Below are 144,179 nucleotides of genomic sequence, written 5' to 3' on the forward strand. Positions count from 1 at the left end.
ATCTTCTGTTTTGTGATGTAGACATTGGTGCCTAAGGATCTTGGTTCCTGGAGCTGGTCAATGGCCATGCTAATCCCTTCTACCCACCTCCTTGTGAGTCAGGTTTTAATCCTGTGTAACTTCCTTTAGATTTTCTATTCTTCCTCCATCATAAACTGAGCTGTGCTTCACTGGCACAGACACCAGAGTTATATTATATCCCACTTAGCACAGGACCGAGAAAGGCTGATCCAAAAAACTTAAAAGATATAGCAAGGGATGTTAAGTATTATGGATGATGCTACTGTTACAATGATGGGCATTATACAGGGGACTACTTAAGATAGAAATTTTATTTTTCTGTAAGGGTAACAATCTGACATATCTGGATTGGCTAGGTAACTTTGTACTGACAGATAATCAAGAAGACCCTGGTTCCTTCCATCTTAGATCTCCACCATGTCTTCTCAACCTGTTCAGGAAGGAATTAAGTCCTAACAACCAATTAATTCATTGTATGTAATTCCATAAAATTAATTCTATCTTAATGGGTAAGATAATTAGCTTGTAAACACATAAAATAGTCATAGCTATGCACCATCCCTGGAAGACTTGAGAGAACAGTCATGCAAATCAATTTCTGTAGGGAATTAATTCCCTGGAAGCCATGTTGAGAAAGCCTGCCTTGGTGCATTATTCTCCTCCGCATGGTCAAGGCTGGGCCACCGCCACATCCTGGTTCAGATGGTAGAATGGGCAAGTAGGGAAGTGCAGGTGCAAATACTTTATGTTTAGGGAAAAAAAAAGTCAGCTGTGTATTTGTGCTTTGGGTTATAAACCAGTGCCGCATTACTTTGTTGCATGAGTTGTTCCAGTGTCCACTCAGGTACTGTCAGGTATTTTTGATCCTATGGCTAAACTTATGGCTCAAGAGAGTGAGAAATGGGGACTTACCTGGGTGACCAGGTGCTAAGAAACCGGGGGACTGGATTAGGATCCAACCAACAGCAGCGTTGGCGAGAGGAGATTGCCCTAGACATTGTGGGAGGGATCCTTTTACTTGTGATCTCAGACTAGTTCTACTCACAACTTCCTTGCCTTTTTCCCTCCAGTTTTCCCCTTTAAATTCAACCTGCTCTCCATGTCCTGAGAACAATATGTTTTTGTTTTGTTTTGTTTTGTTTAAATAAATTTTATTTTTATATTCCCCATACAATTGCAGTCCCCTTATTTTGACCCCAATCCCTCCCCTCCCCGCACCCCACCACCCATAGAGTGTCTCTGATTCATAGTTGTTTGTTGATTTTGATTTTTACTTTCTTATAGTTATTCATTTTCCTGGTCCCTTATTTAAGTTTTCTAGATTCCTGCTATGAGTGAGACCATCCGGTATTTTTCTTCTTCTTTCTGGCTTATTTCGCTGAGCATGATCCCTTCCAGCGCCATCCATGTTGCTGCAAATTGCATGTGTTTATCTTTTTTGAATGCTGAGTAATATTCCATGGTGTATATGTACCACATCTTCTTGATCCAGTCATCTATTTTTGGGCATTTGGGTTGTTTCCAAAGCTTAGCTATTGCAAACAGTGCTGCTATAAACATAGGGGTGCAGGTGTTCTTTGGAATTGATGTTTCTGTGTCCTTTGGGTAAATACCTAGGAGTGGAATTGCTGGATCCTGTGGAAGCTCTATCTTTAGCAGGTCCAGAAATCTCCACACAGCTCTCCATAGTGGTTGGACCAGTTTGCACTCCCACCAACAGTGCAGGAGAGTTCCTTTTTGTCCACATTCTCGCCAACATTTGTTGTTGCTAGTTTTTTAATATGTGCCATTCTCACTGGTGTAAGATGGTATCTCATGGTAGTTTTGATTTGCATTTCCCTGATTACAAGTGATGTTGAACATTTTTTCATATGCCTGTTGGCATTTGCATTTCCTCTTCAGAGAAGTTTCTTTTTAGCTCTTCTGCCCATTTTTTGACAGGATTATTTTCTTTGTTTGTGTTGAGTCTCATCAGCTCTTTGTAGATTTTTCTGATCAGTCCTTTATCATTAGTGTTGTGTGCAAAAATGTTCTCCCAGTCGGTGGGGTTTCTCTTTGTTTTTGTTATTGTCTCTTTTGCTGGGCAGAAGCTCTTTAATTTGATGTAGTCCCAGCTGTTTATCTTTGCCTTCACTATCACTGCTTTGGGTGATGTATCTGTAAAGATGTCTTTGATGTGCATATCATGTAGTGTTTCGCCTATATTTCCTTCTATGTATTTTATGGTTTCTGGTCTTATGTCTAGTTCTTTAATCCATTTTGAGTTGATTTTTGTGTATGGTGTGAGGTAGTGGTCAAGCTTCATTCTTTTGCATGTAGCGACCCAGTTTTCCCAGCACCATTTATTGAGCAAACTTTCTTTGCTCCAATGCATAGTCTTTACTCCTTTGTCAAAGATTAGTTGACCATAAATCTGTGGGTTTATTTTTGGATTTTCTATTCGATTCCATTGGTCTGTGTGTCTGTTCTTGTTCAAATACCATGCAGTTTTGATGATTATGGCTTTGTAGTATAGTTTAATGTCTGGGAGTGTGATACCTCCATTCCCTTCTTTTTTTTTCAGGAGAGCTTTGGCTATTCAGGGTTTTTGGTGATTCCATATGAATTTCATCAATAATTGTTCTATTTCTTTGAAGAATGACATTGAAATTTTGATTGGAATAGCATTGAATCTGTATATTGCTTTTGGTAGGATGGCCATTTTAATAATGTTTATTCTTCCAATCCATGAGCAGGGGATGTCTTTCCATTTCTTTGTGTCTTCTTCTATTTCTTTTAACAGTGTTTTATAATTTTCTTTGTATAGGTCCTTTACCTCTTTTGTTAATTTATTCCCAAGTATTTGATTTTTTTTGTTTTGATAATAAAAGGGATGGTTTTTTTGATTTCTTCTTCTTCAGATTTATTGTTTGTGTATAGGAAGGCTACTGATTTTTGTGTGTTGATTTTGTATCCTGCTACTTTACTGAATTGATTGATGAGTTGAATTAGTTTTTCTGTGGAGTTTTTGGGGTTCTCTATGTATATTATCATATTGTCTGCAAATAGTGATAGTTTGACTTCTTCTTTTCCTATTTGGATTCCTTGGATGTCTTTCTCTTGTCTTATTGCTCTGGCTAGGACTTCCAGTATTATATTGAAAAGCAGTGGTGAGAGTGGACATCCTTATCTTGTTCCAGATCTTAATGGAAATGCTTTCAGCTTTTCACCATTGAGAACGATACTGGCCGTTGGCTTGTCATATATGGCCTTTATGATGTTGAGGTATGTTCCTTGTATCCCAAGAATTTCAAGGGCTTTTATCATGAATGGGTGTTGCACTTTGTCGAAAGCTTTCTCAGCATCTATTGATATTATCATATGGTTTTTATATTTCTTTTTGTTGATGTGTTGGATAACATTGATTGATTTTTCAGATGTTGAACCATCCTTGTGTCCCTGGCATGAATCCTACTTGGTCGTGGTGAATTACCTTATGGATACATTGTTGGATTCTGATAGCTAACATTTTATTGAGGATTTTTGCATCAGTGTTCATTAGGGAGATTGGCCTGTAGTTTTTCTTTTTTGTGTTGTCCTTGTTCGGTTTTGGTATTAGTGTGATGTTGGCTTCATAGAACGTGTTTGGTATTATCCCTTCCTTCTCAATTTTTTGGACGAGTTTGTGAAGGATAGGCACTAATTCATCTCTGAATGTTTGGTAGAATTCATTTGTAAATCCATCAGGTCCTGGGCTTTTGGTTTTGGGGAGGTTTTTGATTACCATTTCAATTTTGCTGCTTGTAATTGGTCTGTTTAGGTGTTCTGTTTCTTCTTTATCTAGCTTTGGGTGATTGTAGAGTTGTAGGAATTTGTCCATCTCCTCTAGATTGTTGAACTTGTTTCCATAAAACTGTTCATGGTAGTTACTGATTATTCTTTTGATTTCTGCTGTGTCCGTTGTGATTTCTCCTCTTTCATTTATGATCCTGTTTATTTGTGCTTTCTCCCTTTTTTCCTTTGTGAGCCTGGCTAGGGGTTTGTCTATTTTATTGATTTTTTTCGAAGAACCAGCTCTTGGTTTCATTGATCTTTTGGATTGTTTTTTTAGTTTCAATTTCATTTATTTCTGCTTTGGTTTTTATTATTTCTCTTCTTCTACTGTTTTTGGGTTTTTTGTTGTTGTTCTTTTTGTAGATCTTTGAGCTTCGAGATTAGGTTGTTTCTTTGAGTTCTTTCTTGTTTCTTGATGTGAGCCTCTATTGCTATATATTTTTCTCTTATTACTGCTTTTGCTGCATCCCATTTAGGAAATTGGTGTCCTCCTTGTCATTCAATTCAAAGAATTTTTTTATTTCTTCTTTGATCTCCTCATTAGTCCAGTGGTCTTCCAGTAGTGTGGTTTTCAATCTCCATGAGGTAGGAGAGTTCCTTGCCTTCTTTTTATGGTTTATTTCTAGTTTGATGCCAACATGGTCAGAAAAGATGGTTGGTATGATTTCAATCTTGGCGTATCTGTTGATGTTTGTCTTGTGTCCCAGTATGTGATCGATCCTGGAGAATGATCCGTGTGTGCTTGAGAAAAATGTGTACTCCGTTTTTTTTTGGGTTTATTGTTCTATAGATGTCTGTTAAGCCCAAGCACTCTAGGTCCTTATTTAGAGCTTTAGTGTCTTTACTTATTTTTTGTCTCGTTGATCTATCCATTGTTGATAGTGGTGTGTTGAAGTCTCCCACTACGTATGTGTTTTCTCTGATGTCTGTTTTCAGAGATGACAACAGTTGTCTGATATATTTTGGTGCTCCTTCGTTTGGTGAATATATGTTAATGAGTGTTATTTCTTCTTGAAATATTGTCCCCTTGATCATAATGTAGTGACCGTTGGGGTCTCTTTTTATCTTTTTGAGTTTGAAATCTGTTTTATCTGCTATAAGTTCCTGCTGTTCCTGCTTTTTTTTTTGGTCCATTTGCTGGTAGGATTGTTTTCCATCCTTTAACTTTGAGTCTATTTTTATCTTTTGTAGCTAAATGTGTTTCCTGGAGACAGCAAAAGGTTGGGTTTTGTTTCTTAATCCAGCTTGCAACTCTGTGTCTTTTTATTGAAGAGTTTAGTCCATTTACATTTAGAGTTGATGTGTTAGTATCTGTATTTGCCATTGTGTCTGTCTTTCCTTTGATTTTATTTATTTATTCTTTTAATTACTTTTTTTTTGGCCTTCTTTCATTGTTATTCATCCCTCTGAGGTTCTGGCTTTAGGACTCCTTGTAGTATTTTTTGGAGTGGGGGTTTATTTGTAATGAAATTCCAGAGTTTCTGTTTGTCTGGGAAGGCCCTTATTCTTTCTTCATAGAGGAAGGAGAGCTTTGCGGGATAGAGTATTCTTGGTTGGCATCTGTTTTCTTGGAGTCTGTTGACTATGTCCCTCCACTCTCTCCTTGCCCGTAGTATTTCTTTGGAGAAGTCTGATGTCAGCCTGATTGGTTTTCCTTTGAATGTTATCTGTTTCTTCCCTCTTGTCAGCTTCATTATTTTTTCCTTGTCTTGGATTCTTGGGAGCATTACTATCATGTGTCTTGTTGTATTTTTCCTTTCTTCGTGGAAGTTTGGTGTTCTTGCTTCTTGTATATCAATTTTCAGCTCCTTCTTCACGTTTGCAAAGTTCTCTTCAATTATCTCCTTGAATATTTTCTCTGTTCCTACATCTCTCTCTTCTCCTTCTGGGATTCCTATAACTCTTATATTTCCTTACCTCATGGAGTCAGATAGTTCCCGAAGTCTTTCTTCGGTCTTTTTCCTTCTTCTCTTTCCTTTTCTGTTTTGGTTCTTTTTATTTCTGTGTCTTCAAGAGTACTTATTCGTCCTTCCATTTCATCTATTCTGCTTTCATTGGTTTTCCCAGAGTTCTTCAGTGCCTCCATTAATTCTTTGATCTCCTGCATTTCTTTTACTTCCCTCTTTAGGGACTCAATTTCATTTTTCTGATCATTGATTATTTTTCCTTTATCATTGTTTTCCTTTATGACTTCTGTCAGTTTTTTAATCATGGCAATTTTAAATTTTCTTTCTGGAAGGCTCAGAAGTTCTTACAAGTTACTGTCATTGCAATCTGGGGGGTGGTTTTCTTTTTGTGGCATGCTTTTTTTCTGGGAAGTTGCTAGGTTGCGTGTGGTTCTTCTATTCCCTACTGTCTGTTTTCTAATTTGCCGTATGCATTGGGACACTGTGTTGCTGGGACTGGCCGGCATCTTGGGTGAACTTCTCTGCTCCCCTCTGGCTCCTCCAGGAGCTATCTGTCGGTTTCAAGCAGTCTTTACTGAAGAAAGGTCCCTGTTCTAAAATGCCGATGCGGGGACACACTCCCCTGCGCACCTGATCTGCCCCGGCTCTGGGTTCCCGCTCCCCCTCTGGGCTCTGGCTGCAGGCCAGAAGGGGCCTGATGTGGATGAACTTCCCAGCTCACCTCTGGCTCCTGAGGGAGCCTTCTGCTCGTTTCAGGCAGTCTTTACTCTAGAAATGTTCCTGTCTAAAATGGCGATGTGGGACGCACTCCCTGCGCACCTGATCTGCCTCGGTGGTGGGTTCCCGCTCCCCCTCTGGGCTGGGGCTGCAGGCCAGAAGGGGTCTGGTGTGGGCGAACTTCCCAGCTCACCTCTGGCTCCTCAGGGAGCCTTCTGCTGGTTTCAGGCACTTTACTGGAGAAATGTCCCTGTTCTAAAATGGCGATGCGGGACGCACTCCCTGTGTGCCCAGTCTCAGGCACTCTTCTGAGTGCCTGGTCTGTCCCGGCCGTGGGTGCCTGCTCCCCCTCTGGTCTCGGACTGCTGGTCAGAAGGGGTCTGGCGTGGGCGAACTTCCCAGCTCACCTCTGGCTCCTCAGGGAGCCTTCTGCTGGTTTCAGGCAGTCTTTACTGAAGAAAGGTCCCTGTTCTATGGGGTGTTGGTGATTTTTTTTTTCTGGTCTCTAGGTGGCGCCAGAGCTCTCTCCTCATGTCCTTGGGGAGCTGTTTTTTCTACCCTGTGGGATGGGGAACGGAGTGGGTGTGGTGGGGAAACCCTCAACGGCTTTGGGGTGCTGTGTCTGCCTTGTGCCCCACCATCGTGGGGAACCCATGCCTCAAATTTCATGCCCCAGGTCTCAGTTCCAAAGCCTTCAGGTCCAGGACATGGGCTGTAGACCAGTTCAGTGTCCACAGAAATGGCGCCTTTTGCACCCCGTTCCCGTGTCCGGACACCTGGTTTCTGATTACTCAGGGAGGGATATTCACCTCAGTGAGGGCCCCGGTGCGTCTCCCTGCAAGCCTGGGTCACAGGCGTGGGGACCTGGGCAGCCGCGATCCGCGTTTGCTTTTTAAGCGTGCTGCTTTTCTGCACAAGCTTACTGGCTGGCCTTGGGCTGTTTGTAGGTCTCCAGGAGTCTTTGTTTTTCTCTAATGGCTCCTGGAGCAATTCACTCACCTCCGCGGCGAATCCTGCAGGGTTCTCCACAGCTCCAGTTCATGGGGTGTGGTGGCTGAAATAGTTCCTTTCCACTCACAGTCCTGCTTGATGTGTAGTTTGTTCTTGTTGGTTGTTTTAGTTTTTTTTTTTTTTGTTTGTTTGTTTTTCTCCTTCCTGTTGGTTGGAGAGTGCCGACTTTGTGGGTGAGGGAGGGTAGCAGGGTTCTGAGCTTTCCTCCCTTCTAGTCCTCTTTTATGGCAACTTTCTTCTTCGGGTAGTTTGCTGGAGTTGTCCGTTTATCTTCCGTGTCCCAGTTCTCACTGGGACCTGCTGCTTTTCCTCCCTATTAACTTTTTTTTAATGGGAGATCTTACTCACAGCGTTTCCTCGCTGCCATGTTGATCCGCCCCCTGAGAACAATGTTTATCCTATTAAGACCTCTGTGCTATTTTTTAATTCAGACAACTTTAAAGATTCTGCTAATACATTTGAAAAGAGACTGTAAGGCATGTTTCATGAATTCAGTTGCTGTTGTACAGAGTATTTACCACCTTCTCATATAAATTATCACCGTATAGTATGTTTTGGTGATTTGATTATTGTTTCTCTCTCCCAATTGGAATGCAAAGTCCACCAGGGCAGGGATTGTTGTTTCATTGTTATTTTTGCTTATGGCTGTATTCCAAATGCCCAAAACAAAGTTATGATAACAACTAGTGGTTATATGGCATTTGCTATGTGCCGTATAATAGGATGACTATGTAATTTATATTCTATACTAGGACTCCTTTTAAAATGAAAGGAGGGCCCTATTAGTATTTGTGCTGGGACAATGGGAATCATCAAGAGTGTCCTAGGCAAACTAGACTCAGTTGCTCTATGTCACTACTCTACACAGACTGTATTTATGTTCCACAATCAAAACCTCATTCATTACAGCATTTAAGATAGTTACTGTTGTTTTTTTTAAGAAATATATATTTAATGCTGGTATTTAATGAAGTTGGGCTTTTGCACAGAACTTTGTTATGCTTTGTTTTAATTGGAATTTTAGTTGATCTTGTGCCTTTCTGACACAAATCTGTTTTTTTCTCTTTGTTTTTTACTTATTTAATTTTATTATACATATATATTTTACATCATTATTAATTTTTGTACAATATATGCTTTTTCCTGAGGTGTAGTCCACATATAATTCCCATGAACAGTTCACCCGCGCACCATTACCATAGTCCTTTGTGTTCTTCCCTTCCCTCTTTTGACTCTGTTTTCAGAAACCTAATGGGGGGAGTACTTAAAACTACTATGTCCTTCTTTCCTCATTCATAAAATGGAAGTATCAATAGTACCCATCTGTGAGGAAGATGGGGACAACAGTAACTGTTGCATGCTGGGAAAACTGGACTGCTCCATGCAAAAGAATGAAGCTGATTACTACCTTATGCCATGCACAAAAACGAACTCAAAATGTCTAAAATAATTGGACATGAGACCTGAAACCATAAAACATAGAAAATATAGGCAAAACACTACATGACATACATCTCAGTAACATCTTTAAAGACACATTCTCCAGAGCAAAGAAAGTGAAGGAAAAGATGAACAGCTGGGACTCCATCAAATTAAAAAGCTTCTGTACAACAAAAGAGACATTAACCAAAACAAAGAGACACCCTACTCATTGGGAGAAAATTTTTGCAGACAATACTACTGATAAGGGACTGATGACAAAGATCTATAAAGAGCTGATACAACTCAACAAAAACAAAGTAAACAATCCAGTCAAAACGTGGGCAGAAGAGCTAAAAAGATACTTCTCCAAAAATGAAATGCAAATGGCCAATAGAGATAGGAAAAAATGTTTCCGTGTTTCCACTATGGAAAGCTGTGTGGAGGTTCCTCAAACTACTGAAAATGGAGCTATGATATTACCCAGCAATTCCACTTGTAGGAATCAGCCCAAAGGACACAAAAACATTAATTCAGAAGGATACCTGCACCCTGTGTTTATTGCAGCACTATTTATAATATCTAAGTTATGGAAACGACCTAAATATCCAAAAACAGATGACTAGCTCAAGTTCATGTGGTACATATACACAATGGACTATTACTCAGCAATCAAAAGAGATAAACTCATGCCATTCCTAGCAAAATGGATGGAGCTGGAAGGGATTATGTTCAATGAAATAAGTCAGAAAGAGAAAGAAAAATATTGGATGGTTTCGCTTATAGGAAGAATATAGGGGAACCAAAGAAGGGATCAGAAAAAAATTATAATTGAGTAAGAAAATTAACAGGCAACTATAAATCAGAGACTCTGCAGGGGAGAGTGATCAAAAGGGGGCAGAAGAGCACAAGGGACTATGGTGATGGTGCACGGATGAATTGGTGGTAGGAATTACATGGGGACTACACCTGAGAGGAGAAAGCATATACATTGTACAAAAATGAATAATGTTGTAAAATATATACAAAGGAAAAAAAACAAAAACCAAGAAGTTATTTCTCAAAATTTAATCACTTCTACATATGTTAATTCAGTTGCCTTAACTAAGATAGAAGTTGGTAATAATGAAATAGTGTCAAAGGGAAATAGGTGCAGTTCAAGTACAGAAATATATTTGCATCTTCTGTTTTCTTTACCTATTAATGCATAGCCAAAACTCAGTCATTTCCTTGGAAGCTCTGAGAACACATTTCTTCTCTTTTTTCTTATTTATGTTTTATTCATTTATCTCCATACTATATGAATTTTTTTGTATTAAATTTCTTGGAAACATCTGCATTGAGATTTACTTAAATAGGAACTTTAGAAGTTATGAAGAGCCTTGTAAGTAGTAGTCAATATTATACTAAACACTAAAGAAGCTACATTATCTTTAATTTCCCATTGTGTCCCTACTCTCAAATTCTCATTATGTAAATTCTCTTAACAAGAACCTTACTCCTTAAAATTTAGGTCCTTAAAATTTCATAGGATGGAGTATCAAAACTGTTAGCAGTAAGATGCCCTTAGATTCCAAACTTTGAAAAATATATTTTAAGATTTATTTATTTCTGCATACAAGAACTGGGGTACAGGGCAGATTTCCTGGGGGTGAGAGGAATCACCAGAGACAGAGTGGGGAACAGAACAGGTAGACTGACTGAAACACACTGCTGAGGGGAGCAGGAGAGGTCTGCTGTGCCGTGTGGGCAGTTCCCTGGCAGGGGATTGAACTTGTGCTGCACTGGCTGTGGATAGCTTCATAGGTTGCATCTTAACCCCTTGCACTATCGGGGGGCCCTAAAATATTATAGAACCTGTCCCATTTTTGCTATAGGGAAAAATGTGGTTATGAACATAAGAAGAAAGCCAACTTGTCACACTTCCATGTTTTATTTTTCTAAGATGAGAATATTCTGGGAACATGAGATAAGAATAAAATATGCATTGGTTCACTATAAGACCAGGACAGGCCTCTTTTGCATGCCTTCCATATCTTGTAATCAATGATGATCATGAGTTATTTCTGGAATGACGTACCATGACTAAGTACTTGTTAATGGTGTACAGGAAGAACATAATGCAGAAAGTCATGATAATCACTGAGAGTGTGGCCAGAAGTATGATGGACATCCTCATTTCCTGTGTCTTCTTCACTGTGCATTGGTGAAGTCCACCACATAGGAAAGCATTGCACCAAATGGGCTTCTGAACCAGTGATGGGTGTTCGTGAATAAGGATCACCAATAAGTCCACCCATATAGATCCCTGTACAAGAAAGTAGACAAGATATATTGCTCACAGGGACTCTTCGTTTGATAAGTCGAAGGTTTCATCTTCTGTCTTTCACTGTTCTGCTTTGCTGCCATTATCACTGTGCTTTTCTATAGAATGCTTCTTCAACAGCTTGATTTCCGTATGTAATATCTGGGAGACAGAAAACTCCATCACAAAGAAGATGGAGGAAAAGATAATGCCAACCACATTCCAAACTCCTGCAACAGGCCTATTGAAGTGATCCTCATAGCACTGTGCTAAACAGAGGGCAGAGATGTCCCCATGGCACTGGAAGCATTTGACCACATTAGTCCGGGTGGTCTGCACTACATACAAACTGAAAAATAAAAATAATAACTGAACCATAGTGTTTGCCTGATGTAGGGAGAAAATGTGGTTATGCATATAAGAAGAAAACTAACTTGTCACACTTCCATGTTTTATTTTTCTAAGATGAGAATATTTTGGGAACATGAGATAAGAATAAAATATGCATTGGTTCAATATAAGACCAGGACAGGCCTCTTTTGCATGCCTTTCATATCTTGTAATCAGTGATGATCATGAGTTATTTCTGGAATGACATACCATGACTAAGTACTTGTTAATGGTGTACAGGAAGAACATAATGCAGAAAGTCATGATAACCACTGAGAGTGTGGCCAGAAGTATGATGGACATCCTTATTTGCTGTGTCACCATCACTGTGCATTGGTGAAGTCCACCACATGGGAAAGCATTGCACCAAATGGGCTTTTGAACCAGTGGTGGGTGTTTGTGAATGAGGATCACCAAGAAGTCCACCTGTATAGACCTTTATACAAGAAAGTAGACAAGATACATTGCTCACAGGGACTCTTTGTTTGATGTCGAAGATTTCATCTTTCATTGTTCTGCTTTGTTGCCATTATCACTGTGCTTTTCTATAGAATGCTTCTTCAGCAGCTTGATTTCCATATGTAATTTCTGGGAGACAGAAAACTCCATCACAAAGAAGATGGAGGAAAAGATAATGCCAACCACATTCCAAACTCCTGCAACAGGCCTGTTGAAGTGATCCTCATAGCACTGTGCTAACCAGAGGGCAGAGATGTCCCCATGGCACTGGAAGCGTTTGACCACATTAGTCCGGGTGGTCTGCACTACATACAAACTGAAAAATAATACTGAACCGTAGTGCTCCCCCAATACAGAAGTTCATAGGGTCTTTGCTGATCTTTGGTATGGTAGGCACCACACCCCAAAATCTAGTGTTGTCAGCCTACTTGGGATCTAGGAAGACAAAAACAAAGTACATTAAAGGAAAAAAATGAGTGTTTTAGTCCCTTTATAGTTTCTGCTGTGCTCTTACTCGGTGCTCCCTGTGTGGGCACTCAGTTGCCTTGGGTAACAGGAGAACTCCAAAGATAGGTAAGGAAAGTGTCCTAACTCCAAAGATAGGTAAGAGAAATATATAATAAAGATTTCTGTTATTACCACCTGTTTCTAATTTTCACTTACTAATCTCTCTCCCACCTCTCTTCGTTTCCCATCTTTCCCCACAGTGTATTTAGGAAGCCCTCTGTACACCTATTAAGTTTGTTTGCTATCATCACAAACTCTCAATGGCATTTATTTCTTTTTATAATCTGTGTACCAACCTGTATCTGCCAACCCAGTCCAGGCAACACTAAGGTTCCAACTGTCACGGAATTCATATGGGGATCTGGACACAAGGGCTTAAAGGCAAGTCTTTGTCACCTCTCTCTGACATGGGTTTAACTGAACCAACTATAGCCAGCTTTTCCAAAGCCCACAACCAGTTTCAACAGCTGTTTCTGATTGACCAATCATGATGGATGGTGTAGGAGCAGGTTGGATACAGGCAGGTTCTGTATGATTCAAGCAGACCAGGGTAAAGGAGGAGTCTTGGAGCCCCTCGGTGGCTTTCTCAGGCTTTTATTGAGCTTTTACATGTAGTGCAGCAACCAGGTACATGGCAGGCAGTGGTGCCGTGTGGCTAGGAGGCCGGAAGGCCTCCAAGCCCCCAGCAAGTCTTCCCTCTGGGCTTCTCTGGCCTTCTTTCCTCTCCTCTCTCCTGTCTCTTCTGCTGCTTCTGCTTCTCTTGGCAGATAGCTCAATACTGCTTCCATGGCCCACAGAAGTAAATAATAGAACCATAACAATGTAATAAAATGCAGGTGCCCCATCAGGCAGGGCAGTCCTGATGGTGGGAGTGTAACAGGGTGGTCCCCAGGAAAGGGGGAGGTTCCGGGTTTCCTGCCCCACTCAAAAGGACGGTGCAGCTGAGCAGGGAGAGAAGCAGCTGCTGTGGAGACTGAGGAAGGAAGAAGCAGGATGGAGAGCCAGGAGACCTGAAGGAGGCACATGGAGCTGAGAGACAAGTAACAAAACTGCACTTGCCTTTTGGTCTTGGACTGGGTGACACAGATGTGGGTGAGAGATCCATGGGGAGGTGACAGTGGCAGTATTTGCCTTGATTGTGATTTTGCTCTTTTCCTCCAAGACTTGGTCTGGTTGTTTCTGTTCCTTTTCTGTGGGTCCCCACTGGAAGATGCTTTAGACTTGTGGCAGGCTTTGGGGCGTTGTTCTGGACCAGTCATGCTTGGGTGGACTTTTACCCACAAGGGGACGGGTAACTTTGGGTGCTTGATTTAGAAACTATATTCTTTGCCTCTCCTGTATTGTTTCCTAATTGTATTAAAGTTCCATTTTGTTAGAGTCTCATGTTTTGTGTTGATGTGGCGGATGGCAGAACCTATTTAGAGTAGGCAGGTTTGTGGGGCCTGGGGTGCCCCTCTCCCTGCCCTGTAACAGATTTGGCTGCCAACATGATTTAGGACAGAGCCATCTGTGGTTAGTCAGCCCCATGGGGAAATTGGGCTTCTCTATGGCACTGGCTACCGTAAGCGCAAATGTGATTTTTGGTTTCTCTAGTGTGTTTGTTTCATATGTAGATTTGCTGTTGAAAAACTGGCTTGGGCTTCGTGAAGATCTGTGTGTCTGTGTGTTGTGGAACAAGGCATAAGTATTCTTAGCCATTGATTTGTCATTTTGTGTAACTGCCGTTTTAGAATTTTAGGTTTTGCTGTCCCGGGAATGACGACTCTGTTCCAGAGACAGTTTCGACAGTTTCGACCCTCACTCCACCCTCGCCCTCCGGTCACCAATGAGAGCGAACTTGCCATAATTGGAGCTGCATCTCGGCCGGGCCAGTCAGCTTAGAATTATAGCCAGGCAAAGTTGAAGAACGCATCCTTGTAGCCAATGAGTAATTGCCATCATGATTCAACCCTATAAAAAACCCCCGCTTCCTTTGTTCGGGCCTCTCGATATCTGCCGCTGCATTGGTAGGTGCCGAGAGCCTGGACTTGAGTCTGCAATAAACTCCCTTTTGTGTTTGCATCGGCTGTCTTTGGGTTCTTGGAGGCTATGCTCACTGAGTCTGCTGATCTTGGGCACAACATGTTGTATTTTGTAATGACCTGCTAAGAGATTTGATTTTGTGGAAATTGTTCTGTGCAGCAGTTTTACTCAGAAGATTAGGTAGTGTGTTGGACCGTGTGGCCAGATCAAAGATGGTATCTGTGGCCACTTGGCTGGCTCTTGTAAAACTCAGAGGTTCTTGTTGCTAGGACTTTGGACCTTTTTTCTTTTTGTGATCTCTGCTGTCTCGTTAGCATTTCTAAAGGCAATAATGGTTCTTCAGTGATATGTTCCTTTGTCTTGGACTACTTCCTGACCTCTGCCTGAGGGGTTTTGCAAGCCAACTGTGGAGCAGTGGTGCTTAAATTAGCAAATGTATGCCTGGGTGTTAAGGAAAGAGTAGCCTTGAGCAGTAACTGGTAATTGCTGGTAACCTTGATGGATTCTTGGAGATAACTTGAATTTTTGAAAAGTCTGGATCAGAAATATTAAAAAGATTTTGTCTTGTGGGACCTACGTGTGTGGGGGGCAGCATTTTTTTTTAGAGTTAGGCATGCCACTGTTCAGCCATTTTGTGTATAGCTGCCATTTTAGGTACTGCTGTTCTGCTGTCCTGAGGATGACGACTGCATTCCAGAGATAGCTAACTCCTTGACTCACCCTCACCCCATCTCGAGTGACCAACCAGTAGTGACCAACTTGGACCATTCCAACCATCAATGGAGGCAAACTAACCATAATTGGAGCTGCATCTCAGCCAGACCAATCAGCTTAGAATTACAGCCGCGGGCATGCCAGAGTTAGTAAATGCACTCTTGTAGCCAATAAGTGATTGCCAACATGATTCAATTTTTTAATCTGCTTGTAACCTTATAAAAGATCCCTGTTTCCTTTGTTCGGGGCTCTCAGTATCCACCGCTGTGTCGGTGCGTGTCGTGAGCCCGGACTCGAGCCCGTAATAAACTCCCTTTTGTTCTTGCATTGGCCGTTATCGACTTCTTGGGGGACTCGCCGCTTGATCTTTGGGCACTACAGTCTGAATCTGAAATGATTTGCTGTGAATTTTGTCTACACAATTTGTTTTGGGCATGTTGGCCATTTGAATCCTGGATGTGTTCAATTGCTGGTGTAAGACGAGATTCTAAGTTTCTGCTACCTACTGAGGAAGGTCTGTTGTGGAAAGCACTCTTTATGGTGCATGATGTAACTACCAGGTTTTCATACCTGTGTTGTTGCTGTCTCCATCCCTAGTGTGGGGGAGGTGTAATCCGTGCTTTGATGTTGAATCTGCTCTTTCAGCTTCTGTTCCAGAGTGGCTAACAGAAGTAAGGAGATGACTCCCTTTAATTGAAAGTTAATTGCTGATATTTTGATTTTGCTTTTTCAGGTTCTGTTCAGGAAACCCAAGTATTGCCTGCTTGGTGGCTACCGAGAGATGACTCATTTTGCTTAAAAGTTAACTGTTGCTTTTGCTCTTTCAGCTGCTGTACAGGCTACCCCAGGATTGGCTTCCAGTAAAAGGGCTTGAACACTGAAAACCCTAAAGTGATAATAAACAAGGTCATGTAACTCTTGTGATTAATAAAACTTTTTCTTCCTATTTCCAAAGTCTTAGGTTTGTAGGATGACAACTGGAAACTGATTTCTGCCAGCAACACTCCACATTTTTTTGGAGGGTGACATTTTTTTCTGAGCCTATGGAGTAAAACTGCAGTTACATAAGATACTCCACAGGGCATAACTAAAAAAACTGTCTTTGTCTATATGTTGTATGTCTACCTGTCCTTGTGTCTGTCTTGGCCTCGAGAGCCTGAAAAATTGGTATACATGGTGCCTATAGACCTGGGGAAAAAAAGCTCTTCAGTTATGAGGGAAAAAACTGAAGGTTATGGTTTGTCAATATTGTACTATTGAACTAAGCTGGTGCCTTCATAGCCATTGAATATTGTTGTTGCTGTTGTTTTCTGATATTTATGGCAAAGCTTCCCAGAAATCTAAATTCAAGTAAAAATTTGGTAGCCTGTCATTTAGTTGATAGAAGGAAATTTTGTGGAACCTCAGTAGAGCTCCTGAGACACTCCACAAAGTCTCCCTCTCCTCCTGGGAAAGGCATTAGATGAATTTGTCCTGTTTGGCTTACCTAGTAAAGTAAAACCAGAAGGGAAGCATTGTCACTTAGGAAAGTGGTAAAACTTTGACATGTACAGAAATGTTCATATTGGTTTTCTAAAACAACCTCACAGTACCTGATATGTATGTAAATTGTCAGTGGTGATTGTCACCTCGTAATATTGTAAGTTTCAATTGTTTGATATCTACAGAAATTGTTTCTGGAGAAAATAGGGGGAAAAGGCCTCAACAGATTCCTGTTTATGGAACTTTTGATAGTAAATAAAACAAAACACAATTTCCTGCAAAGGACTGAAAAGACTCTTGGAGATACACCTGATTTTTATTAAGTTTTGATATAATACTGTTAATTTTGTTGCATTTCTGTTTCAACAAAGTTTTCTTATTTCGGCTGACCAGGACCTGCAGCAATGTTGAAGATTTTTTTTTTTTTTTTCAGCAGAGCTAACTTGTGTTTGTGTTTTCTCTCCTCTTGATACCAACACAGCATGAAGATAGAGGTAGTAATTTTTACTACTCATGTCAGTGTCTGTTTTTGCATAACTTCCATAGGGATTTTGTCTGCTTAAAACAAAAACAATTGGAAATGAGTTTAATTGTGTGGCTCTGAATGGAAACTTCCAGGAAGATGAAACGGAGCTGGACCAAGAAGAGGAGAACCTGCTGCTTTGTCCGTAGGCTCCAGAGACCCCCCTAAGGGAGGTGAGGAAGCTTGCCTCCATTGGCAGGACTGGATGACCAGAAAAAGAAGGTGGAGACTCCACCTGTTGGAGTCTGGTGAGCCCAACTTTGTTCTTGAAGCCTACGTGGACTGGATGTCAAGTGTTTGCTCTGATGCTATATGGAGTGCCCAACAAAGCAGCTAAAATTGCTGTTTAGTTATTCTGCCCTGTGATTTTATGCAAAAATGGGTAAATGGTTTAAAAGTAGATTTAGTTTGCAAACTTTTGCTATGCTGTTGAAACAATTTGGGATCAAGGTTGAGAGAACTTGTTTTTTACATAAGTTGAACCAATTTTAAGATTTTTTTTCCCAGTGATTTTGATATATTTGCTGTCTTGTTTTGGCTAATGCCTCCAGTTGTTTTTTTTTTTTTTCTTTTGGCTTAGATAATGGACTATTTTCCAGTAATGGAAAACTGTCATAGTGGACATTCATGGACAATGCTGCTGCTAATTGTTGCTTACATACATTATAACCCCAAAAAAAGACTGTCTCCTAAGACTACACCCTGAGATCTGTGCCAACATAGATATGGTGGAATAAAAATTGAAAGGGGGGACTATAACAGGGTGGTCTCCAGGAAAGGAGGAGGTTCCAGGTTTCTTGCCCCACCCAAAAGGAGGGTGGAGCTGAGTAGGGAGAGAAGAAGCTGCTGAGGAGACTGAGGAAGGAAGGATGCAGGATGGAGAGCCAGAAGGAGACCTGGAGGAGGCACATGGAGCTGAGAAACACGTGAAGAAACTGCTCTTGCCTTTTGGTCTTGGACTGGGTAACACAGATGTGGTTGAGAGACTCGTGGGGAGGGGACAGTGGTGGTGTTTGTCTTGATTTTGCTCTTTTCCTCCAAGACTTGGTCTGGTTGTTTCTGTTCCTTTTCTGTGGGTCCCCACTGGAAGATGCTTTAGACTTGTGGCAGGTTTTGGGGCCTTGTTCTGGGCCAATCCCATTTGGATGGAGTTTACCCACGAGGGGACGGGTAACCTTGGGTGCTTGATTTAGAAACTATATTCTTTGCCTTTTTCTGTATTGTTTCCTAATTGTATTAAAGTTCTGTTTCATTAGAGTCTCATGTTTTGTGTTGATGTGGCGGATGGCAGAACCTACTTAGTGCAGGCAGGTTTGTGGGGTCTGGGGTGCCCCTTCTCCCTGCCCTGTAACAGACTGGCAGAAAAGCCTGAAAACCATTTACCCTACAATCCACCCCCTCAGGGTTTTCTGCTATATAGTCTATGTATGTTATATATAGTTTCCTTTAACAAGCATAAACACTGCAGCCATGGCCCACAAAAGCAAAGAGTATACAACTGAATAATACAACAGAACATAAATAAGTCCAGGCAGGGAAACAACCTAGTGGCAAAAGACAATTATTGACACCAGCAGATGATCCCCCACTTCTGCTGCCGAAGGCATTGCTCATACAAGGGAGGGGAACCATTCCGGCATCTGCCGTCACACACCAGGAGCTGTCACGCTTCCTGGGCTTCTCTGGCTGTGGTGTAGGTCACAAGCCACACCCGCATCCACCCCCACGATGTAATCGCCCAATCCTCAGGGTTTTCTGTCTGTGGTCACTCCAACACTGGGCTTTCATAGCCACCAGTACGACACGCAGACCCCTGCACTCAGGCCAACCTCTTGCACATGCACATGGGTCAGGGATCTGTGGATACAAGCTCCACATGCAGCCTCTCTTGGGTCCCTTCTTCGGCTGTGGGCTCCACCATAGGCTACATTCCCCACCCGTCCCCCAAGGATGGTGTAGGGTAAGGAAAAATGTCAGGCTTTTCTGCCCTCCCACCATCAGGAGAGATGATGGATCCTTGCGGTCCTGAATGCATGCCTGATGGCGGGCAACTGGAGTAGGGTGTGGGCATAGGTAGATGTGATTCACCTGGGCTGAGACTGGGCTTTTAAGGGCGGCGTCACGGGAACACCAGCAGAAGCTGAAAGAGAAGCCGAGAGAGAAGCAGAGCCATGAGAAGAGCAGAGAGAATGTGAGAGAAGGCCAGGGAGCCCAGATAGAATGAAGACTTGCTGGGGGCTGGGAGGCCTGCCAGCCTCCCGGCCCCCCAGCACCCCTGCCTGCTGTGTACCAGGTAAATCCCAATAAAAAGACCTGCAAAAAGTCACTAAGGACTCTGACTCCTCCTTCACCCGGTCTGCATGGGATCCTAGAAAACCTGCACTGTGGCCTGTCCTGACCTTACAGATGGGGTCCTCAGCTCCTCACCTTCACTCAGCAATGAGCAGGGCATCACCCAGAGGTGATTTTAAGAGACTCACTGGTCTTCCTTAGCATACTTAGGCTGCTTAGCAGCCGCTCAGGGCTTCCCAGTCTCAGCACCAGTTTTTGCCTAAGTTGGATTTTCCTTTGCCTGGCTGCCAAGAACTTGGTGAGGGCTTCCTCCCTTAGCCTCTTGGGCTCTTCTCATGCCTGCCCCTTCCTCTCTGGCCATTGCCTCTCTGGGCTGTGGCCCTAGGGTTGCTGGGCAGTACACAGGCTGCTTTTAAACACCAAGGCCCACTGGCTACCCCCAAATTCCTATCTCTTGGGGTGTACAAACAATACCATCCTCCCAGGGTCCCCAAAACATAACATTACCCTGCCAGTGTTCCTCCACCTTCTGGTGGGATTGTAAGTCCAAGTCCATCAGTCTTTTCTTGCATCAGCACTGGGCGAGCTCCAAGTTGTCCTTTCTTACCAGCCCATTCTGCTGCCTCAGGGGTCCTCGGCTTGTCCTCACGGGCAGAATCCTCCTATAGGCAAGGTGTCTGTCCTGCAGCTCCCGGACCTTGTCCACCTCCCGTGCTCCTGCAGCATCTCTAGCGCTTCCTGCAATCCTGGACTCTGGTCACCTCCTGTGCTGCCATGGCACGTCCAGCGCTGTCACAGGCAAACAGAGTCTGCTACTCCTCAGTCCCTCCTGAGATCTAGAAGGTTCCATACCTGTCTGCTTCGAATCATCCTGACGACTTAGGCCAATTGTAGGGGCAGGATGGGCACAAGGTAGGTTCTTTATGATTCAAGCATTGCGGTGTAAGGAGGAGTCCTCTCCTTTCCTTTCTGCTGCCTCTGCTTCTCTTGGCAGATAGCTCAATACTGACCCCCCTCCCCCCACCCTCGTGGCCCACAGGAGTAAATAATAGAACTATAGCAATGTAACAAAATGCAGGTGGCCCATCAAGAAGAGCAATCCTGATGATGGGAGGGCAGAAAAGCCTGAAAACCATTCACCCTACAGATGATGTGGTACTTAATTGCCTTCTAGCAGTTTAAATTCTTACTTGCATTAAGGTCTGCAGCTAATTTGGAACTTTCACTGATGCACAGGTATTTGGAGCATATATAAAAATGAATGAGGCAGTCTGATCTTGAATGACAGAGTTAAGGGTACTTTTCTTCAGCAAGTTTATTGTGACCATTGTGGTTTCTGGAATTTACTTTCCTGCCTATGAACCAGAAAGACATTGTCACAACAATGTTTTCTGACAACACTTGCTCCAGCCTACTTTACCAAGATGACCCAAGGAGATTTTGGACCTGCACCATAGATGAATTTCCTTTATTACATCCCGTTCTCTCACACTCCCACCCTTCTGTTCCTTTCAAAGGTACTAAACCATGATCAATATTTTGAACTCAATTCTGTCTCAGCATCTTCTTCTGGAAAAGCCAACCAACAACACTGCCCTTCAGAGCTCTGGAAGTCTGAGAGACAAGCCGCAATCACAGAAAACAGGTCTCCCAGATCTCCCTGGTGATAGTTACTGGGAAGCTAAACATACTTTAGAATTCGCTATGCTTAATCTTAGCCCTGGCATTGTTTGAATATGAACTCATTTAACACAGAGAAGTGACTGCTTTTCATGAACTTTCTCTATGAAAATTCCTGTGGAGTCTGAAGTCTTGTTGGCTCTGTCAAGGACCTGGTGGGCTGCTGCTCAGTTCCAGAGAGGGGAAAGCAATGAAATAAAAATTGGAGGGGAGACAGGATGCATTCCCCCTGAAACGTTACCAACTTCTCCCTCCTAACGTGTTAGTTTCCATAAGATTATTTTTCTAGTTTCTTGAGAAGATTTTCCAGGATACTTTGAATAGTTTTGAAGCAGAAATGCAAAGTACACAACGCAAGTCAGGTTGTTCAGCTACTTAAATTTCAGACAATAATTACACTCAAATAACCATCATCCTGCTCAAGAAAAGAACATTACCAACATGCCAAAGCCCCATTTGTACTTTTATTCAGTTATCACACTCTCTCTTGTACCTGATATCAGGACATTTAACAACATGAATGTTTGCTTTGGAAATGTATATAAATGAATCATAAAGAATAAAATCTTTTGTGTGTGGTTTTGGGTTTATTTTATATATTGTTTGTGAAATCCATATATGAGACTATTGAGTGTATTTGTAGTTCATTCATTAAGTTAGCTGTCTAGTTTTCCATTGTGTGAATATGCCACTTATTTTAATGCTGGTGATTTTCATTTAGGGTCTGTCATGAATTGTCCTGTTGTAACTACTTTGTACATGTCTTTTGATGTATTAGTTACACTCCCACAAGCATGAGAAATTTGTTCCACCTCCTCACAACACTTGTTAGGTGGTGTCCATTTTAGCTATTATGGTAAACATTTAGGTGTATTGCAATATGGATTGAATTTGCATTTCCCTGATGATTAATGAAGTTGAGGAATTCTCAAATGCACATTAACCATTTGAAAATAGTCTTTTGTAAAGTATTTCATCAAGCCATTTGCTACTTCTTTATTTTATGCATTTGTCTTTGTTGAATTGTAGGGGTTCTTTACATATTCTGGATATGAGTCTTTAATAGATATGTAACAGGGTGGTCCCCAGGAAGGGGGGAGGTTCTAGGTTCCCTGCCCCACCCAAGGGAGGGTGGAGCTGAGCAGGAAGAGAGGAAGCTGCAGAGGAGACTGAGGAAGGAAGGAAGCAGGATGGAGCCAGAAGAGACCTGAAGGAGGCGCGTGGAGCCTAGAGACACATAAAGAAACTGCGCTTGTCTTTTGGTCATGGACTGGATGACACAGATGTGGGTGATACCCGTGGGGAGGTGACAGTGGCAGCTTTTATCTTGATTTTGATTTTGCTCTTTTCCTTCTGGGATTGTCTGGTTGTTTCTGACCCTTTTCTGTGGGTCCCCACTGGAAGATGCTTTAGACTTTTGGCAGGCTTTGGGGCCTTGCTCTGGGCCAATCCCATTTGGATGGAGTTTTACCCACGAGGGGACGGGTAACTTTGGGTGCTTGATTTAGAGACTATATTCTTGGCCTTTCCTGTATTGTTTCCTAATTGTATTAAAGTTCCTTCCCATTAAAGTCTCATATGTTTTGGGCCTGCCCGGTGGCGCAGCGGTTGAGCGCTGGGTTGAGAAGCTGCCTGCAGCCTCTGCAGCACCAGTTCGATCCCCGGCTGCTCCCCAGCCACCGAAGGAGGGTCCCACATGGCACGCAGACCTCTCCTGCCGCCCGCTGCTCTCCTCAGCAGTGTACTTCGGTCCTTCTACCTGCTCTTCTCCCCGCTCTGGCTCTGGTGAATTCTCTCACCCTCCCACGCTTCTGACTATACCCAGTGCTTGTATAAATAATAAATAAAATAAATCTTTAAAAAAAAGTCTCATATGTTTTGTGTTGATGTGGCGGATGGCAGAACCCATTTAGAGCAGGCAAGTTTTGGGGGGAACTGGGGTGCACCTCTCCCTGCCCTGTAACAGATATGTGAATTGTAAATATCTCTATATAGTATCTTTTAACAAACAGATTTCTTAATATTGCTGAAATTTGTGTTTATTTCAAGTTAGTGGATTTTATGTCCAATGAAAGAAAACAACTTACTTCAATATCATGAAGATGTTCTACTTTCTTCCAAAATTATGGGTCTGCTACTCCTAAGCAGTCTATTGGCCGCCATTTTGTCATCTATAGTTCTAAATCCTAAACAAGGTCAAAATGGCCCGGCCATTTAGGTACAGGAGCCCAACCCTTCAGCCCTTCAAATCAAACAAGAGCACAAAGCTGGATCATGCTGGGAAGGTTATGCATCACGAGGTATGTCTTGAACAACCAGGAAGCTGGGGACTGATGCATAACAATGCCCAGGGGCTGAGGACCGATGTATGACAAGGGACCCCAGAAACTGATCAGTGGAATGTCTTGTTGATAAGATTAGAACCATGGCTGAGGATTAGGGTGTGCCATCAAGTAGATAAGAAGTGCCTGGAGAGCAGACTCAGAATCCCTTATCTTCTACACCTTTCCCCTTTCTTTAATCTCCTTCCCCTTAATCTCCTTTTGCTCCTCCCCCTTACAACCAATACCGTGTGCTAATAAAAGGGCCAGGATCTTGCTCTTCAGCAGCATCCTGCATATTGTAGCCTGCTCCATGACTCCCATTTCTTTATCAGTGTGGTGTTGCCCAACACAACACAAAATTTTTATGGCTTTATTATTTTTGGTATTTTGCAGTAAGGCATGATACAATAAAATTCTCCTTTTGTCGTGTGGACTTATGCAAGTGTTGACAAAGACATATAGTCATAGAACAACTTTTAAAATCAATATATCAAACCATTTCATCATCACAAAAATTTCCCTCAAACCTTTGTTGTTGTTTTTTAAGGTTTATTTATTTATGCATACAAGAACTGGGGTATAGGCCAGAGGTGCAGGGGATGAGAGGATTCACCAGAGACAGAGTGGGATTCAGAACAGGAAGACTGACTGAAATACTCTGCAGAGAAGAGCAGCGGGCAAGACAGGAGAGGTCTGCTGCACCATGTTGGTAGTTCCCTGGTTGGCCGGGGATTGAACTCTTGCTGCAGAGGCTGTGGATAGCTTCATAGTGCTGTGTTTAACCCTTTGTGCCACCAGGGAGGCCGCCCCTTAAACCTTTGTAATAACATCTCTACTGTGTTCTTTGTTTTGTGTCTATAGTTTTGTCTTTTCCAGAATGTCATATATAGATTTATACCTTATATAACCTTTTTTAAAAAAAATTTTTTTAAGATTTATTTATTTATGCATACAAGAGCTGGGGTGCAGGCCAGAGATGTGGGGGGGTGAGAGGACTCACCAGAGACAGAGTGGGGAACAGAATAGTTTGACAGAAATACACTGCTGAGGGGAGCAGTAGACGAGACTGGTGAGGTCTGCTATGCCATGTGGGTAACTTCCTGGCCAGCTGGGGATCAAACTCATGCTGCAAGGGTGTGGATTGCTTTATAGTGCGGTGCTTAACCCCTTGCGCCACCAGGGAGGCCCACCTTATATAACCTTTTGAATCTTACTTCTTTCAGTGATAACACACTAATGTAGCATGAAGAGGTAGTTTATTCTTTTTCAATGCTGCATAGTATTTCGTTGTACAAATGTAACACGACTTGTTTATTAGCCAGTTGAGGGGTATGTGTGTTGCTCCCAGTTTAGAGTAGTTATATATCTATAAATAGCTACTATAAACCATCTTATAGAAGTTTTTTATGTGAGCAAAGATTTTCATTTCATGTGAGCAGAATTTTTAGATCACTGGTATGTTGATGTTTAACTGCCAATTTGTGTTTCAAATGGCAGTACTTATTTGCATTTAAACAAGGTGTGAGATATCTAGTTGCTCTTTCAGCAGGTGCCATTGTCAAGTCTTTTAATTTAAGCTGCCCAATGTTACTCTGAGTGCCAGTGTGCCACACCTGGTACCAAGAGGGTTTTTCCCAACAGGCAAAAAATGAAAACAGGAGGATCCCTACAGCCTTCACCTCTTGGAACCTCATTAGCCCTAGCCACCACTTTCTCATGAAGGAACTCTGCTGTTTTGTCCACAGAAGACCAGACAGTGTTGGCTGACGTTGACTTCTGCTGACAGAGCTCCATAGAGACTTCCATGAATCAAAGACACTGTACCTTACCCAGCCAGCATCCTTGCAGCTTCCTTTACAGAAAAGATTTTTGCCACCAAAACCAGTCGGAAGACACCAGAAGAGGTGACTGCTCCCTCAAGTGAGCAAATGTGCTTGTTAAACCATCACATTTCTTGCTCAGAAATGTGAAAGAGCAAAGAAATCTGACACTACCAAAGGAACATAATGAAAGCACACATGCACTCACGTGCACACACACACACACACACACACACTCACAAGTATCAGAGACTTCAATCCCAGTAAAGCCTTATCTAAAAGACAGACTATGTACCTAGGGTACTAGCAAACTATTTTGTTTAAATGCAATTGCTGGAAAAAATTTAATATTTTTCATAAAAGCAAATCATTGAAGGAGAAATTATTGCAAAACGATCTAGAATTTGTTTGGGCTCCCTGACTCCTATTTGAATGTTTAATGTTTTATTTTGAATTACTATGAGAAAGAGCACCATAATGTCTTCAGGGTTTAGAATATCCGGAAGTCTTCATCTAGCCTATGTCCCACGCAACTCTTCATTTTCTCTTCCCTCTGTCTGAGAAAGGATCAGCAATATTCAAGTCAGGTCAACCAAACAGTATTCTACAACAGTCTGAAGAGCAGAAACCAACATGGAAAATTAATCGTCCTTTAATCCAAAATTACAACTTTCAATCACACAAGTCTCCCAGGACACAGGAAAGCCCTCATCATTTCTGTATCTCACAGTTGTGTGTTTTTACTTTTTCCCCTGTTTAGGAATAGGTCACAGTCCTCATATTAACAACATGTCCTCATTCTTTCCAAATTTACTTCTTCTCACTTACTTTCTCCTTCCCTGGCAAGCCCTAGAGACAGTAGCCAGGGAAGGCGGACTAGGGAAGGAAGAAGAGCGTGGCCAGAGGTGAAAAATTCAACCACAAATTCTCCTGAATAATAAACTCAGCATTTCCTCTCATGCTCAGTTTTGCTGATTCTAGAAGCTCTTTGCTGGTCGGCCTGCTGACACGTACTATCTTCTCCCTCCCCTTGTCTTCCTCCCTGTTCTGCTTTCCCACATCTTCTTAGTCACTTATGTTTCTTCTTTCTGAAATGGTTTTTGCATTGTGTGTGAGTATACATTCTCTAAAACATTACAAAACTAAGACATTCTGTCTCACACATGAAAGGTGAGTTTTGAGGAGAACTATTGCGGTGACCAGTATTTTTTTCCAACAAGTCATTTCTCCATATTCTTTGTTACCTGTAGTAGGAAAGCAACCTGAGGTCAGTGTTATTTTGTTCCTTTAGATTATGCTACCTATTTTTAAAATGGTGTCCCCCTCAACATTTCCCCCTGATTTAAAATATCTTGACCAATTAAGACTATTTGAACATAAAATTTTGTAACAATCTGCATTGTTAGAAGAAATGATTGGCTTATTGAAACTCATTAGTCCAGATGAATGGAACCTATTCATAAGACTCTATTCATGAGTGAGATCTCTTATTGCTATCTCATGCCCACTAATTAGACTTTCAGGCATAGCCAACATAGTACAAAGGACAAATCTATTTGCAAAGAAATTAATGTGAATGGGTTAAATTCCCTAATAAATAACAAAGATGCATCGTTTGAGATCACAATATCAGTCTAAATACATTTTATATATAAAAAAAAAAAACACAAAACCATCAAGGGGCTTCTGAATGAAAATTGCATAATAAGTTTATACTTTTGCTAGGATTCTGAAACATGAAACTGTGAGATAATAAATGGATCTTGTTTTAAGGCATTAAAAAAAATATCTTGACCAATAATATCTGTGAGACTTCTCATGATTTATTTCTTAAATCACAATGATCCAATTTAATATACATGTTTATTTTTCTTAAAAAAACTTTTGTTATTCCAAATCATATTGATAATTTCTTTAACCCTGTCTTTTGTGATTTATACTTAGGAAAGACCATTGTTTTTCAGTAGTATTCCTCATCTCTAGTTCCTATAGAGATCGTTTTGTCTTTCCTCTCAAAAGTCTAGCTGAGTTTCTCAGATTTATTAATAAATTAATCTTTCTGTACTTTTTGATTACCTTCTTTACTTTCTGCAACACTGTTACTTTTTTAATGTTCTACAATCCTTACTGACTTCACCAAGCTCCCAACCAACTCATTCTAACTGTATTTCCCTTTGCTCTCTTGCCATGACCATTTATTCCTATTACATGAAGACCCAATATCTGAAAACATTGAGAATAATGACACATCTAAATATTTTTCCTGCCCTCTTCCTTTCCTTGGGAGTTGGTTTTCCTTCATCTTAATGCTCCCTGTCTTACCCAATCATTCTTTATAAATATAATGCTGATTTTGGGGGTTGTTCATTCAACATATAAGGCATATATATATGTATATTTATATCTTATTTATGTCTGCTTCCTTTTATCTACAAGTTTTTATGGGATGTTTTCTGGTGTAATACCAGTTTCTGGTGGTTATTCCTTTACTTGAGCACAAATGAATATGAGTGTCATCCTACATAAATACCTTCAAGTTATGAATCTTTGAAAATACAACTCATCATCACAGAGATGTGGCCACATCCCAGTTCACTTTCTGCTTCTGCTCAATGATACCTGGCATAATCCTAAAAAGGACTATTCATGATGGGAACTAATATCATACCAGCTGAAATTCAGGACTGAGCAGTGGATCTTGACAAATATTTATATAAGTATAACACTTTAGCCCAGTATTCACATTTTAAAAATCCCCTCCCATTTCCTAATTCATGACGAGGACAAATAACACAAACACTATTAGGAGAAAAGGGAACAGGGTAATTTTATCATCCTTACACAAAATAAGATGCTGAACATATGTTGAACATATTGATTTTAGATTTTATTCTAATGAGCTCATTGTAACTTATGGAACCAGAATTCTTTTTTGCAAACACTGTGTATGTCCAAGTAGTCCAAATATCTTGATGTCAAGGAAGTATGGTGTTCAGACATTATTTTTCCTCATTCTTTCTACAAAAATATAATATGGAGTTGAAACTATATTAAGTTCAGTTGGGTGAAAGAAAGCAAGTAGAGAATATACACTGTTTTCTCACCAAAGAAAAGCTCTTGCAGGGGACAAGCTGGAGGTGCAAGTCTATGCTGAAGAACATTGGGAAACTCAAATATCAAAAGCTGAGAATGTCAATTGCTAACATGAAATCCAAGTTCCCAGAGAGATCAGAGTCCTGATTTAGAGCAAAGACTTTATATACAGATCACATGGAGAAAGAGCAAGAAAAGATAAAAAAAAGTCAGTAGCTTTTGTGTACACAGATCACAACTGTGTTTGACTAGATCAAAGAGCAAATGAAAGACTAAGCAAATGATAGTTTTCAGGGGATCATTATCTGTTGGGGTATTTACAATGCTCCTGGGTAAAGAAGAAAACAATTGTATTCAATAAGGGAGTAATCTGGACCAGTTGTGAAAACCATAAAATTATGATATTAGACAGTTTAGCCATGGCAACTGTAAAAGAGTGAAGAGGAAACTATCCAGTCTATGGCTGGTGATCAACAGCAGAAAGACAGGATCCTGCTTCTGTCCCAAAAATTTCTGTTGAAGGCAGCACCCCTAGTCTTGAAGTAGTCATTGACTTACAGAGGAAATCAAGATGGTAAGTGACACGCAAGAAACAAAATACTGGAATGGGGAATTGGTAAATGATAAAGACTGTCACAAGGCAGAAGAAAGCAGAAGTCCAATTACTGGAATTATGGGGCTGGGGGATGGGTGTGGGTGGTGTCAAGAGTATGACGGAGTCAAATTCAACTCTTAGCAATAAGCAGCCTACAATAAACTATAGGCAGTGAGCATAGAACATATTATGACTATATGTTGATTTAATGTAAAAAATGATGTAAAATGTATAGCTTAAATTTATACTCAATATGCTAGAATGGTATGGGACAAATAATCAAAGAAAAAGAATAATACTGAGTTAAGGAAGGCAAAGAGCACAAAGTAATCAGATTGCACTCTGAGGTTTTGAGGAGAGGCAAATCACCTATGAGTAATGAATTTTCCAGAAAGGGTGAAAAATAATACTGTAAGGATGGTAAAAAAGGAATTTGTGCACCTCTCACAAAAGATAACTAGAGCTAGATGGCCATTCCCCATGAACTACAACAGAAGACTAGATATTGTCAGCTCAGTGTAGTTAACTACCTTCTATATTCCCTTTTAAATGAATTGCCATCCTTTGTTCTTGATCTAATGTAGTCAGAAGACTAAAAAAAAATACTAACAACCATATTAGGTATTTTATCATTTTTAATAATGCACAAAAATAAAAATATAATTATTAAACATAAAAAGTACACTTTTATGAGAAAAGCCTCAGTGAAATGCATTGGACTTTTAAATATCATAATATGTATTCTCAGACGAGCCACATCAAAAAGACCAGAAACAACAAATGTTGGTGATGTGGAAAAAAAGGATATGGATGAAAAGGATGTGGAGAAAAAGGATCCCTCACACACTGTCGGTAGGAAGGTAGACTAGTCCAGCTCCCATAGAAAATAGTATGGAGGTTTCTTAAAACATTACAATTGGTAGAATAGTCATTTTGACTATACTAATTCTCCTCATCCATGAGCATGTAATGTTTTTCCATCTCCTCTTGTGGTTTTCATTGTATATGTCCTTTAACATCTTGGTGAGGTTAATCCCTAAGAACTTGATTCTTTTTTATGAATTATGAAAATGCAACAGATTTTTTTACATGTTGATTTTATAAACTGCATATTGCTATTTTCATTTATTATTTCTAATCTAATAGCTTTTTGATGGGTTTTAGAGTATTACATCATCTGCAAATAATGAGTCTCACTTCTTTTCCTTTTATTTCCTATTGTCTGATTGCTCTACTTAAAACCTCTGATACTAAATCAAACAGAAGTGGTGACAATGGGCATCCTTGTCTTGTTTTTTGATCTTAAAGGAAAACTCATTTTTTCACCACTGAACATTATATTGACTATAGGTTTGTGACATATGGCCTTTATTAAGGGTAGTTCTTTTTATCCCCACCTTGTTTAGTTTCTAAAAATGTGCATTAAGTCTTATCAAATGCATTCTCTGCATCTAATATCATATAATTTTTGTCTTTTCTTTTGTTGATGTAGAGTATTATGTCATATATATGGATTGATTTAGGTATATAAACCATTCTTGCATCCCTGAGTTCTGTCCTACTTGATCATGTAATCCATGTAAGGTATTATTGAATTTGACCTGTTGGTATTTTGTTGAAGGTTTTTCACATCAATATTGGATATTGGGATATTGGGTTGTAGGTTTCTTGTGCTTTATTTGTCTGTTTCATTATGGAGGTCACATAATGCACTAGGGAGCATTCCCTGTTCTTGGAAACATTTTCACTTTATTTTTCAATATTCTTTCTGTAACACCAGACCTATGGAGATTCACTTCCCAGAATAATCTTAATTATATGGAGCTCAAAAGAAACACGGAAATTCATGTACCAGTCATTGTAACCATGTTGGAAATCTCTCAAAACTCCTTCCCTTCTGCTCCTAGATATTTATTTAAAGAATATCAAAACACTAATGTGAGAAGTTATATGCACCTTTATGTTCACAACAATATGGTTCCTCATAGTCAAGACATGGAAACAGCCCAAATTGCCATCAAAGGATGAGTGAATAAAGAAACTGTGGATATATACTAAATAGAATACCACTCTATTTAAAAAAGTTAAAGCTTGCCTTTTTCAACAACATAGATGGAATTTGAGGTGATTATATTAAGTCAGAAAGTGAAAGATAATTATGAGATGATTTCTCTCATATGTAGAATATCATTAACCAAAAGAAAGAAACTAACAAATCACATCAAAAGTAACTCCCAGACTTTAAGAAATATATGGTCATTGGTGGGGTGGGGATAGAGAGGAAGAGAGTTGGATAGAGGGTGGAAGAGGTCAATTAGATCATAGGAATGACACTAGAACTTTGGCAGTGGGTGAGATAAGGATTATATGCTTGTAGAGGTATGAAAGCAATACTCCTGAAATTTATATAGTATTATAAATCTGTGACAAATCAATACAATTTTAGTAAAATAAATAAAAAGAAAAAAACTCTTCCCTTCTAATATAATTGCTTGGCAGAAACCTTAGAAGGCATCTGTACAACCCCATTAGCTCTCACATCCACTAACCAAGCCTACTTCTTCTTTATTCCAATATCTGTTAAATAAATATAGTCTCCTCTCCATGTATACTTCCCCTCCTATGACTCACCCTTACTTTTTTTCTTGAACTACCTGTGTATCATACACAACACAAACAAATTGCTGACTTGAAGGTTTCATACAGTCATTTCAACACCCTAGTATATAGAGTCATCTTCTGGAACTTATTTGTTTGGAATAACCTATAACTTACCCTGTGATTATGAAAGCTCAAGACATTTAGCTAAAACTGGTAAATGCTAGGCAAATCAAGCAAATGAATTATCTGTTAAGATTCTCTGACTAAATGATGATGAATTTTAATTTTTCTTACTCTTAGAATTCCTGGGAGTTCTTAAAAAAGTAATATTACTATTAACAGCAATATTAAGAAGAAACATGGATAAGAGAACAAAGGTAATCCTAAAGAAGGTAGGAGAAAGAATTTGAGAAGTAAACAAAACACATAAATGGCCACTGGAGAGTTTCAAATATTTTAGGCACAGGGACTTCAGTTCTTATAAGAACACAGGGTGAGAACTCAAAGTATAGATACTTGAGCATTAAAAGGATTGTTAGATTTAGACTTCTGTAGATTTTGTGCACTTGGGGTACAAATCTTGCTTTTCATATTGTTTTTCATTCTTCTCAGTTATCTTTCTGTCTTTCAATTTAATAATGTTTTCCTGACAAAGGTATTGTGTTGAATTCCCCATTATCACATCTACAAGGTCAAGACTCCTTGCTTCTCTCTCTTTTCTTAACTTCCAAATATAAATCCTTCCATATCTTTAGTAACTTTTATTTGATTCATACAGCTTCCAGGTTCCCGATTGTATCATATTTTCACCTTTCCTGAAGCTGTGCACTAGTTCAATCTGTAACTGAAATATTCCTCCCATCTCTGCATGACTACTATTGATGAAGTTTTAATTTTAACCCAAGACAGAATTTTCTTGACCCCCTTTATGTTGAGTTAGGAGACTCTTATTTATGCTATCAAAGTAGTAATCTACTGCCATCAAAACACATGTCACACTGTTGATTTTCTTGTTTATGAAATCTTGTTCATCTATGAATTCATACCATCTATGTCAGAGGCTAAAATCTACTGGGTTTTCCATAATATTTGCCAAGTAAGTAATTGAACAAACAAACTACAGCAGTTGTGAGCCACACACTATTTTCAAAAGTTAATCCTTTACTTTTAAGATAAAAATAAAATATATAATGTAGATCAGTCATAAATAAAATACAATTCAGAACTTTTAGTAGATGTGTGTATACAAATATAAATAATTTTAGATATTTATAAAATATCATCACATTATAATATTCTGTATCCTGCTTTTCTCACTTATAAAATAGCATGAATTTTCAGTCTCACTACATTGAAAGTGGTGTTATTTTTACTAGCTGAATAATATTGATTGAATGAATGTTCTAAATTTTATTGATTCCTTTCTCCTCTTTTTGAAATATTTTTATGATAACATTGTTTTATAACACCATATGTGGTTCAGAAGCATAGGCTCATACTTTCTCAGCTGCATGTCACCACCCCACACTCACCACAAAGATACCCATAGCCCTCCACCATCTTACTAGATACCTGTTTATTTCAAAATATTCACTAAAGAACTCTGCATATCTATACTTGCATACTTGCCTACTTGTTATCTGAGGATCTGTGCCTATGAGTGAATTTGTGAATACCTTAGAATTAAGAATTTAATAGTAAACATATGGGGTAAGTCTCGCTTTGTACTTTTTGTACACAATTATTATTAAGGATATAAAAGGGTGAAACATTGAGCAAGTAACGGTGTGTCATGTTCCCAGTTTTTACAAACAGCTGCCTTAAAACGGGAAGAACATTAAACTCTTCCTTTAAAAATTCAGTTATGAAAACATTTGTTTCTATGCTGGAAAATTATAAAGCAGTTTTACAAAGATGACCAGAAAGCTCACATAGCACTTTTGGAATTCAATATTACATGAAATGATGAAAAACTGAAAAGACTTTCCCTTTAAGATCAGAACATGACAATGATAGCCACTGTTTCCATCACTGCTAGAGATTTGAACTAGAGCCAATCACACAACAAGAAATAAAAAGAATCCAGATTGGAAAAGAAGAAGTAAAACTATCATTATTTGTCAATGATATGATACTATATAGAGAAAACCCTAAAGACTCTACTAAAAATCTATTGATACCATAAATAAATGATTTTTTAAAAAAGATTCATTTATTTATGCATACAAGAACAGGGGTACAGGCCAGAGGCATGAAGGGTGAGAGGAATCACCAGAGACAGAGTGGGGAACAGAACAGGCAGATTGACTGAAATACACTGCTGAGGGGAGCAGCAGGTGAGTCAGGAGAGGTCTGCTGCGCCATGTGGGTTGCTCCCAGGCCAGGGATTGAACTTGTGCTGCAGTGGCTGTGGTAAGCTTCATAGGTTGCATCTTAACCCCTTGTGCCACTAGGGAGGCCCCAGAATATGTTGAATTTTTATGTAAAATTAATGAGTGGGAAGAATAAATTAAGAAAACAATTCTGTTTACTATTGTATCAAAAAGAATTAAGAACCTATTATTTTTTTAAATTTTGATTTGCCTTTCTTTTTTAAATTATTATTTATATACCTTTTACATTGTAGTTCACTCTCCTTGCATGTATAATCCCCTTAAAATGACCACCATCAAGACACCAGTGAACCATTACCATAGTATCTCGTGCTTGTTCCTCCCATGTTTTGATCCTTCTCCCGCCCCCTCCCCAGCTGTATGTTTCTGATTTATATTTTGCTTGCTATTTTTGTCTCTTTTTTTTTTTCCTGATCCCTTGTTTGTTTTCCCTATGTTCCTCCTGTAAGTGAAACCATCCTATATTTTTCTCTTTCCTTCGGACTTACTTCACTGAGCATAATCCCTTCCAGCTCCATCCATGTTGCTGCAAATGGCATGAGATTATCCTCTTTTAATTTCTAAATAGTATTCCACTGTGTATATGTACCACATCTTCTTGATCCAGTCATCTGTTTTGGGACATTTAGGTTGTTTCCATTACTTAGTTGTTGTAAATACTGCTGCAATAAACATAGAAGTGCAGTTTTCTTTTCAAATCAATGTTTCTGTGACATTTGGTTAGATTCGTAGCAGTAGAATTGCTCATTCATATGGTAGCTCCATTGTTAGTAGTTTGAGGAACCTGCACACAGCTTTCCATAGTAGTTGAACCAGTTCGCATTCCACCATCAGGGTAAGAGGGTTCCTTTTCCTACACATCCTCACCAGCATTTGTTGTTGCCAGTTTTTTTTCATATGTGTCATTCTCACTGGTGTATCTCATTATGGCTTTGATTTGCATTTCATTGATTGTAAGTGATGTTAAGTTTTCATATACCTGTTGGCCATTTGCATTTTCTCTTTGGAGAGGTATCTTTTTAGCTCTTCTGCCTGTTTTTTTTTTTTTTTTTTAAAGATTTATTTATTTATTTATACAAGCAGTGGGTACAGTCAGAAGCGCAGGAGGGTGAGAGAATTTACCAGAGCCAGAGCGGGGAACAGAGCAGGCAGACTGACAAAGTACACTGCTGAAGGGAGCAGCGGGCACAGCAGGAGAGGTCTGCGCGCCATGCGGGACCCTCACCCAGCGACAGGGGATCGAACCGACACTGCAGAGGCTGTGGGCAGCTTCGCCACCCAGCGCTAACTACTACGCCACCGGGGAGGCCCTGCCCATTTTTTGACTGGATTGTTTTCTTTGTTTTTGTTGAGTCATATGATTTCTCTATAGATCTTTGAAATTAGTCCCTTACCAGTTGTGTGGAGTATAAATATTTTCTTCCAATTGGTGCCTCTTTGTTGGATTATTGTCTCTTTTGCTGTATAGAAGCTTCTTAGTCTGATATAATCCCAACTGTTTATTTCTTTTCCTTCATTTTTCTTTGCTTCAGGGGATGAGTCTTTAAAGATGTTTCTGAGCTGTATGTCATGGAATGTTTTGCCTATGTTTCTTCTATATGTTTTATGGTTTTGGGTCTTATGTTCAAGTCTTTTATCCATTTTGAGTTGGTTTTTGTTTATGTTGTGAGGTAGTAATCTAGTTTCATTCTTTTGCATGTGGTGGTCCAGTTTTCCCAGCACCATTTATTGAACAGACTGTCCTTGTTCCATTGCATATTCTTTGTCCTTTAGCATAGGCACAGTTGTCCATATATGTGTGGCTTTATTCTGGGTTTTCAATTTGATTCCATTGGTCTTTGTTTTTGTTCTAGTACCATACTGTTTTAATTATCATGGCTTTGTAGTATAGCTTGAAGTCTGAGAGTGTGATACATCCATTCTCCGTTTTAGTCAGGAAATTTTGGTTAATCAAGGTTTTTTTGTGATTCCATATGAATTTTAGCATTATTTGTTCTATTTCTTTGAAGAATGCCATTGAGATTTTTATTGGAATTGCGTTGAGTCTGTAAATTATTTTCAGTAGGATGCCCATTTTGATAATGTTAATTCTGCCAATCCATGAGCAGGCAGTGGCTTTCCATTTCTTTGTGTTTTCTTTTATTTCTTTTAACAATGTTATAAGCCTAGTATTAACTAAGGAGGTGAAGGAGTTACACAAGAAAAACCATAAGACACTCTTAAAATATGTTGAGCAATACATCAAGAAACAGAAAGAGGGTCTCCCCTGGTGGCGCAGCGGTTGAGCGCTGGGCTGAGAGGCTGCCCACGGCCTCTGCAGTGCCAGTTTGATCCCCGGCTGCCAGGCAAGGTTCCCACATGGTGCGCAGACCTCTCCTGCTGCCCGTTGCTCCCCTCAACAGTGTGTTTTGTCAGTCTGTCTTTTCTGTTCCCCACTCTGGCTCTGGTGAATCCTCTCACCCTCCCGTGCTTCTGACTGTACCCAATGCTTGTATGGATGGATCTTTAAAAAAAAAAAAAGAGGGCCTCCCCGGTGGCACAGTGGTTGAGCGCTGGGTTGCGAAGCTGCCCGCGGCCTCTGCGGCACCGGTTTGATCACCAGCTGCTCCCCGGCCACCGGAGGAGGGTCCCACATGGCACGCAGACCTCTCCGGCTGCTCCCCTCAGCAGTGTACTTCGGTCCTTCTGCCTGCTCTACTCCCCACTCTGGCTCTGGTGAATTCTCTCACCCTCCTGTGCTTCTGACTGTACCCAGTGCATGTATAAACAAACAAACAAACAAACAAATAAATAAATAAAACATGCCTCTATATATATAAAAAAAGAAAGAAACGGAAAGATATTTCGTGTTCACTGAATTAATTAAAAAAGGGGGAAAAAGTTTGGGTCCTGGGTCACTCAAAAGAATGGAGGTGCTAGTGGTGATCAGTGGGGAGCTATATGGTCTAGTTTGGGGAGAATGGGGTATAAGTGGATTGGGGATGTCTTAGGCTGGTCCTGAGGATGGTTTCATAGCTGGAATTCAACCAGGCTTCTTTCCCACTGTCGTATGTGGGAAGCTGGAGGCCAGAGAGTGGATTTTCTCTGAGCATATAACAAAAGCCAGTTCTGTGCAGAAAGGCCTGGAGATCAAGGCCTGGAGCAGGCCCACTCCCGCCTGTTGTCTCCCCCTTCTGAAAGGCAGGGGATTTATTTTATTTATTTATTTATTTATTAAGATTTATTTATTTATACAAGAACCAGGATACAGGTCAGACACCCAGGAGTGTGAGAGGATTCACCAGAGAAAGAGTGGGGAACAGAACAGGAAAACTGACGAAATACACTGCTGAGGGGAGAGGGAGCAGCGGGCGAGACAGGAGAGGTCTGCTTCGCCATGTGAGATTCTCACCGGCCGGGATTGAACTGGCACTGCAGAGGCTGTGGACAGCTTCACAGTGCGGTGCTCAACTGCCTGAGCCACCAGGGAATCCCTAGGCAGGGGATTTAAAAAAGACTCCCAGGCCAAAGCCCAGGCTGTCCAGTCAGTCCAACCCTTGAATTCTGGCAGCTGGGAAACAACTCAGTGCTCCTCAAAACACTTCCCCTCTACTTCCTCCTTTGCCTCATCTGCCCTGGGGGGCGGGAGTGTCTCTGAGCAGGCCTGGCTCATACTCAAATTGTTGATTAAAAAAGAACTCTAGACCTCAGGTTTTCTGGGCCCCTGAGTCCAACAGATATGTGGGAAGTTGATGCCCTCTTCCCTAGGGCCATTTAGTCAACATTGCCCCTCAGCTCTCCCCCTGTGGGGTGCATATTGAGGGCAAGTCCACCCAGATGGCCAAGTCAGTTCTGTCAGTTATCAGTGTGATGAATTTGGGACAGGAGAAGCTTTGGTTAACCAGCCTGTTCCCTGGTCTAGAGGCTGCAGCCACCCCCAGGGCCCGGGTCCATCCTGTAGTAGCCAGGAAACCACAATGGTGTGATGTCCCTGCCCAGTCTATAGTGGTGTGTGTGTGTGTGTGTGTGTGTGTGTGTGTGTGTGTGTGTTGAGCATGTGCTGACACAGCAAGTACAGGCATCTGCTAGGTGACATAAGATATGGGTGGGTCCCCATTTTTACCTGTGAAGTGTTGTGCTCTCAGCTAAAAGAAAAATTAAAAATCACTGACATATGGAGTAGTTTTTAGTGGGATGGAAAAAATGGGAAGTTGCCCTTTCTCAGTTAGATTGCAGTTTAATTGCTTCTGGAGTTATTACAACAATCAATTGTTACACAAAGATGGGGGGGGGAAGTTCTGACTGAGTGACCCAGAGAGACAGAGGCTGTGTTTTGATCTGCTCCTGGTTCCATCTAGTTCATCTTCCTTGGATGTGATCACTGAGGAAAAAATGAGTCAGCTGAGAAGAGAGGATCCATTTAAAATAATGACCTGAATTTCAACCTGCATCCACAGTTCCCTCATAGCTCACCACTATCTGAGCTATGTCACTTACTCTTGTTTCACAGAAAAACAATTCACTGAAACTTCTCACCAAATTTATTATTGACCTCTGCACGACAAATCCAAAAGACTTTTCAGTCCCCTCCTTATTTGATCTGTCAGCATCATTGAACTCATAGACTATTCTCTTTTTGTGCTTCCATTTTTTTTTTCTTCTTCTTATTGGTTATGGGGACAGCTTTCTCACATCTATCCTAGCATTCCTTCTCTGTTTCTCCTGAAAACTTTGTCTTCTCTATCCAACTATTCCATGCAGGAGTTTCCTGACACTCACCATTACCCATGCTCTTCTGGTAAGTGGCCTTTTGTTTTGTTTTTGTTTTTTTAAAAAAGATTTATTTATTTATACAAGAACTGGGGTACATGTCAGAGGCGCGGGAGGGTGAGAGAATTCACTAGAGACAGAGCGAGTTGTGGAATAGGAGATGCACAAAAGACACTGCTGAGGGGAGCAGCAGGTGCAGGAGAGGTCTGGTGAGGCAGGAAAGGTCTGCCGCGCCATGTGGGTTTCTCCCTGGCTGGCCGGGAATCGAACCTGCACTGCAGAGGCTGTAGACAGCTTCATAGCTTGGTGCTCAACCCGCTGCACCACTGGGGAGCCCTAAGTGGCCTGTTGGATTTCTATCTTCAATCACCACCCACATTGATGGCTCCCTTACTTTTATCTCAGGTCCAGATTTCTACTCCAAGATTTTTAATGCATATATATTGTTTTCTTAGTGTCCCCTCTTGAATGTCTTCAAATGGCAAAAGCCCAATTTTCTTATTTTGTTAATAAAAACATTAATTCACGTTTTATTCAGAGCAACCTGAAATCTGCATGATGACTTGTTATCCAAGGACTTACAGTGTGTCTGTCTCAAGAGCATAGCTCTTGGTATTGGGGAACCACACAAACACATGCAGGCAGGAAGGGGGTTCACAAAGCAGGAGTGTGTTTCAGTCCTTTCTTAAAAAAAGACAATAGAGCATCCAAGTTACTGAAAACCTGTGCAAATGGGTCTTCTAAAACAGACACTATGCTGAGAGCTCTGGGGGAAGGGTCAGGCTGAGAAACTTGACGTGATAAATAAGGGGACAATTTTTTGTGGCAGGGGATGAATAGGGAGTTTTATTATCTTAAATACCCCGAGTCCCAGGACCCGATATTCAAAGGAGACGTGTCCAATCGTAAATTATTTTCATGCTCAAAAAGAGGTGCAGGTACCCCTGGGACCAGACAGATAACATGTTAGTTATTTACAGGTTCCACTGTGACCCACAGCATATTAGAAGGGAAGAAAAAAAATCAAAATGGGGGGAATGGTGTAAAATATATATAACATAAAATAAAATAAAATAAAATAAAATAAAATAAAAAAATAAAATAAAATAAAATAAGAAACCACGTCAGAAGGTTAGTGATTTGTGTTCTGTAGAAGCAAAAAGCTTACTTTACATTAGGCACTGATAGCCTAGAGTAGAACTCTGTGGGGACAAATAGGAGAAGGCCCAGAGCATCCTCAGCTTGAGGTATGGCAGGTATGCAAGGAATAAAATATTCCCAGACCTTAGTTTTCAGGAAGGATTTCTAAAAAAGAAATAGAATCAAACAATAGGTGCCAATCACAATAGATGTTATGGCCTTAATGATGACATGGTAACATAAAAAAAATTGCTGAAGCATGTCCAGCCAATCAACGGCTTTCAAAGGACAGGTCTGTGTGCCTGGGAGAGACAATAGCTTGTTCTGGCTAGGAATCCACAACGATTCCCATGGAAAGAAACAAAGAGCAGAATCCTGATTTTCTGGCCTAGCTCCAAAGCTGGGCAAAGGAGAGCCAAAAGCTCAGATGTGACTGCAGATTCTCTGCAACCAGCTTTGACTCAGAGCAAGGTTCTCACCCTAGAGATAGTGTGTAGAAGGGTAAATCTGATGCAGACCACGTGCGCTAGCCCTGATCATCCTAGGGCGAATGGTCAACTCCGACCAGGCAGGGGAAAGGAACTGGTAAGGAAGAAGGGGTCACTTTTTCTCCTTTCAGGTCTCAGGTTATATTCGAATCTCAAACTTATTATCAATGCCTCAGATACAATTTAATATTAAATATTTAAAGACTTTCTGAAACAAAAGTATACTTTTTAAAGCTCCATCACTTTCTAGTTTTTTTTTTAAAGATTTATTTATTTATGCATACAAGATCTGGGGTACAGGGCAGAGGTGTGGGGGGGGGGTGAGAGGATTCACCAGAGACAGAGTGGGGAGCAGAACAGGCAGACTGACTGAAATACACTGTGACGAGACAGGAGAGGTGGGCTGTGCCATGTGGGTTGCTCTCTGGCGGGCTGGGGATGAATTCCTGCTGCAGAGCTTGCGAATTGCTTCATTGTGCGGTGCTTAAACCCTTGCACCACCAGGAAGGCCCACATTCTAGTTTTTTTTTAAGCTCCATCATCTCCAGATTTACCCTGACTTAGAGTCCACAAGCCTCCTCAGGCCATTCATGCTCATGAACTTGGGCATATCTGGAGGGAAGTCCAGGCCTGTCCTCCAGAAGCCACACGGACAGGCTGAGAGGACATACCCAATTTTAACTCACTGTCTTTCATTCCAAATTTACCTTTCCTCTGATGTCCCTTACGTAATTAATGATAACCGCATCAGTTATTTAATCTATGATCTTGAGTTCTCTTATACATTCATTATCAATCACCAAAAGTTAGTTTTTTATACTGGCAGAGTATATTTTGACCATAACTGCTTGTTTTCTTCTTCCTCTATTCTTGAATCTCAAGCAGCCATACTGAATCAATGACAATCTGGGAGTGGTGGTATATTTTCATTATTGGCATATGTACACACCTTATTTATTTAGTATCATTTATTTCCAGTAAAAATTAAACACCAGTGGACCCATCTCAACATCCCATCATCCCTACCATATGTTATTTCTCATCGAACGCTTTAAGAGTCATCTCTCTGACATTATTACAAAACCTTTTACTCTCTTACAAACTCTCAAAAACAGAAATTTGACCATATCACAATGCTATTTGCTAGCATTCAGGATTCCCTTTATCCCCATAAAGAAAAACTCTTAACGTGACTTTAAGTGTTCTGTGGCTCTGTCTCTGTCTGGATTCTGAACTCCTCATCTTCAGTTTGTATGTTGCAACCATACTGAATTTGTAATTCTTGCAATGCACAGTCTATTTCTTACTTCATGGACTCCAAACACGCTTTCCCTTCTGCCTGGACAATCTTCTGTTCTCCTGCTATAACTCAGACACCTTCAGATCTCAACATAAAGAACACATCCTCCTGGATGTCTTACAAATCCTGTAGAATTTGTTACAAGAGATTAAGTCCACTTGCTATGTTCTTGCTTTCTATATGACATAGAACATTTATTAACTTATGTTTATGTCTATAATTCCTCCTAGACTGTATGCTCCTAGAGATGAGAAACCCTGGATAAATTAACCCCTAATGAATCCCAAGAAATTATCAGAGTACTTGACAACAGTAAACATTTAAATGTTTTGTTAAATGCAAAAAATATAAAATATGAAATAGAAATCGTACATACTAAGTTCAGTTGGGTGAAAGGAAAAGAAAATAGTGAATATACACTGTTTTCTCACAAAAAATTCTTGAAAGTGAAAAGCTGGAGATGTAATTCTATGCTGAAGAACATTGGGAAATTCAAATACCAAATGTGGAGGATGTCAAGTACTAATTTGAAATCCAGAAAGACGATCAGAGTCTTGATTTAGAGCAAAGACTTTATGTACAGGACACATGGAGAAAGAGCAGGAAAATATAAAAAATAAGAAAGAAGATCAGTGTGGAGTTAACTATAATGTGTATTCAGTAGCTTTTGTGTACATAGAATCCAACTGTTCTGACTAGCTCAAAGAGCAAGTGAAAGATTAAACAAACAATAGTTTTCAAGGGACCATAAATATGTTGGGGTATTTATAATGCTCCTTGGTAAAGAAAAAATGATTTATACTCAATATGGGAGTATTCTAGACCAGTTGTGATAATCATGAAATTATGATATTAGATAACAGCCATAGCAATTGTGGGAGCAAAGAGAAAACTATCCACTTCCTGTGATCAACAGCAGGAAGACAGAATCTTACCCCTGTCCCATAAATTTCTGTTGAAGGCAATACCCCCAGTCTTAAAGTAGACATTGATTTAGAGAGGAACTCAAGATGGTAAGTGCTGCAAAAGTAGATCATATGTAACAGAATACTGGAATTGATAGATGGCACTTTCATAAGGCAGAACAAAGCAGAAGTCCAGTTACTGGAACCAGGGAGGGGAGTTGGGGGGAGTGCATCAGAGCATGATGAAATCAAATTCAACTTTTAGTGAATATGCAGCCTGCAATAAATCTTTTATATGAGCAAGCATACTTTACAGGTTCAGTGTAAGTTATGAGTTTGCAAATGTGTATCTAGAATTTTTACTAGATATGCTAAATATTAAGAAGAAATAATCTAAGGAAAAATGATAATATTGAGTTAAAGTCAAGAGCATCAAGGAGTCAGAGGGCATTGTACCTGGAGTTTTGAGGGAGGAAATCAGATATGAGGAATGAAGAACTTTCCAAAGAGACTGAAAAATAATAGTTGAAAAATAATAGTTGAATATAATAATAGTTTTTACCAAGGGAGTCCTGGCACTCTATCACGAGGATAATTAGATCTAGATGGTGATTCTTCATCAACTACAGCAGAAGACTAGATAGTATAACTCCTTACTCTTTGATTGGTTGAGCCTTTAAAAGAAGGAAAAGTTCAACTTGAACTTGCTCAACATTATAGAGACTGTATCTTAGGCACATTAGGAAAACACTGATATTCTCTACAATTGGGCAATGGAAAGCTAAGTAAGGCAAAGGCATGACTTTCAGCACAGCAATACAGAAGATCATTTTATTATAAAACCCTAGGTGATTACAGTAAAATGAATGGGACTATGGGCACAATAACTTCACTGACAAGGCTAAAATATGTTCCAAAATCCAAGACAAGTCCCCAAATCTGGTACCATTTTCCTTCTCTTTTCCTCTTCCTTCTTTCACATGCCGTGCACAGACCTATATAAAAATGTCATAGATTTCCTATCAAAGTATTTTTTTAATTTTAATTTTTTTAAACAATATTTGCTTCTCCCCACCCCCTCAGGTTGAGTCCCCATAGAATTTCCTTCCCCAAGGCATCTGTGCACCAGCACCACCATCTCCTGTTCTCCTCCCTCCCTCTGATGCCTCTTCCTCCTCTCCCTCCTCTCCCTCCTCCTCCTCTTCCTCTGATTTGTAATTGCCTGTTTTTGCTTTGTTGTGTTTTGTACTGTTATTTTTTTTACACTGATGTTTTATTTGATTCCCCTATATTCCTGTTATAAGTGAAACCATTCGATATTTTTCTTTTTCCTTCTGGCTTATTTCACTGAGCATGATTCCTTCTAGCTCCATCCAAGTTGTTGTGAATGGCATGAGTTTATCTTTTTTGATTGCTGAATACTATTGTCCATTGTGAATATATACCACATCTTCTTGATACAGTCATCTATTTTGGGGCATTTGTGTTATTTCCAGGTTTTACCTATTGTAAATATTGCTGCAATAAACATAGGGGTACAGGTGTTCTTTTGAATCAGTGTTTTTGTGTCCTTTGGGTAGATACCTAGGAGTGGAATTGCTGGGTCATATGGTAGCTCCATTTTTAGTAGACTGGGGAACCTCTAGACAGCTTTCCATAGTGGTTGGACCAGTTTGCACTCCCACCAGCAATTAAGGAGAGTTCCTTTTTGACCACATCCTCGCCAACATTTGTTGTTGCTTGTTTTTTGATATATGCCATTCTTACTAGTGTAAGGTGGTATCTCAGTGTGGTTTTGATTTGCATTTCCCTGATTATAAGGGATGTTGAACATTTTTTTCATATGCCTGTTGGCCATTTGCATTTCCTCTTTGGAGAAATGTCTTTTAAGTTCTTCTGCCCATTTCTTGACTGGATTGTTTATTTTGCTTTTGTTGAGCCGTGTGAGTTCTTTGTATGTATATCTTTGTGATCAATCCCTTATCAGTTGAATGAAGTACAAAGATTTTTCCCCATCAGTGAGGTGTCTCTGTTTTGGTTAATGTCTCTTTGGCTGTACAGAAGCTCTTCAGTTTGTTGTAATCCCAAGTGTTTATCTTTGTCTTCACTATCTCTGCTTTGGGTGATGAGTCTTAAAAGATGTTATTGTGATGTGTGTCTTATAGTGTTTTCCCTTTATTTTTTTCTATATATGTTATGGTTTCAGGTCTTATGTCCAGTTCTTTTATCCATTTTGAGTTGATTTTTGTGCACAGTGAGAGGTAGTGGTCTAGTCTCATTTTCTTGCATATGGAGGTGCAGTTTTCCCAGCACCATTTATTGAACAAACTGTCCATGTTCCATTGCATATTCTTTGCTCCTTTGTCAAAGATTAGTTGTTCATATAAGTGTGGCTTTATTTCTGGGCTCTCTATTTGTTTCCATTGGTCTGTGTGTCTATTTTTGTTCCAATACCAAACTGTTTTAATTATTATGGCTTTGTAGTATAGCTTGAAGTTTGGAAGTGTGATACCTCCTTTCTCCTCTGTTTTCATCAGTAGGGCTTTGGCTATTCATGGTTTTTTTGTGGTTCCATATGAATTTCATCAGTATTTGTTCTATTTTTTTTTTTGAAGAATGTCATTGAGATTTTTATTGGAATAGCATTGAATCTGTATATTGCTTTTGGAAGGATGGCCATTTTAATAATGTTAATTCTTCCAATCCATGAGCTGGGGCTGTCTTTCCATTTCTTTGTGTCTTCTTCAATTTCTCTTAACAGTGTTTTATAATTTTCTTTGTATAGGACTTTCACCTCTTTTGTTAGGTTTATTCCCAAGTATTTGATTTTTTTTGTTTCAATTATAAAAGGGATGGTTTTCTTGATTTCTTCTTCTTCAGATTGATTGTTTGTGTATAGGAAGGCTACTGATTTTTGTGTGTTGATTTTGTATCCTGCTACTTTACTGAACTGGTTGATTATTTTGAGTAGTTTTTCTGTGGAGTTTTTAGGGTCTCTATGTATATTATCATATTGTCTGCAAACAGTGACAGTTTTACTTCTTCTTTCCCTATTTGGATTCCTTGTATGTCTTTCTCTTGTCTTATTGCTCTGGCTAGGACCTCCAATATTATATTGAAGAGCAGTGGTGAGAGAGGACATCCTTGTCTTGTTCCTGATCTTAAAGGAAAGGCCTTCAGCCCTTCGCCATTGAGAATAATATTGGCAGTGGGTTTGTCATATATGGCTTTTACCATGTTCAGTTATGCTCCTTCTATCCCAAGAATTTCAAGGACCTTCATCATAATTGGATGTTGGACTTTGTCGAATGCTTTCCCTGCATCTATTGATAAGATCGTATGTTTTTTGTTGTTGTTGTTGTTTATGTGTTGGATTACACTTATTGATTTTCAATTTTCGTATGTTGAACCATCCTTGTGCCCCTGGGATGAATCCCACTTGATCGTGGTGTTGAGGCATAATTGATAGAGACTAAGCAGCTCATACCTCAAGTGTTCAATTTTTTTTAGTTTTGATATATGTGTCTACTTGTGAAAACATCAACATAATTAAGACAATCAACATATCCATTATCCCCAAAGATTTCTTCATAATCACCACCTATTGTAATCCCTCCTTTCCAGACCTTTCAATCTATCCCTAAAGCAACTACTGCTTCTAGTCACAACCAATTACCTTGTATATTCTGAATTCCATATAAATAAAATCAATAAGTATAAATTTAGTTTCTGTTGTAGCATCCATCAATAGCTCATTCCTTTTTAATTATCAAGTAGTATTTATTCTATTGCTTGTTTACCCATTCATGTATAAGTCATGAATCAACATGTTACCATTTATCTTAATATTAAAAAAAAAGTTTATTTAATATTTTTTTTAAAAACTGCCAAACTTTTTTAAAGCAGGGTTTCATTATTTAAATTTCCATTAAAGATACATGAGAGATCCAGATCTTCAATACAGAAGGAATAGTAGGTATGAGAGGTTGACATACCCTAGAAATGGAAAGAAGCCTATTTATTCTTGTTGACTGAAGAAAGTAAATATCTCCTTAGAAGACTGGAGATGCTTCTTTAATTCCTTGTGTGTGTGTGTGTATGTGTGTGTTCTTCCTTATCCCTTAAATCCCTTTATCTTTTTTTCTTTCAGCAAAGTCTTTCTCATATTTTAGGACACGATTTAACCATCTCACAAAGAAGAGTTTTCTGACTATTCATACTTGTCTTCCAGTTAATATAATCACGTCTTTCTTTTCACCCCCTGCTTTGAACCCATCCTCATTATTGCTATCATATGTATTTCTCTTACTTAAATTTGAGTTATTCTAAATGAAAATTATGTCTTATTAATTTTATTTCACCACTTAAAGAATCTGTTATAGTCATGGCTAATGCTACTGCTACTTTCCTTCCTGTTAAAATAGAAATGCAAGTGTTGGGCCTTCCCTGGTGGCGCAGCGGTTGAGCGCTGGGCTGCGAAGCTGCCCGCAGCCTCTACAGTGCCAGTTTGATCCCCGGCCACTGGCGAGGGTCCCACATGGTGCAACAGACCTCTCCTGCCATGCCCGCTGCTCTCCTCAGCAGTGTATTTTGTCGGTCTGCCTGTTCTGTTGCCCACTCTGACTCTGGTGAATTCTCTCACCCTCCCGCTCTTCTGACTGTACCCAGTGCTTATATAAGTAAATAAATAAATCTTAAAAAAAAAAAAAGAAATGCAAGTGTTGTTTCTAGACACCCTCTGCAAAATTATTCATTGGACACATTTGATTACGGACACAATTTTTTTTTGTATTTTTTTTAAATTTTATTTTTATATTCCCCATGCAATTACAACCCCCTTATTTTGACCACAATCCCTCCTTTCCCCACCCTCTAGCCCCCATACAGTGTCTCTGGTTCATAGTTGTTTGTTGATTTTGATATTTTCTTTCTTATAGTTATTCTTTTCCTGGTCCCTTAATTAAGTTTTCTAGATTCCCGCTATGAGTGAGACCATCCGGTATTTTTCTTTTTCTTCCTGCCTTATTTCACTGAGCATGATCCCTTCCAGCTCCATCCATGTTGCTGCAAATTGCATGTGTTTATTTTTTTTGAATGCTGAGTAATATTCCATGGTGTATATGTACCACATCTTCTTGATCCAGTCATCTATTTTTGGGCATTTGGGTTGTTTGATTATGGACACAATATTTTTTAAAAGTTGTTATAATGATAAGACACTGTTAACATTTTGCCAACTTTGCTTTGGTGTTTTTGAACATAATTTAACTAGAAAACTATTGTTAATTTTTGTTTCTGATATATTAATCCCCCCAAAAAAGGTATAGATTTAAAATAGTCTATCCAACAACACTATATGGTTTAATATTCTCTTAATTTTTATCAATCTGTGGTTAATGTTTTTCAATTTCCTTTGATTGTTTCATATCCCCTATCGAAGAGGGAACCTCTCTCTCTCAAAGCCTTCCCTTTTTTGATTGACTCCACCTCCAATGCAGAGCCTTTCTCTTTTTGTGTGGAAGTAAGCTGATTCTCAGAATTCTTAGTGAGCCTCTTCTTCAGGAGAACATTTCTAGGAAATAATACAAGGTTAAGGAATCATAGTGGACAAACTCAGCATGTTGCTACATGACAACTCTGTGACTTCTGGTAAGAGTTTCTCATTTATTCTACACTTGCCTTTATTTTTTTTTAATGAAAAATTTTTAAAAAGATTTATTTATTCATGCATATAAGAACCATGGTACGGAACAGATGTGCAGAAGGGTGAGAGGATTCACCAGAGACAGAGCGGGAAACAGAACAGGCAGACTGACTGAAAAACACACTCCTGAGGGGAGCAGCAGGCGAGACAGGAGAGATCTGCTGCGCCATGTGGGTATCTCTCCGGCCGGCTGGGACTGAACCCGCACTGCAGAGGCTGCGGACAGCTTCAAGCGCTGTGCTCAACCACCTGCGCCACCAGGGAAGCCCTACAATTGCCTTTAAATTAGTATAGCATTATTATGATTGCCACTGAATTGGATTTAAGGGTGATTAACATCAGAAGAGTAAACAGTGGGGAAATGAGCATTAAGTTTATATGGCCATCACTACCTGCCATGGATTCAAAGTTGCAGATGTGAGATAAGGATTCCATTTGATACCAATTTTGTAAAACTGCTGAAATGAAGTTAAGGAACTGAAATGAACTGTATTGAGTGTGAAAACAGTAACTATTAGAAAATAGGGAACATGTAAGAATAGATTGGAAGTTGATCACCTAGAGCAAATTTGGAGTAACACTCCTGAGTGTTGAAATCTGCTCCATAACTTATGTAGGCTTGTTAAACTTATTTTGGCATTTTAACTTTTAATTTAGAATTGGGTTAAAGTAAGGGAAAAAGAAGGAAAAGAAATGAGAATAACAGTAGCTTTAAAGAATGTATTATGCTGTATCTGGAGATAAGATCTAATATGTGGGGTTTTTTTTAAGGATTTTATTTATTTATTTACATAAGCACTGGGTACAGTCAGAAGCGTGGGAGGGTGAGAGAATTCACCAGAGCCAGAGTGGGGAACAGAACAGGCAGACTGACAAAGTACACTGCTGAGGGGCGCAGCGGGCAGCAGGAGAGGTCTGCGTGCGATCTGGGACCCTTGCCCGGCGGCCAGGGATCAAACCGGCACTGCAGAGGCCGCAGGCAGCTTTGCAACCCAGCGATCAACCACCGCACCACTTGGGAGGCCCTAATATGTGGGTTTTTAAAATATAAACATTGTCACTTTGTCCCATTAATGTATTGCTCAGCTACTATTTAGCAGGCATGTAACTGGTGAAACCACAGTGAACATGATAGAAATAATCCTGCCCTCTTGGAATTTACCATCTGATAAGGTGACTCAGATAGATGTGGAGGTGGGGACAAGGTAGTTTGATACTGCCCTGTGCCCTTAGGGAGAGATGTCCACTGCTACATTTCATCAATGCCTTTTCAATTTTCCAGGTTTTAAGATCTGCCCTTGCAGTTCTTTTTCCATTCCCAGCTTTCTTCTAATTTCTCTCCCCTGTTTCCTGTAAGCATGGACATTTGCAAAGCTATTTCAATGAAACTACCTGATCCTGTCTGCTTGCTATTTAGAAGGAAGGGTTTTCTGCCTTGGATTGACTTTCTTTGTTGATCTCAAAGTCTGAAACCATTTATCATCTCCAAAGTTGATTTGCAAAGATGATACTTTTGCCCCCTTTTTTCACAGACTTGAGAAGATATTTTCTCCACTTGAACTCCTTCACCATTGCTGTAATCTCAGTTCTCATCACTAGTTCTCTAGGTGAGTATGGGGTCGAATTTATTTGCAGCTGGAGCTCACTGTGATAAGAATCATTAAAAGTAAATAATTCTTCTGATGGCTAAGTATCATCTAAAAACATGATCCATGGAGACAAAGGATAGGACATTAAAATAAGAACCTAATCATATGACATAAAGACTTTAACAAAGTACTAGTGCAGTTCTACAAAACAAATTTTTTCCACAGGAAAAAAATACGTTTTACTTGAAGTTTGGAAATAATGTCTAACTGAAAAATTGGGACTAATACTGAAGCTAAATCTCAGAATTATTGGGATGAAAGGGAATTTGGGGAGCACTTTAATAAATTCAAATGCCAAAATTTATCTAAAAATGTATTGGGGGGACCACTAGTTTCTGGGTCCGCAAAAATAAAGATAAGGTGCTAGCTGAGACATGGGGTATTGGGAGGGTCAGAACAGATGAGATTTTTTTTTTAGTAGAAGATAATAAGAAAATATCTCCACCTCAATTTCCTCTTAGTAGATAACTTTCAGTCAAGTTTATTCTAGTGTTTTTAAAAATTCATGGCATTTTGCATATATATGTGTAAGGGTGTTAATTTCTTTATAACTAGTCTTTTCATCCTCATCATCAACCTTCTTTCTATTAATCTTAGGATTTTGAAGAAATCATTGCAGCTTGTCCCTATATTTAAATAGTCAACTCTCCATAGAGATGATGTAAATTGACATAAAGAATGTCAGCCATAAAATAAAGATCTCACACTGTATTGTACTCCTTAGCTTTACTGGTTTTATATCATTGCTTAGTTTGAAGACTGTGATATCAGTGTATTTGAATTCCTATGAAATAGCTTTCTTCTGTTGTAATAGGTGGGGCCAGGAATGTTTCTCAAATATGGCTTTGAAAGATAAATGATTGTAAATAATAATAATTCTCTACTTGCTCTTTGGATCTTGACCAATTGCTGCCTTTACCCCCTATTGCAGGAGGAACAGAGAAGGAGCTGAGGCTAGTAGGTGGCGAAGACAAATGTTCTGGAAGAGTGGAAGTGAAAGTCCAGGAGAAATGGGGAACTGTGTGTAATAATGACTGGGACATGAATGAGGTCTCTGTGATTTGCAGGCAGCTGGGATGTCCAACTGTTATCCAGTCCACTGAGTGGACTAATTCCAGCGGAGGCTCTGGACAAATCTGGATGAGTCATGTTTCTTGTCAAGGGAATGAATCATTTCTCTGGGACTGCAAACATGAAGGATGGGGAAAGCATAACTGCACTCACCAACAGGATGCAGGAGTAACCTGCTCAGGTAAAACTTGCATAAGTCAGTCTCCACGTGAAATGCATTGTGAGAAAAAATATGTAGATGGGTTAGAAAAGAAAAGGATTCAATTCCCTAGAAGCAATCTTATCCACATATGAAATTACCCAGTCCATTGCTAAAAATCCAAAACAAAGACAAAACCCGTATTTTTTAAAAAAATAAAAAAGATTCTGAACATTACAGCCAGGAGGTGACTACCTTCAATATATTCAGTAACCTGGGGCCTCCCCGGTGGCTCAGCAGGGTGAGCGCTGTGCTGTGAAGCTGTCTGCAGCCTCTGCAGTGCAGGTTTGATTCCCAGCCAACCAGGGAGAAACCCACATGGTGCAACAGACCTCTCCTGCCTTGTCCGCTGCTTCCCTCAGCAGTCTCTTCCGTCTGTCTGCCTGTTAGGCTTCCCACTCTGTCTCTGGTGAATTCTCTCACCCTCCCACGCCTCTGACTGTACCCCAGTTCTTGTATAAATAAATAATTTTTAAATATATATATTCAGTAATCCAACCATACCCTCCTCTTGTACATGGAAATATTATAATATCTAAATTAATTCCATCTCCCATTCCCAGAGACATGCTGCTTTCATGCATAGACCCATAAATTATTCCCCGTTAACTGATCATCCTCTAATAATCAACTTATTGCATTAAGAATAAATATGGCTAACACTGTTTCCCTTTTTTGGGGCAAAGAAGTTTCACAAAGTATAATGGTTTTTCCAGTGTACAGTGCTATTCACCCCATTTATACAATTGCACTGATTTATAAAACATTTCATAAGTTTTATCCCAGTTAATCTTACAATAACTCACAAAGTCATGTGTCAGACCTGCTAACAAATCCCAAGATCATATTTCTGACCCATTCAGATTCCTGGACTTTCTATTCTCCTGGCTTTTTTCACTGACCTTTATGCAGACCTTGCAGCCTCTTTTAGAGACCATCTCCTCCATAGGACTGATTTTAGACTGATCTAGTCTCTACCCAGGCTTTGTGTCTTAATGGGAACTAAACTGGCTAGTACTAGAAAAATAAGCTGGACAATGCTCTTATTTTGAGCAAGTTGTTAAATCTCTCGAAACTCCAGTTTCTGAGGTTGCAGTGGCAGGCTGCTGGTAGTCTAGTACGTACGACGTGTTTAAAATGTTTGCTCCCTCATGTCTCGCTACTGCCTGTTCCTTTGACAACTCAGTTCTCGTTCTCCTTTGTCTACTTCCCTTCCCCTCTTCTTCCTCCTCCTTCTACCTTCTTCTTGTCCTTTATTGTTAATTATTATGTGGCGTCAGAGAGTAACAGTAGTAACATTTACATAAAACATCTACAGCAAAGCTCTTACCGTAATTACCACTGTCTAGAGAGCTGACTGCTTACACTAAGACATCAGTGTAGTACCTTTGACTCTTGTTTGTTTTTTTAAACTCAGAATGGACTCACTGAAACTTGCCTTTTTTAAAAATTATTTTATTTTATATAATTCTTACATCATTTTTCATTTTTGCACAGTGTATGCATTTTCATTTTGGTTATATTCCCCATACAATTCCCACCCTCCTTATTCTGACCCTAATCCCTCCTCTCCTCCACTGCCCTCCCCGCCCCCGTGGTATGTCTCTGGTCTATAGCTGCTTGTTGATTTTGATTTTTACTTTATTACAATTAGCAAAATAAGCCAGAAAGAAAAGGAAAAATACCGGATGGTCTCACTCATAGCAGGAATTTAGAAAACCTAAATAAGAGACCAGGAAAAAGAATAATTAAAACTTGCCTTTTGAAGTTTAGACACATAAAGCCCCAAATTGGTGCATAATAGAGGAAAGAATGTGTAGCCACTGAGTTCTGAGATTCTCACTCTGATGTTCAATCTGCCAACTTCTACCTCTTGGGAGATTTTATTGTTCTATTCACTGGGGCAGTATAACACAGGAGCAGAAAGACTGGTGCTAGACTGCTTTGTTTTGTTTGTTTCACATCTCAGCTCTACTACTTTCAAAGTGTTTGATCCTGTGCTAGTTTTTTAACCTCAGATTATTTATCTGTGCATAGTGGTTATGGTAATAACACACAGTGCTTAAAGTTGTTATGAAAACTAAAGATAACACATGTGATACACTTGGAATGTCATTTGCATATTTTGCTTGTGAACCGCTATGATTGTTAGTTCATAACAAAAGTCTTAAGTGGAGGGCTTTGCCTACAGTTGGAGCTTTTCCATTTGAACTACTTTTTTAATAAAAGAGCTTTTAAACATTTTTGTCTGGTCACAAACAGCTTTTGTTTTTCAAAATGTCATCCCAAATCTCCTTTTTCTCAGGTATTTCAGTCTTCATGGAAAATATAGGTGATAGTATATAGATACAATTTTCTTTATGAAAAGCTGTTCTTTGTTTAAAAATGGTACCTGATGCTTTTGAAATTTGAGAAGAAAAAATATTTTGTGTCAAATAAGAAATTGTTATGAAAACAATTGTTTTCATTGATTTTTCTTCAATTTTTAATAATTTGATACACATGTGGTGTTTTTTGCAAATATATATGCTAATGCATTTTTATTTCTTTTTCCTGTTTTCCAATTTCTAATTCAACTTCAGAGACTTATTTATGCTATTTATTATGTTGTAATAAAGAAAGATTGAAACAAAGTTTTAAATGTTCAACAAATGGTCAGTTTGTTGTTGGTTTTTGCTGCTTTATTGTATGAACTAATTTTATTATTTTTTCCCAGCTTTTAAAATAAAGACTTTGAGCCAAATTTATCTATTTCTACATAAAAGAGTGTTTACTCTGTCCAAGTAATGAAAGGAAACAAAACAAAACAGAAAATAAATTTTATATCTGTCTATCAAACATGTTCCTTGGAAAGTAGATGTAGATGGAAGTCTTTATTGCCAGCTTGTTTTTTAGTGATTAAAATTCTCCAATATGTTAAAATAGGCAACTTCCAAAATGAGCTGCCATTTTAAGGACATAACCCAAGAGGAATCTCATTTTCTAAAATCACTTCTGAATGAATGTCAACTCTGAAAATTCTGCTCTTTTTCTGCTCTAGATGGATCCAATTTGGAGATGAGGCTGGTGAATGGAGGAAACCGGTGTTCAGGACGAATAGAGATCAAATTCCAAAATCAGTGGGGAACAGTATGTGATGATAACTTCAACATAGATAGTGCTTTTGTGGTTTGTAGACAACTTGAATGTGGAAGTGCTGTCACTTTCTCTGGTTCAGCTAATTTTGGAGAAGGTTCTGGACCAATCTGGTTTGATGATCTTGCATGCAATGGAAATGAGTCAGCTCTCTGGAACTGTGAGCACCAAGGCTGGGGAAAACATAATTGCCAACATGCTGAGGACGCCGGAGTGATTTGCTTAGGTAAGGACTGATCTGGGATTGTTCTGTTCTCTCTGAAAGGACAAAAATAAGTGTGTGTGGGAGGTGCATCCCTGATGGTGCAGTGAGTTGAGCGCTGCGCTGTGAAGCTGTCCGCAGCCTCTGCAGTGAGGGTTCGATTCCCGCCGGCTGGCGAGAATCCCACATGGTGTGTGGCAGACCTCTCCTGTAGTGCCCGCTGCTCCCCTCAGCAGTGTATATCTGTCATCTGACTGTTCTGCAACATGCTCTGTCTCTGGTGAATCCTCTCACCCTCCTGCGCCTCTGGCCTGTACCCAAGCTCTTGTATAAAAATAAATAAATCTTAAAAAAAAAAAGAACAAAAAAACCCCAAAGTAAGGGGGGGAGGTAAGAACCCTAAAATCCTGGACTCTTAAAAGCTTCCTTTGTCACTTTTTTATTACCTAATTTCAGGTTCCAGTACTGATACCTGTGGCGTTTCTACCTTAATTGAAATTAGGATCTACAGGTTGGAGGGAAAGTATAAACAGTGAAACTGAGATTGTAATCTTAAGCACAACAGGAGATGTTTAGTGAATAGTCCAATTTCCCCCCACAAAGTAAAGAAAAAGATTCAACTAACAAATTTTGCTTTCTGAATTTTGAAAGCAAATCCCCCTACCTTACCATTCTCTACCTGTAAAAGTCTCATTAGCCCCATTAACATACCTTTTCCCCAACTACTCATTCAAGTTTACAGACTCAAATGACTTAAGAAAATATTTTGGTTTCCTGTTACAACCTTACTTGTGCTAGTTCTTGGGTATGAGCAGGAGCTATGTCTAGAGATTTTCGTGTTCCATGCCTGATCAGGGACAAGTGTAGTAGTAGATCTGTACATGCAGGGATGTCCCTCTCCTTTTTTCACTTGAGTTCGAAGTTTGAAGAAGACATAATATGTCCTGAATTCCAGGAAACATTTAGGAAAGTGCAATTCCAGTGAAAATGCCCCTAGTTTACCAGGTATCTTTTCTTTTTTGGGGTGGATGGGGGAAAAAGAAGGAAACTCAATTCAAGCTCATTTTAAAATAAAATACTATCTCAGAAAACTAGGGACCCCAGTAGGTATAGTTGGTTTCATGTGTGGTTATACTTAAATGTTTAAACAACGTTATCAGGGTTGTGACTCTTCTCTATTTTTTGAGTTGGGTTTTCTTTTAATGGAACAATGTGACCTTGTGGTCTGAACCCCCAAAGACTGGGAGTCTTTCAGAAAAGATGGATTTCATTAGCTGAAGCAAGTGAAAGGGATTTGGAATAGAAACCCCAGTATATACCTTCCATCTTCCTTTTCCCATCAAAATCTTTCTAGGTACCCAATAAGCACGTTTCTTCTCAATGGGTATGACATATGCTAAGAAATCACAGTAACATGTATTTTGGCAACAAAAAGTAAAACTGCCTAGGTTAAAATAAAAACCTGTTTATTAAAGGCTATATCTCAGAATCAAGATCATTTCTTGGAGGAATATTGGTTAGGGGAAGGTGCAAGTAGTGATGATGGGGTCTCTTTTCTCTTTGCTTTGACCTTAAATTAAGGAAATGGTCACAAAGAGGCCAGGCATGCACTACAATCAGATAGGCAATACAGTCAGAGGCAAAAGAAAGTGTTGAATATTGAGACAAAATGGAGTATGTGGGTACCACTTATACAAACACAAATACATGTTTAACAAGAGAAAACAAACAATTCCAACAAACACTCTTTGGTGGTCTAATGAGAAAACCTCAAGATAAAATTTATGCCCTGCAGTTATTATTAGGAACTCTTGCTGAAGTGTGTTTTCTCTGCTAATAAGTGTCTTATCTTCTTGTCTGATCCACTTCCTTTCATCTTTAATGATATTTTCTGTCTCTACTTATATATATATATATATATATCCCCTTTTTCCTTAACCCATCTAATGTGCAACCTTTTAGAGTCACCTTATTTGTATTGTTTCTTTATTGTTGACTGGTCTTTTGTCTCTCTTATAGATGGAGCCAACCTGGACCTGAGAGTAGTAGAAGGAGTCACTAAGTGTTCAGGAAGATTAGAAGTGAAATTCCAGGGAGAATGGGGGACAGTGTGTGATGATGGTTGGGATAGTGATGATGCTGCTGTCACATGTAGGCAACTGGGTTGTCCAACGGCCATCACTGCCATTGGCCGAGTTAATGCCAGCGAGGGAACTGGACACATTTGGCTTGATGGTGTTTCCTGCCAAGGACATGAATCTAACCTATGGCAGTGTAAACATCGAGAATGGGGAAAGCATTACTGCAATCACCATGAAGATGCTGGTGTGACATGTTCTGGTAAGTCCAAACAAAAAAAAGAACAACAGTGAAGGAAGGATGTGTGTTCTTTAGGAGCTGTGAGAAACACAACTCACCAACAATTTCCTTGGTGGGAATACACTCAAAGCTTTGAGGAATCTTTAACACATTCTTTATTTCACTAGTTTAGAAAGTTGTCTGACTCTGTTTTCTGGAATATTTATTCAGACCTTTTGAATTCCAATTACACTTGGAACACCAAAAGTCAAAATGTCCAGGGTTTTTCTTTCCTAAATATCTGACTTGCTCATATTTTTTGACATTGATAATTTTTATTACTCTTTGTAATTATCCTCTGTATCTAACCAAATTCATGGTCTACAGTGGCTGTTGAAAAAAAAAGCAAAAAACAAAACAGGAGATGGGTAAATCATAATTTCCAGTGTCTTAGTATCTAAGAAGGAGCAAGTTAAAAAGGTATCCTTTGGGAGCTAACCTCCATGTGTTTCTATGATCTAAGCTTATGTTTCTTTTGCAGATGGATCAGATCTGGAACTGAGACTTGTAGGTGGAGGCAGCCGCTGTGCGGGGACAGTGGAGGTGGAAATTCAGGGACTGCGAGGAAATGTGCGTGACAGATCTTGGGGACCCAAACCAGCTGAAGTGGTGTGCAGGCAGCTGAAATGTGGATCTGCACTCCAAAGGTCCTATCAAGCTTTTTCCAAAGTTCAAGCAGCAAACATTTGGCTGTTTTTAGGCACCTGTGATGGAAATGAAACTTCTCTTTGGGACTGCAAGAATTGGCAGTGGGGTGGACTTGACAGTTATCACTATGATGAAGCCAAAATTACCTGCTCAGGTAAGATTTTCCATCAAAGAGTTAAGTTGAATTATAGGAACACAAATTTCCAGTAATATCCTTGAAACTGATGAGAAACTTCAGTTCTTGTGACTAGATCTCTCCTAATGAACCAGAAAATATCTATTCCATTGTGAGAGTTGCAGAGAAACCTAATTCATTTTGTATCTAGGACCCAGGTGTTTGCTTCTATGTTCATTTTAGCTTTTGAGTAATTTTTAAATCCAGGGAAATGTGAAAGCATAAGGAGGATGATATTTTTAAAGTAGAACTATTCTTTCATGGAAATGTCCCCAAATGAGTTCAAAAGAAAAGACTATGCTGGATAAACTCACATGACAAAACCTTAATCTCCTTCTTTCTTGTTATGAAAGAATTTTCTTCTTTGTGAGCATTTTTGCATATTTCACTGAAATCTGTTTAAAAAGCTCAAAAGTAAGCTGAGTTGGCTAGGTTTATGGATAATCTACTATTTTAAGCTAACTACATTTATACAAATGTTAACTTTGTTCAAAAGTGATGTTTTCAATAACTGTAAGGTAATAGGTTGACATACCTGTTGTAATATGGGGAAAGGGAGATTTCAGAAAAAGCAATGTAAGAGAAAAGCCATTAACATGTAGAGACCTAGGGTAGAAGCTCATATGCGCTGCATGTCCTTTAACCAGTGACTTTGCCTCAGATACATCCTAACCAAGGTAGATTCCCCAGTGTTACAAATTGTATCTACCTCTGGCTAAGTAAAAATCATTCTCTGATTGAAAAAAAGACATTCTTTTAAGATATGAATTTGAATTGCTGCATTACTTTTAAAGAGATTTCTTTATTAGGCAATATATCCACAAGTTTTAAACTTCAATGGATGTTTTGGACTGAACCAAACACCCATTAACTGCTAATACTGGTTTAGGGACCCTCATATTGCTTTAAGGGTTGAGAAATCATTAGCTGATTTCAGCTGCCCTTAAAGACAGCATAACAATTTGCTGTGAGCTTAGTAGGCTTCTGGTCAATCTGCTTTATTTATTTATTTATTTTTATTATTCTCATTTTATTTTATTTTATTTTTTTATTTAAATTTTGTTTTTATATTCCCCATACAATTACAACCCCCTTATTTTGACCCCAAGCCCTCCTTTCCCCACCCCCTAGAGTGTCTCTGGTTCATAGTTGTTTGTTGATTTTGATATTTTCTTTCTTATAGTTATTCATTTTCCTGGTCCCTTATTTAAGTTTTCTAGATTCCTGCTATGAGTGAGACCATCCGGTATTTTTCTTTTTCTTTCTGGCTTATTTTGCTGAGCATGATCCCTTCCAGCGCCATCCATGTTGCTGCAAATTGCATGTGTTTATCTTTTTTGAATGCTGAGTAATATCAATCTGCTTTAATCCAGTGCCATGTGAAAGTAACCAGAGTCAGAGTATATTTACATACTTTGGTCCATAGTGTGGCCAGTTTCCTTCCTCTTAATTTATTGATCGCTGCCTTAAGTTCATTTGAAATCAGGATTTTGCAAGGAAAGGCAAGACTGGACTCTTGGCTTGCTGGTGGACTCATCGTCTTTGTATGTGGATCATCAGTTTTATCCTCTGCTAAAATTGCATGTTTGTCACCTCCAATTTTGGGGGACAAGATACTTAGGGATTTTTCTTAATCCTGCAAACTGCAAATTATAGAACTCTACTAACTGCATGTGATAGCTGCAGGAAGAGCGTGTCTTCCTTACAAAATTGGTATTTTTCCTTCCACTTCTGCTTACAGTCTGGCTCCTTCTTAGTCTGAGTTCACATCTGGTTTTGTGCTGAAGTGCTGAAGGCAGCAATGAGGATTCATGTTATGCCAACATTCTGACATTTTTTTCTTCAGATTTTTATACTTTTCCCAATAAGTTCTCCAATTTTCAACTTTAGTGAGTACATGGTTTTCTTCTCAAGGTGTCATTTGCCCAATATCTTACCATGAACAACAAGATTCATTAGCTTTACAATTGACAATAACTGAGTCATGAGTATCTTCTGTCCATTGATTCCGATCAACTGTATTCAAAATGGTAGTTTTTTATAGAGTAGTTTTTTATAGAGTACCTTGCTTATGGTTACACATTATGAATTATTTAGGATTCCATTCATCTACATATAATAAAAATCCCAAAGAGCATAAGTTTGACAGTTTAGGTGGGTCCCTTTCTTTACGAAATTATGCTTTTGTTTGCTATTTGCCATGTGTGCTCTTGACTTTACTTTGTAAACTCTTGTTATATTACTGTAGTTTTTGGAAGCTCTTCTCTTTTTGGGGGGCGGAGGCTAGGTTTTAGTTCATTCCTTCTTTTGCTCTAGAAATAGAGTTTGCAATTTTGTTTAGTTCCTTGATATTTTTTAAAAGATTTCCAGCAAAAAATTAGTGTGGGGGGGCATAGTCTCTGTGTCTGCCAAGTTCAAACTTCAAATTCCATAATCTCTTGAAATTCCAAGAATTTTATAATGTATAGGACTTTCTGTATGAAAGGACCCAAAAATACAAAGTAAAGCAGGAAGACTAGAAAGATAAACAGTTTATCTCTGATGAACAGTTTATATACACCAGCCAGAAAGAGGTCTAAGAAATTTTGGTCATAAAATGACTTTGAACTCCAGACATTTGGTGTGATAATGTGTACATGCTGTAGAGGACATCACAATTTAACAAACAGTTGTTTGAGCTGTGTTTTATCTTACTAAGACTTAAGAAATAATTTTGAGGTTAAAATGGTCTATACTTCAGAGTCTGGGAAGTAAAATGATGAAAATATATTAATGCTTTTTTAAACCCTGATATTCATTTTATCTATTATGAAACTAACTCATTCTTTCTTTCTTTCTTTTACTTGGTTTTCATTTCTAGAGAAAGAAATGGATACAGATACAGTTACAGGCAGCAGGAGAGGTTTAACTCATTTATCAAAGGAGAAACTTTGTTCATTTTGTATCTAACATATTTCTAATTTTGGATTCATCCTTATTTGAATATGTACATCTTTTACTAAACTGTGTGTTTTTGGGGGAAAGAGTGATTATTGAGAAATTGAAGAAACTTGAAAAGAAGTAACTTTTCTCCAGGTACATGAGGTTGGGAAATACATTATAAATAGAGAGAAAAGTTTCAACCGATGTCCAGAAGCATGAAAAAGCATGATAAACTCAGGCTGGGGCATAGAGTTGAACAAATAAAGTAATAGGTTTTAGGTTTTTAAGGCAATATCAATAGAATAGTTTTAAAGTAGGCTAAAAATCAGTGCTTATCATCCCTTCTTAGTTTTCATAGATGGATAATATTGGGGGATCGATCAAAGGTCTCTATGCTGCAATTACCTCAAAAGAAAAATTATGGTGACAAAAATACCTACCTCATAGAATTTTGGGGCAAATGATTCATACATGTTGGAGACTTTGGTTATGGTTGGCATCAATAGTATCAGTTTAATCTGTCTTCATTGATAGACTGAGCCCTGTAACAGACTTTCTAGCCCATACGAATGCCTGAAACATTGTAGGTACTTAATAATGTTTGTTTAAAGGATAAATAATTGCATAAGTAAGATAGAAACACCAAATTATGTTGAGACAAAGAAATCATGGAAAATATTTGGAATTTAATCATATATTTGTGGTCATGGCATGGACTTATTGGAAAGAAGATTTAGAAAAAAGGAAATCACATAGGAAGCTATCACAAAGGTCTACATGACTTGTGAAGACAAATTACATTAAAGCAGTAGAAAAACTACAGAGAAGAAATCCCCTGGAGGACTAACAGACATTAGTGGTTTTCTCCATGTACAGTGTACAGTGCAGGTCAAAATTCTAGTCTCTGGAATATGCGACTGCCTGGCTCCAAATTCCAGCATTTCAGTAATTCACTGTGTGATCTTAGTGAATTACTGTGCCCCTCTATGCTCTGGTTTCTTTGTCTGTAAAATGAAAATATTAAGAATTATTCCCTAACATAATTGTAAGGATAAACTTCTATTTGTTAAATATTTAGTAATTTATTACTAGGTGCTCACATAATGTTCACTACTATCATTATTATTACCATTAATTATGATGAGATAAAGAAGTGATTCAATTTCAGGCAATTCTAATTTGTTCTAGAGATCATTAATTAAGCAAAGACTATGAGGGGCTTGTCTATACAACAATTCTGAACACCTTAAGTTTCAGATGTCCCAGTAAGTAGCTTTGTTTATAAATATAGATTTAAGGAGAAAGGAATAGGTGAAAAGGTACTTTTTGGTAGTTAGAGAAGAATATCCATTGAGAAGATGAGAGAATTGAGGTTAAAACATGGGAAATACATGAAATTTCTGATAAGACACTGCCAGGCAGAAAGGAGGAGGAAATACAAGAAAGTGATGTCTCATGTCCTCTGCTATCAAAGGGAAGAAGAGATCTGGGGTCTATTTTGAAAACAGGAAGTTTATTGGAAAACTTTACATAGAACCATTTGAAAAGTTTGGTGCCAACCTCCAACTTCAGTGGGTGGAAGATGAATACAGGGCTAAAAGACGGAGTGTCTTTTATCTGTGGGCTCAGCTGTTGGGAAGAATGTAAGAAAAATAGCAAAAGGAGTTATGATGCCACCAAAGATGATTGGCCCAGGAGGCAAAGTTCCATAACTTTCTCAGATGGTTCAGTCCAAAGATTCATGGGGAGATACAGGAAGAAAATCCGGGCAGAATGAGTGTGGAAAATTGCTAACATCTTGGTCTTTCTTTCTCATACTTTCCTCCTTTCCTCACCCCCATCGGAAAGATAAAACATACTTGGGAGTCTGTATCTCTAACTGAGATATTATTGTGTTCAGCCCACAGGGAACCCAGACTAGTAGGAGGAGACATTCCCTGCTCTGGTCGTGTTGAAATTAAACATGGCGACACATGGGGCACCGTCTGTGATTCTGACTTCTCTTTGGAAGCTGCTGATGTGCTGTGCCGGGAATTACAGTGCGGTACCGTCAGCTCAATCATCGGGGGAGCTCACTTTGGAGAAGGACATGGACAGATCTGGGCTGAAGAATTCCAGTGTCTTGGGAATGAGTCCCATCTTGCTCTCTGCCCAGTAGCTCCTCGCCCTGATGGGATTTGCAGCCACAACAGAGACGTGGGGGTAGTCTGCTCAAGTGAGAGCCAGAGAACACACTCACTTTGTTCCCATATTGTGAAGAGGGGGTGGTTAGGCAGTCCCAGACACTGTTGTTAAAACTCTGTCTCTTTCTAGGATACTCAGAAATTCGCTTGGTGAATGGCAAGTCCTCATGTGAGGGAAGAGTGGAACTCAAGGTGCTTGGGACCTGGGGATCCCTTTGCAGCTCTCATTGGGACATGGAAAATGCCCATGTTTTGTGCCATCAGCTTCAATGTGGAGTTGCCCTTTCTACCCCAGGAGGATCACATTTTGGGAAAGGAAGTGGTCAGGTCTGGAGGCACATGTTTCACTGTACTGGAATTGAGCAGCACATGGGAGATTGTCCCATGACTGCTCTGGGTGCTCGGACATGTTCTGCAGGGCAACTGGCCTCTGTAATCTGTTCAGGTAAGAGGATAAAGGGCAGCCAATGAGGAGCCTCTTGCATGGTGGTGTGCCTTAAGAGCAGGTGTACCCATGGGGATGAAGAACAAAAAGGGAATGATCCATTTTCAGGGATAGTGAGAAGTATGCCAGAATGTTACCCTTATTTGTCTTATTAGAGGGAAAGCAAACTAAATTTCCATGGACTCCATAGTTATCTAGTGCTTCTCATGGGCCAGCTGATTCATTCCCAGCCTGGTTGACACATACACTGTCCCCTCTCTCTGTTTAACATTTTTGTCTGCAGCTCATCAACCTAACTCTCCATTTGACCCCTCTTTCCCACCCTAGTATTTGGTATCATGTATGACTGAGCAGTTTGGTGTTTTCAGGAAATCAGAGTCAGACATTGCAACCCTGTAATTCATCATCTTCAAACCCAACGAGCTCTGCTGTGTCAGAGAAAAACACTGTTCCCTGCAGAGGTAAGAATCAGTGAGCAATCTGTGAAAAGGGTCTCAATCCTTAGAAATGCATTCTATTGATTTTATTTTCTTTCCAGAGAGTGGTCAACTTCGTCTGGTAAATGGAGGCAGTCGCTGTGCTGGAAGAATAGAGGTCTATCATGATGGCTCCTGGGGCACCATCTGCGATGATAGCTGGGACCTGAAAGATGCCCACGTGGTGTGCAGACAGCTGGACTGTGGGTCGGCCATTAATGCTACCAGTTCCGCCCATTTTGGGGAAGGAACAGGGCCCATCTGGCTGGATGAGATAAACTGTAATGGAAAAGAAACTCATATTTGGCAATGCCGTTCACATGGCTGGGGCCGGCACAATTGCAGGCACAAAGAGGATGCAGGCATTATCTGCTCAGGTACGTTCTGAAAAAAACCTCTGGTCTTGATTAAATACAAAAGACTGAGGTAAGGCAAAGAGCTGTAAAGAATATTAATCTGAGGGAATTCCTTGAGAAGAACATTCAGAGGAAACTACAGTGACAGTCAGGATCCCAGAAGGATAGATGTGATGAATGAGTACTACCTCATACCAATCCCCTCTTCACTCATGTGCAAGTTAGCATAAGCTCAGAGAGAAAAAGACTCAGAAATGAACTTGCATGTCATGAAAAAAACAGCAAAACTAGTAATGAGAATTTCTTTTATAAATCTATATGGTGCTGGATATTGGGTAGGAATTTGGTGCACTACTTATGATCACTGTATTAATAAAGGAATAGATTAAAAGGGACAAGGAGAAATATTTCATGAGGAAAAGATAATTCTATATTCTACAGAGAAAAAGATAATTACTATGCCCAAGAATTTTTCATGGCAGGCAAATGAGACAGCGTAGGAACAAAAATTACCATAGAGGAATGCTTTAAGAAACTAGTATGAATTAGAAAAATGTACTTAACTGTACTATATTGAGGGAAATAACACTACTACTCACTTACTTTAGCAAGTGAAAAGTTTTACATGCTAAAATGGTTTCGATACATCTGCATTTAATAACGTAAGTCTGGTCAAGGACATATATGGCAAAACTGTTTAGTGTTGACATGATGTTTTATTTTATGCTAATATACTACACAAACTTTGGTTTCAGTCTAAACATCTCTCTAAATTTTAACTATCAAGGAGAGTTGCAAAATAGAATAAAAAAAAACAGAATAATATCCTGAAGATAAAATTACAGCAATTTAGAGAGAAAAAAACAAACTGTAAATGATAAAAAATCTGAGCCTTTGATTGAGATCTAGAAATCAACTTAGCATCATTGGTGGCATGCTAAAGAGGTCCCTGAGCACAAGGCCCAACAATAGGAGACCATGAGGTATTGATAGAACAAATACTATGTTATACAAAAATCTAAATCATTAAGAAACTACCCAAAAAATGTACTAGTAATTGGCACATTGCATCTATTTTAAAAACCTGACACCAGAGTAAAAGGAGGAAATCATCTAAATATTCAGAGAAGATGTGAAACCACTAACTCTGTATTTCACCCCAGAGTTCATGTCTTTGAGACTGACTAGTGAAACCAGCAAAGAGACCTGTGCTGGACGTCTGGAAGTTTTTTACAATGGAAGCTGGGGTACTGTTGGCAAGAGGGACATGTCTGAAACCACTGTGGATGTGGCATGCAGGCAGCTGGGCTGTGGGGACAAAGGAACCATCATCCCTGAATCTTCAGACAAGACAATATCCAGGTACATGTGGGTGGACAATGTCCAGTGCCCAAAAGGACCTGACACATTATGGCGGTGCCCTTCATCCCCATGGGAACAGAGACTGGCCAGCCCTTCAGAGGAGACCTGGATGACATGTGGCAGTGAGTTTCCTTTGATCTATTGAAATTTTCATTCTATACCTCCACCATCATCTTCCAATCTATTAAAGAGGAATGAGTAAACTTTGGTTAATACCTATAGTATTTGGATGGTGTAATGTGTTTTATTTGATTTGTCCTATAAGTATCCCAGATCAGTGACCATTTTTCCAAAGAATATTACTTTTCCCGTGATTTTCTTGAGAGTTTTATTCAATTCCTTTCTCTTTGAATAAATCAGGAGCAAATACCTTGATTCAATATTTGACCATTGAATGGTCTACCTTGCCTTTCCCGTTTTTCTTTCAAATGTTTTCTTGTTGTAATAATATATGGAGAAAAGTAGTCATAAAAATCAATCCTGAAATATTTCCCAATTCTGCAGCTTCTTCTATATACTTTCTTTCTTCCTGTCAATCTCTTAAACTCTTTTCTATTTGGGAGATCTTAGACCTAGTATTATACAATGTTAACTTTATTCACTTGACATTTCCTGAGTCACACTAATGCTCTATGTCCAGGATGAAATATACCCAGTTTGCTGAAAGTTCATCTGCTTTCATAAAAGATAAATTTTGTTAAAATACATATTTTAAAATGCACATTAAATATTTAAATAGATTAAAAAATCTTTTCCTATGATGTCTTTTGAGCTTTTATCTTCTCAGAAATAGCCTAGATGTCTCTGATTTTTTCAGACAAGATCAGACTGCAAGAAGGAAACACTACTTGCTCTGGACGTGTGGAGATCTGGCATAGAGGTTCCTGGGGGACAATATGTGATGACACCTGGGACCTTGAAGATGCTCAGGTGGTGTGTCGGCAGCTGGGCTGTGGCTCTGCTTTGGAGGCACTAAAAGAGGCGGCTTTTGGTCAGGGAATGGGGCCCATCTGGCTCAATGGAGTGAACTGCAAAGGGGATGAAGCTTCCTTGTGGGATTGCCCTCCCGGAATCTGGGGGCACAGTGACTGTGGGCACAAGGAAGATGCTGCTGTGAGGTGCTCAGGTGAGTGCCAAGGACCTGGGTGAAGGCCAGAATCTTTGACAGCAAAGAGAGGGTGGAGAATGAAGTGCATTATGCAAAGATTAGATGAATTTCATGGGGACCTGATGGGGAGAGAGAAACATTATGTTTCAACGTGAAGGAAAGATGAAGACATTTGTTGCTACACATTGGCTTTCACCAAGGAAAAGTGTATGTGTATCCCCATGCAGAGGGAAGAGAAACTAGGGGGCTCTAATTTTAGGTAGAAAGAAGTTTACTTGGTTGAGCAACAGACACTAAAGGCTCAGACAGGAAGTAGAAATATTTGTTTTATATATTATTCCCAAAATTAAGTCTCCCTTTCTTTTTTCTTACAGAAATTTCAGCATCCATAAGATCATCAGAAGCCAAAGGTATTCCATGGGGTTTATAAGCATTATGACCAATCATTTGCATTGTTTAGAAATCCCTCTTGGGTCAAAGTCTTCTGACTTTGGGTCAGAAGTTCTGAGGACTTGAAATTTACTTTGGCAATCTTGTGTGTGACCTAGAAGAGGGATAATAACTAGGACCTGGGTCTCTTGGTGAACACATTGTCAGCTCTCATGATGTTTTCTTGTGTTTAGGTCGCTCATCTGTTGTTGCATTTGGGGTCTTTGGGGTCTTCCTGGTGGCCTCTCTCATTGCAGTCCTCTGGTGGACACTGAAGCGAAGGCAGACACAGCGGCTGACAGGTGTGAGCCATATCTGGATACTGCTAACTTTCTGCGGGATAAGAAGTCCTTGGGAGACAAACAAAACAAAAATTCTTCAACTGAAATATCAAATGAGCAGAAAGACAGGCCCTAGGAGAGGGTTAAGCAGTTTCTCAGAAAAGAGAGAACAAGATTTCAGAGGAGAAAAGGGTCTTTGGTTATACTGAGGATTCCGTATTCTATCTACATGTTTAATTGAGACATCATAAAACTGATAGTTTAGGATGAAGGGTTTAGGATAAATCCTTTATTGCTAAACATCTGTTTTTTTCCTCTTGCTGTATACTTACAACTGATCTTGCTGTTTGGCCCATGTTTATATGGGCTGTGAACATATAAACATGATAATCGAGTGCTTTCGGTCTTCATGGAAATTGAAATCTAGTAGAAGATATATATGTAAACAGACTGCAGTGTGGCATATTATTAATATGAATAATGACAGAAGTAGCACAAAGAAGAGATTAATTAACTGAAAGGGGAAGGAGGTATCATAGGCCTTCTAGGAGGTTTTGAGACAGATTTTGAAACTAAAGTGCAAACTTTATCTGGGTAAGGAACATTATAGGGAAAATGAAAATAAATAAAATATAGGGAGGCTATATATGCTTGGGGGGAGGAATTAGAAATTGAATTCAAGGGAAGAAGCTACTGGTAAGGCTGGAGAAATTATGAAGTTATTTCTTTCTACCTATTTCTATATTCCATGATAAGATGCTTAATAGTTATATTAATTTTAAGAGTATTATATAGAGCTGTGAAGCAGTCAAGTGTCTTTTAGAAGGTTTTATTTGGCAATACAATGTATGAGGCATTGACATTATTGAATAAGGATTGTATCTTGAGAGAGTTGAGATGAAAAATGGGAAGGACTTTATAGTGAGAGTGGAGGAAAAGGGATAGATTTTTAGAGAGAAGATAAGAAAAGCAACAATGAATTAGAGAAGACCGCTGGCTGCCTCAGACTTATTGTTTGATGGCATAGAGGAAATATGGCCTCATCGTGTGTGTGTGTATGTGGTGTGTATATGTGTGTGTGTGGTGTGTATATGTGTGTGTGTGTGTGGTTATAAGGGAAGGCTAAGTAGTAGGATGGGATGAATACAAGACAATGGCATGGATAAAGAATTGGTACTTTTGCCTTGATGGGAAAAAACACACATAAGGGAGGGGAGTTTTCCTTATGATCTGCGGATCCCTAATCTCAGATCTCTATTGTCAGTTTCCTCAAGAGGTGAGAACTTTGTCCACAAAATTCAATACCGGGAGATGAACTCTTCTTTGAAGACAGATGACCTGGACCTCCTGACTCCCTCAGGTCTGTGGGTTCTTTGAGGGTCAATAGCCAGGTGGTTCCTACCAGTAGCTATAATTAAAGCAGAAGCATTCTACTTTGCATAGCAGTAGAAAGAAATCTGATACATGTAATCAGACACTTTTGATGTATGTAAGGAAGAAAAGTAGGAATGAAGAAAAAATTCCTAAAGAACACAAAATTTGCAATATGGGAAGACTATGAGACCTGTGATCACTAGACCCAGCTGGGAGACCCATGACTCTTTCTGACAGAAGTACAAAGAACCATGCTGCAGAATATTATGACTTTGACCACATTTGTTAAAACAGAAATTAACTTTTCAACTCTCAGTTTCTGCCATCTCCACTTCCTGCACATTTGCTTATTTAAGTTAATATTTATTAAATTTTTCCTAAAGTCAAAAAATTAAAATTTCTATATTTTGATTCCATTGGAAGTCATCATATACTTCACAAGATTGTCTTATTTCCAATTCTGCTTTCTTTGTCCTCTGACATCTACTTAACACCAATGAAATAATTCAGCCTCTGGGCAGCATAACTCTGCCAGGTTGGGAGAAATATCCTAATACCCACTTACTCTATGAAGATTTTTCACCTTCTCAATAGTCCTTACCTGCTGAGAGGAACCTGTTTCACTCCTTCAGGCCAAGGAAGTTGGCATTTGCTGCAACTACATGGGAAGACATAGTTAAGGTGCAGGAAAGACTTTGTGCCCCTTAAATCATATTTCTTTGCCTTCTTAATCATAGACAGTACCCTCAAATGTTCAAAGAGCTTCTAAGGCTATTGAGGGGAGGTCTGAAGTACTTCCCAGTAATTATTTTCTTCCTTTCTAAATCTCGTCAAGTCAGATGGTTTTAATGCTGCTGAACTAATTTTTGTGTCTTAATCTTTCTTATTTCTGGATAAAAAAGGGGACTAGTCTGAGGTCCACTGAAAAGGAAAATGGGAATTTATAACCCCGTGTGGTAAGTGAAATTTTATTCATCATTGCTCAAAATGGGTAAATTCCTTTTGCAAATTTAGAACTCTGGTATGGGAAAGGAAGATATAGACACACATGTATTTCCATATATATATATATATATATATATATATACACACACACATATACACATAAATATGCATATGTATATATGTCTATGAATAAGTATCCATACTCAGAATATATAAATACTATTGTAAACATGATTCTTGGCCATCTCTTAATTACATATATATTCTAAGCAATGGCAATGATACCTCATGGAGCTAAGGAAAAACTGGATAAATATGAATAAATCCATTAAAAGATATTATAGGAAAGAGATCAGACATAGCTACAACTGTATGATGTGTACAGTGGTAATGGTAATAAGAGAACTAAATACAGAAAGTTTGCCTAAGAAAGTTTGGGAAGATTGTGAAGAAGATGTGATTTTCATATTATATTTTTTAAACAATTTTGGGAAGACTATAAAGACTTAGAAATGATATACAGCAAAAGTGTGTTTTGGTAGAAATATTATATATTACATGAGAAATACAGACTGAGACAAAAGATAAAGCTGGAACTTTAAAAGCATTTAAAGTCTATTTACATGCATGTATACACACAGAACTTTTATAAATTGTACATAGATGAAAAAGATTAATATTGGTACACAAATTATATATATATTCTCAATTTTAAGATAAGATAGCATCTAATGGATAATTATGAAGACAATTCAGAAACATATATTGAACATATTTATGAAAACAAGAGGTATCAAAACTTGGAAAAAACATTTCACACAAAATAAATTTTAAGGGGCCTCCCCGGTGGCGCAGTGGTTGAGCGCTGGGTTGCGAAGCTGCCCGCAGCCTCTGCAGCGCCCGGTTCGATCCCCGGCTGCTCCCTGGCCACCGGAGGAGGGTCCCACATGGCGCGCAGACCTCTCCTGCCGCCCGCTGCTCCCCTCAGCAGTGTACTTTGGTCCCTCTGCCTGCTCTGCTCCCCGCTCTGGCTCTGGTGAATTCTCTCACCCTCCAGTGTTTCTGACTGTACCCAGTGCTTGTATGTATGTATGTATAAATCAATAAATCAACCAAACAAATAAATAAATAAATCTTTAATAAATAAATAAATAAATAAATTTTAAATGACAAATAGATGTTTTTTAAATGCTCAAATTCACCAGCATGTCTAAACAATTCAAATTATGGATAACAATGAAATATCATTCTATGTAAATCAGACCAACAAAAATTAAAAAAAGAGCCAACATGTACTATGGTGGGAATATACAGAAAAATGTAATTTGCAACATTGCTATTGGAAATGACTGTTTTGCTAGCCTTTGGAGAAGGCAATCTGCAATCTTCTATTATGTTTTTTTTTTAATGTTTCACAGATCCTTTCATCCAACAATTCTACCCCTAAGAATGGCACCCACACAGATAAAGCCACTAGTGAATAAGAGCATATATTCACTTTGTTTCCAGGGATATATGTATTCCTTTGTTAGTAGTGGCAAAAAACTGGAAACAAAGTGAGTCAAGGGAGGGTGAAGGGTGGCTGGAAAAATTATGCTGCAGCCAGTGAAAAAGAAAAATCATCCACAAAAATGCAATAATAGCATTTAAGTGCTCATGTATTGAATATAATTACATATGTGTACATCTATCATCTACACAACATATATGTAAAAAGAAACATTAAAATTCTACCAACATTGTAAACTAAGGACTGTGGAGGACTTTTCATTTTTAGTCTCAGATATAAGGATATTATTCTGATTTAATAAGCAATGACTAAACTGCTTTTTTCTTAAAGAGTAATTGCTGCTTAATTGTGTCTTCAGAATCACACAAGGGTGCTTGGAAAAAAATTGCATTTCTGTGTGTCACTGCAGTTCTATGGACTATAAATAATTTTCATGCACAGTGAAATCTGAAAATCAATGCTTTAAGTTTTCAGTTCAGAAAAAGTGTGCTTTTTAGTGTCTGTGAGAGTGTGGTGTTATAATATAGCATGTACCACATCATAACATATTTATCACATTATTACATTCTAACATTATCTTCTATGCATGTGTGTATGAAAAGAAAAGTAACATTGATTTTCTATTTATGGCTTGGGTCCAGCCCATAAGATACCTTGATGAAGAATTGGACTGTTGAATGGAGAAGAACCCACCTCCGTCACTCAAGATGACAGCCCCCTCCTTCGTCCCCTAATATTCCAAAGACTGCTGCTCAATTTATAAAAATTAAATGGTGAATGTGACTATTCAAATTTGTATATAAGACTTTCAAGGGGATGAAATAAAGTGGAATATTGCTGATTTTAAATTTTTCTTGACTTCTTGATCTTCATTTTATGCATTTCTAAATGGGCTTATTAACTCTTTTAAGGCTTCATAAATATACCTTTTAATTGATCATCTTTTTATTTGCATATAGTATACGTTTTTCTGGTTTGGTTTAAGTAGTAATTTTCTTCTTAGTACCAATTTGAAAAAATTTCTTTTTCCTTTAGCCTTTTTTTAAGAAAGAGAACATTTCTGATCACTGATCATCAATAATATGTGGTTCTTTACAAAGCATGACCCTCATTAGTTCTTTAAATGTTTTTTTGTCACTACAATTCTGGTCACAGAACACAGCAGGGTCTTCCTGGTGGCACAGGGGTTAAAATCTCAGTGCTATCAAGTTATCACCAGCCAGTGTAACACAAGCTAGCCCAGGGAAAAGTTACATCTAGCCAGGGAGCTGACCCACATGGTGCAGCATACCTCTCCTGTCTCACCCACTGACCCCCCTCAACAGTGTATTTCAGTAGATCTGCCTGTTTTGCTACTCACTCTGACTCTGATGAATCGTCTTATCCCCCCCCCACCTCTGGTCTGTACCCCAGTTCTTGTATGCATAAATAAAGACAAAAATAAATCTTTAAAAAAAAAAAAGAACACAATGCCCAACAAAGCTATGAAAACCTTCATAACCAAAGCTGAAATGAATGCATGATGTTTTTATTTAAATATAACCATTATAATAAAAGCTCATATTTTACAATCATTAATCCATGTTACATTAACTATAAAGAACAGGTAACATTTAAAGAAAGACATAGTAATTCAACACTGAGCTTTAATTAGAGTCTATTAACTTGCTGGACATTCCAGTGTTAGATGCAGATTGAGGTTTAACCTTTCTCAGTATTCAAGAGCACGATGGACTATGGTTTGTGGTGGGTGCTGTGTGGTAACAACACCTGAATGCAGAGATCATATGTTTCTAAAACACAATGTTATAAACCACTGTTACTCCAATTTTTAAAAAGCCACAGTGTTCTGTTGGTACTGTGTCTGTGGACCACACATCAGTGCATCTTTATCATAAGTAAACTTAGATTTTGTGACTATTTAGCTTATGATTGAAGACCAGAAAATTTCTGGGAAAATCTTCAGAATATCTGATTTTTTTCAGACTCCTTTTCACATATCTTCCTAAGTTCAACTTAATGAACGGTAGTTCTTTATACAGTATGGGTGCTACTTAAATAATTGTTTCAGGGAAACTTTAACATGCTCTGTGCCATGTATCTAACTAGAAAATTGAATAAGGGAAGTGAAGTCTTGAATTGAGGTTATACCTCTTTTTGTGGAAACTCACTTTGGGAAAAGGAATGGTCTGATTTGGCCTTAAAAGTTGAAGGGAGTGATGAAACTCACCTTGAATTGAACTCACCACAGCACTCCAGAAGAGACTGGCAGCCACAATAATGAAGTTAGAATTGCCAGTACTCATGAGAGATCACATGATCTTAATTGGCTGGAGTTGGAGAGTGTGGGACTGGCTCTGACAAGTCATGGACTCCTCTGAAAGGCCTTATCCCACTTAGAATATGTGGTGCCTGACTTGTCAGTGGCAAATCCCAGTGCAAGGGGCAAATGGAGACCAAGGTGCTAATATATTGGGGCTCCCTCTGTGACAGCCATTGGGGCCTGGAAGATACTGATATCCTATGCATTCAGCTCAGTGATGAGGTGGCTTTCCCAACCACAGGAGGATAATCTACTAAAGAAGGAGGTGGTTGTGTTCAGAGACACAGATTTCACTGCTTAGGGAATGACTCCTTTCTGGATAATTGTCAAATGAGTCCTTGGAATACCTCACTGTGTCCATGAACACACTGCCTCTGTGACCTACACATTGTGAGAACAGTGATTATGGTCACCCACTGGCAGTATAGCCCAGTGTAGTGTGGTAGAGGTGAGATTAAAGGAAAAATGGGTAATAAAATAGAGGGGGTTGTTAGGATTGGCATGACAGCCAAAAAAATGATGTGCAATGAATAATGAATTCTGGACACTCCTAAGGGGAAGGTCACTCACTCACCTCTCCATTTGGAGTTGTAAGCAGACACCCATAAAGATATTTTAATTGATCAAATTAATTAATTGATTAATCGATTAATTAATTAATTTAATTGATCAAATTTCAAACAACAGTTTGAAAAACTCTTCAACCTTTTCCATGCATTTGAGCATACTTTGCTCTTGCACTTGCCAACAGGAAACCAGCCCATCATTGTCTCCATATTCTGCAAATTTATCTCATTCATCTGTGTCTGCAGTCCCAGTTAGTGATTTCATCAGCTCAGGTGAATAAATCACAGTCCTGGGAAGTGCTTTCCAACTGGGGAAAAAAAATGAGACCTATTAACTGGATTTTCTCCCCTTAGAAGACAAACAGCTTTGTCTAGTAGACAGGGCAGATGGCTGCACTGGCAGAGTGGAGACCCTTCACCAGGGCTCCTGGGCACTATGTATGGTGGCCACTGAACCATGTATGAAGCCCACGTGATGTGCAGACAGCTTGGCATGGAGGTAGACAATTAAACTTATGCTGCATTTACATATAGTCACTAATACCAAGAGTCTTTCACTGGACAAGAGAACATAGCATGCACACTTACCATGTAGGGGAGTGAACAGACTGTTAATTCAAAAAAACAAAAGCCCTATAGATCTGACTCAAGTCAAAGAAATCTTTGAGTCAGCTATGAAAATATGAGGGGTGGTAGAGGAGGCTGGGGTCAGATGACAGCACCATGAATTTGGAAACTGAAATCAATATACTTTGTCTTCATACATCCAATGGCAGAAAATGCACACTTAGCTTTGGCCACGTTGAAGATGCTTCACACCTTGATCACCAGGACAAACCTCAAGCATGTATGCGGACTTATCTCTTTACAGGTTATCCTATGATTCATGTAAACATTGGAACTCTGCCATTGTCAGGCTCCCCATGGGTCCCCGTCAACAGTCTCTTTCCATGTCCCCCATGTCCCTGATACAAGTCCAAGGCTAAGAAGCAAGAGTGGCTTCTTCACATGTCTCTCTGCGCCATGGGCCTCCTCCTGGTCTTTGTTCTCTCTCCTTTCTGTGGTGATCACACTGTTACACTGTGAAGGACTAGATTTAGGTGCTCTTTTTTTTTTTTAAAGATTTATTTATTTATGCATACAAGACCTGGGGTACAGGCCAGAGGTATGGGAGGTGAGAGGATTCACCAGAGACAGAGAAGGGAACAGAACAGGCAGATTAACTGAAATACACTGCTGAAGGGAGCAGCGGGTGAGTCAGGAGAGGTCTGCTGCGCCTTGTGGGTTGCTCCCTGGATGGGGATTGTACTTGTGCTGCAGGGGTTGCGGATAGCTTCATAGATTGTGTCTTAACCCCTTGTGCCACCAGGGAGGCCCTAGGTGCTCTTTACTGACAAGCAGAACACAGTGTGCAAACATAAACTGGACAGTCAACGGAAGCCAGCATCATGAATTTTTCATTTCTCCTTGTTTAAGAAAAATGATTTTAACAGTGAAACTGGAGATGTTATTTGGAGCCAAGTGGAGCTTTGGGTTCATAAAAACCGCCAGCAGTTTTAAACAACAGTCATTATTGAGAATCATCTAGGTGGAGAGCAGTAATCTCAGTTAAGGAAGAATTTACATGTTGGGCAAATCACTATCTTTAATATGGTATTTGATAAGAATGGCATAGAATGTGAGTACAGACTGAATAAAAAAAGATAACACATTTGACAAGATGTCCAGGATGGAGTTATTATTCGAGAATTGTATATGTAGTTGTTATATGTAATGCTCATAGTAAATGAACCCAGCTGCCAGAACAAGTGAAACCTGGAATTCCAGATGCTTCATCCTCTAAAATCCACCCCTCTCTCATTTCCATGTCTGTCTAGCTGGGTGGCATTCCATGTGATCATTTAGCAGCTAAGGTTCTTCATGTGGGGATTTTGTCCTCCTCTGTCCATGGGGTCACCTGCATGCAGCCAAAGTTTGGGGAAGGAGAAAACAGGATGAGGAGTGAGAGGTTTTATTAGTAGACTTCTCTTCTGTCCCCGTTCATGTGGCTAGAACTCCAGCAGGCACCAGCTGCCATGGAGACCAGTGATCTTGTTTTGTTTTTTGCAGTCTGTGGGTTTGGAGTGTGGGGTCCTTGGGTTCACTCTGGGAAAGATGTCACCAGAGCTCCCATTTCAGCGGCACACAGGGAGTTTTCCTGGGGAGTTTCTCCACGAGACAGAGACTTTATTTATATTTAAAGGGCAGGTTTATTAGGGAAAGGATAAAACAGTGAAAGACACTTGCATACACACAAGCAGGCAGGAAGAGCTGCCTCAGAAGGGACAGGTTTGCTGAGAGAGGCCTGCATGGTTGCAGGTGGGCAGCCTTGACAGGTCACAGACAGGCAGGAAGCTGCTGCCCTGCAGTGGGAGAGGGTTGGTGAAAAAAGGCATCTACATAGTCACAGGTGGGCAGAGGGATTGCTGCCCTGAGCCTGTGCAGAGATTGCATTGATATAGTCCTCTTCTGTTTGGGAGGGGTCACTCCTTTTGAGCCTCAGTTGGTTGCTAATTTTGGATAACTATTCAGAATCTGAAAGGGACTGATTTTCCACAATGGGCTCAATCTCCATATCTTTACCTTTGGGGTCTGTTGGGCTCAATCTCCTTATCTTTACCTTTGGATGCACCCTCAGATACCTGCTTGGATGTTATGCTTTGTAATCTTGGCATCAGTGCCTAAGGATACTAGTTTCTGCAATTCTGTTGTCTGCACCTAAGGATCTTGGTTTCCATAGCTGTGTCGATGGCTATGCTAATCTCTTCTACCCCCACCTCCTTGTGTGAACCAGGTTTCTGGTCTTGAGGCCCACCTCCTTTTCAGTTTTTTTTTTTTTTTTTCCTATTCTTGTCCTCCATCAATCTCACCCTGTGATCAGAAAAGTTGTATTTGGGAGCATTTTGTTATTTTGCTCCAGTTTTATTCCTTTACTCTCCTATTTTACCTCGTAAAATTCTGGGGTGTCTTAATTTTTTTCATTTATTCATACTACTGAGTGAATGCTGCTTATTTTTGAGGGTCTAAAGTAGTTAAATATTTCTTACACATAATAAAACATTTTGTGGACTTGGTTCTAGTGCACTGTTTGTATTAAAACCCTTGATAGATAGAGTGAAATGTTGGCAAAGATGAGGTGAAAAAGATATTCTTATTCATTCCTGAGGGAAGAATAACTTTGTCCCATCCTTCTGCAGAGAACTGTGAATTTAGAATATTTATACTGCTTGTTATGGTCATTCTTTTTGGGAGGAATGACCTAAGAAAATACTTTGCAATACAGATAAAATTTTTGTGTAAAAATATTCACCACCTCTTTCTTTATAGTAACGAATAATTGGAAGCAATCTGAATGAAACCCCCAGGGAATGGTTGAATAAATTACAGTATATACAAACATGAGACTTGGCATATAGAGGGTGAGTAGTAAATGAAGGGCAGAGGCATGGAAAGAGCCCTGAGGGTAGTGGGACAAAGAAAAGGCAGAGCCCGCCACCTACTGGCGAGGGTGGGTAATGCAGGCACAGCGGAGATGACTGGGAGGTAAGAACCTGGAGTCTAGACAAGGACCTCAGTGAAAAGCGAATCCTCACACCTGTTCTACCATCACCAGGGGCGAGAGGCCGTGGTAGTCGACTCATCTGTGGTCACTGCTAAATAATTCCGAGCGATATTTTTAATCCAAGTAGACTGTGTTGCCGTTTTTGGTGGCTTCCTGGAATTTTCATTGAAACTAATTTTGGAGAAGACATGAGATATTTGCCTCCACTTGACCTTGAATTTCCAAACTGTCAGGCAATAGCAGGACTGCGGGGTGGGCGTGGCGCTTTGGGAGTGTCCCGGCCACGCCCACCCACACCTGTGGGCTACACCAGCGCAGCACTTGTTACTGCGCATGCGCACAGCCCAGCCATCGCCCTCCGCTGCGCAGGTTCTTCCTTGGGGCAGGTAAGGGCTTGGTGCCTGTGGGAAATTGGTCTCTTCTCTGCCCAGCAAGAAAAAGGCGTCATTTGTACTTTGATCTTGGGACCGCCTTGGGCCCAGAGAGAGGAGGAGGTGAGCCAAAGGCAAGGGGAAGGAGAGAACATCTCCCTGTGGGTGGCTGACTGCGGAGGGGTCCCCTGGGAGGACCCGGTGCGGAAGGGCTGCATGTGCAAAACTAGAGGGCTTTGGGGGGCTCATTATTGAGCTTGGAGGAACTTAGGGGTCCGGGTTCATTCCTGAGCGTGACCCCTCCGCGTCCTGCCTCTGCTAAGAGGCTCCTGCGCTCTCTGCCCCTGGCGCCTTCGTGCTAAATTGATGGCACCTGGTGTGGGTTTTCTGGGCTCTGTTCTGCTCCACTGACCTGTGTGTTTTTATCACATTGGATGTACCTTAGAGTTTGGGGACTATATGGTAGCATATTCTGGGGATGACGGCCCCCTCCTCGCCCCAGGTCTGGCAGGCAGGAAGGCAAAACTCTCTCCCAGTGGCCCAGTCTGAGCAGCTCCCCCTATTGTGTCCTCCTGCATCTGCCCCCCAAGGGGAAGCCGGTTTCTCACCCACGCTGTGCACCCTGGAGGCAGATGGTGAAGATTTAACACCGGGGGCTCAGCCTCTGCCTCTCCACAGGGCGTACTTTAGGAAGGAGGATATAAACCCTCCAGCATATGGTTAGGTCTGGGCAGGCTGGAGTAGAAGTCCCTCCCCTGCAGAACCACGGCGTTCTCACTGTCAGTGACTCACTCTTCCAACCATAAAACTAAATTCAAACTTCTTTTTTGGAAGAAAGCTTGGAATCACGGCTCATGGTGATGCCCTTGCTGCATGTTATTTAACCCCTTCCTAAGCCTCAGATTTTACAACACAGAAATGATGGGGAAAATCCTGCCAACTGTTAAGGATTGCCAAAGGGGATCATAAAGAATCAGTGTCTTCTCTGTTTTTCTGGAGAGACATTGAAAAAGTAATTTACTTTACAGTTAGTTCAAATGCACAGGAAACTAAGAGCAGTGCAAATACTCTTTATCTTATACTCAGATTCCTCCTTTGCCATATATTTAACATACCATGAAACATTCCCTTGTGTTTTCATCACAGTATTCCATTTTTTATTAAACCAAAATATAACAGGGATCCACCACATCATCCCAGGAGTAAATCATCTTGGTTCCCATGTTATAATCCAATCTACTGGCCCATTTCACCTTTCAACACCTGCTCCAGCTGCATTAAATCATCTTATTCCATTCTGACTTTTCTCTTTTGAAGCTGTTCCGGAGACTGTTCCTCATTTTCACAACCGTGATGGGTTTAGTGTGTGCACAGGCCCACACTGTGGGTGGTCTTTTCTGTTTGACTCTTCCACTTAGGTTTTCATGTCCATGCAATTTTTATTTATTTATTTTTTGCTTCCTCCATTGCGCATTTCCCTGCATGGCTGGCTGCTGAATAGTTTGTTTCCTCAGACTTAAATCTGACTTTTTACGTGGTGTGAAACCAGGGGGAAATGAAATTATTGTTATTATGGTGAATTATCATATAACCACGACCAAAAAAGGCCATATTTCAGCTTTAATTTCCCTCCTCCTCTTCCTCCCCCCTCCCTTCCCACACATATTGGCCCCATTAACTTTACTCAAAATAATACACATTTTCAGTGTCAGGGTGCGGGAGTCCAGCTCCAGGGAACAGGGTTGAGAGAGGAATCTGATTGAACTGAGGAAATTATAAAGAAATGACAGACACAAAATAGAGTTTAAGAGAAGCAGCACGCAGGGGACACTGGGCCTCTCATTCATGCTCAAGCACCCCGAGTGCCTGGTGCAACTCGTTTTTATTGATACCAGCAGCCTCCCCACCCAGGTGAGTTCCTAGACAATGAAGTATTCTCGTAGCATTTGGCCTTGTCCGGGCACACATTCACCGCCAAGGGTCTGTGCCATCAGGTGATTCTGTTTCTTTTTCTCATCTAGTTTGTTCCCAGACATAGCTTCACAGACACAAGATCAAGCACCCCGAATCTGTACAGCCACAACCTTGTCTCCTCGTCGCAGCACTGCACGCCTCAGGGGGCTCCAACATCAGGGCTTTTGCACTTGAGTTTTACTCTGCTTGAAGCACCCACTGTGTCCCTTCATTCACGTCATTGTCAGTCCCTCCTCAGAGAGACCCCCCGAGATCACCGTGTCTATAACAGCACCTTTGTAACCTCAACCTGTTTTCCAGACATTGAGTCCATAATACCTACAAGTACCTGACGTTTTTCCCTTGGCCCTTCTCGCTCCCCTCCCCTCTTAACCTCAGAAACCTCGCTTGCTTCGTAGAGTCCTGTAGGTTTTACAAGAATTTTACTTTGTTTTCTCACTTGCTAAGTGAACAGTGGATATTTGTCTTTATCATTCTCATTTGCTTTACTACAAAGTGTCACAGGGCAGAACCGCCAAACTTACCCGCTCTAAATGGGTTCTGCCATCCCCCGCATCAAGACAAAACATACCCTCGTGCTTAAGAACTTTAATGGAAAGGAACTTTAATACAATTAGTGTGCAGCCAAGAAAAGGGGAAGATTAGGGCCTCCCTGGTGGCACAGGGGGGCTGAGTCTCAGCACTGTGAAGCTGTTGCTAGCCACTGCGGCGTGAGTTCTATCCCCGGCCAGCGAGCTGACCTGCATGGCGAGGCAGACCTCTCCTGTCTCACCTACTGCTCCCCTCAGCAGTGTGTTTCAGTTGATCTGCCTCTTCTGCTCCTCACTGTCTGGTGAATCCTCTCACCCTTCCCCGCTGCACCTCTGGCCTACACCCCAGCTCTTGTATGCATAAATAAAATAAATCTTTGAAAAAAAAAAAAAGAAAAGAAAAGGGGAAGGATAAATTTTCCAAGTCAAGCACCTGAAGTTACCCATCCCCTTGTGGGTGTCTGCCCAGCCAAACATGGTTGGCCCAAAGCAAGGCCACTGAGGCCCGAGAGCTCGCCAGAAGTCTAAAGTACCTTCTGGGGGGGATCCATAGAAAAGGGTCAGAAAAAGCCAGACAAGTCTGGAAGGAAAAGAGTAGCATCAAAATCAGGATAAAAGCTGCCATTGTTAACCTCCCCTCTGGTCTCTCACCACATCTGTTTCAACCAGTCCAAGACCAAGAAGCAGAACAGCTTCTTCACGTGTCTCTCTGCTCCATGTGCCTCCTCCAGGTCTCCTGTCTCTCCATCCTGCTTCCTTCCTCCTCCAGTCTCCTCTCCAGCTTCCCCTCCTCCATGCTCAGCTCCACCCCTCCTTGTATGGGGCAGGGGACCTGGAGCCTCCCCTTTTCCTGGGGATCACCCTGTCACAAAAGGACTCCCTCAAATTCCTTCCATTTTGTTGTCAATGGTAATGTTTTGTCATTCCACATGGCTAAGTAGTGTTCTGTTGTGAGGATAGCCCGCACCTTCTTTACCCAGGCCTCTCAGTGGGCACACAGGCTGCTCTCTGGTTTTGGTGTAATTTGGTTATAAGTGTGTGGAGGAGGGGAGCTGGGCATCTCCACTTTCCAGATCCTTTCATTTCCCCCCTGAAATTACCCATTACACACTGACTGTCTTCTTTCTCCTTATCCCCTGGAAGCCACATTGTGTGTTCTGTTTCTAAATGTGACTGCTCTGGATATGCACATAAGATAAATTCTCTACTTTTCCTTTTGTGTCTGGGTAATTTATTGCCCTTAGCATACTGACTCTAAGGTCCCTACAAGATGTAGTGATACAGGGCAGCAAAGGGCATTAAAACCTGCCAAAGACACTGCTCAAATAGTTTATGTGTCACACAATTGCAGGACTACTCAGGCTCAGACAACAACAATGGGATTTATTTAATAAACCAAGGAAAAACAAAGAGTTACTGAGGCCAAAATGACTGTTTATCTCCCCCCAAGCAGTATCCAGTGTTTTCAAGTCCTAAGCAAAAAGCATCTAAGATGGCATCTTCCTGCCACTGAGAGTGCAGAGCTCCTCTCCCGAAGAATAGGCCACGCACCTAAGATGACATCTTCCTGCCACTGCACCTAGAGTATGCAGCAGCCAGATTACAGGCCTGGTTCCAACTCATGAACACAAGAGAAGACACAACAGGAGATGCTCCTGGAGCTGCCAAGATGGCCCAGCACAGCACCAGACAGGAGCTGCAGCAGCTGAACGACCTGACAAACGGCCACACTCACGCAGCTCAGTGAGGTACCTGTCCAGGTCTTCCCCTTCCCTGCCAGGCTGTAAGAGCAGCAAAACCACGCAGTTTCAGTTGATTGGCTATTTGCAAAGCCTCCACGAACTTTTTGTCTCTGAGGTTGGCTGCTGGAGGCCTCTCCACATTTGTTGTATGAAATGTCATAATTCTGTCTTTTCTTCCCATAGGTATATAAGACTTACAGGACTTTTGTATTTGGAAAGCTCGCAGGAACCCAGACTTTGAAGTTATTTCTTGTTTTCACTGTGTGTTTTTTTTTAACTAAAGCTATCCAGAGCTGAGGATTAAACAGAATACATTTGGAAATTTAAAAATGAGCAAAAAAGGCAAACTATGTTTATTTGGATTTGAAAACTAGCAGAAGCCTGGGCTCAGGGTAGAAACCCAAACCACTTCACTAAAATAAAATGAGGTGACCTTGATATTAGCACTCCAAGTGCTCCTGCTCTGGGCACACCTGCTTGACTAGCAGGAAGCCCATATTTTCACCCTTAAATGCCTTCCTTAACCACAGTGGAATTCTGAAGACTAAAAAAAAATTATCAGTTACTTTTCACCTGCCACGGAACAGGGAGGTAAGTTCAGCAATGATTTGTTCATTACCTTCAGTTGACTGGTTCTGATAATAGAAGGGAGTTGTGCACATTATAGAAATTTTGAAGAGTAATAGTAATAAATTTAATGAACAAGTCAACTATATTTTTCCATCGAAAGATAAATACTTTGTGACTTTTTCCTATTATTTTCCAATATTTTTAATTGGGAAGGGTTACATTGTGTGTAAGTTCAGATAGTAACAATGCAGGGTTTGAGAACTACAAAATGAACTCCCATTAACCAGGATAAGAAATAGAACATCACAGCATATCATAATCTTCCTCCATAAGTGAGCACCAATATCACATCAAAATTACTTTCCTTGCTTGCTTCATTGCAGTGCATCACCTAAGAACCTATCACCGAAAGTATAATTAAAACATGATTTCAATTTTGTCTGGTATTCAAAATTTAAATAAGTCATATGAAGTTTATTCTATAGGTTGACTCAACACTATGCAGGCAGTATTCATCCACATTACTGGATGCAGCTAGAGCCGAAGGATTTTCACTGCTGTATAAATACTCTACGTGCTGCAAAGTAATATTTTTTTCATTTGTTACTATAACAAAAGGACTGGTGAACAATTTTACACATGAATGAATATTTTTATGTGTATTTCAAAGCATTTCCTTAGGTCATTCCCCAAAAATAGAATCGCTATTTCTATTTAAAGTAAAATAAAAGTAGGGGTCTCCCTGGTGGTGCAGGGGTTAAAGTCTCAGCACTATGAAGCTGTCCACAGCCTCTGCAGCATGAGTTAGATCCAGGGAGCAACCCACATGGTGCAGCAGACCTCTTCTGACTGGCCTGCTGCTCCCCTCAGCAGTGTATGTCAGCAGATCTGCCTGTTCGGTTCCCCACTCTGTCTCTGGTGTGTCCTCTCACCCCCTGCACCTCTGGCCTGCACCCCAGCTCTGTGTGCATAAATAAATCAATCTTTTTTTTTTTTAAGTAAAATAAAACCATTTTAAATTCTGAAGGATGGTATGAATTTATTTTCTCAGGAATGGACGAGGGTACGTATTTCATCTCACCCTTGCTAACATTCTATCTACTCCCTTCTTCAAGGCTTTTGACACAAACGCCCTCTTCACTCGTTCCTCTCCGCTTGACCTGAGGCTTCCTTTCAGCGGGGAACTGTCTTCTTCATCCTCCCCTCCGGTGCTGCGCTCCCTCCCTGCCCCCCACACTCCTACACCGAACCCCACCCTGGGACCTTTCATTTCCCAGCGCTGTTGCTGCTGCTCCTACTCGCCACGAGGCGGCGCTCTCCGTCGTTTTTCTGCACTTGGGCCTCATGGCGCTTCCTGTTGCCCCAGCCGCGCTCTCCATTTCCTCACCAGCGGTTCCGCCGCTCCTGGCCAGCGCTTAGCTCCTTCCATCCCGCCACCGCCCCTTCCGCGCCTTACTGACCTTGGCGCGCCCTTCACCGCCCGGCACAGCGTCCTTACTCTGCGTTCTGCCCGCATCACCCCTCCGGCCCACAAGAGGGCGCGCTCCGTCTCCCCGGCCTGCTTCTGCCGCAGGAGCCTCTCCTTCCTCCCGCCACTGCCGTCAGCTCGCGCGCACCCCCACCCAGTGAATTTTTTTTCCACCTTATCACCCCGGTCCACAGAGCTCTTGTTTCGTCCGCCCGCCCTTTGCCCCACACGGCTCTTTTTCATCCATTAATAACAGCGCTCAGTGATAATATAAAACACTACTATCAATCGAAATGGCCACAGAAACCGTGGCTGCAGGGGTAAAAGGAGAGACGTATAAACGGAGAGTGCCGCCTTGTGGAGTGGGGTGGTAACGTGGGAAAATAGCAACCATAGACACTAGGTGACACGGAAGTAGTAGGAGGAAGGAGAGGCTCCCGGGGCAAAAGAAGGGACTTGGAAACGGAGCGCGCCGCCTTGTGGACTGGGGTGGTAACGTGGGAAAATAGCAGCTGTAGACGCTAGTGGACACGGAAGTGGTTGGAGGAAGGAGAGGCTCCCGGGGCAAAAGTAGGGCCTTGCAAACGGAGAGCGCCGCCTTGTGGAGAGGGGTGGTAACGTGGGAAAATGACAGAGCGAGGCGTGTGAGTGGACACGGAAGTGGCCGAGGATGGAGAGGCTATGGGGGTAAAGGAGACAGGGAGAAACGGAGGACGCTGCCTGATGGACGCTGGAACGTGGATGAACGCTGCGGGAAGGTGCTATCGCCAGAGAGCCAAGGTGAAAGGCGTGGGAACTGTGGGGAAAGTGCAGAGTAAGGCGCGAAAGGGGCGAGGAGCAAGGGAAATAAGCGCACAATAATGAAGGACATGGTCACTAGTGAATGAAAAGCAGAAAAATGAGGGCGAGGGGGAACGGAACAGGCCGTGAGGGTGGCACCGCAGAGAAACGATAGGAGGCACAGCCGGGTGGCGAGGAGTAAAGTGGTGCCAAAATCGGAGAATAAATATGACAGTTCCGAGGCCCCAGGAAAGGGGTAGGGCCAAGCAGACAAGGAGTGAAAGCAGGGGTAGGGGAGTTTGTGCCAAAACCTTTAAGTAGACAGCTCGGTAGCTAAGGGATGGGATGCATCATGTGCTCATTCATTCTTGAGAAAGTAAGTTCACACCACTCTTCTGCAGAGAACTCTGAATTTAAAATATTTTTATTTTATTTTAAATAGAAATAGGCATTCTAGTACTGCAAAATGACCTAGGAAACGTGTTGGAAAACAGATAAAAATATTTGCAAAAATGTTCATCAGCACTTTCTTTATATTAATAAATGATTGGAAACAATCTACATGAAAATCCCAGGGAATGATTAAATTACAGCATAAATGAAATGTAGCTGTTAGATACAATAATTCTGGAGTTTTTAATGACATAAAAAATACTTACAATGTTAAATGATGAAAGAATATAAAACCCCAGACATAGTATAATTCTACCATAGTATAATTCTACCACAGAAGAAAAATAATGAAATATACTTTCTACCCCTTATGTGTATGAAGACTAGAATGAAAAAAGTTAACTCTGCATCAGGTGGAATATTATAAGCAGTGAAATTAGGCCCTAGCTGCATTCCAATAATGTGGATTAATCTTGTCTACATATTCTTGAAAGTGCCAAGATAGAAAATACATGTGTTTTATTTAAATGTTAAATACCAGACAAAATTAAAATCATGTTTTAATTATGCATTCATGATACATCCTTAGGTGATATAATGAAGAACAAGGGAAATATGATGAAAATCACACTGGTGTTCATTTACAGAGGAAGATTATGATGTGTTGTGATTTTATGTTTCTTGACCTGGTTAGTGGGAGGGAGTTCATTTCATAATTCTCAAACTCTACATCATTACTACCTGCCCTTACAGTTAAGAACATTGGAAAGTACAAAGGAAGTAAACTAAAACATAGGAATAAAGGAAACTAACTCCTAAAAGTATGTATGTTTCGATGGAAAAGTCAGTTGACTATATTGTTCATTATACTTACTACTTTTCAAAATTTCTATGATGTGCACAGTCCCATTTAGTATCAGAACCAGTCAACTGAAGCTAATGAAGAAATCATTGCTGGAGGGCCTCCCTGGTGGTGCAAGGGGTTAAGACACAGCACTATGAAGCTACCCACAGCCACTGCAGCATAAGTTTGATCCCAGCCAGGGAGGTGACCCACATGGTGCAGCAGACCTCTCTTGTCTCACCTGTTGCTCCCCTCAGCAGTGTGTTTCAGTCAGTCTGCCTGTTCTGTTCCCCATTCTGTCTGTGGTGAATCCTTTCACCACCACCCGCCCCCCCCCCACCAAATCTCTGGCCTGTACCCAAGTTTTTTTAAAGATTTATTTGTTTATTTATACAAGCACTGCGTACAGTCAGAAGCACGGGAGGGTGAGAGAATTCACCAGAGCCAGAGCGGGGAGCAGAGCAGGCAGAAGGACCGAAGTACACTGCTGAGGGGAGCAGCGGGCGGCAGAAGAGGTCTGTGCACCATATGGGACCCTCCTCCAGTGGCCGGGGAGCAGCCAGGGATCAAACCGGCACTGCAGAGGCTGCGGGCAGCTTCGCAACCCAGCACTCAACCGCTGCACCACCGGGGAGGCCCTGTACCCAAGTTCTTGTATGCATAAATAAATAAATCTTTAAAAAAAAAAAAGAAATCATTGCTGAATGAATGATTCAGAATTCCACTCTTTAGAATTCTACTGTAGTTATAGAAAACCATTTAAGGGTGAAAATATGGGTTTCCTGCTAGTCAAACAGGTGTGGGCAGAGTGGTAGCATTTGGAGTGTTAATGTCAAGGTCACCTCATTTTATTTTAGTGAGGGGGTTTGGGTTTCTGGCCTGAGTCCATGCTCCTGCTAGTTTTCAAATCCAAATAACATTTTGCATTTTTTGTTCATTTTTAAATTTAGAAAATTATTCTGTTTAATCCACAGCTCCACAGCTTTGGATAACATTCATTTAAAAACAACAACAGTGAAACAAGACCTTAATTCAACGTCTGGGCCCCTTCAAGCATTCCAAATACAAGATCTCCGAAGCTGTATACACCTATGGGGAGAAGATAAAATTATGAATGCAGCCATGACATTTCATCAAACATAGTTTTATATAACTGGAAGAGACTTCCTGGGGGTAGTGAATTTCCTTCACAAAAAGAAAAAGAATAGAACAGAATGAAATTTCTGTGTTCCAAATCAACTTGTCACACATCCACATCAGTGTAAATCCAGTACTTGCTGTTATTGTCATCTCATCCGAGAGCTCAAATCCTGATTCATTTCAGCAGTGACACCACAGGCAAGACTGTGGCATTAAAACACCACTTTACGGGCCTCCCGTGGTGGCGCAGCGGTTGAGCACTGGGCTGCGAAGCTGCCCGCAGCCTCTGCAGCACCAGTTCGATCCCCGGCCACCGGAGGAGGGTCCCACATGCCACACAGACCTCTCCTGCCGCCCGCTGCTCCCCTCAGCAGTGTATTTTGTCAGTCTGCCTGTTCTGTTCCCCGCTCTGGCTCTGGTGAATTCTCTCACCCTCCCGCGCTTCTGACTGTACCCAGTGCTTGTTTAGATAGATAGATAGATAGATAGATAGATAGATAGATAGATAGATAGATAGATAGATAGATAGATAGATAAATAAATAAAACAAAAAAACCCACCACTTTACACACTTCTGTGGCATTTCCACATTAGTCTTACTTCTGGGCAGGCTTTCATCATACAAGATCAGAAGCACCACAACCCTAATGTTTGCTAAAAATCAAGTAAGAAAAAAGAAGGGGTGGGGGGCAATGAAAAATCTCTGGGAAAAGCCAAAGGGAATTTTAAAAAAATTTTTTTAAAGATTTATTTATTTATGCATACAAGAACTGGGGTGTAGGCCAGAGGTGCGGGGGGTGAGAGGATTCACCAAAGATAGGGTGGGGAGCAGAACAGGCAGATCTACTGAAATACACTGCTATGAGGAGCAACTGGAGAGACAGGAAAAGTCTACTGCGCCATGTGGGTCACCACCATGGCTGGCGGGGCTGCAGTGACTGGTGACAGCTTGTCACTGCACCACCAGGGAAGCCTCAGCCAAGGGCATTTAAAGGAGCCACAGAATGCCAAAAATATTTAAACCACTTTCTTTTTTTTTAAAAGGGGGATTTTTTTTTTTAAAGTATTTCACTCTAAAGGAATTTGCCAGCTGTCAATCAAAGGATGTCACTACCATACTGGGGATACGTTGGCAATGTAAATCCATATTCTGCTTCTTTTTAATATAGTGAATTCAACCTAGTAATTATCATAACAAATGTTATAGTGTAAAGCTCAACACATTTGAGCAATTTTTAAACTGAATTAGATACAAACCAAATAAAATTTACATCACAAACATTACCGCCTTAGGCTGTGGGGACACTTGGGCTGTCTGTATTGCTCTCACAATTTTTAGGTTAATTTTATTTCTGGAGAAGACGGGGTATTTGCAACCACTAGTTCGCTCACTGTGAGAGACCATCCTTGCCTGTGCTCCCTGGGGTCGGGGACATGGATGGGAGTTTGTGCTGGTGCGAACCTGGTCTCTTCAGGATCCAGCGGGGAGACACCATCTGTGGTTGATCTGGGGACCTCGTTGGGCCATGGAAGGATGAGGAGAACCCCAAAGTAAAGGGAAGGTGAGGACCACCTCCCTGTGGGTGGCTGATGCAGAGGGGGAGCAGCTGGAGGACCCAGCACAGGAAGAGCTAGATGTGAAAACTGGGAGGTGGTGTTAGGGTTCCTTTATGTGCATGGAGGAACACAGGGGTTCAGGTTCATTCCTGAGCAGCCCACTGGGCTGTGAGGGGACCCCAGAGACCCATGGGCACAAGAAAGTCTAATGGCTGCTGTACACTGAGTCCTCAGAGAAACAGCAAGAATGAGCTAGAAACGTACCACTGTCTACCCTGGGAGGCTCGCCATGCAGGACTATGCTCAGAACACCCCCGCCCCGCTAGGAAAGTGGCTGCTGCCTGCTGACTGAGGCCTCCCACATCTCCTCTGAGGCCACCCACATCTCTTCTGGCCTGAACTCTGCCTGCAGGCGTGTGACAAACCCAGTGTCCTACAGAGCCCACATATGAAGTCTCATTTACCCGAGCATCTTGTTCAACCTGAGCTTCATCCACTTTAGAATCAGGGTCTCTATTAGCCTCACATAGAAAATGTTTCAGAGTACTGAATTTCATGAGCATTTTCATGCAAAAGGAGAAATGGCTCCATCTGAAGGTCCTAAGAGGTTTTCTCTTAGGGAGAATATATTTTTATAAAGATTATAGCAAGACTACAAGATTTCACTTTATCACACAGTATTGTGCAAATCCAATCTGACCTTGTTGATGTGAAATTCAAATACAGTGATATAAAAAATAAGCACCTAAGAATTAGCCATTAAGAGTTTAGGTCGAAGGCCTCCCTGGTGGCACAGTGGTTAAATTCTCAGTGTTGTCAAGCTATTGCCAGCCATTGTGGCATGAGCACAATCCCTGGCCAGGGAGCTAACCCACATGGTGCAGCAGACCTCTCCTGTCTCACCCACTGTTCCCCTCAGCAGTGTATTTCAGTAGATCTGCTGTTCTGCTTCCCACTCTGTCTCTGGTGAATCCTCTCACCCCCGATACCTCTAGCCTACACCCATGTTCTTGTATGCATAAATAAATAAAAATCAATCTTTTTAAAAAAAGAGTTTACGTAGGATGTTCTAAAACACAACCAAACTCACACATCACACAGCCAGGATCTATCAAGTAACAGAAATAATCAAAAGAATTTTAAGTGAATCTACTCAACCATATTCAGACCAGTCAGGCTTCAGATTTTTTAATCCAACTGTAAATAGTATCCACCCAATACCTGAAGGAGAAGCAGCAACGTCCTCGGGTTGTGCCCTGAAGTGTCCCTACCACATCATCTTCCAGGCTTGAGTCATAATCTGCAATAGAATAATTTCCAACTTATTTACAGCTTCTCTTCAACTAGAAAAAAATAGATCCTTTCCCATTAATCCTTTCCCATAAAGGAAGAAATACTTGATTTACATAAATGTTCTCTACTCCCCTCCGAGTGCCCCAGAGACTAGGGGCAAATGCTTTCCGTGAATGGCTACAGGAGAACAAATCAGCATTTCTCAGTGGCTGAGGCCTGATGGAGATGGGAACCCAATGCTTCTGGAAACTCTAGTTTGGTCACGGCATGTCTTTTATTGGAAAATAAGAACAAGTGAAAGAAAACCCAGAATAAGGTAAACAATGTTAGCGTCTTACCCACAGACATACAGATAGGGGACCAGACACATTAAAAGTGATAGAATACATAATTTTCTTATCAAGGAAATCATGTTATTTTAATTCGTGAAACTGATAATTCTGTGAATGGCATTGCTTGTATTTCTTAAACTCACCATGGGATTGCTGCTGATTTTTTGTTTCCTTGACAGTTCTTGTTTCTTTTCACATTCATGCTGAGATGGACTGTATATTTTTTCTTTTCTGAAGGAATAAAGGGTGTTTAAAAAAATGCCTGTGTAGTGCAATGGAAACTTACAAGACCAAGGTCTGATCATGTCCACTTGCAAAAACCAACATCTCCAAAGGCGAGAGCCTTCATTTTCCAAATCAAAGAAGAAACAACCTAAAAAGAGATTTTCCAGATTCAACATGATGGCTTATGCACCCTGCTTGGCAAATCTCTCCATCACCCTTATTATGATAACTAGAAAATCATGAATGTGGTAGTGGAGAAGCCCTGAACCAAGTAACTGGAGCTAACATCAATGTAATGGGACAATGGGTACCAGGTGCCTTATAAACACAGAAGGACAGTTACTCCTGTGACACTGTTGGCAAAAATAAGTCAATCTGAATCCAAATCAAAGCACAAAAGAGGGCCTCCCTGGTGGCGCAGCGGTTGAACACTGGATTGCGAAGCTGCCCGCAGCCTCTGCAGCACCAGTTCAATCCCCAGCCACTGGGAGAGGGTCCCACATGGCATGCAGACCTCTCCTGCCGCCCGCTGCTCCCCTCAGCAGTGTACTTCATCAGTCTGCCTGCTCTGCTCTCCTCTCCCCTCTGGCTCTGGTGAATTCTCTCACCCTCCCATGCTTCTGACTGTACCCAGTGATTGAATAAATAAATAAATAAATAAATAAATAAATAAATAAATAAATCTTAAAAAAAAAAAACCTCAGTTTTTTTTTTTTTTAAAAAAGCACAAAAGAGATCAGTAGTTAGTATCTATGTATATAATCCAAACAAATACTATCCCTTATCTGTGGCTGAAGTGGGTTACACACTTGCAAGTTTTCTTTATGTACCCAAATCCAAGTAAACAATTTTTGAAAGCTTTCAGACGGATGACATTTTGCTTACTTGAAATATGTGTGCATATTTTAGCATAAAACATACCTGACAGTTATGAACATGATTGGGTTGCTACACCTGCAAGAACTTAATTTTTCACTCAATTTGTAGAAACATCCAGGGTTTCTTCTAGTGCTGCCACTGAGACCAATATAAGACATTACATCCATGTGGTCTGACAAGGGATTACCCCAAAGATATTTTCAGTTAAGAATAATAAGCCCAGAAGTCTCACTGTGCAACGATAAATAAAATACTGTTTAAAACACAGATGCTGAATTAAAGTACTAGGGAAGAGGGCCTCCCCAGTGGCGCAGCGGTTGAGCGCTGGGTTGTGAGGCTGCCCGCAGCCTCTGCAGCGCCGGTTCAATCCCCGGCCATGGGGCGAGCGTCCCACATGGTGCGCAGACCTCTTCTGCCGCCCGCTGCTCCCCTCAGCAGTGTACTTCATCAGTCTGCCTGCTCTGCTCTCCGCTCTGACTCTGGTGAATTCTCTTGCCCTCCCACACTTCTGACTGTACCCAGTGTTTGTATAAATAAATAAATCTTAAAAAAAAAAAAAAGTACTAGGGAAGAAAACACTGCAAACTGTAGCATAGACCTGGCATTTCACAGGGACAAAAGGGCAGAGTGAAAGGAAATTATTTGCACACTATTGAAACGGGGATGGTCTGGAATGTCTTTTCCTGCCTCTGCTTATCTTGTAAGAACAGCTGGACAACAAAGCAGCAATTGACAACAAAGAAAAAAAAAAAAAACACCATTTATAAGTTGTATTTCGAGTGCAGGTCCAGAAGATGGCAGCTGTCCTTGAAGTGACATCTCATTGGCTGGACCAAAAGTAGCTGTGGGGACAGAACCTGATGCCCGACTCATGGTTCTGCTGAGACTTAACCCCTTGTGCCACCAGGGACAACACTCAGAAGCAAGGGGATCAGTGAACTGCGGTTCTGGATCCAAACTCAAGACACACCAGGATTCAGCAGAAAGCAGCCACTCAGACGCTGTCAACCTGCATGTTATGTACTTGTTCCTTCAACCCCACAAACACTACTCAAGATGCCATCCTTGGGGAGACTGATTTGAGAGCCCTGTCTCCAGTCGGCCAGGTAACCGTGCATTAACTAGTTCTTTTTTTTTTTTAAAGTTTTATTTATGTATGCATACAAGACCTGGGGTACAGGCCAGAAGTGTGGGAGATGAGAGGATTCATCAGAGACAGAGTGGGGAACAGAACAGGCAGACTGACTGAAATACACTGCTGATGGGAGCAGCGGGTGAGACAGGAGAGGTCAGCTGTGCCATGTGGGTAGCTCCCTGGCCAGGGATTGAACTCGTGCTGCAGAAGCTGAAGATAGCTTTACAGTGCTGTGCTTAACCCCTTGCACCACTAGAGAGGCCTGCATTAACTAGTTCTTTCCTCAACAGCTGTTGGCAGGTTTTTGGCTTTTGTGCCTTTAGGTAGCGGGTCCACATTTGGCAACATTATAGATATGATAAGAGTCTGTTGAACAGAATACACACAGAACTTTTACAATTAGTAAATGAAAAAAAAAATACCACCAAAAAAAAAAACCCAACCCATCTTAAAAATGGATAAAGGACGGGAATAGATTCTTCTCCAAAGTACACATACAAATGGTCAACAAGCACCTGAAAAGACTTCCCAGATCACTAGTCATTATGGAAATACAAACTAAAACCATAATCACAACCCCCTCACACACACTAAAAAGGTTAGAGAAAATTTTACGTAACAAATGTTGTAAGTATTGGGGTGAGGAGTAGAAAAAGGGTCCTGTGGGTCAAATGCAGAGAGGTGACACTGTAGTGGAGATGTACAATGAGCCAGTCTATGCGTAAAATGCTGGCGGGGAGGACCTCCCTGGTGGCGCAAAGGGTTAAGTCTCAGCACTATGAAGCTATCAGCAACCACTGCAGCATAAGTTCGAGCCATGGCCAGGGAGCTACCCACATGGTACAGCAGACTTCTCCTGTCTTCCCTACTGCTCCTCTTAGCAGTGTTTTTCAGTCAATCTGCCTGTTCTGCTCCCCACTCAGTCTCTGGTGAATCCTCTCACCCCCCTCACCTCTGGCCTATACCCCAGCTCTTGTATGCATAAATAATAAATCTTTGAAAAAAAATGTTGGGGGGAGAGAATGTCCTTAACAAACTCCACAAATAAGTTTTATGGCGCCCACCCACCCTAGACCAAAGAGATCCAAGACACCAAGGACTACAGATCCCATAATGTTGTCACCAGCAAAGGGAGGGTTGCTGGGAAGTGAGGGTGCAGTTAAGCAGCCGGGTTTGGTATGTAACCAGACATGGGGGTCTTGTAGGAACTTGTTTGTTCACCAGCTTTCAGCGTGCGATTGGGTTCCAGCTCAGCGGAACTCGTAGGACACATTCACCAATTAATCTCTGAGTTATTCAATTCTTCATTTCCTCTTTTTGTAAATAAACCCTCCATTAACTTTTTTACATGTGCCTGCAGGTGAGTCTCATAAGTCCCTTTTAAGTGTGTGGGTGAGGATCCACAATCAGGCCAACCCATTTCACTTTGAGGTTACCCTGTAACAAAAATAATTTGGTATTTCCCCAAAATTTTACAAATAGTAATACTGTAAGCTTCAACACTTCCACACCTCGATATAAACCCCAAAGGATTGAAAACAGGTATTCAAGCTAAATTGTGTACACAAATATTTATAGCAGCATTGTTCACCATAGCCAAAGGTAAAAACAGTGCAAATATCCACCAGTGGGTGAGTGGGTAAGCAGAGTGTGGTAGATCCCTAAACTCCAATACCGTTCTGCCATGTAAGGAAGAGAGTGAATCGGTGCAGCTGCTGTGGAGAGCACTATGGCGATTCCCTTAAAACCTAAACATAAAATTAACACGGGATACAGCAATTTCACTTCAGGAATGTACCCAAAAGAATTGAAAGCTGCAACTCAAACAGATTATCTGCACACCCATGTTCACAGCAGCATTATTCTCCATCCACCAGCATCTAGAAACACGAGTGTCCACGAGATGAACAAATGTAAAATTAAAATGTAGCACAGAAACAATGTCATACTCATTCTTAAGGAACTTCTGATACTACAACTTGTAGGAAACTTAGAACCATTATAAAAAGTGCAATAAATTGTAGACACAAAAGGACAAGTGCATCCAGAGTAGTCAAATTCAGAAACAGAAGTTAAAATGTGGTTGCCAGAAGATGTGGGGAAAAAAGGGATAGAGTTAGTGCTTAATGGGTAGTTTCAGGGGAGAAATGAAAAGGCTCTGGAGAGTGGAGAGGCCCAGCTCACCTCCTCCACACACTACAACCAAATTACCCCTAAACAAAGGCAGCAGCTTGTGTGCCCACCGAGAGGCCTGGGTCGGGATAATGTGGTCTAGCCACACTATGTGACACTATTCAGCCATGCGGAGAGACAAAATGTTACCACTGACAACAAAATGGAAGGAATTTGAGGGATCCTGTGTAGTAAAGCAAGTGAGAATGATAAAGACAAATGTTAGCTGTTTACATAGCAGGTGAGAAAACAAAGTAAAATACTTACAAAAACTACTGTGTGTTGAGGGGGGGTGGAAAGGATTAAAGCTGAAATACTGGCCTGTTTTTGTCAGGGTTATATGCTAACCTGCCATAAAAATGATCATTTCATTTTTCCTTGGGTTAACACCACTGAAGAAGTCAGCTCTATGTCTTCGGAAACAAACTGTTCAGCAGCCAGTCATGCAGGGAAATGGGCGATGGAGGTAGAGAAAAAAAAAATTGCATGGACATGAAAACCTAAGTGGAAGAGTCAAACAGAAAAGACCACCCACAGGGTAAGCCCAGGCACACATTAAACCCATCGTGATTGTGAAAATGAGGAACAGTCTCAGGAACAGTTTCAAAAAAGAGGGGGCTTCCCTGGTGGTGCAGGGGTTAAAGTCCCAGCACTATCAAGGCATGAGTTCACCAGCACAGGCATGATTTCTATAATCCCTCCCTTTGACCCACATGGTGCAGCAGACCTCTCCTGTCTCGCCTGCTGCTCCCCTCAGCAGTGCAAGCAGTGTATTTTAGTATATCAGCCTGTTCTGTTCCCCACTCTGTCTCTGGTGAATCCTCTCACTCCCCCTACCCCCGTACCTCTGGCCTACACCCCAGTTCTTGTATGCATAAATAAATAAACTCTTAGGGGAAAAAAAAAAAAGAGAAAAGTCAATCAAAATGGAATAAGATGATTTAACACAGTTGGCAGTTGGAGCAGTTGGTTAAAGTTGAAATGGGCCTGTGGATTGGATTTTAACATGAGAACCAAGATGATTTACTCTTGGGGCTATGTGCTGGATCCCTGGAATATTTTGGTTAAATATATAATGAAATATTGTGATGAAAACACAATAGAATGCTTCATGTTAAGTTAAATATACAGTAAAGGAGGAATAAAATAAAGAGTATTTGTACTGCTATTAAAGTTTCCTGTGACTGAACTAACTGTAAAGTAAGTTACTTTCCAAATCCCTCTCCAGAAAAACAGACAAGACACTGAAATTGGCTATGGAGTAGAAGCCCAGACCAGATCCAATCCATCCAATGTTGTAGAGATAAGTGTCTTTGTAGGAGTCCCCACATTATTGAGGCATTGTGGGAAGATTCTATTAGTAGACATTATGTGTTGGGTGATACAGATGACCCAGGATGTGGTAGAAGTAGTAGGAGTTTTTGTGGGTTTTTTTTAGATTATTTTATTTATTTATGCATACAAGAACTGGTGTGTAGACCAGAGGTGTGAGCAGGGGTGAGAGGATTCACCAGAGACAGAGTAGGGAGCAGAACAGGTGGATCTACTGAAATACACTGCTGAGGGGAGCAGCGGGGGTGACAGGAGATCTGCTGCACCATGTGGGTTAGCTCCCTGACCAGGGATCAAACTCAGGCCTCAGTGGCAGGCTAGAGCTTGATAGCACTGAGACTTTAACTCCTGCGCCACCAGGGAGACCCACAGGAGTTTTTAAATTCCAAATTTCTACATTACTCCGCAAAAACAAACAAACCAAAAAAACCTAGTAAGATGAATTTTGAAAAATTACAGAACACAAAGCTATCTGCAGCCACTGCAGCACAAGTTCCATCCCAGGCTAGGAAGCTATACCCACATGGTGCAGCAGACCTCTCCGGTCTCGCGGGCTGCTCCCCTCAGCAGTGTATTTCAGTAGACCCTCCAGTTCTGTTCCCCACTCTGTCACTGGTGAATCCTCTCTCCCCCACCCCCACCCCTGCACCTCTGGTCTGTTGTTGTATGCATAAATAAATCAATCTTTAGGGAAAAAAATATACCTGGGAAAACATTTAATGAAGGAGAACAAAAACCTGCACAGTGAAAAACTGTAATAATTCATTGAAAGAAATTGAAAACACAAATAAATGGAAAGATACTTTATGCTCTTGATTGGAATAATTAATATTACTGAAAGCATAATACAGATTCAGTACAATCCTGACCATAATATCGGTTGCAATTTTCACAGAATCAGAACTAACCATCCTGAAATGTGTGTGGAAGCAGAGGACTGGAAAGAGGCAAAAACAAACAAAAAGCCACTCTGGAGAGTGAAGCTGGAGGCATCTTGCTCCCTGACTTCAAACTGTTAACTGAACACAAAGTCTCAACTCAGGTTAGACAGGGCCTATTAGATAATGAAAATGAGGATTCGAACCCAGGAAGTAGCCTGATAGATTTTCTTCCAAAAAACAAGAGCCTGAATTTAGTTTCTATGGATAGGAAAAGTGAGTCACTGACTTTAGGAACGTAATTATTATACTGCAGGGGAGAGAATTCTGACTTGTCCCAACTTAAACTGGAGGATTTAATCTCTTCCTGAAGAACACCCTGTGGAGAGGCAGAGGCTGAGCGCCCGGGGTTAAATCTTCACCATCTGCCTCCAGGGTCCACAGAGCAGGCGAGGAAGGAACCGGCTTCCCCTTGGGGGGCAGATGCCCTGGACACAACAGGGGGAGCTGCTCAGACTGGGCCACTGGGAGAGAGCTTTGCCTTCCTGCCTGCCAGACCTAGGGCGAGGAGGGGGCCGTCATCCCCAGAATATGCTACCATATAGTCCCCAAACTCCAGTGTGATAAAAAAACATCCAGTGTGATAAAAACACACAGGTCAGTGGAGCAGAACAGAGCCCAGAAAACCCACACCAGGTGCCATCAATTTAGCACGAAGGCGCCAGGGGCAGAGAGCGCAGGAGCCTCTTAGCGGAGGGGTCACGCTCAGGAATGAACCCGGACCCCTAAGTTCCTCCAAGCTCAATAATGAGCCCCCCAAAGCCCTCTAGTTTTGCACATGCAGCCCTTCCCGCACCGGGTCCTCCGAGAGGACCCCTCCGCAGCCACCCACAGGGAGATGTTCTCACCTTCCCCTTGCCTTTGGCTCGCCTCCTCCACTAGTGGTCCAAGTAGGTCCCCAGATTAAAGAGCGGGTGATGCTCCTCCCCGCTGGGTCCAGAAGCGCCCAGTGTCGCCGCCGCAGCCAAGCCCACCTCAGCCGCGCGGAGGCCGGCGGGGCTGCGGGGCTGCGAGCCGCGGTCGGAGGGCGGCGCACGCGCCCGGGCAGGGTTGGGTGGACGCGGCCCGACCACTCCCCACCGCCCGCGGTGGCCACGCCCACGCGGCAATCCCGCTGCAGCCTGACAGTTTGGATATTCAGACTCAAATGGAGGCAAATATCCCACTTCTTCTCTAAAAATAGTGCCAATGACACTTCCAGGAATTCCACTAAACCGGCAAACCGGGCTACTTGGATTGAAAAGCTTGCTCGGGATCCTTTAACAGCATCACAAATGACGCAACATACCGGCTCTCCCCTGGGTTAAGGATAGAATGGGTGTGCGGATTCCCTCCTGCACAGAGCTTTGCCAAGCGCCCGGGGTACTTACCTGTAATAGTCATGCTGTCACCTGTAGTCTACGTGTGCCCGCAATACCCGTCCTGGCCACTAGGTGGCGCCCTCTATCATTGCTCTGCGCTTTGGCTCTCTCATCCGGTCATAGCTCTGCGGGTCATTCACCATCTGCCCTCTAATTGCTACGTCTCATTTATGTATATACTGTGATTTATTCAACCATACCCTGGGGTTTTCGTTCAGAATGTTTCCAATTACCTGCTACTATAAAGAAAGTGCTGGTGAACATTTTCCATATAAAGATTTTATCTGTATTGCAAAGCATTTCCTTAGATCATACCTCCCAAATAGAATGGCTATATCAGGCAGTATCAATATTCTAAATTCACTGTGCTCCGCACAAGGATGGTACTTCAGGAATGTATGAGAGCACATATTTCACCTCACCTTTGACAACATTTTACTCTATCTTTCATGGTTTGTATATAAACTATGTGCTAGAACCACGTACACAAAAAAGTTTTATTATATGGAAGAAATATTTAACTATTTTAGACTCTCAAAAATAAGCAGCACTGGGCCTCCCCTGGTGGCGCAGCGGTTGAGCGCTGGGCTGCGAAGCTGCCCGCAGCCTCTGCAGCTCCTGTTCGATCCCTGGCCTCCGGTGATGGTCCCACATGGCGCGCAGATCTCTCCTGCCGCCTGCTGCTCCCCACAGCAGTGTATTTCGTCGGTCTGTCTTTTCTGTTCCCTGCTGTGGCTCTGGTGAATTCTCTCACCCTCCCGCGCTTCATTTAGAAACTAGACTCTTTGCCTTACCTGTATTATTTCCTAGTTTTATTAAAGTTCCTTCCCATTAAAGTCTCCTATGTTTTGTGTTGATGCGGCGTATGGCAGAACCCATTTAGAATAAGCAGGTTTGCCGGGTTTGGGCTGCCCCTCTCCCTGTCCTATTAACAGTAGTAGTAGTAGTAGTGTAACAGTGTGGTCCCCAGGAAAGGGGGAGGTTCCTTGCCCCACCCAAGGGAGGGTGGAGCTGAGCAGGAAGAGACTGAGGAAGGAAGCAGGATGGAGCCAGGAGACACGTGAAGAAATGCGCTTGTCTTTTGGTCGTGGACTGGGTGACACAGATGTGGGTGAGACCCATGGGGAGGTGACAATGGCAGCTTTTATCTTGATGTTGGTTTTGCTCTTTTCCTTCTGGGCTTGTCAGGTTGTTTCTGACCCTTTTCTGTGGGTCCCCACTGGAAGATGCTTTAGACTTATGGCAGGCTTTGGGGCCTTGCTCTGGGCCAATCCCATTTGGATGGACTTTTACCCACGAGGGGACGGGTAACTTTGGGTGCTTCATTTAGAAACTAGATTCTTTGCCTTTCCTGTATTGTTTCCTAGTTTTATTAAAGTTCCTTCCCATTAAAGTCTCATATGTTTTGTGTTGATGCGGCGGATGGCAGAACCCATTTAGAATAGGCAGGTTTGCGGGGTTTTTGGGCTGCCCCTCTCCCTGTCCTGTAACAGTAGTAGTAGTAGTAGTAATAGTAGTAGTAGTAGTGTTATAGAGAAATGATGGAAAAGAAGGAAATTAGGGCACTAGTCACCCACTCCACATCTCTTAGGTCTCCATCTCTGGCTCTGCAGGAAAGGATTCTTAATGGATTGGGATAATAATGATGGTGAGGGATGATAGTTATTATAATACTGCCTCCTCTCTGGTTATTACTGGTTTATGTTACTCATTCTAAAAGTAAGCCCCAGGGGAGATGCCTGTGAGGTGAGGCAGAACAGAGTAGACTGGATGTCTCAGAACCTCTTAGGTTGATGCTACTGGAGTGATATCCCTGCTATTTTTTTCATTCAATAAAAAGAAAACACAATTCTGAAGAAGAACAGAGAAGTCAGGACCTGCTTTGTGTTAGTATATATGTTAGTATATATGAGCAGACAAGAATCTAAATTTATGCCATGAATATCTGTAAACTCTTTCTGGTGTTTTCTTGGTTTTTTTATTAAAAAAATTTAAAATATTTATTTATTTATGCATACAAGAACTGGGGTACAGGTCAGAGGTGTGGGGGGTGAGAAGATTCACCAGAGACACAGTGGGAAACAGAACAGGCAGACTGACTGAAATACACTGCTGAGGGGAGCAGTGGGCAAGTCAGGTGAGGTCTGCTATGCCATGTGGGAAGCTCCTTGGCCAGCCAGGGATCAAACTCCTGCTGCAGAGGCTGGGGATAGCTTCACAGTGCTGTGCTGTGCTGTGCTGTGCTGTGCTGTGCTGTGCTGTGCTGTGCTGTTCTGTGCTGTGCTGTGCTTAACCCCTTGCGCCACCAGGGAGGCCCCTTTCTGGTGTTTTGGTTCAGATGAACTAAATATAACACTGAGGCCTGTGGGTGGAGGCAGCAGAGTCAAGGTGTCAGTCTAGGCTGCTCTTGTAACCTCACGTGCTAACCAGTGGGGAATGAATGGGGCTGCTGCTGTTGGTGGCAACTTGAATGTGGGCCTATACTTAGTGTCTCCAGAGAGTCTTGTTCCATAGGGAGACTAGCATACAGCTCACTCTGTAGATCTAGTTACTCTGGAAATGAAACTTCTCTGGGATTGTGTCAATTGGGGAATGGAGACAGACTACAAAAGATAGTTTGAGTTGCTCACATAACTTCTCAACAAAGAGAAATACACTTACTCACTTATTTATTATTTGAGATATTCAGTAAATGTTTATGGAGTGGCTAATTAACAATACTAGGTCAAGAGTAAATGAACTAGAAAAGAAGATAGTGTGTGATTAAAATATATAAAATAATCATTTGATGTTGTATGAAGTAGAAGTACAAGATGAAATGAGAAGGCAGGATAGAGACTTTCTGTGAAGTGATATTTAGGGAAGGATCTGAAGCACAGGTATGATTTATTCATATAAAAAGTTGGGAAGGTCATTTACAAATACAGGTAGTGTTTTATTCAAGACCCAAAGGTTGGTGGAAATGAGCTTGTCTGACACAGGAACTAACAGATGGTTGGGGTGGGAGGGTGAGAAGGCTCAAACTAAGTGAACAAGGGAGAGAAAGTGCTAGTCAATTTTTGAGATGGGTTTCTCCACATGGAGTGTTCTAGCGATAAACAGAGATAGAGTGCCCAGGAGTTAGATAAGGAGATTGGAGGACAGGGCTAAATATTGGAGTCTATTAAAACTAAACTGGAAAAATTATTTATAATGCACAAGTCCAGGCTGGTTGGAACCGATTTCTCCTGTTAGACATATTGACATGGAACACGGAGACAGATGAGGTTCTGCCTGTGGTTCTGGCTTCTTTCTCCAGGCTTCAAATTGTGGTGCAGACAACTACACTATGGAGAGGTCAGACCTCTTTTTGTGGAAACTCACTTTAGGAAAAGGAATGGTCTGATCTGGTCTAAAAGTTGAAGGGAATGGGGCCTCCCCTGATGGTGCAGTGGTTGAGCGCTGGGCTGCGAAGTGGCCCGCAGCCTCTGCAGCGCCGGTCCAATTCCTGGCCGCCAGCAAGTGCTGCGAGCCCGCCCCAGCAGCCTGGGTGTCAGGGTTCCTTGAAGGATGGGATGGAAGTCCCGGGGGAAGGGGGAAGGTGTGAGGAGAGGCAGACACTGGATCAGGGTGCAGGCATCGTCCTGCTGCAAGTCTCAGCAGCTCTTTATTTATACATGTCAAGCAAACTGGGAGAATGCATAAGCATATGCATTTTGGGAAGATAACAATCACATCTTTTCCAGAACAACAAGGGTTTATTTACCCTTTCGCAGAGGCTGTGACATTTATTATTCTTTGATTTAAAGGAGGGACATTTGCTAAACAAAAGTGTCTCCGAGGCTGTGACATTTATTATTTGATTTAAAGGAGGCACATTTGCTAGAAAGAAGTTTCTCAGAGTAGTCATTTTACCTTAAACAACTAGCAAATGGCTTAAGCGGCTGCACCAACATCTCTGTGTTTACTATAGTGAAGGGATTAACTAGAGGCTAGGAGAAACAAAAGGACAGGAAGTTACCTGGGGGAAGGGAGTCAAAGGGATTTTTCCTAACTATCTTATAAAGTTTAGACTAATGTGGAACCAAGCTTAGCCGAGGTTTCGCCATTTTGTATATCCTCCACCTTGCTATGTTAGTCCTTATCCAGCCGCATTCCGGAGATAGTTTCAGCAGTCACAACCCTCACTCCACTTGGTGACGAAAAAGCAGACCACCCCAGCCGCCAATGAGGGCAGTCCTGTCCATAAATGGGACAGCATCTCTAACCGTCCAATCAGTTTGAAACTAACCGCTCACGCCAAAATGCCTTTGTAGTAGCCAATGAGTAATTGCCAGCTTCTTGCAAAGTTCGCGCCACTCGCGACCCTATAAGATACCCCTGCTTCCTCTGTTCGGGGCTCTCGACCTCTGCCGTTGCATCAGTGCGTGTGGAGGGCCCGGTCTCGAGCCCGTAATAAACTCCCTTTTGCATTTGCATCAGCTGTCTTTGGATTCTTGGAGGCTATGCTCGCCGAGTCTGCTGATCTTGGGCACAACATTTGGGGGCTCGTCCGGGATCGGCTAGCACAGACCCCAACCACCAAACGGCTGAAGGGAGCCATTAAAGTGCGCAGGTGAGTGGTGAGGTTTTAGTCTGCAGACCTGTAGTATTGAGTACCTGTATTTGTATTTTTTGTGCTCAGTACCTGTGAAATTGTTTGCAAACCTGTAATTCTGGTAGCCAGACGCTTAAGTGGACGCGCTGGTAGGCGTCTTGGCGTGGACCAGGGGAGAAGTCCCCGGACCACCTGAATGGCTATCCCCTGTGGGGCAGCACTGGGGTAGCATTTGTATGGGGCCCGTTTGAAAAATTTGTTTTTGGTTCGTTTAGTGTGTTTGTTATTCTTAAAACTTTGGTGTTTGTCTCTACCCAGGGACCTCTAATTGGTTATCCGTACCCCTTGTTGGGCAGCCCTGGGGCAGGTCCCCCTTTTGGGGAAAGTTCAAAAAAAAAAACTAATTTTGTTTTATTCCTGGTGTTTGTTGTCTTTGTTGCGTTTGTGTGTTCGTAACCATGGGTCAGGCAATGCCTACTCCACTGTCTTTGGACACAGTCAAGGCAAAAAGTAAAATACTGGGGACTAAAAAGTCACCACAGCTGGCTGGTAAGAAACGCTGCCTCTGATCTCAACAAGCAGCTGCCTGGACATTTTCTCCAGTGTTGAGATCACTGGTATATCTCTGCTGCCTTCCAGCTGTGGGAAAATTAGTCTGTCCCTTTGTCCACCTTAAAAAAAAAAAAAAAAAAAAAACCGAAGTTTACTAAATTGTAGTTTCTCAGTGTTTTTGCAAATATTGGTAAAAATAACTGTTTCTTAAAATTAGTGCACGTGGCAAAAAAAAAAAAAAAAATTTCAAATGAAAATTAAGAGATCTCTTTGTTCTTGCTTTTTGCCTCCGGAGAATTAATTGTAAATGGCGCCTATAAAAAAAAATCCTAAATTTTGAAATTGCGATCTAAAATTGTAGTAAACAAAAGCTAATTCAAAATTTAATGGTTTAGAGCATACATGCCTTAAGGTTTAAGTGTTAAAAAAAAATTGGTGCTTTGCTTTGTTTAAATATGTTTACTTGTGCTGTACGAAAAAAAATAATAATTAACCTGGCCTATGCTAACAAACTTACTTCTAGGCTTTTATCTAAACTTCTCTTGATAAGATCTTGTTCCAGGAAGACTGATCTACTTGTCTTTTCCCCTTGGAAAAAAAAACAATATATTCTCCCAGTAAAGGACTAGACTTCTTTGCAAAATTCAAGGGTGGTCCCCAGGAAAGGGGGAAATTCCAGGTTCCCTGCCCCACCCAAGAAAGGAAGAAAAAAAACCAGGATTTAAAAAAAAAAAAAAAAATTCCAGAAGGAGACCTGGAGGAGGCCCATGGAGCCTAGAGACACATGAAGAAACTGCGCTTGCCTTTTGGTTGTGGACTAGGTAACACAGATGTGGGTGAGACCCGTGGGGAGGAGACAATGGCAACTTTTATCTTGATTTTAATTTTGCTCTTTTCCTTCCGAGCTTGTCTGGTTGTTTCTAACCCTTTCCTGTGGGTCCTCACTGGAAGAGGCCTTTAACTTGTGGCAGGCTTTGGGGCCTGGCTTGGGCCAATCCCATTTGGACGGAGTTTTACCCACGAGGGGACAGAGTTTTACCCACTTTGGGTGCTTAATTTAAAAACTAGATTCTTTGCCTTTCCTGTATTGTCTCCTAATTGTATTAAAGTTCCTTCCCATTAAAGTCTTGTATGTTTTGTGTTGATGCAGCTGATGGCAAAACCTATTTAGAACAGGCAGGTTTGGGGGTCTGGGCTGCCCCTCTCCCTGCCCTGTAACATATCTAGTGCTTGCCTAAAAAAAAAGACTTGGTATATAAAATTGTTACAGTGGCATCTCTGAAGTTGACTTAAAATTCCAGTTCTAAGGAAAAACTAAAACTAAACTAAGGTTTTGCTAAGTTTAATAATAAAAATTTGCTAAACATTTACTGAACTTTCAGGTTTACATTTTGTTCCTTATTGTAAGGAGACTAAAGTTTAATGTCATCTCAACTAAAAAAATTTTTAATTAAAAATGTGTCTAAGTTGTGCATTCTAAAGAGATAATAAACAGCTATTATGGTGTCTTACATGCAGAGATTAGAAACTAGGATGTAATAATTCTAAATACAAGTAAAGTGAAGGTAGTACCTTATACTGTTGTGCGTGTTTTAACTTCTTTTCCCAGGAGTCCTATATCTCTGTATTTTGGCCTTGACTCTATAAACTGTATAATGTTATAATTGTTTTTAATAGTCTGGACTCTGGTTAAAAATTAGTATAAAAATTTTAGCTTCTTAAGTAAATCTAAAAATTACAGTTTTGTATTTTATGAAATCCCTTGCCTTTTTGGTAATGCATTGCTGAATTTTGACAATTGCCTATTCATTGCTTGGTTGAAAAAAACCAACTATTTTATCCCATGTGCCCCTGGCAAAGAGGTGTTATATGCAAAAGTGTGTATGTGGAAAATAGTAGCATTTTAGACACAGGACAGGTAAACAAGGTAAAGTAAAATAATTTATATCAAACACCTGTTTTATAGTTAATGACAGAAATGGTAAAAAACTAGTTAGCTTCTTCACAAGAGAGGCAGCATGATGACTTTTGTGTTTCCTGTATTTTTCTCTCCAGTATTATATATAGACACTATATAAAAAAAAATTATAATGTTTAATTATTCAAAATTAAGAGAATATTATTCACTGTTTTGGTGTCACTTAATATCCAAGTGGTCTCTAGTCTCTATTTATAGAGATTGTATAAAACGTATAAAAATGTGTAATTAAAATATGTATCTTTTAGCCATCCTTGTTCTGACATCAGGTGCAGGCTCCAGAGACTAAATCAAGGGCCTAAAATCCTTTTAACACTTTTATTAGACATAGCCTTCAAGGCCTACAGTAATATGAAGGGGACTTACTAAAAAAAAAAAAAAAAAAAAGGAAAAGAGGCAAGAAAAGGGCCCAGTAGATGGCAGTTGCCATCACAGTATTCTGCCACCTCAGACTCACCCAAGGCCCCATGCGCCCTAGGGCATTCGGGACCTCAACCTCTCAATGGGCTGCCAGCTTGCATCCACTGCCAGCAACCAGGATACCTCAGCTGCAAAAAGCTGTCCCCAGGGCCATGCCTTCAGTGCCATCATACAAGGCTCTGAAAAGGGGGACTGTCCCACTCTCCAGAGAGGGGGGGGCCAGCCCAAACCACAGGCCAGGATGGGAGGACAGGCTTGACGGTCAGCTGCCTCTGATGAAGAATCCAGTGCAGGAGAAGACCTTCTCTGAAGAAGCCCAGAGGTGAGACAAGCTCCCCTGTTTACTGTTTATATGGATAAGCCTCGGGTGACCCTAGAAGTGACAGACAAAAAGATCATCTTTTTGGTAAATAAGGGGCCACTTGCTCTGCCTTACTCCAATTCTTTGGATTGACCTACTGGTCGATTGTCTCCCTCACTAGTAAAGATGGCCAGACTGAGCCAAGACACTTTACAGCACTGCTACCTTGCTCGCTACGAGGCTACTTGTTTGTACATTCTCAGTGGTTAAATAAAATAAAAAATAGCTTTGTGTTTCTTTGTCATTGACAAAGTTGCACCAGAAATGTTTATGAAAGTATTTCTTTAAGACCGTTTTATAAAACATAAAAATATAATTGTGAAGAATTTTTGTTTGCATGATCATGGTTAGCCAGGTCTCGTTGTGCATTGATGTTGAACATCGGTTCAAAGGAACTGTTCATTGCAGATTTTAATTGGTACCGGTGAGTCTGTGATTTTGCAACTTGTCTGTTCACATTTAAAAAAATTATCATGTAAAATTTCCATTTTTCTGTAAAAATAGGTGCAATAATAATCAAAGTTTTGATGTCCTGAGTCTTCATCTTGGAGAATTACCTTATTCTGTTTAAACTTAACATTTTATGTACTAACATTTAGAGGGCCTCATTTTGATAACTGCAGTAACATTAAGTATGTATAAAACCCTAAAGCCCTAGACCTGTTAATGGCTAAAGTTAAAAAAAAAAAAAAAAATTTGTGACCTCCTTACTCTTGAACTGAAATCTTTTGTTTTTGTTTTTCTCTTGCTTGGGCCTTACATCCTCAATGCCTTCATCGAGGTCATTTCTCGCCTGGAGACCATCGAACTATGAAGCCTCCACTGTCCTTTCGAGGTCCCTTAGATCATCGCCCTGCAGTGGAGCCCTGACTGTTTCCCCTCATCGCCCACTTTCAGCAGGAAGCAGTTACTGATCAGAACGACGCCCCTTTTCCTAACTGCAGTTGGGGCTCCATTCGCAGAAGGGGAGGAATAAGACATAGGGCAAGTTAGGGTAATTAGGCAGTTTTAGGGACAGTGCAGGAGGGGACCTCTGAAGAGTTTAGGAAGGCTTCAGAGATAACAACTAAAGGAATGTGTTAACGTTGGCCTTGGTTTCCTTCAAGTAATAACAGAGAGTGTTTTAATTGGAGCAGCAGACTCATTTATGCAAGGAGGAAATAAAAAGGGGTTAGTATTAAGACTGGTGGGCAGCAACCTGTTTAATTCAATAGCTGATGTTTAGTGACCAAATGAATAACTCTGTGACTGGCTAACTGGAGAGAGATCCCTTGTTTGAGCAGAGTAATTCTCATTTGTTACTGAAGATAATACCTCTTGCTGACTAGATAGATGGTTTAGAGTCTGATTTTCAGAGGTCATGGTCTGAGATGACCCAGAAAAAGTCAGTGTTTTGTATAAGAATGGCAATTTTAAATTTTCCTGTACATATAAACCTGTGAACACATTATGTGGCTGAACTTAACCATAATTCTGAGACTGACTAATGAATAAAAGGCTTGGTAGCTGTTGTTTTCTTAGCTGACTAGCCGTTTTTCAGAAAAAAAAAAAAAAAAAAAATGGGGGAATGTGGAACCAAGCTTAGCCGAGGTTTCGCCATTTTGTATATCCTCCACCTTGCTATGTTAGTCCTTGTCCAGCCGCATTCCGGAGATAGTTTCAGCAGTCACAACCCTCACTCCACTTGGTGACGAAAAAGCAGACCACCCCAGCCGCCAATGAGGGCAGTCCTGTCCATAAATGGGACAGCATCTCTAACCGTCCAATCAGTTTGAAACTAACCGCTCACGCCAAAATGCCTTTGTAGTAGCCAATGAGTAATTGCCAGCTTCTTGCAAAGTTCACGCCACTCGCGACCCTATAAGATACCCCTGCTTCCTCTGTTCGGGGCTCTCGACCTCTGCCGTTGCATCGGTGCGTGTCGAGGGCCCGGTCTCGAGCCCGTAATAAACTCCCTTTTGCATTTGCATCAGCTGTCTTTGGATTCTTGGAGGCTATGCTCGCCGAGTCTGCTGATCTTGGGCACAACAACTAACATATAACTAATTGGTTAAAGTTTAAAACAGAAGGCTATTATATAGAGGTTATTATCTATAGTATATTGTTTTAATATTGATTGAATATTAAAGAACTAAGGGCCTGGAGGGCATTGAAGCCAAGCAAGCCGCATTGACTCTTCCCTAGCCCTCAGCTCTCAAGGGAGAAATTCTCCTAATCTAAATAAAGAGTTTTCTAGCTATAATTCTTCTACTTATCTAGTCAGCCTGTTACAGGGCAGGGAGAGGGGCAGCCCAAACCCCACAAACCTGCCTATTCTACATGGGTTCTGCCATCCGCCGCATCAACACAAAACATAGGAGACTTTAATGGGAAGGAACTTTAATAAAACTAGGAAACAATACAGGTAAGGCAAAGAGTCTAGTTTCTAAATGAAGCATCCAGGCCTCCCCGGTGGCACAGCGGTTGAGCGCTGGGTTGCAAAGCTACCCGCAGCCTCTGCAGCACCGGTTCAATCCCCGGCTGCTCCCCGGCCACCAGAGGAGGGTCCCACATGGCGCGCAGACCTCTCCTGCCGCCCGCTGCTCCCCTCAGCAGTGTACTTCGGTCCTTCTGCCTGCTCTGCTCCCCGCTCTGGCTCTGGTGAAGTCTCTCACCCTCCCGCGCTTCTGACTGTACCCAGTGCATGTATAAACAAGAAAACAAACAAACAAATAAATAAAAAACATGCCTCTATAAAAAAAAAAAGTGCCTTAAAAAAAAAAATAAAAAATAAATGAAGCATCCAGAGTTACCCGTCCCCTCGTGGGTAAAAGTCCATTCAAATGGGATTGGCCCAGAACAAGGCCCCAAAGCCTGCTACAAGTCTAAAGCATCTTCCAGTGGGGACCCACAGAAAAGGGTCACAAAGAACCGGACAAACCCGGAAGGAAAAGAGCAAAATCAACATCAAGATAAAAGCTGCCATGGTCACCTCCCCACGGGTCTCACCCACATCTGTGTCACCCAGTCCACGACCAAAAGACAAGCGCAGTTTCTTCACGTGTCTCTAGGCTCCATGCGCCTCCTCCAGGTCTCCTGGCTCCATCCTGCTTCTTTCCTCAGTCTCTTCTGCAGCTTCTCTTCTTCCTGCTCAGCTCCACCCTCCCTTGGGTGGGGCAGGGAACCTCCCCCTTTCCTGGGGACCACCCTGTTACAAGCCTAGTTTTCATATCTAACTTTATGATCAAGGGAAAATTCCTTTCTCTGTAAAATTGCTGATTGTTGTTTGTAGTTATAAGGAATTACAAATATTTCATTAGAGGCATGGCCAAAGATGGCTATAGCTGGCTCAATCAGTCACAAAACTGCTATTGATTTATTCTTAAATGTTTACTCTAACAGCTACCATACTAATTGCTACATCCTTGGGAACTGGTCCTAGATAAACAGGAATAATTTAACAGGGGTTGACTATGGCGCCTCCTGGCTTATCAGTTTTCTCACACTAGAAGCCTGGTTCACCTCTGACACTTAACTGTTATTACTAACCTTAAGGTAAAAGAATTTCCTTCTCCAAGGAGCCTTTGCCTTAAAGGCCACATCTCCATACTAAAAGACTAGGCAGAGGGATGTTTACAGCCTTTTGTTCCTAGAAGTTTTTTCACTTGTTAATGTAAGGCCAAATGTTGAATTACTGCCTTTTAGCATAGGACTACTAATTTTATAAAAAACGTAATATTTGTATCATGCAGTGCCATTTGTCATCAAATTGGTTATGTAGTAATTGATCGGTGTTTGAAGTATTACTTTTAGATACATATATTTGCAATGGTAGAAACTAGCCATAAACAAATGAGGAGAACCTAGCAGGAGTCAGCTAACGAGATACCTGACTTTTCAGGAATCTGCCCCATGCCTGGACCTTTGTTGGACGACATGAGTAGCATGGCTCCCCATAAGTGGGGAGGTGGCTTTCCCAAGGCATTCCACTGATCAGCTTCTGGGGTCCCTGGTCATTCCTCAGTCAGCGGCCCCCATAGGCATTCCCAGTTATACCTCGCGATGCATACCAGACCCAGGGTGATCAAGCTTTCTGCTCTTGATTGATTTGAAAGCTACCTTGTAGGGTGGGTACTTAAAACTGATTAACAGGCCAGTTCTGACCTTGTATAGGAATTCAGAACCGTAGGTAACAAAAATGGTGGCTGAACAGGCCGCTTAGGATCATCAGACCCACAATGCCTTTCAATCAAAAACTTTGCCCTTGCCCTTGCCAACAGGAAACCAGCCTGCCATTGTCTCCATATTCTGCAAATTTATCTGACTCATCTGTGTTTGCAGTCCCAGATGGTGATTTCATCTGCTCAGTCCTGGGAAGTGCTTTCCAATTGGAAAAAAAAATGCCACCTATTAACTGGATTTCCTCCCCTTAGAAGGCAAATGGCTTTGTTTAGGTAGACTAGGCAGGTGGCTGCGCTGGCAGAGTGGAAACCCTTCACCAGGGGTCCTGGGGCAGTGTGTGTGTGTGGTGACCGCTGTGCCCTGCATGAAGCCCATGCAGTGCAAAGACAGCTGGGCATGGAGGTGGACAGTTAAACTTATCCTGCATTTACATATAATCACTAGTACCAAGAGTCTTTCATTGGACAAGAGAACACAGCACGCACTTTGCATGCAGGGGAGTGAACAGACTGTTAATTCAAAAGAACAAAAGCCCTATAGATCTGACCCAAGTCAAAGAAATCTTTGAGGCAATTATGAAAAAGTGAGGGGCTGTAGAGGAGGCTTGGGTCAGATGACAGCACAATGAATTTAGAAACTGAAATCAATATATTTTGTCTTCATCCATCCAATGGCAGAAAATGCACACTTAGTTTTGGCCACATTGAAGATGCTTCTCCCCTTGATCACGACCAGGACAAACATCAGGCATGTGTGAAGACTTATCTCTACAGATTACCCTGTAATCTGGAACTCACCTCCCCACTGCATCCAGGGCATGCATACTATTTGCAGGTCGTTTCACCCACAACCACTTCAGGATTAATAGCAGCCATTTTCATGCTTTCTAGATAAGGTCAGAGTCAGAGATAGTGTTTTCTTGGACATAGAGAGGTGTTCCATGGACTGTCATTTGAGCACTTGGGAGAGCAAGTGCTCTGAGAGAGTGGACATTTGACAAGGGCTCCAGGGATCTAGTGTGTGATTATTCCTGGACCTGGATAAGTGGAAGTGGGGTGTCTGCAACTTGGCTATGGCTCTGCTCTGGCTACAGAGTGGGGGTGGGGTGGGAGAGGAAGTGCTAGGCTAGGGAACTGGACCTATATGGGTTGATGAATACAGAGCAAGGGAAATGAGCCTCTGCTTTTAAAAAAATTATAATAATAAAGGTTGTTTATTGAGGTGATGTTGGTTTACAGCACTGCATGTGTTTTAGAGGTTTAGGTTCACACCTCTATGAACATATGTTACCATACCATGCCCACCACCAAAACACCCATAATCCTCCACCAGACCATTGGGTGTCTCCCCTTTGCTCCCCACCCTCTCTTTTGGTATGGGGCTGTCATTCAAGCCCTGGGGAACAAAGTGACTCAAGGGAGAGGCTATTGTGAAGGGTTTGAGTAAGTGGAAAGGCTTGACCCCTCTAGAAACATCTTTTAAACAACTACCTGCAGATGCAAATACCTTCACAAATGCTAGGAGTACAGGTGAGGGATTACAACCCTAGGGCAAAGGACGCAAAGAAGGACACATTGAAGAGGATAGGAAAAAGAGTCTCACATTTCCCCATCACACCTTCCCCAACTAGGACAGCCAGTATGGCTGATGCTTTCCTTCCTCTTGGGAGAAAGAGAGTTTGAAGGGAGTGCCAACTTCACCACTGGTTCCAGAGCCCTCACATCCCAGCATCAGAAGGAATCCCCCAACCCTGGGTGACTCCCTGCAGGCTCTGGCCACCCAGGCCCATCCTATGGCTCAGCAGCCCCAAGTGGTGTCCTTGGCACCAAGTCCCCAGAGGACACCTCTGAACTCAGACAATGGCTTACCCTTGGTACCTCAGACTCCAGCAGCCCCAGTGTGGGGGGACCTGGTGGCCACTCTTCCTTGCCTGCTTCCACAAACCCATCCCTCAAGGGTCTGCCTACACGAGACCCAGACTGCTTGCATAGGGCCCCAGGCAACCTGCACAACCCACCCAGGGCTTGTCTCACCCCAGGACCTACGTCTTCCTGCAGCGCCAGGTGGCTCCTGGGGCATCAGGACTCCAGCAGGTTCCTGTGAACCCAGGTCCCATTTGATTCTGGCACCAGCCTGCTCCAGCAGCCCAAGGTGGCTGGCACAGTGTAAGGTTGAGGCCAGGGCAGAGATGGGGTAGAGGGGGGTGGATCTTGAAATTGCTGCCACCTGCATCCCGGGAGGTGGCTCTGCCCAATTTGCACGCACCCTGATAAGCAGTGTTGAAAGAACAACCAGTTCTGAGAGAAGAAACTTCTTTGAAAAGCAACTTCGACTCCGCATTCTCCATTTCCCTCCAAGGCCAGACCCTGCCCTATAAAAGCTTGCCCTTATCCCCCAACGGGTGTGACTTCTCTGACCCCCATGGGGGTCAGTGAACCTCACCCAGGAGCGCAATAAATTTCTGCCTGTGAGAAACTTAGTCTGGCTTTTTTCCTTTTCTTTACCACACCAATCCTTTTACACAGCACCAGCTTCAGTGGGTTCCCACAAACTGAAGCCCCATCTCACCCAGCATCTGCCTTTTCTGTTCAAACCATGAGCATCTCTTTTCATTAGCGTGCAATCAGGTATTCCCTTGGGAGAGGAAATAACACAGCTCACTCACCCAAGACTTCACCTGGACAACAGAAGTGTGTTTGGGATATTGACTCACCAAACAAGTTGGATGAAAGAGGATTGCTGTTCAGCAGATAATAACGATGAACTTTAGCAGTTACAAATGACTGGCCTCTCAGATAAGCATTAACAAGTTTGTCGTCCCCCCTCTCTTGCACTTTCTCCCCTTGTTTAACAGCTTTGTCTTCTTGCATTCCAAGGAAAAGGTAGTTAAACAGCAGTTGTTAGCAAAACAAGCTGGAGCCTACCCAAAATCTCAGAAATTTTGCCTGCATCAAAAGGACTTGAGGGCCCATTCCCTCTCCCCTTTGCAGATCCTTGCCCATCTCCCCCTTTTTTCCCTTTTTATAAATAATCCTGCACTCTGCCAAACAGCAGGGAGGCTGTCTTTCAGATACAGATCTGCTGCCCTCCTCATTTGTCAACAAATTAAACCACTTTCCTTCTCCTAACACTCTGTTTCCTTTTATTGGCTGAGGGAAACTGAAGCCGGCATTGGGAATCAACATGGCACTCTTTGGAGAACATCAAAGTATTTACTATCAATTTAATTTCAGTATAAACAGATAAGGAGGGTCTTGGAAGCCCTCTCCTGTCTGAGACATGACAGCACAGGGGATTCGCAGGGGATTCCTAATATTCGGTCATTCTCAAACTGAAGTTATTGGGCAGACTTCCTGGGTTCCCTTCCCCATCACCTTCACAAGAGGTGAGTGATCTTCACTCAGCCCAATTTCCTCTCCTCTCAGAGCTTCTCTCCCAGGAGACTGAAGAAGGTGACCTGAAAAGAAAGAACACTTCTTAGTTATGGTTTTATAGCAAAATGACAGAACCCAATTGAGGCAAAAATAGTTTTAAGATACTTGGATTTCAACTATCTCAGGCAATCAAATAACTCAGAAATTTTTGTCAGGATAGGACCTGTGGGTCATGGGCTATAATCTGGCAAACACTTATCACAGGAGATTATTGTCAGATAACAAATGTATACAGAACTATTTCTCTGTCTATATAATTAACAAGGGTGAAGACTGGAACATATCATTGTGCAAAATATGAAATTCACAGGGAATGGAATGTAGGAAGACCCAGCTCCAGACCCCTATTCTTAGATGATAGATGAAGGCTTTGTTCTGTGGCTGTGTCATGATTTACCAAAACCCTTATATGAATAACCCCAGCCTCATTAGTTTATCCTCAAATAGGGGGAATTACTTGTTTTCCAAGAGTAAAAATGACCCGAAACCATGCAACTCTCAACTTACCCACGCAGTTAAAGAGATTCTTAAGGGAAAAGTTTCAGACACAGTCACCCATTGGAGCCCTTTGAAATCACTCCCTGAGGCATTGTTGCTCTGATTTTGGGTTTTAGGGGTCTAAGGAAGAGTAACAGAGCGATCAAGAAGTGGATCAGAAGGGGATAAAGAATTGGAAAAGTGGAGACAAATTTACAAATGATGAGAGTTACACTGGGACAGTTAATTTTTCCAGATACAATAAGTTATATATTCTCATCATAAATAATATACTCTCACTTATATAATGGCAGTGTTGGGGTAGGCTTGGCGGGCGTTGTAAAACCACCGTATACTTGGTTATGGTGGGGATGTGACAAATGCAAATGCACAGTACTATTCTTCCCCTGAGTCAATAAACAGAAAGCTTTCCTAAATCTAAATATTTACACAGCCAGAAATTTATTTTCCACGTATTTTACCTACCTCTTAGCAACACAATAACCTTTTACAGACCAGGTATTTCAATTTTGTGTGAGAGAAGCCTGGCCAAGAGTACCTATAGGACACAACATTCTTCATTGAGAAAGCAAAATGGTGGGCACAGAACTGAAGACTCTGGTGTTGTCTTCTGTGAGGTCATAGAGGAGTCATAGAGCAGCATAAAAGAGGGAAGAGCTGACCTTCCCTGAAGATGCATATATAGTCTCACACAGTCAGTCTCTGGACTTATGATCAGCAGGTGGACAGAATGTTCCCCCAGGAAACTGGACTTTCGATTATTCCCTGAGGGGCTCATCTCCACAGCTGATAGAATCCCTACCTCCTTATTCCTATTTCAAAATCTGCCTGGAAAAGTTCAAAGTCACCCTCCCTTTCATTTTCTAACATGAAATATGGAAATGTCATCCCTGAGTCAGCTGAAAGAGAACTGTAATAGGAAGAGAACCATAGAAACAGACACAAAGGAGAACACTTCCCACCCACAGGAGTTAATGTGAGCTCAGAATTAAACGTTCTTCTCAGGGACCAGGGACAGAGGTCTCAGCTGAAAGAAAGCAGAGATCTTGGGCAGAACAGGAGGGCTCTGTGTCTCTCACATAAGATCTGTGCCAGATGCCTCAGACTAGTGTCTGGACTGTCGAATTGACTAACGCTGCCAGCTTATGGCCAGGAAAACAAAAGGTGTAAGGCAGAGATTACTTACCTGGTCCTGCTAGAAGGTCCATCTTTATAATAGTTTCATCTTTATCCTTATGCACACCATTAATCAGAAAAGATCTGCACCTGAGCAGGACTAAGAGTTTCCTGGGTTAGTGACAAATAACTGGAAAATTGACAATGATCAGATTCTATAGGGGTTCCCCATATCCTTATACCTGGGCATTCATCTTAGCTCAGTCAGAGTCCCAAATACTTCTTCATGTTCTATAGGTATATCAGGAATGATTTCTAAGAATTTTAAGGCCGGTGTCGTCAAAAGGCCTTAAATCCCAGAGAAAAGGAATGATGTCATAAGGAACATGTTTTTCAAGTACCTGACATTGTCATAGACCTCTTCTCCTCTTTCCATGCATACATATTCCACATTGACACTTACATTGCTTATTAACCTCCCTGAAGAAGGGAAAACATGAGAAAAAAATGATGAAAAGGATGGCGATTGCAAGGAGGACGTACAGCCAAAAGGCCAGATTGAGATGTAAGCTGGTGCCTGATTGAAACCCACAGGTGAAGATGCCAATGTGGATAAAGGAATTCTCTGTCCAAGCTCTGTGACCTAAGTGATCAGAGTGATGATGTCACCTTTTCAGAAACAATGGGAGTAGTGAAGATCTCAGTGGGGATTGGCCAAGCGTCCTTGTATATAGACCATTAAGAGTGAGACACAGGGCAAGCTAGAAATTAGGCAGTTTTAGGGACAGTGCAGGAGGGGACCTCTGAAGAATTAAGGGAGGCTTCAGAGATAAGGACAACCAAGGGAATGTAACCAATTCCACTTGGAAAAACAAACATCTCAGGACCAAGGACAACATTGTTAATGCTGGTCCTGGTTTCCTTCAGGTGGTAAAGTGTGGCAGAGATTGGAGAAATGGAGAGTGGTTTAATTATGGACAACTTAGAAGGGCAGCTGCTTAACTTCAATGTAGAGATGCTCACCCGGAGGACTAGGCCATAAAGATAAAGTGTAGAGTTGCTCACCCAGAGGACTAGGCCATAAAGATAAAGTGACAAGCATGGCAAATGGGGAAAGGGAAAGCTGTTAGATAAGGAATGTGAAATTCCCCCCACTTAGTAAGTGTGAGACCCTCTGGGTGTTAACCAATCAGGGAGAGAGAGAGTAAAATTTAAACATAATGAGGGAGAGAAAGTATACATTGCCAACGTAATATCCCGTACCGGCTCATCTTGGCCCCTCCCAGGTACCTTATACCTGGGAGTCTTTCTTCTTTGTCTCTTTTCTTCCTAAATAAACTCTTCTTTCAAAGACAAGATTTGTCTTTCTCTGCTTACTTACTTCAAAAGGTCTGTGAAATCCTTTCTACGGTTTCGCGAGACAAGAACTCGTGGTAAAGCAGCAGCAGTTGTTACACACGCCGGCATCAAGAGAGCATTGAGTCAAATTAAGTAATTTCATTTCTACAAAAACTTCAATTTTCCCCCCTCCCCCCTCAAGTCACTAGCTTCAATAGGAAGAGAGAAGATTCACACACAGATATTCAGAATGAATGTGTTCCTGCACTGGAATCATAATTTCATTCGAAGGAAGGAAAGAGCCTGTCTCCTCAGACTCCCCAGTGTTAAAGCCAGCTTTGTTTAAAGAAAAAGATATTTAAATGAGAAGATGAGGAAAGATCAAGTGTTCCTGAAAAGAAAGTCCATAGGCCTCCCTAAAAGCTCTGAATTCTCTGTCTAGTCATACTTATTAGTGTTAGGAATCTGAATCATAGTCATGTGTATGAGGGGGAAGGGACAGTTTATTTTCTTTATATAAACAATGTCTACTTGAAAGGTCCATGCAGGCGAGAATGAGGAAGCCCACCTAGGGGCAAAAATGAGGAAGCCCACCTAGGGGTGAGAATGAGGGCCTCGTGATACCATCAGAAAACAACTCTGCTCCTCGTCAAACTGTTACAGGGCAGCCCCGATATAAAACGGGTTGCCTTGATTCCGGAATTGTCAGGCCTAGTCTCCCAGCCAGGAACAGATTCCAGGCTGCAGGGCAGCGCTGAGCCCCAGCCGCTAGACCCACCACGGGTTGGTGTCTCAGGAAGCCGCAGCAGGAACTTCGCAGACGCTCAGGCAAGCAAGCGAGAAGAGGCAGTTTGTTTAGAAGAAAAAGTTTATTGAGGAGAAAAAGAGCAGAAATAAAGTGGGACTCCCAGGCCAGGGAACCAGGCCTGAGAGGGCAAGGAAGCCAAAGTGGAGTCGTGTCTCAGGGAATATAGACCTTCTTTCCCTGATTATTCTAAAGCTCCACCAGTCTCTTTGTGACTGGTCAGTTCTCGGCTGTCTCACTTAATTTGCTACTGAGTGGGGGATCTTCACATTCCTTATCTAACAGGTCTGTCTTTCCCCATTTGTTATATCTTTATCTTTATGGTCTAACCCTCCTGGTGAGCATCTTTACACTTTATCTTATCATCTGAAGAAAACCAGGACCATCCTTAACAAGATTATCTGTAGTGCTAAGATGTTTGTTTTTCCCAGTGGAATTGGTTTCATTTCCTTGCTAGTCCTTATCTCTGAAGCCTTCCTGAATTTTTTAGAGGTCCCCTCCTGCACTGTCCCTAAAACTGCCTAATAACCCTAGCTTGCCCTGTCTCAGCCTGACTGTGGGTCCTCACTCATGCGCTTAAAAGGGACTTAATACTCCGCTGCAGGCACACACAAAAGGTTAATAAAAGGTTTATTCACAAGGGCAGGGGAAATGAGGAAATGTACAACTCAGCGAGAAAAGTGGGAGATAAAGTCTTCAATGCGTCCTACCCATTCCGCTGATCTGGAATCCCAAATGGCATCCTGAGAGCTGGCCATGAGCTACTAGCCATGAAGCCAGGAGGCCAGAGTAACCCCAAGGCTCACGTGTCTGGTTTTATACCAAACCTGGCTGCTTAACTCCACCCTCAGGTCCCAGCCACCTTCCCTTTGGTGGTGATGGGATTTGTCTTTCCCAATGTCATGATGGCTTTGTCTGGAGTGGGGGTGCAGTCCACAAAGCCTGTGTAGAATTAGCTCAGAACATCCTTTCCCCCTAACCAAACCAGTTCCCCCACCTACAAGCCTGGTTTCCCTCTCCCCACCCTATAAAAACCTGCTTTCCCCTGACAATGGGTGCTACTTCACTGATCCCCTTTTCTTTACCACTCTGAACCTTTCACTACTGAATTAAGCAGAATATCAGGGAGGGGGTTGCTCTGAGGGTCTCTAGAAAGTGCTCCCTTAGTCCTTAGCAGCAACTCTGGGCAAAGGGTCAAGCATCAGACCATAGCTCCACCAGTACAAGAATACAGCCTCGCTCACAAATGGAATTTAAATAATAAAGATTGGGGGAGGGTGTGGTGAATGGAAAGCTATAGTGATTGTAACATGCTTTTAGAAAGATGATAGAGAGAGACCACAATTTCTATACTTGGAATTAATTTCTAATAGGATAGCATCATAGTACGTGAAAGATGGAGGATAAGAATAGAGAAACTGGACAGGAGGCGCCACAAGACCGGAAACCTGGCTCGCACAATGCCAAGAGCTGGAGGTGGGGATAGAGGGATTAACATAGTCTTGAATCCAACTATAGGAACTAAGATCTTTAGGGCCAAAGCCTAGATCACAAAGCATAAAATCCAAGCAGGTATCAGACTGCTGTAGGCAGTGTCTGTAGCACAAACCCAAAGGTAAAGATATGGAGATTGAGCCCATTGTAGAATCTCTGGTCCCTTTCAGATTCTACATAGTTATCTAAAATCAACAACAAACCAACAGCTCTCAGGGAGTGAGCCCCTCCCAAAGAAAAGAAGTCTGTATCAGTGCAATCTCTGCACTGACACGGGGCAGCAGTCCTGCCCACCAGTGACTATGCAGGTGCTTTCTTTCATCAACTCTCTCCTCTGCAGGGCAGCAGCCTTCCTGCTTGTCCGTGATCTGTACCAGGCTGGGGTTTCTCTTCACTGACCTCCCTCAGCAGAGGTGGCTCTCCTCTGGCTGTCCCCCTGCAACCATGCAGGTTGGGGCGGGAGCTTGTGTCTATGCAAGGATCTTTTACTTTTCTGTCCCTTGTCTGATAAACCGGCTCTTTAAATATAACTAATGTCTCTGTCTCATGGAGAAACTCACCCTGTGCCACTGAAAGGGGAGCTCTGGTGAAATCTTTCCCAGAGTGAACCCAAGGACCCCGCTCTCTAAACCCATCAACTCCAAAACAACAACATAGCCAGTGTTAAACTCTTCTGACCCCGTACACTGAGCAATTCCTGTGAAGGACAGGAAAAGAAGTTGCTGGAGGAGTCCTGCTCTGTGGTGAGTCCTGCTCTGAGGTTTTCAGCTGAAGGTAAGCAGAGAGTTGCCTGAGCCTTGACTAGGCAACCAAACAAATGTATTTGCTCATCCATTCCTTACCATTCCTGCTTTCTTTTATGTTCTTCCTGAACCACTGGGGCTGGGAGACAGAACTACATTTCCAGAATTCCCTACATGACGACTCTGGACTTGTCCACCAGTGATACGTTCTGCTACAAATGGGAGATTTCACTTCGCAGGGACATTTGCATTTGTTCTGAAATTTGCTAACCTTGGTTGCAGCATCTTGACCTTTAGCAGTGGTTGCCTTGGGGTCTTGAAACTTCCTGATGAGGATTTTGTGAGCACATAATTTCCTGCAGTAAACCACTTCCTGCTTAAATACCCAAAGGGTTTTCTGTTTGATGTCTCTTTGTAGTGCCCCCAGGTGTCCTTAAATTCACATAATCCTGGGAAGGATTATATTTTGGGGTTAGCGCAAAAAGACCTTAGAGTATTATCTCATTTCAAAGTCACAAAACACGAAGAAATAAATATTTGTAAGAAGTTTGTTGGGCAGGTGAATGGGGGGAAAAAAGAGAAAGTAGAGGAAATGACACTCAGTAAAAATCAAAGACTTAGGGAGTAGGGATCAGAAAGACATGCACAAACCAGAGATGGAAAAAAAAAAAAGAAAAATTACCTTTTTCAAACAATCAAGATATTAAAAATAATCAAAACTTTAAAATAAAATTAAAAAATTTTCAAGCATAATGAAAATAAAATGGAAAATAAAAAAAGAAAGTGCTCCCAGAAACTGCAGAAGCATCTGTGAATAAATAATTAACAAACATGCAAAGTGAAGCCACACAGTTTTACAAATACCAAAGCGAATTAGGATTTCAAAATTTTTTATCCCAAATTATTATTAGACAATGAAGTATTTTTCCAGACTATTGTAAATTTCCAGTCAATGCAGACATCCTTTCTCTAACTATTCTGACAAGTCACTAGACTTTTCTGTACATTTCTACTTTCACGCCAAAACAACCTGTTGTGCCCAAGGTCAGCAGACTCGGCAAGCATAGCCTCCAAGAACCCAAAGACAGCTGATGCAAACACAAAAGGGAGTTTATTGCAGACTCGAGTCCGGGCTCACGGCACCTACCAACGCAGTGGCAGATACCAAGAGCCCCGAACAAAGGAAGCGGGGGTCTTTTAATAAGGTTAAATTTTGCTGGCAGTTACTCATTGGCTACAAGCATGCGTTCTCCAACTTTGCCTGGCTGTCATTCTAAGCTGACTGGCCTGGCCCAGATGCAGCTCCAGCCTGCAGCTCCAATTACAGCAAGTGAGCCCTCATTGGTGACCGAGGGCAAGGGTGGAGTGAGGGTCGAAACTGTCGAAACTATCTCTGGAATGCAGTCTTTCCCGGACAGCAAAACCTAAAATTCTAAAAGGGCAGTTATACACAAAATGACAAAGCAATGGCTAAGAATACTTATGCTTGGTTCCACAAACCTACCTTCTATTCTTTCCTCTCCTTTTTCCCTCTCCTGCCCTCTCACACCCTCTTCCCCCGCCCCAGCCCTCATTTTGTCCCTCTCTTCCTCTTTCTATTCTTTACCTCTTTCTCTCTCCCTCTCTAGTCCTTTATACACCTCTTCAACTAGAAGATTCCACTCAGATCCCTTAATGACCCATCGTGATAAAGATGCTGCATTAGCTTAAGAGATGCGAGTAGAGAAGAAGGAAACAGGTAAACAGGTATATGGGCTAGGTGCAGATGGAGAATTATTTGCAGGAACTTCATGAAAAGAAAACCTGATATGGGAGAGAAGAGGTAAAAATTAGTTTCAGTTGATAGTAAAAAAAAATGAATGAAACTTTGGGTAGAAAAATAAAATCCATGGCAATCCTTCCCTATATATCTATCTCTATGAAACTGAAATTGCTTTTGGAGTTGTTGGGTTCAGAGAGTGGAGTTCTTGGGTTTTTTACTTTGGGAAAAGTTTCACCAGAACTCCCCTTTCAGTGGCACCGGCGAGTGGCACTGGCAAGTTTCCCTGGCAAGTTTCTCCACGACACAGAGGTGTTAGATATCCAAAAGGGCAGGTTTATTATAAAAGGGAGAGTCTAAAGGACACTTGTTTAGACACAAAGGGGCAGAAAGGGCTGCTCTGAAGGGGACAGGTTTGCTAAGAGAGTCCTGCATGAGGGAGGTCAGAGAAGAGAAGCCCCTGGCTGGTACAGGTCACAGGCAGGCAGGAAGACTGCTGCCCTGTGGAGGGAAAGAATTGGCAGAAAAAAGCACCTGCATAGTCACAGGCGGCCAGAAGGACTGCTGTGCACCCCCACACATCACCCCAGAGCAGAGACTGCACTGATGTAGTTTTCCACTCTCTGGGAGGGGCTCATTCCTTTGTGTAGGGGCCCATTTGCTGTTGATTTTGAATAAGTTTGTAGAACTTGAAAGGGACCAGAGAATCTACAATGGCCTTCAATCTCCCTTATCTTCGCCTTTACTCTGCACCCTACGACACTACCAGCATCTGACAACTTTTTCTTGGGTCTGTGCCTTGGCGCCTAAGGATTTTCAGTTCCTATACCTGGTTTAATGACTATGTTAATCATTTCTACCCTGACCTCCAGCTCCTGGCGTTGTGTGAGCCAGATTTGAGGTCTTGTGGTGCCTCCTTTCCAACTTTTCTGTTCTTATCCTCCATCAAACCATATTCCTAGATGGGCGAGGACGATGGCATTTACATAAGAAAACAGTGCAGTCTGGACAGACAACATTTCAGAATACTCAGATGAGCTCCCTGTAATCATCTTGGGTGGAGAGAGGAAGGGCTAAGCTGTGGGCTGGGGTAAGTGGTTTCCTTTAGTTCATGTAATTAATTTTAGTCTGATACTGCCTAACAGAGTTTCAGTCTGATAGTCTTATAAGGACCATGAGCTTTTCATCTCCTGTAAGAACGACTGTACATGTTGTTTTAGGAGAATAAGAATATTTGAGTTATATGTCTAGGATTTTACCTGGAAGATTAAAAAAAAATTGAGATTTGAATTGACTAAAAGCAAAGCTTAAGTTATAAGTGCAGCAAAAATAAAAATTTCTAGTGACTCAGCTTTTTTTGAGAGTCTTATTTATTTATTTTTTCAGAATAAACATAGATTGGAGGATCTCAGATGCACTCTCCTGTCTGAGAGAACATCACATGTGATTCTTACAGGCTCACACTAATGACCCTGGAGTGCAGATCTCAGCCTGGGAACACTGGGGGTCTCTTTCCATTCTCACCAGTAGTGAGAGATCTTTGTCCATTCCAACTTCCTTCCCTCTCAGCACTTCTCTCCTCAGTACCTCCAGGGGACAACCTGAAAGAGAAGATTGCTTGAGCATACTGGTGATCTGCAGAACCACAACCCTCCTCTTCCACAGCAGAAGCAATGGGAGACATGCAGATTGTGAATATTTCTGCACATCATCAAAACCCCTGAGGATATCCTATCAAGACATAGTCTTGACCCAGAGTCTAGGAAATACTTGTCACAGTTTGTTTCACAAGATGAATAGACAAGGAATGGGAAGAAAACACAGCTTCAAAATATTCATTCATCAGAGAAAGGCCAACCTTTGCTTTGTGACTTTGCCTGCTTCTCAGAATATCTATATAGATAATTCCAACCTTGAAAATAGGTGTCATACAATGGGAGTTCCTCCATGCTCTCCTGGCTGTTTGTAGGATCATCTCATCTCCACAAAGTACCTCTGCTCTTACTCTATCAAGGAGGCAACTTTATAACAAATGCCTAGAGAAAAATCACCTTATTACTCATTGTCTATAATGAAAAAATGGTAACTTAGTGACTGAGTCCCTAGAGGGGGACCCTTGATAGGAATAGAAGCATCACAAGTATAGATGAAAAAAGAGAAACTTTCCCACCTACACAAGTTCTGGATAATAAAGTTGTGTTTATTCTGGGGTTATGGCTCAATGAGGGCTCAGAACAAAATTTCTGTTTGAAAAATATCCCCCCTAAAGAGAAAACTTAGAGGGAATTATCTCCCAAAGACCAGATTTGAGTATGGGATTTCTCAGCTATCTAGCACGTGGACCATGGAAGTAACAAGAACTGTCAGTATATGACCATAAGACTGAGTGTATGATCATAAGTAACCAGAGCTGTCTGTCAGTGTATGACCCAGGGTTGAAGGTCAGACAATACTTACCTGACCTTCCTGGATGGTCCATCTTTATTTGATTGTTTTCTTTAGCTTTATGCATAACACTTTGCAGAGAAGACCTGCATCTGATCAAGACTGAGACAAAGCATGCTGTTTCAGAGACTTTGTTCCAGAAACTACATATGTTCCCAGGTTCCATGGGGTTCCTAGATCCTTACAGCTTGGCGTCAACTTCTGCTCAGACAGGGCCCCAGACATTTCCTCATATTCCATAGAGATTCTAGCCAAGTCCCGACTTCTCTCTGCCAGCTACTTCTATCATATGTAAGATTTTGATTTGTAAGATTGTAAAGCCCTAGGTCACTGAGACATGGGAGATGAGAGAAAAGTAGTCATTCCTCCCAAAGTACTCTACATTATAATGGATACCTTCTCCCCCCTGTCCACACATTCCCTCATTACAGTTTCCCTTAACAAAACTGAGCACTTACATTTCTTTATATTTTGGTCTATGTCAAGTAAATAGGGAGCGATCATGCCAAAGAGAAAAAATACAAAAGGTATAGCAAACAGGACATAGAACCAAGGAAAATCTTTTGAGAATAAACTGACCCCTGCTTCAACCTCTGCCATTGAGTTATGAAAGAAGACATGGAATTCTCTACCTCAATTCTCTCATCTCCTAGGTGATGGTGTGATAAAGTCACAGCTTGAGGAACAATAAGAATGGTGAAGGCCTTAACAGGGATTGGCCAAGACTTATCACATATAAACTATGTAGAAGCAAGTAATGTCAGAGTGTTTCACTTCTATCAGAGCTCCACTGAACCAAAAATGCTAGACTGTGAGGCCAGACGGCAAGAGGGCAGGTCACCACACAAATATTCAGAATGTGCATCTCATGGCACTAATGCCAAGTGCATTCCCAAAAGGAAGGAACTATTTCCCTAGAATCCATTGCCTTAGAACTAGTTCTATTCATCAGAATAACATCTAAGTTAAAGGATCAAAAAAAGCATGAATTTTTAAAAAGATTATTTATTTATGCATACAAGAACTGGGGTGCAGGCCAGAGGTACGGCTGTGAGAGGATTCACCAGAGACAGAGTGGGGAGCAGAACAGGAGGATCTACTGAAATACACTGTTGAAGGGAGCAGCAGGGGAGACAGGAGAGGTCCCTGATAGATCAACTCACGACTGGATTGTGTTCCAAATAAGCAGAAGGTGCAAATCCTGTTTAGTAGACGGAATTCTTTTATTTTGTCTCAGTTGGAAGAAGGATGTTTTATTGGCCATCTCTACCATTATTTTCTATACCCAAAGTAAGAGAGTTAATTTCCTTTTTTTTTTTTGTTTTTTAAGATTTATTTTTTACGCATACAAGAACTGGGGGATAGGCCAGAGGCACAGGGGGTGAGAGGATTCACCAGAGACAGAGCAGGGAACACAACAGGCAGATTGACAGAAGTACACTGCTGAGGGGAGCATCGGGCGAGTCAAGCGAGGCCTGCTGCACCATGTGGGTTGCTCCCTGGCTGGTGGGGGATGGAACCTGTGCTGCAGTGGCTGCAGACGGCCTCATAGGTTGTGACCTACCCCCTTGAGCCACCAGGGAGGCCTAAGAGAGTAAATTTCAAGATGATTTATGGGAGGTGATATGTTACCAAACATTTGAAGAACTGTGAGCTGATCACCTAAAACATAAACAATGCTGTAAACCAACATTACCTCATAATACTATAATTTTTAAAATAAATGAACATAGGGCCTTTCTGGTGGCACAGCGAGTTGAGCGCAGCACTGTGAAGCTATCCGCAGCCTCTGAAGTGCGGGTTCGATCCTAGCCGGCCAGTGAGAATCCCACATGGCGCAGCAGACCTCTCCTGTCTTGCCCGCTGCTCCCTTCAGCAGTGTATTTCGGTCGTCTGCCTGTACTGTTCCCTGCTCTGTCTCTGGTGAATCCTCTCACCGCACCCCCCAACACCTCTGGCCTGTGCCCCAGCTCTTGTATAAAAAAAAAAAAATTAATCTTTAAAAAAATTTTCTTTAAAAGTATAAAAAAAATGAACATAATACTATATTTTTTAAAGTAAATAAGTAAATACAACATATATAGCTTATTGCATATTATTCAAAAGACTTGAGAACTGAACAATGTTATAGGTAGGTGGTATATTTTTCCTAATAGATGTGTGAATTTCAATGATTTTCCCTAGGAATTTCAGAGTATTAGCAAGTCTGATCTTACTTTGTGCAATATGTAATCCTATTAACCCTAACAAAGCAGGTCAGAAATAAAGAATCTCATATTTGGATGGAATTTAATAAGCACTTTTTATACGTAAGGGCTACCCATTGACTTCTCTGTACCCCTGGCTTGTAGCTAACAGGTTATTTCATTGCTTCAAAACAAATAATTCAGATATAGTGCAATAAAGAGTAACTTTACAGAGAGTATAAGTATTTATAATAGAATTATTTTCCAAGATGTTGTCCACCAATGTCTTCTAGGATATGAACTAGAAAATTATCCATGTTCACCACAGCGACAATACCAAAGGAGCAAGAAGGGCCCAACTCCTAATGAATCACCACTAATCCTGACCCTGATATAGAAGCTAACACTCCTTTACCCACCAAGAAATCCATAATTTCTTTTTCTATAATCAAAGGAAGTGAGGACAGGAAATTATTTTTCCAGTGAAAATCTAACCATACTATGGAGTAATTTGAATTGATTTGCATTTTTAAAGATCACTGTACTTGAGAATATAAGGAATCATCTTAATTTTAATTAACCACACAGCACACATGTGCTATGACCAGTAACTCAACCATGAAAAGACAGAATTGGGTTTGGAAATAAGGTTTAAGAATCTTCTCAGCCCATGTTACAAAGTTAACATAAAAACATTCTCCTCCCAAATGACTTCTGGATGCCCCTCTTCTGACCATGCTTGTCAGAAGTTTCATAATTTATTTTTACAAAAAGAGTTCTTCCACACCTCCATAAAATCAGTTTCCAGTGTCTATAAGGGGCAGAGCCAAAATTAAGTAAGAAAAGATGAAATATCCACAGAACATTTTTTAGGATATTCAAATGTTTTTACTGTGGTGTCTTGTTGGAAGGAGACAAATCTCAACTCTGGACCTTGATCAACATCTCCTCAGTCTGACCTTAGCTCCCTCACTTAGGGTTTCATGCTGGAGGAGAAAGTATATATTTTGGTTAAATTGACTAGAATATGAACACTATAAAAATGGTCTTAAAGTAGAAGTTCACAGAGATTTTTCAATAACACAAAACTGGTCTGAAAGTATTTATTACTGGATAATTTTCATAAGAAGGGAATATAAATCAGCATTACCTTATTTGAACATAGACAATGACATTTTCTGAACCTCCATTCCAGACCAAAACCTAACAAGAGTTTCAATAGAGGCATATTTTTTCTTCAAATGACACTGTACTTTCTTCATACTCAGCACTTCTCAGATGTTCCTCTTCATTTAAGAGTTTTTCCTCTCCCAGATCACTCCCTGTGGAATGTGAAAACCAACCTGCAAGAGCAAACGTGGGGCCTGGTTAAACCCATGCCTCAGAGATGGAGCAGAACCCTCTAGAGCCATCAGAATGGTGAGCAAGTGAAAACACAGCATCCCCATGGACCCAGGCTAAGATCATATCTGCACAATATAAAGCATACCAGGTAAATTATACTATATACAAACTGTTGCTCTCAACACCTTGTTTAAAATACAGCAAATAGAAATTTTTGGAAGACTAAAGAACTCTGTGAAAAGCTATTTCTCAATAGCTTTTATTTCTCAAATAATAGGGACATAAATTGGAGAAAGGAATTATGAGCATCTTATTCTTCCCAATGAGATTGAGCTAAGTCACAAGAATCTGGTACAGGAAGGTACAACTCCATTCTCACCCCTACCACAAGGACACTTAGGGACCAGATCCAGACTTCCTAATGTCCACAAGGATAAGCCCAGCCTCTTCTGAGAGTCCTCGGATGGGTATAACTGCTTCACCTTCTACAGTTTTACTCTTCCAGAGGGACCCCACCACCTTCATACAGGCTACGGTAGCAGATGGTACAGTGGTCCTTCCATCTCTGAAACTCTGGATCAGGTGGGTTCATGACCAGGGGACCCACACAGTGTATAGACTAAGCTCAGAGGGAACTGCGTATGGTTTGATGTGCTGCTGTCACTTATTACTTGTTCAGCAAGGAATCTCACATTTTCATGTTCCATTGGCCCTGATTGTGAAACAGATTTATGATGTATTTTTATCTCTTAGGGAAAATCTTTTCTTACTACACTTTTCTCACTTTTTCCAAATTTTCCACATGTTCTCACCCTTTTTTTTAAAAAAAAAGATTTATTTATGCATACAAGAACTGGGGGTGTAGACCAGAGGTGCAGTGGTGAGAGGATTCACCAGAGACAGGGTGGGGAGTAGAACAGGTGGATTTACTGAAATATACTGCTGAGGGGAGCAGCAGACAAGACAGGAGAGGTCTACTGCACTTTGTAGGTTAGCTTCCTGGCCAGGGATCCAACTTGTGCTGCAGGGGCTGGTGATAGCTTGATAGCACTGAGACTTTAACCCCTGCATCACCAGGAAGGCCCCTTCTTACCCTTTTACAAATTGCTATACATGTTGGTTTCCATTTATCAATTCAAAAATAGGTGACTTTAGTATGTCTGGAATTAATTTACATATATAAATTAGAGTGGGGAGAATGAAGAAAATTACATGGTGAACACATTTTAAAAAAGAAAGGAAAAATTATTAAACCAGTCCTGCCATGTACCCTCAGGAAAAATGCAGTAATTCTCACCCTTTACCTGTTCCCTGAAGAAACATGAATATCAAAGTAATTTAATATATGACTATAGAGTATCAAAACATAGCAGAATAGCAGTGCTTTGCCATTTTAACTAATTTCTTGCTGTTTTTGTTGTATCTTGAATTAGAAAAATAACAATCTTTTGATAAGTTATGTGATTGTGTTGACTGGGAAAATATAGTGATGGCATAAAAAAAGACACCCCTGGCTGTAACTGCAGAAGGGGACATATAGTGAAATGCTATCTATTCCCATCCTCCCTGAGGACACCTTGAAATAACTGACTTGGGAAACTAGTTCTGATTGAGTTAGGAAATATGGACCCACTCTAATTTTGTCTTTGCAAGAAAGAGTAACAACTAAGGACTTATTCATCTTCCCAGAAAATAAAAATAAAACTAAAAGAGATTGAACTTCACTTTTATTGTGAATAATTTGTGTGACCCACCACAAAATAAAATGCAAGCTTCTGGCTCAAAAAAATATCAAGAAGTTCAAAATGGCAACAGATGAGCAATGAACGAATGTTAAGATCCTTTGTAGGGGGGTCCTGTGCTCAGGTCACATTCCCATGATGGTGACCTTCGTCTGTCCATCTCGTACATTCACAGATATATTTCAGGGAATTTCAGACACAGCAATCGCTCCTTTTCTGTAACTATATTCTAGGCCATTTGTCTTATGTCTTCTGTGGGTTGGCAAGGTGCAAAGCTGGAGGAGCAGTGGGCTTTTCCCTAGGAATCATGATAGGGTCAGCCTGGGTCTGTCACTTCTTGTATGACCTTGAGAAACTCACATGTTTTCTCTTTGCAGTTACTTTATGGTAATAGTTCACTTTAAATCCCAAAGACCCCTTCAAATACTGATAATTTCCTAGTTACATTTCAGATAATTGGTTGCTATAGCAGCTTCAGATTTTGGTAACACATTCCTGCCTCCATACCAAAACGTTCATCAAACCAATGTAGCGCAGTAACATGATATTTTCCCCTTGTGTCCAACCTTAATATTTTACTTTTACTTTTTATTTTTTGTAAAGCTAGATATCTTGGTTTGGAGAACTACAATCACACTAAGTATATATAAATTTCGTCTATTTCTTCCTCTCTGGCATCATAAGGCAGTCATTGGGGTGTCAGGGAAATAATAATAATAATTTAAAAAAAACCAGTTTGAACCAACTGGAGAGAAGGTGATTCCATTCCTTAGGAACTGTTGTTCTGCATGAAACTATACCCTCCCTCTCGGAAGGCTGAGGTTGCAATCTCTCCAAGCACTAACCCCTTAGTGTCTCCGCACACAAGTCTTCCCTGCCCCCATCCCATCCTGTTCTCAAGAGCAGACGGCCTGACTTGCCTAGGTCACCCCAAACCAACATCGTCTGCATGGTCCTCGATGTGCTAGGCTTCTCAGCCACAGATACCTCTGGGAAGTAAAAACACCCTAAGAATCGACATAAAAAAGAGAAATACCACATGTGAAAATGAGAGGAGGGTTCAGAACAGAATTTCAGACTTGAAATACCTTCTTTCCAGAGAGAAGACCCAGTGTTCACTTGGGATGGGAGGCCTGCAGATATTTTCAGACCAATGGTTCTGAGGTGGGAGGCAGGCAAGGTATGTGTGAGTGCTGAGCCCACAGATGGTTCAAATCACTCTAGATGATGGTTTATGGCCAGAAGAAAATGCTAGAGAGAGCAGGGAACATCTACCTACCTCCATCTCTCTCTCATGGTGTCATTCATGTCCTCCCGTGCTGTGCCACATAGATTATATTGACATAGGAGCAAGATTGACTCAAAAACTCACATCCTGAAACACCTTCATACAGAACCACCTATGCAGTCCCTGGGACTGTTCTCAGCCTGTCAGAGTCCCTACCTTCTTCGTGTCTTCATGGGCATCTCCAGAATTCCTGACTCACCCTAGCCAGTGTCCCTCTCCCTGCCACTGCACTTGCTAATATCAAGTCTGACACCATGCCTTCCTGGCACACCAAGTCCAGGCTCACTGAAGTTTAGGGTTCAGACACATGCAGGTGTCATTTTCTAAAAAACATAATAAGGACAAGATGCAGATTCAACGCCCACATGGTCCCTTCCCATCCACTGCCCACAAGCTGTTCTCATTCTTTCTCTCTTTTTAAAAAAGATTTATTTATTTAGACCAAAGCTGGAGTACAGGCCAGAGGTGCAGGAAGGTGAGAGGATTCACCAGAGACAGAGTGGGGAACAGAACAGGCAGACGGACTGAAAGCACTACTGAGGGGAGCAGTGGGCAAGAGAGGAGAGGTCTGCCGCGCCATGTGGGTATCTCCCTGGCCAGCCGGGAATCGAATCCACACTGCAGAGGTTGTGGAAAGCTTCACAGCACTGATCTCAACCCACTGTGCCACCAGGGAGGCCCCTGTTCTTATTCTTTTGAGAGCCTACCTTTGCGTTTTGCTTTCTTTCTCCACTTATGAATCACCAGACAAAGGAGAAAAAGAAACATGCATGGTCCCAAGACGAAACTGAGGATACTTGTCACAAAGAAGAGCCCAGGACCAGGACGTGAGCCTGGACTGATCTCTAAAAGAAACATATCCTCAGGATGGAAAGAGACACGTGGGATCCGGCCCCTTGTTGTCACTAGCTGGGTGCTCAGGATGGTGAAGTCACAGCCTCAGGCACAATGGAGATTGTGAGAGCCTGGCAGGGCCTGGCCCAGACTCTGCCCTCCAAGAAGCTCAGCCCCATCTTATACAACCTAGAAAGATACATAGGAGAAGGCTAAGGGACATCTGGAAGCCTCTCAACCCTCACAGCCTTGTGGATTCAGAAGCACTGTATCCAGCCCCTTCGCGGGGTGGAGCTCACCATCTCAAAGCAGGGAGAAAGAAAACTCAGCGCACTCTTGCTCAGGATGAAAATACCCCCCCAGAGGGAACAGCACCCACATGCATGGCAAATGATCTGCTTCCCTGATTTTTCTGTCCTAAGATGACCCAAACATGAAGGAAACAGCCCAAGGAGGGCGTTTCAAGAGGTCTCAGGGCACGTTCAGTCCCATGTGAAATGTGTGCGCCAGAGAGAATCTTAGACTCCCTCTCCTGTCACTGTTTACCTATGAGATAACCTTCCAGGGGGAAGACTTGTCCAGCCATCGCCAGGGCATCCAGCTAGACTCCATCACCCTATACTCCTGGGAGGACCCAGCTCACCCCTCTCCAAAATGGAGAAATCCAACACTTCAGGTCATAGCTTCACCTCATGTAAAACACTTGCAGTCCATGGAAATGCTTCTGGAAAGAATGCTTTGACATTTCTATCCTGTTTCCTAAGGCTGCCTTAGCAAAGCACTGCACTCTGGGTGATAACAGTGAGGGCTTTGTGCTAACTGAGGTAAGTTACAGAGACAAATGCAAATACTGTATGATATCACTAATATGTGGGATTTAAAAAAACTGAATTCGTATAAATATAGAGTGGTGATTACCAGGGGTTGGGTGATGGGAGAATTAGAGACATGCTTTTAAAGAGTGTGGACTTGTAACTACTAGATGAATAAGTCCTGGACATATAATGTATAGCATAGTAATTATATATAACAATATTGTATTATAAATTTTAAAGGGCTAAGAAACTATATATTAATTGTTCCACCACAAAAAAAAATGATAATCATATATCATGATAAAAGTGTTAACTAACACTATGGTGGTAATCACCTCCATATGTGACACACATGTATGTATATATATCTGTATATATAATAATATATGTATGATGTACATACAAATGCATCAATACATACACCTTAAATATGTACAACGGTACACATCACTTAAATAAAATCATTTTTTAAGATGAATTGATGAATGTTTGTTTTGTTGACAGCAAGGGTGGGCTAAAGCAATTTGTGTCAAACTGATTCCATTTCCAAGCACTGTATTGATGCCATCTTATTTGGCCTCAAGGAGGCTAGAAGAGAATGTGAAAGTCGACTAAGGGGCTTATATGAAAATGAAAGTAGGAAGGGGAGGCAGAGGGACTGAATGTGGACAAAGAGGATGCCATCTTACTAACAACTGAAGTTGGGTCTGCTAAGTGAAGATCAAACATTGTAAAATGGGGATGAATTTTGTAACTAATTCATAATGTATAGTCCCAACATGGCCCAGCGATGTATGATTTATTCCTGGGTGAAGTGTCTATAGGGGTCATGTTAGTTTTGGGGGCAAAGAAGTTCTTTATGATGTGAAGGAAGAAAAAACAGACTTTATAATTGTTACACCAGGAGCCCCAGATTTAATGCGACTTTTACTTACCAAGCAGAAATTGGAAATAAGAGAGACCCCCATGTTAAATATGTACAATGGTACACATCACTTATAATAAAATCGTTTTTTAAGATGAATTGATGAATGTTTGTTTTGTTGACAGCAAGGGTGGGCTAAAGCAATTTGTATCATGTTAAACTTTCATGTTTCCTTGAAGCCAATCACCTTTTTTTGTTTAATTTATCCTAGAAGTCGTAATTATTCTATTTGCAATTTTCTACTCACCTGAATTTTTTGCTCTTACTGTCAGATGCTTCTTGTTTCTTTGCAGCCACAACATGTTGGCCAGTTGACACAGGAGACATAGGTTTAGCTAAGCAAATGTCCTTACTTGGGCCCATGGGGTGGTAGAACTAATCCAGAACAATACCATCTGACTCACCCAGCTGAACCAGTCATTGAACCAGACTCCATGGGGTAGAGAAAAGATAGTTACGTATTTTTCTTTAATTTAACATTTCTGTATTAGCTTTGGAGACAAATAAAACCTGATGCCAGAAAATCTTACAACTCATATAAGGAGATACTCAATATAGAGCAGCTAATTGGTGTTTAAACCTCAAAAAGCTTCTATTTATGGAGTGTCTGATGAGAGGGAAGATGTTCAACAGGGTTTCTATTGGCTCCCGGAAGATGACAAAGTCACTGAGGTACTACTTAAGCCCCTCCTAGGAATGGGAGCCCCCAGTAAGGACTGAGGGGATTCTTTGTATATTTGGGGAAACTGAGGCTGTTACCTCAAGATACGAGGATCAAAACAACCATGAATGGACACTGCTCTCTCCCAGGACTTGGCTTTCTCCTCTCCGCTGTCCTAGCGAGTGCCCAAGGTAAGCAGAACCTCACTCCCTAAGATCAGCAGAGATGCTGGATCATTCTCAGGCTCTGGGGGGTGAGCCCTGGGATTGCAAAGGCAACTCCACTCTGTTGACCTTTTGGTTTTGTCCCACTGTGATGTTCAGTGACAGTAAATGTTCCTTTTTCTCCTGAGGGGCTCTGCTTTTCTAGTTCAGCTGTGAGATGTTGCCAGATTCAAAAGTTGTTCGCAGACGGACTGAGGCTATGTCAGTCCTCCCCAATAGCAACTCAAAACAACGAAAATGTCTGAGGACTTCCCAATTTTCCTGAAATGGATTATGACTGAGTGACTTTCTGAGGCTGCATCTCTGAGCTGTTTTTCCTGCACCCAGTACTGTCTCTTCCGCAACAGGATTTTGGGTTTCTGCCCCTTCAGCCTAAGCTCAAGTGTTTGTGGGAGGTGGGTGGGGAGGGAAGTTTGAAGAGTATGTGAATTGTAAATGTGGAGCAGGAGCATGTCTGCCAGTGGACATCAGCTTTCTAGAACGGAGTCCCCAGAATCACACTCTAAGCCAGATGACTGGATTTGTGGTGAAAGTGGTGGTCGTGCTGATGTGTGTGTACGTGTCTATGATTCTATGATGAGGGCAGATATGTTCGCCTTTAAAGAAAATCCACCCAATATAAACTTTAATTACACCCCCAGATAACCCTGCACCTGCAATCAAAGCCTGGCGGTAAGTTTTTCTTTCTTTCCCATCTTTGAGTTGCTTTTTCTTTATAAAAAAAAGTCTCAAACATTTTTGTGCTTTATTGCTGTCTTCCCCAGCACTGGGTGCTGGTAGGACTCTGTCTCCTGCCTGTGGTGTTTCCCTTTCTAAATCTTGGCTCCATGGTCCTCCACCCCAGGGGGCAGCAGAAGTTTGGATCCAAATGTGGGTGTCCCTGGGGGGACTGAGATGAGCACTGCAGGCAGAGGGAAGAGGCCTCTGAGACTCTGGGATTGGCCCCTCTTGGCCAGTGTTCCCCACCCCTATGGGGTCTCAGTCATGCTCTGTGACAGGCTAAAGCTCTGCTGTTGAGGAAGAGCCCTGTGCTTGTGAATGTCCTCCGGTGGGTTTTCTACCTGTAGTTCCCCCAGGCCCTACATGGTATCTGCTCTCCCCTGGGCTCTGACAGCAAAGCCCAAGATATCAGGGTTGAGCCCTGAGGTGACAATGATCGGGCACATCCTGGCCAGCCAGTCTTTCAAGTGTGGGCCACGGTCCCTGGCTGCTCTATATGCTCCTCCCGCTCCACCCCTTCCCGGTTCCCTGTTTCCTCCTGAATTCAAGACCCTTGACTCAGAAGTCTCTTGTCTCAGACCTCTCCTGGTGGCGCAGCGGTTGAGTACTGGGCTGCGAGGCTGCCCGCGGCCTCTGCAGCACCGGTTCGTTTCCCGGCCACCAGCCAGGGTCCCACAAAAAAAAAAAAAAAAAAAAAGAAGTCTCTTGTCTCTCTCTTCTTTGGGAAATTCTCTTCCCAACAAGAGTTCTGCTCCTACATCCCTTGTTATATTTCTGGAACTTCCACTTCTAATGACATGACCACATGTGTGGATGGCTGCGCCTCCTCTGGTTTCACAGGTCCTTAGGGGTAGAAGTCAATTCTCAAATCGAAAAATAAAATTGGTGCTTATTCCATTCTGGCCTCTCCAACTATGAGAGCAACAAGCATGTTTTACTAAGAAGAAATCACACTGACAAGCATACTCTCTCTTCAAAGACAATTTCTTATACGATCATATGCTTTAACCACAGGCTCACATAGTAAGGCACCAGTGCATACGAGCTGCCTCATCTCCTTGTTTAATAGCGGCCCTGGTGCCAGGTGCCAAAGAGCCCTGACTCTCCCCTGAGCTCAGCGCATGCAGTCAGGACCTGCCGCTCCCTGTCATCCTTTCTGAATGTGAAGTCCCTGCTTTAATAGAGGCTTGTCTCATAGAACAAAGAATCACGGAAATATTTTAGATTTATCTTCCCATTCACTTTCTCTTTTTCATCTGTATCTGGTGTAAAGGATACTTCATCCAATGAGTGTTTTAGCAATTTCATGTCTTTTTGCTTCTTTTTCAAAGTGTCTGGTCATTTCTAATAATCTCATAGTTTGTACATTAAAATTTCATTCTTTAGTTTTTTGTTTCATTTATTTTCTTACATTTTTGTTAACTGTTGGATAGTATTTGATTTCTCCCCTCCAGTGTAGTTCCCGTAGTTCTGCCACCACATCCCCTGTGATCCATCCCCACTGTCTGTTGTGCACTTCCCTCTACCTCCCTTCCCCGTCCTGTGCTGTAGCCTCTGGTCTGTGGTCAGCAAGTTTTGTCTTTTTTTTTCTGACTCTTTGTTTGATTTCTTTATATTCCACATATAAGTGAAACCATCCAGTGTTTATCTTTTATCTCTTGATTTATTTCACTTAGCATAACCCCTCCAGCTCCGTCTATGTTGCTACAAGTGGCATGAGTTTATGTTTGTTGATCACTGAGTAGTGTTGTGTATATGTACCACATCTTCTTGATCTATGAATTCATTTTTGGGTGTTTAGGTTGTTTCCATATTTTAGTTACTGTAAATAATGCTGTAATAAACATAGGAGTGCAGATATCTTTTCAAATAGTGTTTTTTTTTATGTCATTTGGGTAGAATGCAAGGAGTGGAATCACTGGGTCATACGGTAGGTCCATTTTTAGTGTTTTGAGGAAATTCCACATAGTTTTCCATAGTGACTGGACCAATTTACATTGCCACCAGTAGTCTAAGAGATTCCATTTTCTCCACATCCTCACCAGCATTTGTAGTTTTCAGGTTTTGGGGTTTGTGGTGTCTCATTAAGGTCTTGATTTGCAATTCCCTGACAGTTAGTGGTGTTGAACATTTTTCATATGCCTGATAACCATTTGCAAATCCTTCTTTGGAAACATGTCTTTTTGCTCTTCTGCCCATTATATGACTGGTGTGTTTGCTTTGTTTTTGTTGAGTTGTGTAAGTTCTTTGTTGATCTTTGATATCAGTCCCTTATCAGATAAATGGTGGGCAAATATTTTCTCCCATTCAGTAGGATGTCTCTGCATTTTTTAAAAAAAATTTATTTATTTATGCATACAAGAACTGGGGTACAGGCTAGAGGTGAGGTGGGGGGGGGAGAGGATTCACCAGACAGAGTGGGGAGCAAAAAAGGCAGATCTACTGAAATACACTGCTGAGGGGAGCAGCGGGCAAGGCAGGAGAGGTCTGCTATGCCATGTGGGATAGCACCCTGGCTGTTCCGGGATCGAACTTGTGCTGCAGTGGCTGGCGATAGCTTGATAGTGCTGTCTTTAACCCCTGCACCATCAGGGAGGCACTGTCTCTTCATTCTGATTACTGTCTGTTTGGCTGTACAGAAGCTTTTAGTTTGATGTAGTCCTAGCTCTTTATCTTCTTTGTTTTCCTTGCTTCTGGAGATGAATCCTCAAAGATGATTTCAATCCCTGGCCAGTGAGCTAACCCACATGGCGCAGCAGACCTCTCCTGTCTCACCTGCTGCTCCCCTCAGCAGTGTATTTCAGTAGATCTGCCTGTTCTGCTCCCCACTCTGTCTCCGGTGAATCCTCTCACCCCCTCCCACCTCTGGCCTACATCCCAGTTCTTGTATGCATAAATAAATTTTAAAAATTAAAAAAAAAAAAAGAATTGTAGCCCCAGAAATCTCAGGATGGCATCTAATCTGGTATAGCTGCTAAGCTTCTTGCCTCTTTAATGCCATGACCCTTTCTTACTCCAGGCTAGTTCATCTCTTCAGATGTCTGCTCTCAAGTGTGGATGCCCACTACAGAGCAATGTCCTTGGGCCCTGTAGTTTCTCGGGCCCTGGATAAGAAATTCAAACTTATAACCATCTTAAAAGTATATACATTCTTGGAATTCAGTCATTCAGAACTGACCCTGCAAATCCTTCTGAATTTCTCTTCAGAAACTCACTCATTAAAGGCAATTCTGACTCTGTCAAATTCTGTTTCCATATCCAAGACCTGGAAAAGTATTTGCAGCATTGCCTCTTACTGTTTCTAACTGCCAAGCCAGTCATGAACACTCGCTGGATTTGTTATTCCCTAAGGATTTGTTCATCTGGTTAGAGGGGATGGGCCCTGCTCAGGGTAAGTGGAAGTGTATTCTAGAGGCATCGGGACTCCAGTGTCTGATGGAAACTCTATGTTGCTCTCTACCCAGGTCATCTGTGCACATCTGTGGTGCTGGCTCTATCCTGGGTGGATGTGGAAGGGGAGTATGAGCTTCAGAGAGTCAGATAGATGGGTCTGAGCTGAGGATCCCTGGTATGAAGAGCAGGAGCCAGGGCTCTGGTTCTGCCCCAGGGTGCCCTGTCCTGGAGGCACCTGCCACTAACGTGAGGATGTTCACCTTGTCTGCTCAGGTGAGAATCGAACAGGATTCACCTCCCTATTTATTATGTTGGGCTAAGAAACATATGAGCACTGACTGAAGCCCTGTCTTCTCCTCCCAGCATACACAGAGGTGCAGCTCATGAACATGGAAGCGCTCAGTGTGAGGGACAGGTGGAGATGAATATTTCAGGGCACTGGAGTGCACTCTGCGCCTCCCACTGGAATCTGGCCAATGCCCATGTTGTGTGTCATCAGCTTGGCTGTTGAGTGGCCCTGTCCACCCCCGAAGGAGCACACTCTAGGGGAGGAGCTGACCAGGTCTGGAGGGGCTGATTTCACTGCTCAGGGGCTGAGTCCTCCTTGTGGAACTGCCCTGTGACTGCCCTGGGTGCTCCTGACTGCAGCCCTGGAAACACAGCCTCCGTGATCTGCTCAGGTGAGAGGGGGCACTAAGTGCACTCAGGGTGCTTGGGTCCCTCAGAGTGGATAGTTATTTCATATAAATGAGGAATATCTTGATTAAGGTGGTGGATTATGTAGGTGCAAACATTTGTCAAAAGATATCCACATGTACTCTCAATGTAGGTGTGTCATGCCTGAGAAGCCCATGTCAATTAATTTATTTTACTACTTTTCTTTTGTATCTACCTTAATTCTACTGTGGTCAAAATATATGATTTGATGACTTTTTCTAAATTCTCCTTTGAAAAACTTTTGGAACTCATTTTTGCCAAAATATGCATTCAGTCTTAGTAAATGACTGATGTAATCTTGAGAATAGTGTGTATTCTGCAGTTTTGAGGTGCAGATGTAGCAAATTTTACCTTTTAGATAGTCCAGATAATTTCTGGCACATTTGGTTGGCATTTCTATCAGTTAGAGACTGGTTTTTCTTGGTTTTTCTGAGTAACTCATTGGTTGAAAAATCTATCTATAGTTTGGCTTGTAAAGTAACCATTTTTTCTTTTGACTGCCAGTCACATTTTCTTCATGTCCTTTAAACATTCACCAATAGATCTCCAATAACTCTTCAGCCTTCTGCTAACAGGCCTTTCTGACTTCTGCCTACTGCCTTGATCCCGGAGGAACAAGTCTGGGCTCCTATGAATACAAATGTTCTCAATATTCACACACAAGTCCTGCAGACAAACATTTTCGAATCCCCTTAGGAGAATCTTAGTTGAAGACAAACATATCTATTTAGTCAATAAATTAGGTGTACAGGTTACTATACCTGTGTTAAAATTTTCCCCCTAAAAATTAGCAACAGAAAACAAAAATTCATATTATTTTGCTATGATTTCCTTGGTCAGAAATTTGGGGAATGTCAGTTTGGCAGTTCTGTCTGTCGGTTTCACATTACTGTCATCTGGGCTGAAGTCAGGCCAGAACTGCCTGAACTGGGAACCCAGTATGCTCACTGACCAGGAGGGCAGACCCCCTGCCTGTGGCCTCTTCCCAGGACAGGCTCAGCAGAGCAGCTCCCCTAAAGCACGTGTCCTCAGTGAGGCTGGGGATGCCTTAGGACTTTCCTGACTGATGGAGGAGATCAGGTAGCTTTGCTTTCACTGTATCATGCTTACATGCAAGCACAAAGAACAGTTGAGATGCAAGAGAAGGAGGAATAGACCTCACTTCTCAGTGGACACAGTATTAACGATACTATGATAGTGTTTTTTTTTCAATTTTTACCTTTAATTCTTTCATTTGTGGCTTCAAGAATATAAATTTATGCATATGCAGCTTAGATATTTTCACTGTATCTCTTGTTCCCCTTTATATAGTTCCTATTTTTTTTTGTTTGTTTTTTGTCCTGTGCTGTATTCTGTATTCCTCTGATCTTTCATTTTACTATTCCTGCCTCCAAATCTCTGTTGCAGTTTTCAGAGTCATCTATTACATCTGACTTGAGAAAGGTCTCAAGGGGAAAGAGGCTTAGCCCTGCTTTAGCTTCTCCCTGAGCATCTGTCTCAAAAATTCTCACTGTTTTGGGAGCTCTGAAACACTATCATACACTTGGCATATACTCACTTTTCCTTTTTTTTTTTTTAAGATTTATTTATTTATACAAGAACCGGGGTACAGGCCAGATGCACGGGAGGGCGAGAGGATTCACCAGAGCCAGAGTGGGGAACAGAACAGGCAGAGTGATGAAATACACTGCTGAGGGGATCAGCGGGCAGGACAGGAGAGGTCTGCCGCGCCATATGGGACCCTCCCTGGCGTGGATTGAACCGGCGCTGCAGAGGCTGCGGACAGCTTCACAGTGCTGTGCTCAACCACCTGCGCCACCAGGGAGGCCCTATACTCACTTTTCTAGATTCAGTATCAGTGATTCTTAGTGTTTCACTTAAAACAGAAACCATACACAGAAGGCAAATGTTATAATCATGATACCGTGACTGCCCCATTACAGCTCACCTCAGACCTCTCCACTAGGTTATCGTGTAGTTTAATTCAGTTTTTTGCTCTTCACCCCCACTAACCCTCTACTCACTGCTCTGCAGGAAACCAGACACAGGTGCTGCCCCTGTGCACCCACTCCCCGTCTCCACCAGCAGGCTCTGCAGCCTCAGAGAAGGGCACAGCCAACTGCTCAGGTGAGGGCCTTCCAGGACCAGGAAAGCTTCTCTTTCCAGGTTAGATGCCTCCTTACCCGACTCTCTCCGCAGACAGCACACAGGTCCGCCTGGTGGACGGAGGCCATCCCTGCGCCGGCAGAGTGGAGATCCTTCACCAGGGCTCCTGGGGCACCATCTGTGATAATGGCTGGGACCTGCGTGATGCCCACGTGGTGTGCAGACAGCTGGGCTGTGGGGAGGCCCTCAACGCCACGGTCTCCGCTCAGTTCGGGGAGGGATCAGGGCCCATCTGGCTGGAGGAGCTGCAGTGCACAGGAAATGAGTCCCTCCTGTGGAAGTGCCCATCCCCAGTCTGGGGGCGCCATGACTGCTGGCACGGGGAGGACGCCGGGGTCATCTGCTCAGGTCTGCACTGCACATTGTCCAGGGGCTGCCGAGAAATGGGGCAGGGGCGGGGGAGGACAACTTATTTCTTGGACAAAGTGTGAAAGAGCAGAGGGGAAGGAATCCTCCTCCAGTGGTCCTGAGTCTCTAGAAGATGTGAGGATTAGGCCCCTCTTTCCTTCCTGTGCCAGTGAGAGTCTGGCTCTTCTTTCTCTGCAACATCTTCTGACAGATCAACAACCTACAGTTTCCATTTGCAAGCAGGGCTCACTCTTCAGGTACTTATGCTAATGGAATCTTGAAACCCACTCTACTGGTTTCCACTGTGGTTGTAACAAATATTCACAAAATTAGTGGTTTAAAGCAAGTTATATGTATTATCTTGCAGTTCTTGAGCTAGAAGTCCACCAAACTCTCACTGGGCTAAAATCAAGGTGTGAGCAGGGTTGCTCACCTCTCAGTTCCTGGGGAAGAATCAATTTCCAGCTCTAGAAACTGCCTGTGCTGCTTGGCTCAGAGCCCCCTTCCTGGGTCATCAGGCCAGCAGTGTTGCACATCTCTCACCATTCTCCATAATCACCTCTCTCTCTCTAACCAAAGCCAGATATGGTGTTCCACTTTTATAGACAGTGGGTCTTGGGCCTTCCTGGTGGCGCAGGGGTTAAAGGCTCAGCTCTATCAATCTGTCGGCAGCCACTGTGGCATGAGTTTGATCCCTAGCCAGGGTGCTAACCCACATGGCACAGCGGACCTCTCCTGACTCGCCCGCTGCTCCCCTCAGCAGTGTATTTTACTATTCCTGCCTCCAAACCTCTGCTGAGGTTGTCAGTCTTAGCTATAAGGTTGAATGACAGAGATCTCAAGGGGAAAGTGACTCACTCCTCTTTTGCTTCTCTCTGAATCTGGCTCCAAAACTCCTTCCTGCCTTGGGAGGTCTGCAACACTAGTGACAAGTCCTAGTAGTTTCCCATTTCTCTGAACTCATTCTCAGTGTTTGCTTAAAACAGAGACACTGCCATTGTCACAAGCAGAACACTCCCTATAGAAGGTAAACTCTAAAATTATGATGCCATAACTGCCCCATTACAGAGTTTATCTCAGACCCCAACCTGGGTTTTCATGTAGTTTAATTCAGTTTTCTGCTCTTCAACTTCACTAACCCTCTGACCTCGCTGCTGTGCAGAAAACCAGACCCAGTGGCTGCCCCTGGACAACTACTCACTGTCTCCATCAGCATTCCCTGCAGCCTCAGAGGAGAGCACAGTCAACAGCTCAGGTGAGGGGTCCCCAGGACCAGGAAAGCTTCTCCTTCGGGTTAGACATCCCCTTGACCTGACTCTCTCCGCAGACAGCACACAGCTCCACCTGGTGGACGGAGGCCATCCCTGTGCTGGCAGAGTGGAGATCCTTCACCAGGGCTCCTGGTGCACCATCTGTGATGATGGCTGGGACCTGCGTGATGCCCACGTGGTGTGCAGAAAGCTGGGCTGTGGAGAGATCCTCAGTGCCACGATCTCTGCTCACTACAGGGAGGGATCAGGCCCATCTGGCTGGAGGAACTGCAATGCACAGGAAAGGAGTCCCAGATGTGGAAGTGCTTGTCCCCAGGCTGGGGGCACCATGACTGCAGGCACCGGGAGGATGCAGGGGTCATCTGCGCATCTGCACTGCACATTGTCCAGGGGCAGGGGGGAATAAGGGGGGAGTTATCAGGACAGAGTGTGAAAGGACAGAGGGGAAGGAAGCTTCCTCCATGTACTTGTCTTTCTAGCAGATATGAGAATTAGTGCTTCCTTTCTTCCTGTGGCAGCTGAGATTCTGGCCTTCCTTCTCAGCAACATCTCCTGACAGAGCCACGTCCTACAGTTTCCATTTGCAATCAGGGTTTATTCTTCAGTTACATATGCTAATAGAATCTTGACACTCATTTTAGTAGGTCCACTTGCTGTTGTAACAAATTACCGCATAATTAGTGGTTTAAAACAACTTATATTTATTATCTTAAAGTCCTGTAAGTTAGAAGTCCAACCCCATCTCTCTGGGCTAAAATCAATGTGCGAGCATCACTTCTAAGTCCTGGGGAGGAATCAGTTCCAAGTCTCTAGAAATTGTCTGCACTTCTTGCTCAGAGCCCTCTTCCTTTGTCATCAGGCCAGCAGTGTTGTACATCTCTCACCATTCTTCCATAATCATCTCTTTCTCTCTCTAACCAAAACCAATTTTAATGACAATGGGTCCAACATGTGATCACACTGGGCTCACCTGGTTAATCCATGTTATTCAAGTTAATATCACCTATCCAAAGTCCTTATCTTAGTCATATTTGTGCAATCTCCTGACATGCAAGGCAACAGATTAACTTGTAAGGTGATAATACAGGTTCCAGGGATCAAGATGCAGGCATCTTTGGGGACCATTATTCTGCCCCC

At 41.7% G+C, this 144,179-nt stretch overlaps 1 protein-coding gene and 3 long non-coding RNA genes across 6 annotated transcripts; 1 reads left to right on the top strand and 3 right to left on the bottom strand.

Moving 5' to 3' along the window:
- Positions 1-48,191: 48,191 nt before the first annotated feature.
- Positions 48,192-72,038, top strand: LOC119247745 (scavenger receptor cysteine-rich type 1 protein M130). The gene is made up of 17 exons (XM_037514400.2): positions 48,192-48,319; positions 49,907-49,981; positions 50,955-51,275; positions 54,334-54,654; positions 56,650-56,970; positions 57,470-57,790; positions 62,634-62,948; positions 63,047-63,361; positions 63,730-63,822; positions 63,900-64,214; positions 65,357-65,677; positions 66,373-66,681; positions 67,038-67,073; positions 67,287-67,394; positions 68,638-68,733; positions 69,650-69,703; positions 71,844-72,038. The coding sequence occupies exons 1-16, from the start codon at positions 48,289-48,291 to the stop codon at positions 69,655-69,657; spliced, it is 3,306 nt and encodes a 1,101-aa protein (XP_037370297.1). The 5' UTR covers positions 48,192-48,288; the 3' UTR covers positions 69,658-69,703; positions 71,844-72,038.
- Positions 72,039-87,374: 15,336 nt separating this feature from the next.
- On the bottom strand, positions 87,375-90,940 carry LOC129145994 (uncharacterized). Its single transcript, XR_008552275.1, has 3 exons — positions 90,830-90,940; positions 90,283-90,361; positions 87,375-87,453 (listed from the first exon to the last, which is right to left on the bottom strand). It is a non-coding gene; the product is annotated as an uncharacterized LOC129145994 (long non-coding RNA).
- A 23,030-nt stretch (positions 90,941-113,970) lies between these two features.
- LOC119247754 (uncharacterized) lies at positions 113,971-116,466 on the bottom strand. Of its 2 annotated transcripts, XR_005125822.2 has the most exons (4): positions 116,226-116,466; positions 116,067-116,115; positions 115,895-115,984; positions 113,971-114,233 (listed from the first exon to the last, which is right to left on the bottom strand). It is a non-coding gene; the product is annotated as an uncharacterized LOC119247754 (long non-coding RNA). The 2 variants fall into 2 exon arrangements; XR_005125821.2 differs by lacking the exon at positions 116,067-116,115 and having other exon boundaries at positions 116,226-116,465.
- A 6,854-nt stretch (positions 116,467-123,320) lies between these two features.
- Positions 123,321-125,034, bottom strand: LOC119247755 (uncharacterized). 2 transcript variants are annotated; one of them, XR_005125823.2, is made up of 4 exons: positions 124,867-125,034; positions 124,421-124,510; positions 123,876-123,999; positions 123,321-123,564 (listed from the first exon to the last, which is right to left on the bottom strand). It is a non-coding gene; the product is annotated as an uncharacterized LOC119247755 (long non-coding RNA). The 2 variants fall into 2 exon arrangements; XR_005125824.2 differs by lacking the exon at positions 123,876-123,999.
- Positions 125,035-144,179: the final 19,145 nt, after the last annotated feature.

Source organism: Talpa occidentalis, unplaced genomic scaffold (genome assembly GCF_014898055.3).
Source record: "Talpa occidentalis isolate TD23 unplaced genomic scaffold, MPIMG_talOcc4v2.1 talOcc4.16, whole genome shotgun sequence".
NCBI classification, from domain to species: domain Eukaryota; kingdom Metazoa; phylum Chordata; class Mammalia; order Eulipotyphla; family Talpidae; genus Talpa; species Talpa occidentalis.

Bases quoted from the DNA above. Each gene is read 5' to 3' on its own strand.
- LOC119247745 (XM_037514400.2), top strand. From the start codon at position 48,289: ATGTTGCTACATGACAACTCTGTGACTTCTG. The intron at 51,276-54,333 runs GTAAAACTTGCA...TTTCTGCTCTAG, and splicing joins TGCAGGAGTAACCTGCTCAG to ATGGATCCAATTTGGAGATG. The intron at 63,362-63,729 runs GTAAGAGGATAA...TGGTGTTTTCAG, and splicing joins GGCCTCTGTAATCTGTTCAG to GAAATCAGAGTCAGACATTG.